Source organism: Spermophilus citellus (assembly GCF_964194105.1).
Source record: "Spermophilus citellus genome assembly, contig: SCAFFOLD_451, whole genome shotgun sequence".
NCBI classification, from domain to species: Eukaryota; Metazoa; Chordata; class Mammalia; order Rodentia; family Sciuridae; genus Spermophilus; species Spermophilus citellus.
The window spans coordinates 1-132,078 of NW_027673122.1; the positions used below are offsets into that span (position 1 = coordinate 1).

Here is a 132,078-nt window from a genome sequence, read left to right on the forward strand (position 1 = left end):
ATGAACAGCAGGAGGAGAGTGAGAAAGATATGGAGGAAGAGATGGAGGAGGAGAAAGAGATGGAGGAGGAGGAGGAAGAGATGGAGGAGGATAGAGATGAGGATGAGGAGGAGAAGGAGCCAGAGGAAGAGGAGGAGGAGATCGAGGAGGGAGAATGAGATGGAGGAGAAGGAGGAAGATGAGATGGAGGATGAGAAGGAGAAGAGGGAGGAGAAATAGGAGGAGATGCAGGACGAGGACATGGAGGTGGAGAAGGAGGAGAAGGATATGGAGGAGGAGGAGAAAAAGATGAAGGAAGAGAAGGAGGAGGAGATAAAGGAGAAGATGGAGGAGGAGAAGGAGGAGGAGAGGGAGAAGGAGCAGGAAGAGGAGGAGAGGAGGAAGAGTAGGAGATGGAGGAGGAGGATAGAGATGAGCAGGAGGAATATAAGAAGGAGTAGGATGAGAAGAAGGAGTTGGAGGAAAAAGGAGGAGGAGATAGAAAAGAGATGATGATGTTGATGAGGAGGAGAGATGAGAAGGATGAGGAGGAGGAGAGGGAGGAGGTGGAGGAGAAGGAGTGGAAGGAGGAGGAAGAGGAGAAGGAGGAGCAAGAGAGGGAGAAGCAAGATGAGATGGGGGAGGAGATTGAGGTGGAGAAGGAGGAGGATATAGAGGAGGAGGAGGAGATGAAGGAGGAAAAGGAGGAGGAGGAAATGGAGAGGAGAGGGAGGAGGGAGGAAGAGGAGATGGGGAAGAAAGAAGAAGAATAGGAGATGGAGGAGTAGGAGGAGGAGAGAGATGAGCAGGAGGAGAAGAAGGAGCCGGAGGAAGAGGAGATGGGGAAGAAGGAAGAGGATATGGAGGAGTAGGAGGAGGAGAGAGATGAGCAGGAGGAGGAGAAGGAGCAGGAGGAGGAAGAGGAGGAGGAGGAGGAAGAGGAAGAGGAGAAGGAGCAGGAGGAAGAGGAGGAGGAAGAGGAGGAGGAGGAGGAGGAGGAGATGGAATAGAGGTGATGATGTTGATGAGGAGGAGAGATGAGCAAAATAGCAGTATTCTATTCTAAATTTAATGAGTTAATTTTAAGTGACAAGTAAAAATTTTATATATATATGTATATATATAAATTATGAGATGATTAATCAAGATATTATTATTACTATTATTATTATTTTTTAAATTTTTTTATTGGTTGTTCACAACATTGCAAAGCTCTTGACATATCATATTTCATACAATAGATTGAAGTGGGTTATGAACCCCCAATTTTACCCCAAATGCAGATTGCAGAATCACGTCAGTTACACATCCACAATTTTACATAATGCCCTATTAGTAATTGTTGTATTCCGCTACCTTTCCTATCCCCTACTATCCCCCCCTCCCCTCCCATCTTCTCTCTCTACCTCATCTACTGTAATTCATTTCTCTCCTTGTTTATTTTCCCATTCCCCTCACAACCTCTTATATGTAATTTTGTATAGCAATGAGGGTCTCCCTTCATTTCCAGGCAATTTCCCTTTTCTCTCCCTTTCCCTCCCATCTCATGTCTCTGTTTAATGTTAATCTTTTCTTCCTACTCTTCCTCCCTGCTCTGTTCATAGTTGCTCTCATTATATCAAAGAAGACATTTGGTATTTGTTTTTTAGGGATTGGCTAGCTTCACTAAGCATAATCTGCTCTAGTGCCATCCATTTCCCTGCAAATTCTATGATTTTGTCATTTTTTATTGCTGCATAGTACTCCATTGTGTATAGATGCCACGTTTTTTTTATCCATTCATCTATTGAAGGGCATCTGGGTTGGTTCCACAGTCTAGCTATTGTGATTTGTGCTGCTATGAACATCAATGTGGCAGTATCCCTGTGGCATGCTCTTTTAAGGTCTTCAGGGAATAATCCGAGAAGGGCAATATCAGGGTCAAATGGTGGATCCATTCCCATCTTTCCCAGGAATCTCCAAACTGCTTTCCAAATTGGCCGCACCAATTTGCAGTCCCACCAGCAATGTACAAGTGTACCCTTTTCTCCACATCCTCGCCAGCACTTGTTGTTGTTTGACTTCATAGTGGCTGCCAATCTTACTGGAGTGAGGTGGTATCTTAGGGTGGTTTTGATTTGCATTTCTCTGACTGCAGGAGATGGTGAGCATTTTTTCATGTACTTGTTGATTGATTGTATATCCTCCTCTGAGAAGTGTCTGTTCAGGTCCTTGGCCCATTTGTTGATTGGGTTATTTGTTTTCTTATTGTCTAATTTTTTGAGTTCTTTGTATACTCTGGATATTAGGGCTCTATCTGAAGTGTGAGGAGTAAAAATTTGTTCCCAGGACGTAGGCTCCCTATTTACCTCTCTTATTGTTTCTCTTGCTGAGAAAAAAAAAATCTGTTTAGTTTAAGTAAGTCCCATTTGTTGATTCTTGTTATTAACTCTTGTGCTATGGGTGTCCTATTAAGGAATTTGGAGCCCGACCCCACAATATGTAGATAGGAGCCAACTTTTTCTTCTATCAGATGCAGAGTCTCTGATTTGATATCAAGCTCCTTGATCCATTTTGAGTTAACTTTTGTGCATGGCGAGAGAAAGGGATTCAGTTTCATTTTGTTGCATATGGATTTCCAGTTTTCCCAACACCATTTGTTGAAGATGCTATCCTTCCTCCATTGCATGCTTTTAGCCCCTTTATCAAATATAAGACAGTTGTAACTTTGTGGATTAGTCTCTGTGTCCTCTATTCTATACCATTGGTCCACCCGCCTGTTTTGGTACCAGTACCATGCTGTTTTTGTCAATTATCACAAAATTTTGATTTACAACTCTTTCTATTTGTTTTACAAGGCAGCACAAGAGAAATACTTACAGGTTGAGTAGAGAGGAAACATTACATAGCAGAGCTATGTATACTATTAATAGTGCTGTGTGCACTCAAAGAAAGCATTCTCAATTTCCTTCCCCATGCAATAAAAAATCATGCAGTTGAAAGATACGTTAGTTACTGATTAGATAACACATACATGTGTTTTTGACATTAAGCATGTGGGCAGCTGCTCAACTTGGCAGGTCAGGTCCAATAGATAAGGAAGACACTCTCTTCACACAAGACAGTGTTTTTTTGACTAATACTATGAAAGCAAGAGAGAAAGCAAAGTAACAGACACAGGAAACTGTATTGCCAGACTAGGAAAACCCACACACTGAACCTATGTACTAGAAAGTCCGAAACAGTTTTCCTGGTCCTGACTGGGAAGTCTTGGGCAAAGCATCCTCTCTACAGGTGATAATCTGAAGTCGTGTTCTAACTTGTATTGAAAGTGAGGCTGAATAAATACGAGTTAGAACAAAGAAAACTTCATTCTAACATCTTGGATGACCTAGTGATCCCGTGAAGAACACTACATCCTCCCCAGCCAGGTCAGATCCTAGAGGAGGGAGTGATAGCCTTGAGATGACTCAATAAATTGGGGTTCCAATGAGTGAGTGACCAAGCCAGATGCATTGAGAAATTGGCATTCTTTAGCTGTTTCATCAAGGATATGCAGACATCGTGCAGTCACATGAAAAGGGAAGATCTTTAGGACTTTCCTTAGACCTCTAGTACTGATTCTTTCCTTTATAAATAGTTAAAAACACTCATATGCAAAATTAAGCCAGTTTTCTGCATAAAATAATGTGGAGATGAACATGAAACATAGAGATTTACCCTTGGGTATAAAAAACACTATGAATATTATTCTCCTAGAACTTATCATTATATTTCAATATTTATTTTTCCAAATAAAGTTAAATGCAATGTTTGTGGGTGGTGTTTTGTTGACCCCAAAAGCTCACATATAAAGAGAATATTGTGTTTTTACTTTTTTGAACAGGACTTGTAGATGAGAGTCTAGAGGTTTATTTCAAACAAAATTGTGTTTCTCTCTCTGTGATGTCATGTCTTGGAGCTTTAAGATCTGAAAAGGGACAGGGATAGTTGATAGTATCTTATAATTACTGGATACAGAGGGGACTGAGAGACCATGACACATGCTATCTAAAGTATAATCAAGAAGTATAACAAACATTGTATTGTAAGTTATTAACTAGAACAAAAAAGGTCTACAAAATCACAATATATAATGAAATAAAAAACTTTGGGGGCATAAATGCTCCTATAGTATGTCTTTTTCTTTTTACAGTCATCATTTTACATGTTTCTGGTTACACTTTTCTACTAGGTATCCAAGACTAAAGAGGTGGTCCCAAATTGGGATGTTTTTCCTACACTTAAGGTGAGTCTAGTCTCCTCAGTGATGAAAGTCATGGAATTCATGAGGAACTGCATGATTTCTTCAGTCCAAGAGTCAGGATGAGCCTGTGGATAATGAGGATTAACCAGGAAACATTGAGACTAATTCCCCTTTCAGCAACCCTCCTCTTTTACCTGAATATGCACGTTGACACCTAGTCTCTTGGGTCTTTGTCATCTCCCTGATTGGGAGCTTGTATAACTCTCCAGAGTTATAGATCCCTTAGGGAGTACTGCAACACTATAAGGTGAAATTTTAAATTCATAATTCAAACTAGGGATATCTGGGCATTATTTTAGTATTCCTGGGTCCTTCCTATAACTTAATTTTTCCATAATTACAAACAAAAGAGTATATAATTTACATAAATAATATTCTCCAAATAAAACTTAATTAAACATATGAAATAATTAATGGAGATGATATAGCATTATTTACCCAATAGAATGTTTTACTATTGCATCAATCCATTAGCAATGTGACTAGTGGGAGATGTGTGACCTAATAACATCATTAAATGCATGACAAGGTTAACATTAAGAAATTCACATTTTATTTAGAAACAAATTGCATCCGTAATGAAATATAAGTAAAAATGCTCTGTAAAATGGGCATGGTGGTCCATGCCTGTGACCCTAGGGATGAGAGAAGCTTTGCAAGGTAAAAGCCAGGCTTCATAACTTAGTGAGGCCCTATACAACTTAGCAAACCCTATCTCTAAATAAAAATAAAAAAAAAATTCTGGGGATGCAGTTTACTGATTAAGTTCCCTTAGTTATGTAAAAGAATAAAAACTAAAAAATTTAAAATTTCATATAAATCTTAAGAGACTTCTGTAATAATCAACTATGGGAATTATATTGTCTCCAGTTGTGAAAAATGAGAATATTTAGCAATTGTTGATTTATAGTAAAATTATATCCTTTTAGGGATGCACTATTATATATTTGTATATCCTTATTTCTACATTATCAGATGAAGTTGTTACAAAAATTTTTAGCAAATGTGAAAAGAAATTATCCATTTTCTATATCTAAATGATTTTTTTCCTCCTAGGTCCCAAATGCTTCAAGGGATGGGCTATAGATTAAAAAAATACTACAATTTTTATATTTTCAAGGTGATTTTTTATTGTAAATACTTTGCTGTTATCCAAGGTACATACTTTGGACAAATGCTGCTCCACCCTTGGTACAGGTATGAGGTAAGTAATTAAAAAATGTCTGAAATTTGAATACTGTTTTTGGACACATTCTTCAGGTTTCTATATGCTATGAATCCTCCAGTGTTTCAAAAATGTTTGATTAATGGCCAAAACTTTGCAAAAATTTTTCTACATGTGCTCTCACTCGTATGAATTCTGAGGTGCTGAGTAGGGTGTGAAGAACTGTTGGAGACTCTGACACCTATTTTACACTTGTATAATTTCTGTGCTATCATAACTCTGGTGTGAAATAGTGTTGAACTACTGTGAAATAAGGGTTGATTCATCCTTAAAGACACTGATGCAATGTTTTCACTTGTAAACCTTCTCTCCAGTATAAAATCTGTACTGTTTAGTAAGATGTGATCTTCAATTTTAAAAGGTTTGCCATTCTTCACATTTATAGGACTTCTCTCTAGTATGGGTTCTCTGGTGTTGAGTAAGTGATGATTTTGTATTAAAAGCTTTGCCACAATCTTTACATCTGTAGGGCTTCTCTCCAGAATGAATCATTTTGTGACAATTAAGCTGTGAGATTCGATTAAAAGCTTTGTCACAATCTATACATTTGTAGGGCTTCTCTCCAGTGTGGATTCGCTGGTGCTCAGTAAGTGATGATTTTATATTAAAACTCTTGCCACATAATTTACATTTGTAGGGCTTCTCTCCAGTATGAATCCTGTTGTGGCGCTCAAGATGCCAGTTTCTATTAAAACTTTTGCCACACACTTTACATTTGTAGGGCTTCTCTCCGGTATGAATCCTGTTGTGACGATCAAGATTTGAGTTTGTATTAAAACTATTGCCACACACTTTACATTTGAAAAGCTTTTCTCCAGTATGAAGCCTGTTGTGGCAATAAAGAGTTGAGTTTCTATTAAAACTTTTCCCACACACTTTACATTTGTAGGGCTTCTCTCCAGTATGAATCCTGTTGTGGCGCTCAAGATGCCAGTTTCTATTAAAACTTTTGCCACACACTTTACATTTGTAGGGCTTCTCTCCAGTATGAATCCTGTTGTGACGATCAAGATTTGAGTTTGTATTAAAACTATTGCCACACACTTTACATTTGAAAAGCTTTTCTCCGGTATGAAGCCTGTTGTGGCAATAAAGAGTTGAGTTTCTATTAAAACTTTTGCCACACACTTTACATTTGTAGGGCTTCTCTCCAGTATGAATCCTGTTGTGGCGTTCAAGATATGAGTTTCTATTAAAAATTTTGCCACACACTTTACATTTGTAGGGCTTCTCTCCAATATGAATTCTCTGGTGATTTTTAAGGCTTGGTTTTTGACTAAAAGCTTCGCAAAATTGTTTACATATGTGGGGCATCTCTCCAGGGTGTGTCCCCTGGTGACAAATAAGATTGAAGCTTTTATTAGAATTTTTGTCACATTCTTTGCATTTGCATGGCATATCTCCTGTATGAACACTGTGATGTTGAGTAAAGTCCTTGAGTGTCTTGCATTCTTCACATTGGTAGGTCTTATCTGCAGAGTAAATTTTTTTGTGTTGAGTAAGTGTTGAAAACATTTTTAAGGCTTTGCCACAACTTTTACATTTACAGGTCTTGTCTTCAGTATAAATACTCTGATGTTTCACAAGTTGTAACCTTTCACTAAAAGTTTTTCCGCATTCTTTAAGTTTGTAGGATTTATCACTGTCATAGTATCTACTGTATTTAAAAGATGTTGAGCAAGCTGATGGTTTTATATATTCTTTAAACTTATAGGGCTCTTTCTCTATAAATTCTCTTGTATTGAGCAAGCTCTGCACTGTGATTAAAACCCTTTAAAATACCTTACACTTGCAAGTTTTGCCTTGACTGTGAATATTTGGATGAGTAATAGTTTTTGAGCACTGAAGCAAGACTTTCCCACATTTTTCATCTTGCCAATTTCCTTTAGAAAATAACTAGGAGTTTCTCTATATTCATAATTTTTATCACCAATATAAATATACTGGTAATTACTCAGGGTAGAGACATGGCTAATGGTGTTACTTATAGCATTATGTATATAGTGCACTTTCCATAAATCTGTATCAGAACTGTCATTGAGCAATACTGGGGAAGTAGAAAACTTTCTAAACTTCTTAATATCGTCTATTTGGGCACAAAAAGAAATTACTGTTTTGTTGCAGAAAAATGGACATTTTGTAAAGAAACTCTCTTAAGTATCACTTTTAGAAATATCTTCTCTGTGCAAATGTTTGACTGGAAGTTTAACTCAGTGCTACATTTATACTTGGCCAAGTTAAAAACTGATGCATAGACCAGATTTTCCACATTTCCTTTCACTTAAAAATGGCTGTGGATATATTTTCAAAGACATATACAGCTCCTCAAAAGTAAGTTGAATAAAATGAATATTTTTCAGATATTAATTTTTCCTACAGTCTTTTGACCATAAAATTTTTATCATAAATAGGGACTACAAATTTTTTTTGACCACTGTAATATGATTTTTGAACTTTACTCTCACCTATATTTTCCCATTTTTTCTTAGTTGTAAATAGTCAGGGTCACACTTTCCATATCTTCCCTCTTTCTCTCTCATTCCCTGCTCTGGTAAAATTTCTCGAGGATGATGAGAATTTATGGCTGAAATAAAAATAACAATCATGTTTACTTACTGTACTTGGCTGAATATATTTTGTAAACATGGGAAATTACAGCAATAAAGGAACATAAGCAGGGGAGTAGATTATTAAATCTAAGCCCATTGTTACTGCAGAAATATATAAATCAAATAAAACTGTATACAGAAAATTACTTCGAGAAATTTCCAAATCATCTTAGTGTTCACAGTATCCAAGATGAGTACATTTCTATGGAGAGTAATATAGTATAAGATAATACATTGTGATACACAAAGCCTTTCCTCCTTCACAATATATTTTTAAAATCTACCAACTTTCTTCTGTTTCATTAAAAAATAAATGTGAAACATGAATATTTGGGGACTTTTCAAAAAGGGATTCCTGGTTACCAACAGAAAAAAATATGGCTAAATCTACTGTAAGAAAAGTAAGTTATGAATTACTCAAAGGGAATAGTAAATTATCATTTAAAAGAAGTTTACTGAACTTAACCCACACACAAAAATAGAATAAAATGTAGTCAAGAATTGTTAATAGTAATAAGCAGAAAATGTGTTTAAAGACTTTCTTTAGAAAATGTCTGAAAGAGTCAGGGGTGGTTGTACATAGCAATATAGGAGGTTGAGCCAGAAGGATCAAATTTTCAAGGCCAGCCAAAATAAAAAAAAAAAAATGCAAACTAGTAGTTCTCTTTCCAGTACTAATAAATGCATCTCAGAAAATAAGAAAAATAAAACATCCAAGTAGCCCAATAATCTCCAAGTTGTAAAGACTCAAAGCAGATTTTAATCCAAGTTTTAAAACTTACAGAGAATATTCAGAGCATCCAAATAAAAAGATGGGTCACCTAGAAATGTGTAACTATATAATTGTGAAATCCTTAGTCGAAATTTCACAACACAGAAAGGGATTTGGGACTATTTTCTGGGATGAAAGAATAAAAGTATCAACCAAGACATTATATTCACAGCTACTATCTTTCAAAAGAGAATAAAAATTAAGACTTTAAAGATAAAATGCACACACTATTCATCAACACTAGATCTGTTCTCCAAAAAGTACTAAAGGAAATCCTTCATACTAAAATGTAAGTGTGCAAATCAACACAAGTCATACAAAATTTTAAACATTTCTTGGCACAAACAATTCTATTTTATTGTAATTATGGGTCTCAAAACATGTAATTTTGCAATAGAATTTGAAAGACAGAAGCATAAAAACAAAACTGTCAGTAGGTATATATACCTATAACAATAATATAATTTTGAAAGGACACATAAATATGATTCAATTTTTAATAAAGTGAAGTCAAGTTGATACCCATACAATGTATGAGTAGGAGAGTCTTAATTGTTAGATATTTTTTGTAGGCAAATGCAACATTACAAATGTCTGATCAAAACAAACCTTGGCTATATGAATTAACTCTAAATATTACAACTATAGGTGGTCCACAAGATACTCTAAATCTAAGGACATACACATACTGAAAGCAAAGTGATAAAAAAGTGACACATACAAAAGTGACTGAATGTGACCAGAGGAGGAAGCCGCCCAGCACGCGCCAAGCCAGACCGGAGGAGGAAGCCGCCTGGGGCCAAGCCAGACCAGAGGAGGAAGCCGCCTGGGGCCAAGCCAGACCGGAGGAGGAAGTCCGGCCCCATCCCATGTGCTAGTCTGGAGGATGCCCATCAACCCTTAAAACCCATCAAAGGGGGTGAGGCTACCAGCATGGTTCTGCGGCTGATCCAGGTACCGGGTTTCCAACTCCCCCACCCTTAGCTGTGATAACTCAAAATATTTCCCACAAGATTTTGGGGGTTATAGCTACCAAAACAAAACAACAACTGTACAGGCACCTGGTTTCTACCTCAGAGACTAGAATAGGGAAGATACAGGTGGAAGGTCATTTCCTTTCACACTGGCTATACACATCATCCTGAATACAGAGGCTCAAGCTAAGAATAGACAATGCCACCTACTGGAAGCAAGGAAAACAGTGTTCTGAGAGACTTTTATTTTCCTCTTTCTTTCTCTCTTTTCTTCTCTCTCTTCCACAACTTCAACATATGTGAAACCAAGAACTGTGCATGAACAACCGAATTACCAAAGTAATATAAGATAGAGGAATTGCATATACCCCACCTTCCCCCATTTTTTTCTTTATTTCTATCTTACTTTCCTTTTCCTTATCTTATTTATCTTTTTTTTCCTTGTTATTTTTTCTTTTTTTTTTATTCGTATTCTCTCTATCCCACTTTCAATCTCCTAACTTTTGCTATCTATACATAGGTTAACTATCTAAATACAGATAGGAGGTTGAGTCTATACATTCTTGCATAAATTACCAGTCTGTTGGTAAGAGTTCTCCAAAGGTGCTAAGTTAGTTTAACCTCATACCCTCACTCATTTCCCTCTAAGTATAACATCCTTCGTCTGAAATTAAGTTTTCTATATGCCACAAGATATGGTATGCCTTTTATGAAACTAATGAATATATTCTTAAGTAATAATTAAAACCAATATCTATAGACTTAGAATCTAACTACAAATGTATTAATAATGAAAACTTGTACTTAGATAATGTACTGTTGATATTGGGACCTGTTAACATTGTCTTTCTCCGCAAAAGAGGGATTTTGGAGCTATACAAGAACAATACAAATATATAAGGGGAAAACATTAACACAACAGTTTCACAAAGCCAGAAAGAATCATGAGCAGTATGAAAAGACAAGGAAAGAAAGGACCACAAACAATACAGGTCAATTCAACATTAGACGAGGTAATATCTGCAGCTGACGGAATGTCAGACAAAGAGTTCAGGATATACATGCTTCAGCTGATCTGGAGTCTCAAGGAAGACATTATACAGCAAATTCAGACAATGAAGGATCATTTTGACAATGAATTACATAAACAAATCCAAGAAGCAAAAGATCAACTCTATAGGGAGATAGAGGATATAAAAAACAAACAAACAGAAATCCTGGAAATGCAGGAAACAATAAACCAAATTAAAAACTCAAATGAGAGTAATACCAGCAGAGTAGAACACTTAGAAGATAGAACTTCAGACAACAAAGACAAAGTTTTGCAACTTGAAAAGAACATAGAAAGCTCAGCAAGAATGTTAAGAAATCATGAGCAGAACATCCAAGAATTATGGGATAACATCAAGAAACCAAATGTAAGAGTTATTGGGATACAAGAGGGTATAGAAATCCAAACCAAGGGAATGAGCAATCTATTTAATGAAATAATACTAGAAAACTTCCCAGACTTAAAGAATGAAAAAGAAATCCAAATACTAGAAGCCTACAGGACACTGAATGTACAAAATCATAAGAGATCCACACCAAAACACATAATAATGAAGATGCCCAACATACAGAATAAGGAGAGAATCTTAAAAGCCACAAGAGAGAGGAAGCAGATTACATTTAGGGGTAAACCAATCAGGATAACTGCTGATCTTTCAACACAGACTCTGAAAGCTAGAAAATCCTGGAACAACATATTTCAAACACTGAAAGAAAAAGGGTTCCAACCAAGAATCATGTATCCAGTGAAATTAAGCTTCAGGATTGAAGATGAAATAAAAATCTTCCATGATAAACAAAAGTTAAAAGAATTTGCAGCTAGAAAACCAGCTCTTCAAAACACCGTTGGCAAAACATTACAGGAAGAGGAAATGAAAAATAACAATGAAAACCAACAGCAGGAGGTAGTATAGTAAAGGAAAAACTAATCATAGAGGAAAAACAAATCAAGTTAAGTAACATACATAATCAAATATGGCTGGAAATACAAACCATATCTCAATAGTAACCTTAAATGTTAATGGCTTAAATGCATCAATCAAAAGACATAGGCTAGTAGAATGGATTTAAAAAAAAGATCCAACAATATGCTGCCTACAGGAGACTCATCTGATAGGAAAAGACATACACAGACTGAAGGTGAAAGGTTGGGAAAAATCATATCACTCATACGGACCCAGGAAGCAAGCAGGGTTGTCCATACTTGTATCAAATAAAATAGACTTCAAGCCAAAGTTAATCAAAAGGGATAAACAAGGACACTACATACTGCTCAAGGGAACCATACACCAACAAGACTTGACGATCATTAATATATATGCCCCAAACAATGGTGCAGCTATGTTCATCAAACTCTTCTCAAGTTCAAGAGTCAAATAGACCACAACACAATAATCATGAGAGATTTTAACACACCTCTCTCACCACTAGACATATCTTCCAAACAAAAGTTGATTAAATAAACCATAGAGCTCAATAATACAATTAATAATTTAGACTTAATTGATATATAGAATATACCACCCAACATCAAGTGGATACACTTTCTTCTCAGCAGCACATGGATCCTTCTCAAAAATAGACCATATATTATGTCACAGGGCAAATCTTAGCAATTACAAAGGAGTAGAGATACTACCATGCATTTTATCTGATCATAATGGAATGAAATTGGAAATCAACAATAAAATGAGAAAGGAAAAATCCTACATCACATGGAGATTAAACAATATGCTACTGAATGAACAAAGGGTTACAGAAGACATCAAAGAGGAAATTTAAAAATTCTTAGGGGTAAATGAAAAATCAGACACAACACATTGAAATCTCTGGGACACTATGAAAGCAGTACTAAGAGGAAAATTCATTTCATGGAGTTCATTCTTTAAAAGAAGGAAAAACCAACAAATAAATGACCTCACACTACACCTCGGAGCCTTAGAAAAAGAAGAACAAATCAGCAGCAAATACAGTAGAAGGCAAGAAATAATTAAAATCAGAGCTGAAATCAATGAAATTGAAACAAAAGAAACAATCAAAAAATTGACAAAAGTTGGTTCTTTGAAAAAATAAATAAAATTGATAGACCACTAGCCATGCTAACAAAGAGAAGAAGAGAGAGAACCTAAATTACTAGCTTATGAGATGAAAAAGGCAACATCACAACAGACAATTCAGAAATACAGAAGATAATTAGAAATTATTTTGAAACACTATACTCTAATAAAATAGAAGATAGTGAAGGCATCAATAAATTCCTTAAGACATATGAACTACCCAGATTGATTCAGGATGATATAAACAACATAAACAGACCAATTTCAAGTGAGGAAATAGAAGAAGCCATCAAAAGATTACCAACCAAGAAAAGCCCAGGACCAGAAGAGAGAGAACCTAAATTACTAGCTTATGAGATGAAAAAGGCAACATCACAACAGACAATTCAGAAATACAGAAGATAATTAGAAATTATTTTGAAACACTATACTCTAATAAAATAGAAGATAGTGAAGGCATCAATAAATTCCTTAAGACATATGAACTACCCAGATTGATTCAGGATGATATAAACAACATAAACAGACCAATTTCAAGTGAGGAAATAGAAGAAGCCATCAAAAGATTACCAACCAAGAAAAGCCCAGGACCAGATGGATATACAGCAGAGATTTACAAGAACTTTAAAGAAGAACTAATACCAATACTCTACAATCTATTTCAGGAGATAGAAAAAGAGGGAGAACTTCCAAATTTATTCTATGAGGCCAATATCACCCTGATTCCCAAACCAGATAAAGACACCTCAAAGAAAGAAAACTATAGACCAATATCCCTAATGAATTTAGATGCAAAAATCCTCAATAAAATTCTGGCAAATCGGATAAAAAACATATCAAAAAGATCATGCACCATGATCAAGTAGGTTTTATCCGTGGGATGCAAGGCTGGTTCAATATACGGAAATCAATAAATGTTATTCACCACATCAATAGACTTAAAGAGAAGAACCATATGATCATCTCAATAGACGCAGAGAAAGCATTCGACAAAGTACAGCATCCCTTTATGTTCAAAACACTAGAAAAACTAGGGATAACAGGAACTTACCTCAACATTGTAAAAGCTATATATGCTAAGCCTCAGGCTAGCATCATTCTAAATGGAGAAAAACTGAAGGCATTCCCTCTAAAATCTGGAACAAGACAGGGATGCTCTCTCTCTCCAATTCTATTCAATATAGTTCTCAAAATACTGGCCAGAGCAATTAGACAAACAAAAGAAATTAAAGGCAGTAAGACAGGAAAAGAAGAACTTAAATTATCACTATTTGTGGATGATATGATCCTATACCTAGAGACAAAAGAGAGTCTACAAAGAAACTATTAGAGCTAATAAATGAATTCAGCAAATTAGCAGGATACACAATCAACACACATAAATCAACGGCATTCCTGTATATCAGCAACAAATCTTCTGAATTGGAAATGAGGAAAACCACTCCATTCACAATATCCTCAAAAAAAATAAAATACTTGGGAATCAACCTAACAAAAGAGGTGAAAGATTTATACAATGAAAACTACAGAACCTTAAAGAGAGAAATAGAAGAAGATCTTAGAAGATGGAAAAATATACCCTGTTCTTGGATAGGCAGAACTAACATCATCAAAATGGTGATATTACCAAAAGTTCTCTACAGGTTTAATGCGATGCCAATCAAAATCCCAACGGCATTTCTTGTAGAAATAGATAAAGCAATCATGAAATTCATATGGAAAAATAAAAGACGCAGAATAGCAAAATAAATTCTAAGCAGGAAGTGTGAGTCAGGAGGTATAGCAATACCAGATTTCAAACTGTACTACAGAGTAATAGTAACAAAAACAGCATGGTACTGGTACCAAAACAGACGGATGGACCAATGGTACAGAATAGAGGACACAGAAACCAATCCACAAAATTACAATTATCTTATATTCGATAAAGGGGCTAAAAGTATACAATAGAGGAAGGATAGCATCTTCAACAAATGGTGCTGGGAAAACTGGAAATCCATATGCAACAAACTGAAACTGAATCCCTTTCTCTCACCATGCACAAAAGTTAACTCAAAATGGATCAAGGACCTTGATATCAAATCAGAGACTCTGTGTCTGATAGAATAAAAAGTTGGCTCCTATCTATATATTGTGGGGTTGGGCTCCAAATTCCTTAATAGGACACCCATAGCACAAGAGTTAAAAACAGGAATCAACAAATGGGACTTACTCAAATTAAAAAGTTTTTTTTTTTTTCAGAAAGAGAAACAATAAGAGAGGTAAATAGGGAGCCTACATCCTGGGAACAAATTTTTACTCCTCGTACTTCAGATAGAGCTCTAATATCCAGAGTATACAAAGAACTCAAAAAATTAAGCAATAAGAAAACAAATAACCCAATCAACAAATGGGCCAAGGACCTGAACAGACACTTTTCAGAGGAGGATATACAATCAATCAACAAGTACATGAAAAAATGCTCACCATCTCTAGCAGTCAGAGAAATGCAAATCAAAACCACCCTAAGATACCACCTCACTCCAGTAAGATTGGCAGCCATTATGAAGACAAACAACAACAAGTGCTGGCGAGGATGTGGGGAAAAGGGTACAATTGTACATTGCTGGTGGGACTGCAAATTGGAGCGGCCAATTTGGAAAGCAGTATGGAGATTCCTGGGAAAGATGGGAATGGAGCCACCATTTGATCCAGCTATTGCTCTTCTCAGACTATTCCCTGAAGACCTTAAAAGAGCGTACTATAGGGATACTGCTACATCGATGTTCATAGCAGCACAATTCCCAAAAGCTAGACTGTGGAACCAAATTAGATGCCCTTCAATAGATGAATGGATTAACAATGGAGTATTACTCAGCACTATAAAATGACAAAAACATGGAATTTGCAGGGAAATGGATGGCATTAGGGAAAATTATGCTAAGTGAAGCTAGCCAATCCCTAAAAAACAAATGCCAAATGTATTCTTTGATATAAGGAGAGCAACTAAAATCAGAGCCGGGAGGAAGAGCATGAGAAAAAGATTAACATTAAACAGGGATGAGAGGTGGGAGGGAAAGGGAGAGAGAAGGGAAATTGCATGGAAATGGAAGGAGACCCTCATTGTTATACAAAATTACATATAAGAGGATGTGAGGGGAAAGGGAAAAAAATCAAGAGAGAGAAATGAATTACAGTAGATGGGGTAGAAAGAGAAGATGGGAGGGCAGGGGAGGAGGATAGTAGAGGATAGGAAAGATAGCAGAATACAACAGTCACTAGTATGGCAATATGTAAAAATGTGGATGTGTAACCAATGTGATTCTGCAATCTGTATACGGGGTAAAAATGGGAGTTCATAGCCCACTTGAATCAAATGTATGAAATATGATATGTCAAGAGCTATGTAATGTTGTGAACAACCAATAAAAAAGTGACTCAACAAAACCTGGGCTGTCTAATTTATAGTACACCAAACATAGTTTAAGACAGTTAATGGACATAGAAGATGTTTTAAATTAAAAAAAAAAAAAAAACTTTGAAAAGAGGCAAAATAGAGAAAAAGAACCTTTCCCTAAGTTCTGAATTAAGAGTACATACATTTGCAACGTACATCCTACTTCCCAAAACACAAAGAAAACATTTAGAAAGTTGAATGAAAACAAAGAATCACTGTCATACTAGGAGACATCAATCCCCATTTACTGAAAAGGGAAATACAGTGAAGCAAAATGGTAATTGCAAAGCATAAGATTTTGAAAATATTTTGAAACCATTATAGACATATAGAATCTCTGTTCTTAATTGCAAGTGGGATATTATATTGGATAGACCAATTTTATGTATTAAACAAAGGTTAATAATTATTTAAGTGATAGTTATTTTGTAACCAACATGGAATAAAAATTTGAAGTCAAAAGTGATAGGGATGTTCAAAGAGTGCTCAAAGATTGAACACTCTTGAGCATGCTGTTGTTCAAGAATTGAGAGATAGAATTAAAAGAAAAAGTTGTTTATGTTACTTAAATTTAACTATAGGCTCCAGGTAATAATCATCAAACTCCTGTTGTTAAATTTTTTTGAGAGAAATCCATCCTTTAAATTGTATGAATATCCCACAAACTAGAAATTACATTACAATATTTCCCTGCTAAAAAGTATACTATAAGTTACAGCATTCAATTGTAAATGCAGACATGGCATTAGGTAGATGGATTTCTGAGTGAGTGTGGTAATAAGCCCTAACATCAATAGCAAATTAAAAACATTTCACACAGTGTTCTAACTTGTTATTCAACAGAGCCATCATGGGGGATGCAAATCAAATATCCCTTGAAAACAACAGATGAGCCAATTTGGAATATAGAAACTAGAACTTTGAAGTCAACTAATTTATTCAAATTATGTATTTGACAAAATACATATACACTAGGTTAACTGAAATATGTCACAGAAAGAATATTTCAGAATCATAGAACATGACATCTCTAAACTAAAAAACAGCTTTCTGAACAAAAGAGAATGGTTTTGTGATGGGGAGAAAGAAATGAGCCCTTGCTTCCTAGGCATTGTTTGTTTGTTTGTTTGTTTGTTTTTTGAGATGTAAACTTTTTAGAGATATATAGAATAACAATTTGAATCAATGTTACTGAATATTTAAAATTTTGGAGACAGTAAGTTTTATTTTGTGGTTTTGATTACAATGAAAATTAAAAGATAAAGAGATTTGCAACATTTCTCAAGCTACATTTAAAATAATGTGGTCTTCATCCTATAAATAAGAACAGACTCATCAATATACAAATGATAGGCATGCGTGAAATCTCAGCTACTAGGAAGTCTGAGGCAGGAGAATTGCAATTTCAAAACATCCTCAATAACTTAATGAGAATCTCGCTCCAACTATGAGTGAAAAGGAGCTTGGGTTGTAGTTCAGCATTAGAGTATCTCAGCCATCAATCCCCATTACATTTACATATAGGAAATTTCAATTTCTACATACATGGGCAGAATGCAAAGCCAATCAAGATAAAATACAAAAGTCATAGACAAAAGAGGCTTAATATTTATACAAGCAAAAGCACATATAACATTATTGGCAATATAAACAAAAGTCATGCATATCTTAATTTGTGAAGCAATTAACTGATATGAGGAAACCCAGTCTATAGCATGGAACCTACTATATACAATGAAAAAATTAAAAAAAAAATTAACCAACCAAATTGTAAATATCCACAGATTTATTATTTTACATATCCTCTTATTCAACTACAACTTACACCATCTCTCAAAAGAGCAGTCTTTGTCCATCTTGACATTCATTCCATGGCAGATAATTTCACAGAAAATCCATTACACATATTCAGAAAGAACATTGATAAGGAAATTTTAGTGAAAAAAAATGTACAAATAAGATTACAAAAACTGACTTATGATAGTAATGTATTACAATGTGTGGACCTAGAAGTCTCCAGAAATGGGCAAAAATTTCCTGTAAATAATGGAAGAGGGGCTGGAGTTGTAGACTAGTGGTAGAGAGCTTGCCTAGCATGTATGAAGCCCTGGGTTCGATCCTCAGCACCACATAAAAAATAAATAGGAAATTCATTAAGAACTAAAAAATATTTTAAAAAATTAAGTAAGAGCCGTCAGATAATATTGACACTCACAATGCAAAGGGAGTGTTTTGTTGTTAATTTGAATGTACGGAGACATTACTGGAGGAAAAGCAGGAGACTAGATAATTTTAAAGCACAAAACACAGGACAGGTTTTTCTATGATAACAAGAGAAAGAAATCAAAGCTTCTCAAAAATCTTTTCTGCTGGATAACGTCTCAATCAACCTTTTTGAATTTAGGCTTCCTCCTCTACCTCAACTATGTCCTCTGCTATATGTGGGCCACAGTATTTGACATGACTGCATTTCTCTAAGTCAACCATATGTCAAGTGAACGATATATATCATGCCAACAAAGGAAAACATTAAGGATGAAAAAAAAAACATCATTAACATTTTCTTGTCAGCACTAAGAACTACCACATCTTTTTTATTGAAAGCATAAATCTGAAACTCATTCTTATGGTGAAGTTCCCAAAAGATATACTTCAAGGGAAGAAAACTAAATAATGATAATTAGGAATTTTGAAGAAAAGTTATGCTCACCCACAAAGAGCAGGTTGCTGTAGGTTTCCAACATCACTTCTCTATATAAATTCTGCTGAGCAGGATCCAGGCATTCCCATTCCTCCTGAGAAAAATCAATGGCCACATCCCCGAATGTCAGTGGCTCCTGAAATAAAAAATGTTAGATTAATAGAACATGGACCAAACCTTTATTCAGCTTTTAATTTGAATTAACAGTTAGTAGAACTGACTGTCATGTAGGAGAGTTACTCTAATTATGTAATAAGATACTTTCCATTATCTAATTTAGAGGAAAATAGATAAGTCTAAAAACAGCATATACATTCCATATCAGAGTGAAGTGAATGATATATACCATAATACAAGCACTGAATAAAAGCCCAACTCGTAACTTCTCTGCCATGAATGAATGTGAAATTTGGCGGATATTCCAGATGCAAATCAGACTTGTCAAAGACATTCTCGTAAGGTGATTGTGCCAAAGGGAGACAAAAAGAGTGGTAAAAAAAAGCTTTTGAAAACAATCTGGTAGTTATTCTTTCTGCTTTGCATCCATGAGATAGATTTAGTTCCCCAATACACTTAGTTTCAAGTATCATCCATAACACATTCCCCATGTGTAAAATATTCATAAAATATTAATGTTTGGAGACATGTAAAGTGACACTTCCACCTAGTGAAAAGACAAACTTGAAATATTTTAAGTTCTATAAGCAGTTCAAAGAGTAATAAATTTGGTAAAATAGAATGAACAATGGGTTACAGAAGACTTCATGGAGGAGATTAAAAAATTCTTAGAGGTAAATAAGAATGTAGACACAACATATCAAAATCTCTTGGACACTATGAAAGCAGTACTAAAAGGAAAGTTCATTGCATGGAGTTAATTCCTTAAAAGAAGAAAAAGTCAATAATTGATCTCATACTTTATCTCAAAGCCCTAGAAGAAAAAATCAACAGCAAAAGCAGTAGAATTCAAGAAATAATTAAAATTAGAAGTGATTTGAATCAAAAGAAACAAAATTTGATAAAAGTTGGTTCTCTGAAAGAAAAAAAAATGACAGACCCTTAGCTAAGCTAATGAAGAGAAGGATAGAGAAAACTCAAATTACCAGCATAGGTGATAAAAAAGGCAATATCACAATAGACACTACAGAAATACAGAGAATAATTAGAAATCATCTTGAAAACGTATACCCCAATAAAATAGAAGACGCTGTAGGCATCAACAAATTTCTTAAGTCCTAATTTGCCCAGATTGAATCATGAAGACATACACAATTTAAACAGACCAATATTAAATGATGACATAGAAGATGCCATCAGAAGCTCACCAATCAAGAAAAGCCCAGGACCAGATGGATACACAGCCAAGTTCTACAAGACCTTTAAAGAAGAACTACAAAAATACCAATACTCTTAAATTTATTTCAGGAAATAGAGAATGCAGCAGCACTCCCAAACTCCTTCTATGAGGCCAATATCACCCTGATCCCCAAACCAGATAGGGACAAATCAAAGAAAGAAAACTTCAGGATAATATCTCTAATGAACATAGATGCAAAAATTCTGAATAAAATTCTGGCAAATTGAATACAAAAAACATTAAAAAGGTCGTGCACCAAGATCAAGTGGTGTTTGTCCCAAGGATGCAGGGTTGGTTCAATATATGGAAATCAACAAATGTAATTCATCACATCAATAGACTTTAAAATAAGAATAATACAATCATCTCAATAGATGCAGAAAAAACATTTGAAAAAATACAGCACCCTTTCATGTACAAAACATTAGAAACCTAGAGATAACAGGAACATACCTCAACATCATACTGGCTCTCTACATTAAGGCTAAAGCCAACATCATTCTAAAGGGAGAAAAACTAAAGGCATTCCCTCTAAAAACTGGAAGAAGACAGGGGTGCTCTCTCTCACCATTTCTATTCAACATATTTCTTGAAATACTGGCCAGAGCAATTAGACAGATGAAAGAAATTAAAGGAATAACTACAGGAAAAGAAATTAAATTAGCACTATTTGCTGACAATACTTTTCTATACCTAGAAGACCACAAAAGCACCACCAGAAAACTTCTAGAACTAAAAAATGAATTCAGCAAAGCAGCTGGATATAAAATTAATACACATTAAAAAAAGGCATTTCTGTATATCAGTGACAAAGCCAAGAAATGGAAATGAGAAAAACTACCCCATTTACAGTAACTTCAAAAAAAGAAAACTTAAGATACTTGGGAATCAACTTAACGAAAGAGGTGAAAGAGCCCTAAAGAAAGAAATCAAAGAAGACCTTAGAAGATGAAAAGATCTACCTTACTCTTGCATAGGCAGAATTAATATTATCAAAATGACCATACAACCAAAAGCACTATACTTATTTAATGCAATTGTGATCAAAATCCCAATAACATTTCTTATAGAAATAGAAAAAGCAATCATGAAATTCATCTGGAGAAATAAGAATCCCAGAATAGCTAAAGCAATTATAAGCAGGAAGAGCAAAGCAAGTGGTATGACTATACCAGACCTTAAACAATACTACAGAGCAATAGTAACATAAACAGCATGGTATTGGCACTAAAACAGACCAGTAGACCAATGGTATAGAATAGAGGACACATAGACTAACCCACAAAATTACAATTATCTTACAGTAGACAAAGGTGCCAAGAACATGCATTGGAGAAAAGATAGCCTCTTCAACAAACGGTGCTGTGAAAACTGGAAATCCATTTTTTAAAAAAATGAAATTAAAACCCTATCTCTCACCATGCACAAAACTCAAAGTGGATCAAGGACCTAGGATTTAAACCAGAGACTCTGCATCTAACAGAAGAAAAAGTAGGCCATAATCTTCATCACATGGGGCTAGGCCGCCCCAACTTCCTTAATAAGATGCCTATAGCACAAGAATTAAAACCAAGAATCAACAAATGGGATGGATTCAAACTAAAAAGTTTCTTCTCAGAAAAAAATCTGAGGTGAACAGAGAGCCTACATCCTGGGAGTAGATTTTTACCCCTCACATATCAGATAGAGAACTAATATCTAGTATATAAAGAACTCAAAATGCTAAGCAACAAAAAACCAAATAATCCAATCAACAAATTGGCCAAGAACCTGAACAGACACTTCTCAGAAAAGGATGTAGAATCAGTCAACAAATATTTTAAAAAATGTTCATCATCTCTTGCAATTAGAGAAATGCAAATCAAAACCACTCTAAGATATCATCTCACTCCAGTCAGAATGGCAGCTGTCACAAAGACAAACAACAAGTGTTGGCAAGGATGTGGGGGAAAAGACACACTCATACACTGCTGGTGGGTGTGCAAATTGGTGCAAACAACATGGAAAACTGTATAGAGATTCCATCGAAATCTGGGAATGAAAACACCATTTGGCCCAGCTATTCCTCTTCTCGGACTATTCTCAAAGGACTTGAAAACAGCATACTACAGGGTTACAGCCATGTCAATGTTTATAGCAGCACAATGCACAATAGCAAACTGTGGAGCCAACACAGATGCCCTTCAGTGGATGAATGGATAAAAATATGGGGCATATATACACAATGCAATTTTACTCAGCAATAATAAAATCATGGCAATTGCAGGTAAATAGGTGGTATTGGAGAAGTGAAGTTAGGCAAACCCAAAAATTAAATCTTGAATGGTTTCTCTGATATAAGGAGGCTGACTATAGTGGGGTAGGGAGGGGGAGCATGGGAGGAATAGATGAGTTCTACATAGTGCAGAGGGGTTGGAGGGGAGGGGAAGAGGCAGGGCATTAGCAGTGATTGTGGAATGTGATGACACCATTATCCAAAGTACATGTATGAAGACACAAATTGGTGCCAACATACCTTATATACAACCAGAGATATGAAAAATTGTGATATATATATATGTGTATTAAGAGTTGTATTGCAAAAAGAAATGAGTACATATATAATGGCATAAATTAGCATGAATATACTTTCTATACAAAGATACGAAAAATTGTGTTCTATGTGTGTAATAAGAATTGTAATGCATTCCACTGTTGTCATGTATTTTAAAAATAAATAAATTTTTAAAAAAGGAAGGTATTGAAACCCATTGGGGACACTATAAGCCTACATGGCTATATATCTTAAAAACACAGAGCTGGAAGGGAAGATACATGAACAACATGAGAAACCAAGAAAGAATGTGCCCCAAACAAAGATGCTACATTATTAGAATCCATGGTCAGAAAAACAGGATAAATGGGAGAAGGTACATAATTTTCTGTGAATTAAAAGATGATATGAGAGCAAATACAGGCAGCAAAGGATCATTTTGATAAAGAGCTACATAAGCAAATACAGAAAGCAAAATATTCCTTCAATAAGGAATTATTTTTTGAAAAATTAAAATTTTTCGAAAAAAAAAGAGAGATCCTTGAAATGAAGGAAACAGTAAACCAAATTAAGAACTTAATAGGAAGCATCTCCAACAGAATAGATCACTTGGCAGACAGAACCTCTGACATTGAAGACAAAATATATAATCTTGAAAAAATAAAGTTGACCCCAGTGAAGATGGTAAGAAACTATGAGCAGAAGATCCAAGAATTGTGAGATAATATGAAAAGACCAAATTTAACAACTATTGGGATAGATGAAGGAGTAGAGGTCTAAACTACAGAAATGGACAAACTATTCAATGAAAAAATACCAGAAAAATTTCCAAACATGTAGAGTGAATTGGGAAATCAAATACAAGGATCCTATAGGACATCAAATGAACAAGAACACTACAGGTCTACAACAATGCACCTCATAATGAAAACACCAAGCATACAGGAGGAACAGAGCATTTCAAAAGCCACAAGAGAAAGGAATCAAATTACATATGGGGAAAACCAATCACCATCTCTGATTTCTGACTTCTAAACTGAGACCCTGAAATCTACAAGATCCTGCAACAATATAAACCAAGCTCTGAAAGAAATGGATGCCAACCAAGAATCATACCCAGCAAAATTAAATTTTGATTAGCAATTAGTTTTTGATTCAGATGTTATTTTATGACAAAATAAAAACCTTCCATCATACACAAATTTAAAAGAATTTACAACCAGAAACCTGCACTACAGAACATCCTTGACAAAATATTCCATGGGGAGGAAATGAACAACAATAAAAATCAGAAAAGGGTAGTATCACTCTAAAGGAAAAACCTATCAAAGAGAATCTGACTTAGTTAAATACCAAAAATAAACAAAAATAACTGGGAATACAAATCTTGTCTCAATAATAACCCTGAAAGTTTAGTTCCAACTCAGCAATCAAAAGACAGGCAGATTAGATAAAAAAAAAAAGACCAACAATATGCTGCCTCCAAGAGACTCGTATCATAGGAAAATACACCCACAGACTGAAGGTGACAGGTTGGAAAAAAATATATCACTCAGGCTGGGGCTGGGGCTCAGTGGTAGAACACTCGCCTAGCACATGTGAGACCCAGTATTCAATCCTCAGAACCACATAAAACTAAAAAATAAAGGTATTGTGTCCATATAGAAAAAATAAATATTAAAACACATACCACTCACATGAAATGTGGAGGCAAGCAGGGGTTTCCATTCTTATATCAAATAATGTGGACTTCAAGTGAAAGATAATCAAAAGGGATAAAGAAGGACACTACATACTGCTTAAAGGAACCATATACCCACAAGACAGAACAATTATAAATATACACACCCCCAAAACAATGGAGCATCTATGTTCAAACAGACTCTTCTCAAGTTTAAGGGCCAAGTAGACCACAAGACAATAATTCTGGGTGACTTTAAGACACCTTTTTTACCACTGGATTGATCTTCCAAACGATATCCAGACAGAAACTATAGAACTCAATAATACAGTCAATAACTTAGATTTAACTGACATGCATAGACTATTTCATCCTTAAACAAGCGAAGACACTTTCTTTTCAGCAGCAAATGGACCCTTCTCTAAAATAGACCATATGCCATGCCAAAAAGGAACTCTAAGCAATACAGAAAAGTAAAGATACTACCCTGCATTCTATCAGACCATAATGTAACGAAATTAGAAATCTATGATAAAAATAGAAGCTACTCCTATACCAGGAGACTAAATAATATGTTAGTGAATGAACAACAGGTTGAAGAAAACATCAAAGAGGAGATTTAAAAATTATTAGAGTTGAATGAGGACACAGATACAACATATCAAAATCTCTGGGACACTATGAAGGCATTACTAAGAGGAAAGTTTATTGCATGGAGTTCATTCCTTAAAAAAAGAAAAAGTCAAATAAATGACCTAAAATTACATCTCAAAGCCCTAGGAAAAACAATTAATCAACACCAAAAGCAGTAAAGGACAGAAAATAATTAAAATCAGAGCTGAGATCAATGAAGTTGGAACAAAAGAAGCAAATAAAAATTGACAGAGTGACGGGGAATGGAACCACCATTTGACCCAGCTATCCCACTCCCTGGTCTATACCCAAAAGGACTTAAAAACAGCATACTACAGTACATAGTCACAATGTTTTTAGCAGCACAATTCACAAGAGTTGAACTATGGAGCCAACATAGATGTCCTTCAGTGGATGAATGGATAAATAAAACGTGGCATTTGTACACAATGGAATATTACTCAGCAATAAAAGAAAATAAAACCATGGCATTTGCCGGTAAATGGATGGCATTGGAGAAGATAATGCTAAGTGAAGTTAGCCAAACCCAAAATAACAAATGCTGAATGTTTTCTCTGATATAATGAGGCTGACTCATAGTGGGGTAGGAAGGGGGAGCATGGGAGGAATAGATGAATTCTATTTAGGGAAGAGTGGTGGGAAGAATAGGTAGGGAAAAGGGATTAGCAAGGATGGATAATGATGTCTATTATATTCCACCAAATTACACGTATGAACACACAAATTGATGTCAACCTACTCTATATACTGAGATGTGAAACTTTGTCTGTATATGTGTAATAAGAACTGTAATATATTCCACTGCCATATATATATTTTTTTAATTTTCAAAATGAAAATTTGGCTCTTTGAAAAACAAATACTTTTGATAAAACCTTATCCATGCTACTATAGAGAAGGAGAGAAATACTCCAGTTACTAAAATCCATGATGAAAAAGGAAATATCACCATGACCACTAGAAAAATACAAAAGATAATTAGAAATTATTTTGAAAATTTGTATCGCAATAAAACAGAAAATATTGAAGTCATCAACAAATGTCTAGAATCATGTGACTTACACAAACTGAGTAAGTTAAGCCGATCATTTTCAAGCAATGAAATAGAAGACACCATCAAAAGCCTATCAACCAAAAAAATAAATAAATAAAGCCCATGACCCAATGGATACAAGACCTTCAAAAAAGAACTAACACCAACACTCCTCAAATTATTCCATGAAATATAAGAAGAGAGAGAACTTCCAAACTCACTGTATAAGGCCAATATCTCCTTGATTCTAAAATCAGACAAACACTGAAAATAAAGTGTACTTCAGACCAATACCACTAAAAAGCAGAAGCAAAAATTCTGAATAAAATTCTGGCAAATCAAATACAAAAACATATCAAAAAGATGGTTCATCATGATCAAGTGGGATTCATCCCAGGGATGCAAGGTTGGTTCAATATACATAAATCAATAAATGTAATTCATCACATCAGTAGATTTAAAGATAAGAACCTTATGATCACCTCAACAAATGCTGAAAAAGCATTTGACAAAATACAGCACCCCTTCATGTTCAAAACACTACAAAAACTAGGGATAACAAGAACTTCCCACAACATTTTAAAGGCTATCTCTGCTAAGTCTCAGGCCAACATCATTCTAAATGGAGAAAAACTGAAGGCATTCCCTCTAACATTGGAAACAAGACAGGGATGCCCTCTCTCACCCCTTCTATTCAATATAGTTCTTGAAACATTGGCCAGATCAATTAGACAGATGAAAGAAATTAAAAGAATATGTATAGGAAAATAAGAACATAAACTAGCACTATTTGCTGATAATATGATTCTGTACATAGAAGACCCAAATAACTCCACTAGAAAACTTCTAGAACTAGAATTCAGCAACGTAGCAGGATATAAAATCAACACCCACAAATCAAAGGCATTTCTATATATCAGTGACAAATCCTCTGAGAGAGAAATGAGAAAAACTACCCCATTCACAATATCCTTCAAAAACAAAAAGAAACTTGGGAATCAACAAAAGGTGAAGGATCTATGCAATGAAAACTATGAGACACTAAAGAGAAATCAAAGACCTTAGAAGATGGAAAGATTTAACTTGATCTTGAATAGGCAGAACTAATATTATCAAAATGGCCCTACTACTAAAAGCACTCTACAGATTTAATGCAATTCTGATCAAAATCCCAATGGCATTCCTCATAGAAATAGAAAAAGCAATCATGAAATTTATCTGGAAAAATAAGAGACCCAGAATAGCTAAAGCAATCCTTAGCAGGAAAAGGGAGGCAGGTGGCATTGCTATACCAGACCTTAAACTATACTACAGAGCCACAGTAACAAAAACAGCATGGTACTGGCATCAAAACAGGCTGGTAGACCAATAGTACAGAATAGAGGACACAGAGACCAACCCACAAAACCACAATTATCTTATATTAGAAAAAGGTGCTAAAAATATGCACTGGAAAAAAGATAGCATCTTCAACACATGGTGCTGGGAAAACTGGAAATCCATAGGCAGCAAAATAAAATTGAATCTCTCTCGCTCACTATGCATAAAGGTTAACTCAAAATGGATCAAGGATCTAGCAATTAAACCAGAGACTCTCCAAATAGAAGAATTAGTAGGCCCTAATCTCCATCATGTGGGATTAGGTTACAACTTCCTTAATAACACTCCTATAACACAGGAATTAAAACCAAGTATCAACACATGGGATGGAGTGAAACTAAAGATTTTTATCAAAAAAAAAAAAAAAATAGAATAGAGAGTCTACTTTCTGGGAGAAATTTTTACCCCTCATACTTCAGATAGAGCACTAATCTCTAGGGTATATAAAGAACTCAAACGTCTTAACACCAAAAAATAATAATAATAATAATCCAATCAATAAATGGGCCAAGGACCCGAAAAAAACACTTCTCAGAAGAGGATATACAATCAATCAACAATTATATGAAAAAATGCTCATCATCTCTAGCAGTCAGAGAAATTCAAATTAAAACCACTCTAAGATACCATCTCACTCCAGTAAGAAGGGCAGCTATTATGAAGACAAACAACAATAAGTGTTGGCAAGGATGTGGGGGAAAGGTACACTCATACACTGCTGGTGGGACTGCAAATTGGTGCAGCCAATTTGGAAATCAGTATGGAGATTCCTTGTAAATCTGGGAATGGAACCACCATTTGACCCAACTATTTCTCTTCTCGGACTGTACCAAAAAACTTAAAAACAGCACACTACAGGGACACAGACAGGTCATTGTTTATAGCAGCACAATTCACAATAGCTAAACTATGGAGTCAACCTAGATGCCCTTCAGTGGATGACTGGATAAAAAAAATGTGGCTTATATACACAATTGAATATTCCTCATCATTATAAAAGAACAAAATCATGGCACTTGCATGTAAATGCAGGAGTTGGAGAAGATAATGCTAAGTGAAGTCAGCCAATCCCCCCCCAAAAAAATGCCGAATGTTTTCTCTGATATAAGGAGGCTGACTCATAGTGGGTTAGGGAGGGAGAGTATGGGAGGAGTAGATGAATTCTAAATAGGGCAGAGGGGTGGAAGGGAAAGGGATGGCACAGGGGATTAGCAAGGATGATGGAATGTGATCAACATCTTTATACAAAATTCATGTATGAAGACTTGAATTGGGTGTCAACATACCTTATATACAAAGAGAGATGAAAAATTGTGATATATATGTGTATTGAGTTGTAATGCAAAAAAGTACATTTATAATGGCATAAATTGATGTGAACATACTTTATATACAGAAATATGAAAAATTGTGTTCTATGTGAAATAAGGATTATAATGCATTCCACTGTTGTCGTGTATTTAAATAAATAATAAAACCATAAAAAATCATCTAGAAAAAAAGAAACAAACAAACTAACTAACTAACTAATTGAGATAGGATGCATTTGGTGCTACATACCTGATATATCCTGTGGTCTGGAGGCTGAGGCAGGGGGATCACTATTGTGAAGCTTACCCTAGCAACTGAGTGAAACCCTGCCTAAATTTAAAAATAAATAGGCAGTAGTAATTTTAAAAAATTAAGAAAAAATTAAATTTTTAAATAAAAATTTTAAAAGGACTGAGGATATTGTTCAGTAATAGGACACCCTGGTTCCAATCCCTAGTTTCACAAAAGGAAAAAAAAAGAATGAAAAAAGTTCTTTTCAAAGTTACAGAAAACATATTTTTAAATTTATAAATTATATATATGAAAACAAAAATTCTATTCCTCAAATGACTCCATTAAAGTGAACAAGGAGAAGTGACAGATGAAAGAAACAAATTGCCTCACCTTTAACCAAACTCTTCTAAGAAAGGAGAACAGAGACTACAAGAGAAAAGCAGGCAAGAGCCGTGAACAGCCCCTTCAAATAGCAAGTATCTAAATGTCTCTTCATCACAAAGCAATTAACGTCTTTAGAAAGGAGAGACTGTACAGTAAAGTCACATTGAAGACAAATTGAGACAGTGTTGAAGGACATGTGGGGTTATCATGAAGGTCCACAGAAACAGATGTGGACCCTACAGCACCCGTTCATATGGGGACACAGCACACTCCTCCAGAGCCGAGACCCGGGGTCTGGTGAAAGAGGATGTCCATTTGGGAATAAATATAAACTATGGAAAATAACCATTTCTGGCAATCAGCCACATTTTGTTTGCCATATTGCATACAGTTTGACAAATACTATGAAACACCATGTCAGTTTTATATAGCTGTCACATAAATGTCATATTTCATATATAAGCATACTTAAATAGTACATCTGCAGAATTTGAAAAAATACAAATACAGATAAGCACATAAAAGACTTAATTACACATCCTGGGTATAGATGATAGGACTTTTCATTATAAAGAGGACAGCTGCCCTCAGGTTCATCTATGATAACACCCCATCAAAATTTCACCATGATTTCCTTTTCATTGAAGAAGGGACCAAAGAAAACAGTTTGAAAATTCTCCTGGAAGGTTGAATTGATATGAAATTAGCCAGGAATTCTGAACTCTAAGAGTAAAAGCAGGAGCTTTCATTACCAGGCACTAATGCATGTTATAAAATTGTCATATTGCAGTAATTTGAGGACCAAAAAAAATCACAATGCAGAAATTTCATAGATGACTCCATATGTACGTAAATGTCAATATTATTATGAAGTGGAATGAAAAGGCCTAGCTAATTGCAACCATCTCCAGTGGAGGATTTGATGTGAATGAACAAGACAACCCACGTGAAGGTAGGTGTGGGAACTGGATGCGCAGAGCACTGGTAGGGCTTGTGTGCAGGACGTGCGTGGTACTGGATTATATTCCAACACCCTGAAGAAGCACATATGGAGTAGAATTATGTTTCAAAATTATACCAGAATAGGAGGCTCCTGGATTCTCTTCACACATGGATACACCAAATAAACACCTACTTCTGTTTTGAGTCCCTATAAATAAAGTTATACATGGGTTGAGAAACCTATGCATTGGACCACTGAGAAAATCTCTACCATCTGAAGGGCAGGCAAAGTTGGGGGACACTTGGGCATTAGTCCTGCCTTGAGCGATGTGCTACATAATTTGGACAGAATACCCCAATCCAGTGTCACCCAGAGTAGATAAAAACGTATGGGGGTCACAAATGGAAAACACTGGACACTAAATGACTTGTTACTGGAAACACAATTTGTCTGGTGCTCATAAAAGAATGAACTAGATATACACAAGTATCAGGAGTGGAAAAGGGGTGGTTTTCTATTGCTGTGGAAGGTCATGAGCTTTATCCATGGGACCAGTGCAGAAGGGGAGTGAGATCAAGGGTCCCAGTTTATCCCTAGAAGGGATTTGCCCACATGATCTGCAAACTGTGGTTGCTAACAGTCAAGCTCCTCTCTAGCCAGTCCCTGAAGGTAGACAGGACAAATGCAGTCCACCCAGCAGCCGTGCCTAAGCCCTCTCCCCCCTACCTCAGTAATAACTCCAGTCCTGACCAGTTCTTTCTGGAAGAAGGATGTCCAGGCACTCAGGGTCCCAATATTTTTTTTTCTATTCCATGGACTCCATCCTAACCCACCAAGCTTTGAGAGCAACAGCAACTGTGCATGTGCAAATCTCCCTGGATCAAAAAAAAAAAAAAGTGGCTTCACGTTGATGTGCAAGCACTTCCAGGGACTACTATCACCCCCCCACACACACACCCTGGAGTGAAGGAAAAGGATGAAAACCACAGCTCCCCGTTTCTTTCTAGAATAGGCTCACACCACCTTCTTGCAGTGAGAACAGGCAGCCTGGGTTCTAAACAACTGCATCAGTAATTCAGTCCCCAGCCAAGTAGGAGAGTTTCTGCAGCCTCAGCACAGCTATGGGAAAGGCTCCTATCAAAAAGGTGAAGGAACTAGTCCTCCAATGACATAGATATGGAGCAAGAGACATGCTGATGACATGGGGCTAGAATATAAGCTTAGTGCAGACAATTTTTAAAAATAGCATGGAGTTCTTTAAAGGCTAACAGAGTAACAAACACTCTGGACGCATTTCCAAAGCAACTTGAACAGGTGTGTTAATAAATGGCTGCATGCCCATCGCTGTTCCAGCATCCACAGGAGCCAGGAGGAGGGAACATCCGAAGTGCCTTCTGGATAAGGAGACTCCTCCCAGTCACAGGGACATCACCGACTCCCCTGAAAAACTACTTAACCTAAATGCACCTGCTCATAGGTCAATAGGTGGCTGATATTTACCAGATGCTCAAGAGACCTCAGATGTGCCAGGTGTGGGATCCCTGTTTCAGGCAGAGAAAAAACAGGACCAGGAAAATCTCAGAGAAGGCTTGAGACCCCTAGGACATGCAGTCCACAGTGGGGACACTCAGCCCAAAGACATTCTGACAAGGTGTCTGGCCTGGGAGAGGAAGGGAAAATGCGCACGCGCGCTCGCACACACACACACACACACACACACACACACACATTTTTACAAATGTCTAGTGGTTTTTAGTGTACTTTTCTCTCATGTGAAATGCTCAAACAGAAAACAAAACTTTTGCTTCTTATTTTATTACACTGGGGAGGAAAATTGTCACTGGAAATGGGGACAGGGGACTTGAATTTTAGGAATTCATTTATACACACGTAAAGGTTTCATCTGGGAGACCGGGTTCTGGATCTGATATTTTGCTTCCCTTACATTTAGAACATTCAGGGGGACCCAGGCAGGAGGCCCACACTTGTAATCCCATCCATTCGGGAAGCTGAGGCACAAGTTCAAGGCCAGACTCAGCCTCTGTCTCAAGCTAAATGATAAAAAGTGTGAGGGATGTAGCTCCGTGGTAAAGGAGCTCTGCATTCAATCCACTATGCCCCCGTGCCACCCAAAAAGAAACAAAAGCTCAGGAGGAAGAAAAACCTGAGACCCCTGCAGATCTCAGCCCCCTTAGGTATGAAAAAGGCCCACTGAGTGGTGATTCTCAGGGTCCCAACACTCTGAAATCCACCACAGAAGAAATTCAGGGAGGAGATTTGAGCTGCCAATTTGTACAGGAGATAACCATGTGTTCAAGAATAAGAATAAAAAGAATCCAACATCTTTAGAAACCTAAGAAATGTAAACTAAAACCCTATCAGAGAGAAAATTAAATAGTATCAATGAAGATAGGAAACAAAAGAATTCTAACAAACTCAAGGATTTTAACTGCTTCTTAACTATTTCTGGAAACTGTTTTGCTGTTAAAGACACATGATAGTCCCCCACCACAGGGACTTGCTGCAATCAGTTCATAGGACCAGGATAATACATTAATAGTCATGGGATATTCAGATTAAAAATAGTATAAAATACCATGGGTAAGTTTTACATGGGTGCCATATGCATGTGGTATTATGTATAAATATGATGCACTAAGAAACAATCCAGCATGCTTTACTCTTAATGGAAGATCCAGTCCTAAAATTCATCCACAAAGTTAAATATATGTAAACTTAACCAAGAAACTTTTGAATTATAAGAGCAAAAAATTATAAGAGGAAAAAAAAAGGATTTATTACCTAACATGTGCATTGTGAAGCTGTACTATTACAATTGTCATCAAGGAATCATGATGTCAACAAAGTCCACCCAGGAACCGAGGAGGATGTAAAAATCATACACTTAATTGCAATGCAAAAGTCATTATCAGGTCAATCTCAGCAACTTAGCTAGACCCTCGGTCAGAATAAAAACTAAAAACTACCAGGCTCATAGCTGAGTGGTAAAGCACCCTTCTGTTAACTACCAAAATAAACAAACAAACAAAACACAAATAAAGTCCAGAGGAATAAGCGAGGTCCCTGTAAACCTCAGCTCCCCTCCTGCAGGAAAACCATGTTTGGAGGTTTGATTATTCTTATTAATTAATTAATTAGTTTTTTGGTATTTAACGCAGAGGCACTCGACTATTGAGCTCCATCCCCAGCCCTATTTTGCATTTTATTTCGAGGCAGGGTCTCCCTGAGTCTGTAAGTGCCTCGCAAACTTGCCCAGGCTGGCCTTGACCTTGCAATCCTTCTGCATCAGGCCCCCTCCCGAGCCACTGGGATGACAGGTGAGCGCTATAGCCCGACTTGGAGATTGGATTTTTAGTGGTCCCACCTGTCAATCACCACAGCCCGGGAAGATGCTGGGTAGTCGCGCTCACCTGCCAGACAGGACTGGGACAGGGGCTGAGGCTGCCCCAGGGGATGGGGAGGCTGCGAGGGGTCTCCACCACTGTCATGCTCCCCACCTGGCTGGCCAGGGGGACTGAGGGGCTCTCTCCCCGAGGGGCTAAGGCCTGTGGACGCAGAGAGCGCCAGGAGATGGGGTTGGGGTCGGCCAGCTAAGGTTCCCCCCACAGCCAATCCCGCCAGACGGCCTCCCTGCCTGGCCTCCCTCTCAAGCCTCCCTGTCCAGGCACTAGGTGTCACTACACACTCACCATTCCCTGGTGCCCAGGAGCCAAGCCTGCCCTGGAAAGCTTTGGCCGCTGCATGGCAGGGCCACCCGGGATCCTGGGCATGGAGCGAAGCCTGGAGTCCAACTGCAGGGATCATGAAACCAGGAATGCAGGAGAAATAAATCCCATCCCGAGCACAGAAGCCCGCCCCCTGCTCGCTGCCTGTGCTCAGGATTGGATAACGCTCAACACAGGGGCTTCTGATTGGACAGGGCATCAGTCAGTCTCTGCTCTGCCCAGCCTGAGCCCTGGGAGCCTTCTTTTTGAGTGACAGGGGGGTGATATCTGTTCCAGGCAAGGAGGAAACCAGAATGGCAGGGTTTTTTTTTCTTTTCCTTTTGAGGTCTGAGCATTCGTTCAGGGTTAGGAAGACCAGAATTCTAAGATCTGTTGGGTTTTGATGTTAGGAAATTGAAGTCAATTTTTGAAAGTTTCATCACCTGGGCCTCCTCCTACAATAAGACCTCCCAGAGCATCTTCAGGATGCTGACTTGTCCTCTGTTTATCTGTGCAAAATTCTCCAAGCAGAGCTGGCCTTTCGCCCCTTGGGAACTGCTGGTAGAGGCTCACAGGGGGCCTGGGAGGCGCCTTGGAGGAGACTCCCACCGGGTTGGCAGCATGAGAGCTGATTTTCCTCCAGCTGAGTTGAATCTGTATCTTGAGTCCACATTGAGCTGGAGGCAGAATAAGGAGATCAGCACAGAAGAGACCCAGGAGAGCACAGACCTGGGTAAACCCCATCAGCACTGGGCTCTCTCACTCTCTGGCCATGGGGGTTGAATTCAGAACTCGACCTCTGAGCCCCTTCCCCAGCCCTATTTTGAATTTTATTTAGAGACAGTGTCTCACTGAGTTGCTTAGCACCTTGCTTTTGCTGAGGCTGGCTTTGAATTCGCCATCCTCCTGCCTCAGCCTCCCCAGCTGCTGGAATGACAGACATGTGCCACTTTCTTTCTTTCTTTCTTTGTTTTTGAGAGAAATACCTGCAGTGGCCACAGGATAACAGCCTTGCACAGATCAAGGCCACCTGGGGTACTCTTCCTGGTTCTTGCCAGTCCCCTGGATCCCAGGCAGTGGGATCCTGCCTCCTCCAAAAACCAGAGACACCCTGCCCAGGTGTGCATCCTTAGTATCAGCTGAATACTCTGAACTTGGCAAGAAAAAAGAAAGAAAAATGACAGACCCTACCTGCTTGTCTTGATGCAGACAAATCCAATGTGTTCCCAAAGCGAGCTCTGGTCTTGTCCCCCCAATTCAGTGGTGCAAAAAGTCACATAATACAGAGAAGACTTCTCCTTAAGAGGGGATCAAGGGACTCTCTCTTTAAGGAAAAACAATTTGGGTTTAATTGGGAGTCCAGGAAAGCCAAATCCAGGTTTTCCTAATTTGTTAAATAACTTAATTGACTCAATGTACCCTGCTCCTCTCTACCTTAATTAACCATGGAGGCCTCCAGGTTACCTGCCCCCTGGGACCCCTGCTCCTGCAGATGAATGTTTGTAGGAGGTCCTTACTTCTCCATGCAGCACCCTAAACCTCCACCTTCCCTTCAGGCTTCAACACCTTTGGCAGCATCCAATGGGGGAGTGGTTTAGAAAATTCTGTAATGTCCCTAAAGCCATTTCTTCATCCGGCTATGATGCTATCAATTTGGTCCCATGGTCCTTTTCAGTACTTTTTAATTTTTTTTTCTGTTTTATTGGTTCTTTTTAGATATACATGACCATAGAATCCATTTTGATAAAATTATTCAAACATACAATATACCTTATTCTTATTCGGACCCCATGCATTTGGGTGGGCATCATGGGTGGATTCACTTAGGTATTTTCATATATTTAAATAGGAACATTATGGTCAATTCATGCTACTGTCTTTCCTGTTCTTACCCCCCCCTCCCGTCCTGTTGTTCCCTTTTGTCTAACCCCCACCTTCCTTGTGATGCAGATAACAAATATCAGGGAAAACATGTGACCTGTGGTTTTGGGAAATTGCCTTATTTTACTTTAGCATGATAATCTCCAGATCCATCCAGACATTTACTGGCCAATGTCATAAAGTCATCCTTTTTTAAAGCTGAGTAATATTCCACAGTGTATACACACCACAATTTCTTTATCTATTCATCTGTTGATGGGCATTTAGGCTGGCTCCATAGCTTAGCTATTGTGAGTTGTGCTATCATAAACATTGAAGTGGTTGTGCCCCTGTAGTATACTTGTTTTATCCTCTGGATTTATGCTGAGGAGTGGTATAACTGAGTCAGAGGGTGGTTCCAGTCCTAGATTCTTGAAGAATCTCCATTCTGCTTTCCAGAGGGGTTGCAATAATGTGCAGTTTCTCCAACAAGGTGTGAGCATTCCCTGTCCCCCACATCCTCACTAATTTATTGTTACAGTATTATTGATCATTGCTATTGTGAGTGGAGTGAAAGAGAATCTCAGTGTAGTTTTAATTTCCATTTCCCTAGTTGCTAGATACATTGCCTTTTCAGTATTCATTTTTTAAAATATTTTTTTCTATTGGAGTTGGACACAATACCTTTATTCTATCCATTTATTTTTCTGTGGTGCTGGGTATGGAACCCAGTGCCAGCACGTACTAAGCAAGCTCTCTACAGCTGAGCCCCATCCTCTGCCCTGATTTTCAGTATTTTTTTACTTTTGCTTGTCAGTAACAGCAGCCCAGTTATTTGGGGACCATTATTGCTGCATTTGTGAAATGGGAACATTTCTCTTGAAGGAAGACTGAGGAGGTCAAGCCACATGCCCAGGATTCCAGGGATGAGTAGCATACAGTTGTTTTGCCCAAGATTAGAAAAGTATTATGTGGCTAAGAGGAGGGAAAGAGCCGGGGACACCCTGGGAACAGAACCACTCTTTCCCCCATGAGGGAAATAATTAATTATTATTGCTGTTAGTTTTCTTAACCAAAATGAGAAATTTTCCTAAGCTACCAGTGCCACTAATTATAGGTCCCTGGATGGAGCTCAGATTTGTCTTGAGAGACAAGGGAAAGTGAATAACCAACCCAGCGGTTCCAATAACCAACAAGCTAGACCTTGGGCTCACTAGGGGCAAACACTGGGTTTTACCCAATAATTAACAATCCACCAGCACATGACACCCAATTAATGGGGGATGGAAAACTCGTTCAGTTGGTGTGGGGGTCTGTGGGTGGCCAGCTGCAGGAGTTTACCTCTGGGTGCATTTCTTGCATCTCAGAGGTTTTTCAACCCCAATGAGATAAAGAAAGTGGCGAGAAAACTGGCAAAACCCTCTGCAATATTCTAGCCAGGAAAATTCACAAGCACTTTAAAAGCATCTTAATGTTTACCCTCGGTCAAATGTGCCTCAATAAGAATGACACCATTTGAAAAGAGTTGTTAACATGAAAAGTTTCTGAAATCTGCTGGTTTGTGGACCACACTTGTGTATCAGTGCAAAAACCATATGAGTCCATGGCTAAATACATAAGTAAAAATAGAAATCTAATAATAAGCATTCTCTTAAGTCTTCTGTCCTGAAAACACTGCCCTATGTGCTTTGATAACTAAATGATCAGTTTATCATTCCTCTAGCAACACCTGAAGTCCATAAAGAACTGTGAAACATGTCTGGTTGGGACAGAAATTTTGGGATACCAAGAAGAAAGTTACTCTGAACCTCAAAGGAGAAGGTTCATAAATCACCAGAATGCAGGAATGCCCACAAAATATTTGAAATTACAAACAAGGTACTGGAGTTTTGCTCAGTGACAGAGCACCTGCCTAGCACCTGCGAGGCACTGGGTTCAATCCTCAGCACCACATTAAATAGAAGTATATAAAATAAAGCTATACTGTCCAACTAAAAAGTATTTTTAAAAATAAAGATCAGATTTTTTTTAAAAAAAGCAACTCCCTGCAATGCAGCATTTCATCTAGACCAGCTTCCTGGACCCCCAGATACCTGCACGATATGAGCAAGCTTAGAAAAATATGTGAGAAATTACAGAAGTCTGATCTGGCCCCATCTCTAGTCCAGCCAGACTTAAATTTCCCTCTACAAATAGCTGTATTTGCTGTCTCTCCTTTTAGGGATTTCTCACATTTTTTTTCCTTTCTTTCTTCTTGTGGAGCTGGGGATTGAACCTTGGACCTTGTACATGTAGGGCAAGCACGCTACAGGCCTCACTGAATTCCTGGCTCTTCATGTTCTTTCCTGAATGTGGATCTATTTTCTAAATAGGTCTGTCCATGCACCTGACAAATGAAGTTCTTTTCTGCCATGAAAACCAAGAAACCTACTTTTTCTGAGCTGATGTCCTTCTCTCTCCCTGGAATTCCTTCTTATCACATAACCTCTCACAGCCAGAGTCAGACTTGAGCTTTGGAATTGTGTGGAATTTTTATTGTTTGGGGTCTGATATCACATACATCACTGGATGGAGATAACCAGCAGCTATGCATTTTTTTAATAAGCAAAGAAAAAGGTTTGGTAGCACATGTCTGTAAGGCCAGGCATTTGGGTGGCTGCTTCAGGAGGATCTCAAATCTGGGGCCACAGTTCATCTCTTAGCAAGACCCTGCCTCAAAATAAAGTATTCACAGTTCTGATATTGGGGGAGTCTTTATGAACAATGAAGGGTCAGAATTCCTGTTTCAACTGTCTCCCCTTAGGATGCTGTGTGTAGGTCTGTGACTGTTACCTTCCAACAGGACCTAGAGCGGTTGCTGGTGTCCACCTGTATTAATAAATAGATCAAATGAAGTGAAAAAATAAGTAAAGCAATAAAAGATCTGACACTGTAGCTGGTTGTGATCCCAGGGATATGGGGGTTATGTTGTGTTTCTTGGCTCTTGTGTTCTTGCAAGACAGGATTTTAGATAATTCATAAAATGTAATCAAAGTAGAGCAAAGCTTATTGGCCCAAAAATCACTCTCAAGATGGGGGCAGGAAAAAAGTGAGGCTTTTCTGACATCTCTAGACCTTGCACCCACTTTGCTCCTCAAGTTTATGGGCGATGCTATGGGTGATTCCAGAATTCTGCCCATGGACAAATTCCTACTCTTAACTGGCAATAGGATGACATCGTATTTGTAGGTTCCTACTCAACATGGTCTTGTCCGAAGACATCAAAGCAAAACCCGTGTGTGTGAGTGTGTGTGTGTGTGTTTGTGTGTGTGTGTGTGTTTGTGAATTTTACTATAATAAAACTTGTATTATGGCAGCTATTATGAAGACACACAACAACAAGTGTTGGCGAGGATGTGGGGGATATGGTACACTCATACACTGCTGGTGGGACTGCAAATTGGTGCAGCCAATATGGAAAGCAGTAGGAAGATTCCTTGGAAATCTGAAAATGGAACCACGATTTTACCCAGATATCCTGTGGAGCCAACCTAGATGCCCTTTAGTGGATGAATGGATAAAAAAAAAATATGTGTTATATATACACAATGGAATTATATTCAGCAATAAAAGAATAAAATTATGTGTGTGGGGGAGATTATGGTATTTTTTGTGAATGTCTAGAGCGTTCGGGTCCCTGGGTAATGGTCTCGAAATAACCAGGACACAGGGGATGTAGAGCAAAGGCAGCAGTTGCGACTGCATGCTGAGATTTATTTGCAAGTTCCTTTTATATTCTTCTTCTAACAAAGAAAGCAATTCTTCAAATAACACTTTACCCACATTGCCCAAATATCATGCCTCAGTGGGTACACAGAGCTAAATTCAGATCATTCCTGTTCATTTGATAAGTACCCTCCCAAACTTCTTTGTAGACATTATCTAATCCTCTGAGGATGCATTTGTTTCTTTAGAATGTACTGTTCCCAGGACAAGTATGCAGGAAGCTTCCTCCTCCTAGCCAATCCATGCAGAACTTGTGACTTGCGATAAGGGGAAGAGAACTTTTCTTCCTCCTAACTGAGGTTTGCCTCAGCTGACCTAAATCAAAACCACAGCTCTTTCAAAATGTCATGCCTGAGGGAGCTAAACTCTGCACACTCAAACCCCAATATTTTTCTCTTGGTTTCTTTTAGGGAATGGAATTTTTCTGAGATTCTCACCAGTATCTTTGCCATTGTTAAAGGGGTATTACAACTTACTTGTGTTTCTTGCTGTCTGACTTTTGTTGTTTTCCAAAATGAGGTATGAGGTAGAAGTGGATTTTAAGTGGATATTATTAATGTAGGAGTACACTAATTACTATTAGAAGCAACAGATGAGATCAGAACAGTGACAAAATTTAATATCATCAGTTATTTATTGGCATAAGAAAATAAGTAGCAAACATAAAATTAAAGACAGTTCTAATGACCATAATATCAACAGCAAAATACTTGGAAATTTTTCAAGAAATGTGAACACTTGAACTTTTAACATGGCTTGTTTTTAGAAAAATATAACATTATCCCTAAGCCACCTTCTTTTTGTTGGTGACCTTAACTCAGGAAAAAAAGATAGAAATTAAAAACTTCCCCCTGTGATCCTGAGGACAGGACTTAGGTATGGTCTACCATTGAGCTCTATCTTCATCCCATTTTTATTTTTCTTTGAGAGATGGTCTTGCCACATTAGTGAGGCTAGACTCAAAGTTGTGACCCTCAAGGCTCAGCTTCCAGGGCACTGGGGTTGCATGCATGTGCCATCACAACCCTGGCAGGGATTAGTCTTTTTTGTTTTCCTAATTGTAGTTGACAGAGTACCTTTATTTTATATATTTATTTTTAGGTGGTGCTGAGGATTGAACCCAGTGCCTCACATGTGCTAGGCAGGTGCTCTAACCCTGAGCCCAAGGCCCAGGGATTAAATTCTTGCTTTCATATTACAGGTTGGCTCAGGATAATATCTAGGTTTGCAAACGTGTATAATGTCCCCATTTTGTGAGTAGAAGGTAGAGGCCACAATGAGAGAAAATGTCTATCTTTATCCTTGGAAGTGGAACATCAAATGTCGATTTACCTGCAACTTAGTATTTGAGGATTTCCCAGATATTAAAAATATAAGCAAAAGAGACATGAGTTCAAGGCTCTGAGGAAAGGGGACTAGGTATTTCAAATTGTGAGGCATCAGGCTGAGAAAAACAATGCTAAGGTAGCTATCTGGATATTGAGAAGAGGGTCCCTTGCATTTAACTGTAGGATCACAGAAGATATATAAGAAAATAAACCATTTACTGGGTACATTTTAAAAAGATGATCATGGGTAGGACTTGGTCAGAAGTCATCATTATCACACCCCACGCACACACCCACACATATTACTTCCCTTTTACCTCTTCCCCACTTTAGCAGTCAAGTCAACATCCACTCCTCAAGGTGCATCCTTGCATGAAGAGAAAGGACTGAGCCACAGTACCTTGGGGATCACAATTGGCAGATCTTTGCCTAGCTTATGACAGAAACTAGCAAAGGAATGGCAGAGTTCAGGAACATCTCTGTCTCTTTTTTCTCACAAACAAATAACTAGAGATTTAAATTATAAATTGATGGATGAAGTGAACTTGGGAGTATTGGGCCAAATATTTGGAACACTGAAAATATAAATGTTCAGCAGTCTAATGTCTTATTTCTTTTTTATCTTTGTTTTTGTTTTTAATGCTGTGGATTGAGCCCAGGGGCACTAAACCTCTCAGCAACATTTCTGATCATTTTTTGTAATTTAGTTAGAGACAGGGTTTTAATGAATTGCTGAGTTATTTCCTAAGTTGCTGAGGCTGGCTTTGTGTCAGCCTCCAGAGACACTGGGATTACAGTCATGCACCACTACACCTTGCTAATGTTTTATTTCATTATTTGCACAAGAGCTGTTTTTCATGTAATATAACCTACTGAATGCTCTCAAAATATCGCACTTTGAGAAAAATTCAAAGAGATAGCTTATTACCTTTATATTAACAAACAAAGAATGTGATTTTTCTTATTCCTTGGCTTCTTTTCAATTGATAAAATCAGGTTAGGACATAGTTTTCTATTTTCTTTATTCTTTTTTTTTTGGGGGGGTATACTAGGGATAGGTCCCAGTATCACTCAACCACAAAGCCACTTCCCCAGTCATGTTTATTTATTTACTTTTTTTAGAAACAGGGTCTCACTGAGTTGTATAGGTCCCTATATATTTGCTGAGGCTGTCTTTGAACTCATTAATTTCCTGCCTCAGCCTCCCAAGCCATTGGGATTGCAGGTATGTGCCCCTACTCCCAGTTTCTTCATTCTTTTGTAGTTGTTGCTTTCTTTTTTACATAAATTCAAATTGAATAACAGTATGTTTAACAATACAGATATAGATAAAAGCCAGTGATGTAGGTAAGCAATTGAACATATCCACCAGAAAGTATGTTATATTCACCATGGTTTATTACTCAGCCATCAATACAAACTCCTCTAATGGTCAGCAAAATAGATGAAATTGGATGATGTCATGCTAAGTGAAGAAATACACAATACTGTCACATCTCATGTTAACTAATATAATATCATATGCAAGTACAATAGTGATTAGTATGGCTGAGGAGTGTGTGGGTACATCAAGGGCAGAAGATGATGTTTGGATATTATGAATACATGTATATGCATATATATAAACATCACACTGAATCCCATAAGTCTGTGCAATTGCTATGTGATGATAAAACCCATCATCTCTCATAATTATCAAATTATGCACTAAGAATAGAATCCTGTTGTCTTTTGGAATTTCCAGGATATGATGCAATATTATTGATGATGCTCCCTGATAACCACCAGGCTCTCCCTACACATCCACTCTATTTTCTTCCAGGCTCTGAACATAGAGTATGCAATGTATTTCTGCATCTGGATCATCTCACTTAGCCTAAAGTCCTCCAGCTTGTCTTTGTTATTGGAGAATATTCTTTTGTTTCTGCGGTTTGGCCCTGGGTTGCCTTACCAGTGAGAGAGATCCACCATCATTTATTTTTCAGTTTTAAGACAGAATGTTACTAAACTACTAAGGCTGGCCTTCAAATTTTGGAAACACTGCCATATACATCATCCTTATTTTAAAGTTGAGTAATAAGTGAGGTGTGGAGACACATTTCTTTTGTCATGCTAGGGACTCGATAGACTGAGGGAGGAGGATCACTATCTTATAGCCAGCCTCGCATCTTGGTGACACCCTCTGCACCTTAAAAGACCTTGTCTCAAAATACTTGCAAAAAACTGAAAAAGTTATATATGTATGTTGATACATTTGTGTGTAAACACAATAATGAATCTCTCTTTATCTATTATCTGTAATATACCATAGGTTCTTCTTCCTGAGTTACTCTTTGGAAATTTAGGTTGTGGATAGTATGTTGGATAATTTGGGAGGGTAGATATTCCTAAAGATGGATTTTATTTCCTTCAATTGTTGAAGTGGTTAATGTCAGCTGTCCATTTGAGTGGATTGAGATACCCAGAGAATTGGTGTGGACGATCTCTGCAGGTGTCTGTGAGTGTGCTTCCAGAAGGCTGAGTCAGAAAGCATGGGGAATACCTGTAATGAACATATATATTGGTGTTCAATAGGTTTGATTTGGAAAAAAAGCAAGAGAAGCAGTCACTCACTTATGCTCCAAGCTTCTTGAAGTCCCCTTTATGGTCTTGCACCATTGGCTGTACCTGAGTCTTTTTATTTTTTTATTTGTTTTAATTAGTTATTCATGATAGTAGAATGCATTTATATACTTTGATATATCATACATAGATGGGATATAATTTCTCATTTTTCTGAGTATACATATTGTAGAATCACATGGGTCATACAGTCACATACATACATAAAGTAATAATGTCTGTTTCATTCTTTCTTATTCCCACATCCCCTGCCTTCCCTCCTTTCACTTTCCTCTACCTAATGTAAGTTAATGCTATTCTTTTTTTCTTTTGCATTACAACTCTTAATATATATACCACATTTTTTGTATCTTTTTTAATGTAATGTATGTTGACACCCAATCAAGTCTTCATACATGTATTTTGGATGTATGACACATTCTACCATCCTTTCTAATCCCCGCCCCTCCCTTTTCTTCCCACCCCTCTAGAATTCATCTATTCCTCCTATGCTCCTCCTGCGTACTCCACTATAAGTCAGCCCCCTTATGTCAGGGAAATATTTGGCATTTGTTTTTTTTTGTTTTTAGAGGGGTATCATTGGCTAACTCCATTTACCATTATCTTCTCCAACTCCATTCATTTACATGCAAATGTCACGATTTTATTATTTTATTTCGAGTAAAATTCCATTCTGTATATATGCCACATTTTTTATCTATTCATCCACTGAAGGGCATCTATGATGGCTCCATAGTTTAGCTATTGTGAGTTGTGGTGCCATAAACAATGATGGGGCTCTGTCCCTGTAGTATGATGTTTTTAACCCTTTGTGCTTAGACTGAGGAGAGGGATAGGTGGGTCAAATGGAGATTCCATTCTCATATTTCCAAGAAATCTCCATACTACTTTCCAAATTGGCTGCACCAATTTGCAGTCCCACCAGCAGTGTATGAGTGTACCCTTTCCCCACATCTTCACCAACACTTATTGTTGTTTGTCTTCATAATAGCTGTCATTCTGACTGGAGTGAGATGATATCTTAGAGTAGTTTTGATTTGCATTTCTCTGATTCCTAGAGATGATGAGCATATTTTCATATATTTATTGATTGTATATCCTCTCCTGAGGAGTATCTGTTCAGGTCCTTAGCCCACTTGTTGATCAGATTATTTATTTATTTTTTTCATCTATCGGGATCATATAAGTCCTCTATCCTGGACCACAGCTGCTTCATTTGCTTGCTCATATTGTGAAGCTTCCAGCTTCTGGGACTGAGCTGTTACCAGTTTCCCAGTGTTGCCATCCTGCAGGCAAACATTTGGTGACTATTCCTCCCATGATTATGTGAGCAAATATAATGAGCTCCCTTCTGCATACACATGTACATTTTTTATGTATTCTATTTTTCTGAAGAATCCTAAAAATACAGGCATATTCTCAATGTCTGGGTTCTAATTTTTTGAAAAAAACCCTTATAGATTTTTTAAGGTCTATTCAAATTTATATTCCTGGCAAGGATGTCTAAGTGTTTCCTTTCCTGCATATCCTCTGCAGTATGTGTTACCTACCAACATTTTGAGGATTGAGCCCACAAGCATGTAATTATATCTCATTGTGATATAAACTGAAATCATAAAAGTTCCAGAAGAAAAGGAGATTTTTTTTTTTGCCATTGGTGTTGGCAATGGTTTTAGATAGAATATGCTGAGACTGTACAAGGAGAAACAGCTGAGACTATATAAAGCTAAAAACTTATTCTATAGAGCAAAGGAATAAATCAATGAAATGTAAAAGTAGACTTGGTTAAAGAAAACCATTTTTAGCTCCATGTCTGATAAAAGCTCAACATCCAAAATATAAGAAACTTATACAACTCACCAAAATTTAATATAAATCCCTCATAACCTAATTTAAATATGGTAAAATACTTAGATTCTGCCCTAAAAAATAAACAAGTATGTAAAGACATATGAAAGTTACTCAAGATCACTATTAAGCTACATAAAATGATAAATTAGCTTTTCTGCTTTATGTGTCTCACAGGATTATGGGTGCATACTCTCCATCCTTCACAGGGCATCTTGAGATCAATTAGCAAAATGCCAGGTTCTCATTTTCCCACATTATGCTTCCTCATTATTCCATCTTAATTGCCAAGAAAGTGTCAAGCCTGAAAAACATCAAAATATAGATAAATTGCTAGATAATCATCAACTTTGAAAATTACTTCAGAAATCAATAGAATACATTAGTAGACCCAGATGTGAAGAAATATAAAATAGACCGACAAATCAACATTTAACTTTACAGCTCCTCATAAAAATACTTGCAGTTAAGCTGAAATGGTGGCACATGCCATTAGTCTTAACTATCTTGAGGCCACAGCAAGAGGAGGATTTAGGCTAAGGAATTTGAGGCCAACCTGGCAAAAACCCAACTCTAAAAATTGACCCACCAAAAAACCAAACAGTAATCACATTTTTTAAAAAAGGTGCCTTCACAGGTGATTTCTATGAAACATGTAATAAGGAATCAGTAACAATAATTCATGATCACGTCTAAATGTAGAAGAAGAAAATTGACTAATTCTTTCTGTAAGGCCAGAAATACCAGATAACACAGCTTAAGAATGGAAATTGCAGACCATCTTATTATAGATGTTGACCCAGATATTCAAATCCTCTAGCAAACTGAAAACAACAACAAAAAGAATGATTGGACTTCATGACCAAGAGGGACATTGTCATATGGGAAGTTTCCAAAAATCATTTTGATAGAGCAAAGCTTTTGGCAAATCACTTACCAAATTATGGTAAAACCTATGGCCAATTACGACCAGAGGAAAATTATTTTTCAATCCACTTAAGGGCAGCTATGAACTGTTTTCATATTTAATGAGGTGAAATGAAGTGTTTCACAATTTAGTTTTAGAGAAAGAAAAAATGTATGCTTTTCTGACTTCTAAATATTGATTGAGAATATTAAATGGGATTTTCATAAAAAATCAAACAGCATATGCAGATGATACTATTATTTCTATAATGTTTCTAAGCAATTTCCATGAACTAATGAAACATAAGAATTTGTTCAATAATGTCATGGGTTAAATGGTCAACATTAAATCATTTAAATTATACACAGTAGCAATGAGCAGTATTAAAATCGAGTCACAATCTATTCACAAATATAGGAAAAATAATCTAAATGAAAGTATTAACAAAAGAACTGGTCACTGAAAAGTAAAAAGTAAACGTGAGTTTAAGTGCCTCTTAACTATTTGTGGAAACTGTTTTGCCATTAAAGACACATGATGACCCCCCACCACAGGGACTTGCTAAAATCTGTTCATATGACCAGGATAATACATTAATAGTCATGGTACATTGAGCTTAAAAATAGTATAAAATACCATGGGTAAGTTTTACACGGGTGCCATATGCATGTGGTATTATGTGTAAATATGATGCACTAAAAAACAATACAGCATGCTTTACTCTTAATGGAAGCATCCAATCCTAAAATTCATCCACAAAGTTAAATATATATAAACTTAACCAAGAAACTTTTGAATTATAAGAACAACAAAAAAAAAAGAAGTTATTACCCAACATGTGCATTGGGAAGCTGTACTGTTACAATTATCATCGAGGAATCACGGTGTCAACAGAGTCCACCCACGAACCCACGTGGATGTAAAAGTCATATACTTAATTGCAATGGAAAAGCCATTATCAATCAAACCCTAACAAGGCCAATCTCAGCAACTTAGCTAGACCCACAGTCAGAACAAAAGCTAAATCTACCAGGGAGAGAGCTAAGTGGTAAAGCACCCTTCTGTTAATGACCAAAAATAAAAATTAAAAAAAAATAAATAAACTCCACAAAAGTATCTCAGGAATAAGCGAGATCCCTGTTCACCGCAACACCCCTCCTGCAGGAAAATGGTATTTGGAGATTTGATTTCTTTTTTTTTTTTTTTTTGTACCTTGCATTGAACTCAGGAGCACTCGACCACTGAGCCCCATCTCCAGCCTTATTTTGTATTTTATTTAGAGGCAGTGTCTTGCTGAGTTTCTAAGTGCCTCGCCAACTTGTTGAGGCTGGCCTTGAACTCGCAATCCTCCTGCATAAGCCCCAGGTTCTAGTGGCTGGGATGAAAGGTGTGCAGGATTGCCAGGCTTGGAGATTGGAGTCTTCCAGTGGTTCCACCTGTCAATCACCACAGCCTGGGGAAACAGCAGGCTGCTGCCTCACTGGCCAGATAGGACTTGAGCAGGGGCTCAGGCTGCCCCAGGGGATGGAGAGGTTGCTGGAGTCTCTGCCACTGTCACGCTCCCCAACCGGCTGGCCAGGGGGACTGAGGGGCGCTGTCTCCCAGAGGCTCAGGCCTGCAGATGCAGAGAGCGCCCGGAGTCTGGTAGGCCAGCTCTGGTGGTTCCCGCCACAGCCAGTCCCGCCAAATGGCCTCCCCTCCCTCCTGAGCCTTCGTGTCCAGGCACCAGGTGCCACTGCACACTCACCATTTCCTGGTGCCCAGCAGCCAAGCCTGCCCTGGAGAGCTTCAGCCCCTGCATGGCAGGGCCACCTGAGATGCACGGCACGGAGAAAGCCTGGAGTCCAACAGCAGGAATCCTGGAACCGCAGACCTCAGAGAAGTAAATCCCATCCCAAGCGGGGAGGCCCGCCCCCTGCTCGCTGGCTGTGCACAGGATTGGACAGCGCTCAGCATAGGGACTTCTGATTGGATAGGGCGTCAGTCAGTCTCTGCTCTCCCAGTCTGATCCCAGGGAGCCTTCTTTTTGAGTGAGGGGGGGGGATATCTGCTCCAGGCAAGAAGGAAACAAGAATGGCAGGGTTTGGGTGCAGCTTTTTTCTTTTTTCTTTTCTTTTGAGGTCTGGGCATTGTGTTAGCCTCAGGGTGACCAGAATTCTAAGTTCTGTTGGGTTTTGGTGTTAGGAAATTGAATTCATTTTTTGAAAGTTTCATCACCTGGACCTCCTCCTATAATAAGACCACATAAAGCGTCTACGGGGTGCTGACTTGTCCTCTGTTTATCTGTTTATTTTGGGGGGATTGCCTTATTTTACATTAGCATGATAATCTCCAGATCCATTCATTTACTGGCCAGTGTTATGAAGTAATCCTTTTTTAAAGCTGAGTAATATTCCACCATGTATACATACCACAATTTCTTTATCTATTCATCTGTTGATGGACATTTAGCCTGTATCTGTAGCTTAGGTATTGTGAGTTGTGCTATCATGAACATTTATGTGGCTGTGTCCCTGTAGTATGCTGATTTTAAATCCTCTGGATATATTCTGAGGAGTTGGATAACTGGGTCAAATGATGGTTCCAGTCCTAGTTTCTTGAGGAATCTCCATCCTGCTTTCCAGAGGGGTTGCACCAATGTGCAGTGCCTCCAACAAGGTGTGAACATTCCCTGTCCCCCCAATCCTCACCAATTTATTGTTACTGTATTCTTGATAATTGCCATTCTGACTGGAGTGAAAGAGAAGCTCAGTGCAGTTTTAATTTGCATTTCCCTAATTGCTAGATATATTGCCTTTTCAGAATTTATTTTTTTAAATATTTTTTCTAGTTGGAGTTGGACTGAATACCTTTATTCTATCCATTTATTTTTATGTGGTGCTGAGGATGGAACCAAGGGCCTCAAACGTGCAAGGTGAGCGCTCTACGACTGAGCACCAGCCCCAGTCCCCATCTTGAGTATTTTTTTCTTTTGCTTCTCAGTAACAGCAATCCAGGTATTTGGGGAACCAGTTTTCCTGCATTTGTGAAATGGGAACATTTCTCTTGAAGGAAGACTTAGAAGGTCAAAGCACATGCCCAGGATCCCAGGGATGAGCAGTACACAGTTGTCTGGCCCATGATGAGAAGATTATGTGGGTGAGAAGAAGGAAAGAGCTGGGGACACCTTGGGGCCAGAACCCCTCCGTCCCCCATGAGGGAAATTATTCTTGCTGTTAGTTTTCTTAAACAAAATGAGAAATTTTCCTAAGCTACCAGTGCCATTAGATATAGGTCCCTGGATGGAGCTCAGATTTGTCTTGACAGGCAAGGAAAAGTAAAAACCAAAAAATGGTTTTTGTCTTGTTGTGACAAAAAGTCAAAACCAACAAGCTAGACCTTGGGCTTCTTAGGGATAAAACACTGGGTTTAACCCAATAATTAACAATCCAACAGCACCTGACACCCAATTAAAGGGGGATGGAGAATTGGATGGGTGGGTGTGGGGGTCTGTGGGTGGCCAGCTGCAGGAGATTGCCTCTGAGGAGCATTCCTTGATTTGAGAAGTTTTTCAACACCAATGAGATAAACAAAGAGGCAAGAAAACTGGCAAAACCCTCTGCAATATTCTAGCCAGGAAAATTCACAAGCAGTTTAAAAGCATCTAAATGTTTACACTCAGTCAAATGTGCCTCAATCAGAATGCAAGCATTTGAAACGAGCTGTCAACATGAAAAGTTTCTGAAATCTGCTGGTTTCTGTACCACATTTGTGGATGACTGCAAAAACCATATGAGTCCATGGCTAAATACATAAGTAAAAATAGAAATCTAATAATGAGCAATCTCTTAAGACTTCCATCCTGAAAACATGCCCTATTTGCTTTGATAACTAAATGATCATTTAATCATTCCTCTAGCAACACTTTAGGTCCATAAAGAACTGTGGAACATGTCTGGTTGGGGCAGAAATGTTGGGATACCAAGAAGAAAGTTTCACTGAACCTCAAAGGAGAAGGTTCGTAAATCACCAGATTGCAGGAATGCCCACAAAAACTTGAAATTAAAAACAAGGGACTGTGGTTGTGGCTCAGTGACAGAGCACCTGCCTAGCACCTGTGAGGCACTGGGTTCTATCCACAGCACCACATTGCAAAGAAATATATAAAATAAAGGTATACTAACAAACTAAAATCTATTTTTAAAAATAAAGATCAGATTTAAAATTAAAAAAAGCAACTCCCTGCAATGCAGCATTTCTCCTAGACCAGCTTCCTGGATCCCCAAATACTAGCATGATATGAGCAAGCTTAGAAAAACAGGTGAGAAATTACAGAACTCTGCTCTGGCCCCATCTCTAGTCCAGCCCCACTTAAATGTCCCTCTCCAAATAGCAACACCTCAGACCATGTATTTCCTGTCTCTCCCTTTAGAGCTTTCTCACATTTTTTTCTCTTTCTTTGTGTGGTGCTGGGTATTGAACCTATGAACTTGTGCATGCAAGGCAAGCACACTACCGACCTCACTGAATCCCCAGACCCTCACATTCTTTCCTGAATGTGCATCTGTTTTCTAAATAGATCTGTTGATGTGCCTGACAATGATGAAGATCTTTTCTGCCTTGAAAAACAAGGAACCTACTTTTTCTTAGCTGATGTCCCTCTCTCTCCCTGAAATCCCTTCCCATTACACAACCTCACAATCCAGAGTCAGACTTAATTGTGTGGGGTTTTTTATTGTTTGGGGTGTGATATCACATATATCACTGGAGGGAGGTAACCAGCAGCTATGCATTTTTTTTAATAAGCAAAGGACAAGGTTTGGTAGCACATGTCATTAAGGCCAGGGATTTGTAAGGCTGCTTCAGGAGGATCTCAAGTCTGAGGCCACAGTTGGCCTCATAGCAAGACCCTGCCTCAGAATAAAATATTCACAGTTCTGACACTGGGTGAGTCTTCCTGAACAATGAAGGGTCAGAGTTCCTGTTTCAACAGTCTCCCCTTAGGATGCTGTGTGTAGGTATGTGACTGTTATCTTCCAACAGGACCTAGAGCAGTGGATGTTGCCCCCCTGTATTAATAAATAGATCAAATGAAATGAGTAAATAAGTAAAAGCAATAAAAGATCTGACATTGTTGCTGGTTGTGATCCCAGGGATATGGAGGTTAGGTTGTGTTTCTTGGCTCTTGTGTTCTTGCAAGAGAGGATTTTTAGATAATACATAAAATGTAATCAAAGTAGAGCAAAGTTTATTGGCCCAGAAATCACTATTAAGAAAGTGGGAGGAAAACAGTGAGGCTTCTCTGACATCTCTAGAACTCACACCCCTTTGATTCTCAAGTTTATGGGAGATTCTGTGAGTGATACCAGAGGCCTACCCATGGACCAATTCATAGTTTTTAACTGGCAGTAGGATGACATCACATTTGTAGCTTCCTACTCCACATGGTGTTTTCCAGAGTCATCAAAGCAAAACCTGATTGTGTGTGTGTGTCTGCGTGTGTGTGTGTGTGTGTGTGTGTGTGTGAATTTTACTATAATAAAACTTATTATGGCAGCTACTATGAAGACAAAAAACAATAAGTGTTGGTGAGGATGTGAGGAAAAAGCACACTCATACACTGCTGGTGGGACTGAAAATTGCTGCAGCCAATATGGAAAGCAGTATGGAGATTCCTTGGAAATCTTGGAATGGAACTACCATTTGACCAAGCTATCCATCTCTTCAGTCGAAACCCAAAGGACTTAAAAAAACAGCATACTACAGGGACACAGCCACATCAATGTTTATAGCAACACAATTCACTATAGCTAAACGGTGGAGCCAACCTAGATGGCCTTGAGTGAATGCAAGGATGAAAAAATATGCATTATATATACATAATGGAATTTTAATCAGCAACAAAAAAAGAGAATAAAATCATGGCATTTGCAGGTAAATGGATGGTGTTGGAGAAGATAATGCCAAGCGAGGTTAGCCAATCCCCCCAAAACAAATGCTGAATGTTTTCTGTGATATAAGGGGTGTGACTCATAGTGGGGTAGGCAGGGGGGACATGGGAGGATTAGATGAATTCTACATAGGGAAAAGGGGTGGGCGGGAAAGGGAGGAGGCAGGAAATTAGTAAGGATGGTGGAATGTGATGGACATCATCTTCCAAAATACATGTATGAAGACTTGAATTGGGTGTCAGAATATGTTATATACAGATATATGAAAAATTGTGCTTTATATGTGTAATAAGAATCACAATGCATTCTGCTGTCATTTAGTTTTTTTTTAACTTATTATGAAAATTTTAACATGTTATTCTAAATATATAAATGCAACTCTTAATTCACTCTGGGACCTGTAGGAAATAGGGGCACAACATACTATCAGAGAGGACACTCCCTCTTGAGAGTGTCCCTCTTTATCTTCCTTATGTCTTTAAATAAAATGATACCTGATAGAAATAGTAGTTAGGACATGCACAGTAGTGACAGGAACAGGAAGCTCACATGCCAAAAAACAGGACAACTCTAGGTTGCTTTGGCCCATGCTGGTCTGGAACGGTTCTTACATATTTGATGGTTAGGTTAAATCATCCTATCTCCTTGAATTCTGGAATCCAGTCTGTGAGTGAGGATGATATATACAAGTTAAACAGATCATTTTCAAGCAGTTAATTAGAAGACACCTTCAAAAGCCTACCAACCAAAAAAAAAGAAAGCCCAGGACTTAATGGATACAAGACCTTCAAAGAAAAACTAACACCAACAATCCTCAAATTATTCCATGTAATTGAAAAAGAGAGAACACTTCCGAACTCACTCTATGAGGCCAATATCACCTTTTTTCTAAAGTCAGACAAAGACACATCAAGAAAGAAAACTTCAGACAAACCTCTCTAAAAAACAGATGCAAAAATTCTCAATGAAATTCTGGCAAATAAAATACAAAAACCTATCAAAAAGATGGTGCATCATGATCAAGTGGAATTCACCGCAGGGATGCAAGTTTGGTTAAACATACAGAAATCAATAAATGTAACTCATGGCATCAGTAGATTTAAACATAAGAATCATACGATCATCTTTTTTTTTTTAAAGAGAGAGTGAGAGAGGAGAGAGAGAGAGAATTTTTAATATTTATTTTTTAGTTCTCGGCGGACACAACATCTTTGTTGGTATGTGGTGCTGAGGATTGAACCCGGGCCGCACGCATGCCAGGCGAGCGCGCTACCACTTGAGCCACATCCCCAGCCCCATGATCATCTTAATAAATGCAGAAAAAGCATTTGACAAAATACAGCACCTCTTCATGTTCAAAACACGAGAAAAACTAGGGATAACAGGAACTTACCTCAACATTGTAAAGGCTGTCTACACTAAGCCCCAGGCCAACATCATTCTAAATGGAGAACAACTGAAGGAATTCCCTCTGAAATCTGGAACAATACAGTGATGCCCTCTCTCACCATTTCTATTCAACATGGTTCTTGAAACACTGGCCAGAGCAATTAGACAGAGGAAAGAAATTAAAGGAATAAGTATAGGAAAAGAAGAAATTAAATTAGCACTATTTGCTGATGATATAATTCTGTACCTAGAAGACCTAAAAAATTCAACTAGAAAACGTCTATAACAAGAATTCAGCATCGTAGTAGGATATAAAATCAACACCCATAAATCAAAGGCATTTCTGTATATCAGTGACAAATCCCCCGAGAAGGAGATGAGGAAAAACTACCCCATTAACAATATCCTCAAAAAAAGATACTTGGGAATCATCAAAAGAGGTGAAGGATCTATACAATGAAAACTACGGAACACTAAAGAGAAATCAAAGACCTTAAAAGATGGAAAGATTTAATTCGATCTTGAATAGGCAGAATTAATATTATCAAAATGCCCACAATACCTAAGCACTATACAGATTTAATGCAATTCTGATCAAAATCCCAATGGCATTCCTCATGGAAATAGAAAAAGAAATCATGAAATTCATCTGGAAAAATAGGAGATGCAGAATGGCTAGAGCAATTCTAAGCAGGAAGAGTGAAGCAGGTGATATTGCTATATCAGACCTTAAATTATTCTACAGAGCCATAGTAACAAAAACAGCATGGTATTGGCACCAACACAGGCTGGTAGACCAATGGTACAGAATAGAGGACACATCAACTAACCCATAAAATTACAACTATCTTATGTTAGACAAAGGTGCCAAAAACATGCACTGGAGAAAGGATAGCATCTTCAAAAAATAGTGCTGGGGAAACAGGAAATCCATATGCAACACAATGAAATTGAAGCCCTATCTCTCACCATGAACAAAAGTTAACTCAAAATGGATCAAGGACCTAAATATTAAACCAGAGACACTGCATCTAACAGAAGCAAAAGTAGGCTCTAAACTTCATCATGTGGGATTAGGCCACAACTTTCCTAATAAGACTCCTATAGCACAAGAATTAAAACCAAGAATCAACAAATGGGATGGATTCAAACTAAAATGTTTTTTTATCAAAAAAAAAAAAAACAGAATAGAGAGTTTACTTCCTGGGAGCAAATTTTTACCCCTCATACATCAGATAGAGCACTAATCTCTAGGGTATATAAAGAACCCAAAAATTTAACACCAAAAAAATATAATAATCCAATCAATAAATAAATAGGCCAAGGACCTGAACAGACATTTCTCAGAAGAGGATATACAATCAATCAACAAATATATGAAAAAATAATCATCATCTCTAGCAATCAGAAAATTGCAAATCAAAACCACTCTAAGATACCATCTCACTCTAGTCAGAATGGCAGCTCTTATGAAGACAAACAACAATAAGCATTGGCCAGGATGTGGGGGTAAAGATACACTCATACACTGCTGGTGGAACTGGAATTTGGTGCAACCAATACAGAAAGAAGTATGGAGACTCCTTGGAAATCTGGAAATGGAACCACCATTTGACCCAGCTATTCCTCTTCTCAAATATACCCCAAAATTTAAAAACAACATACTACAGGGACACAGCCACAGCAATGTTTATAGCAGCATAATTCACAATAGCTACACTGTGGAGCCAACCTGTTTGCCCTTCAGTTGATGAATGCATAAAGAAATGTGGCATATATACACAATGGAATATTACTCAGCACTAAAAGAGAATAAAATCATGGCATTTACCAGTAAATGAATGGAGTTGGAAAAATATTATGTTAAGTGAAGTTAGCCAATCCCCAAAAAACAAATGCCAAATATTTTCTCTGATATATGGGGGGTGACTCACAGTGGGGTAGGGAGGGAGAGCATGGGAGGATTAGATTAATTCTAGATAGGGAAGAGGAGTGGGAGGGAATTGGAGGGGGAAGGGGATTAGCAAGGATGGTGGAATGTGATGGTTTTCATTATACAATGATATGATCAACATCATTATTAAAGATACGTGTATGAAGACTTGATTTGGGTGTCAACATATCTTATATACAAAGACATGAAAATTGTGATATATTTGTGTATTAATAATTGCAATGCAGAAAGAAATTTTTTAATTTTAAATTTTTTTTTAAATTTTTTAATTTTAATTTTTTTTTAAATTTTTTAATTTAAAAAAAATTTTTAAAATTAAATTCAAAAACATTTAAATATTTAATTTTTTAAAATAAAAATTTAAAAAGGGCTGAGGATATAGTTCAGTAATAGGATACCCTGGAAATTCCATCCAGGAATAACCATTTCTGGCAATCATCCACATTTTGTTTGCTATATTACATACAGTTGGACAAATACTATGAAACACTGTGTCAGTTTTATATTGATGTCACATAAATATCACATAAGCATATTTTAAAAGGACACCTGCAGAATTTGAAAAAAATACAAATACAGATCACCACAAAACAGATTGAATTACACACCCTGGGAATAGATGATAGGACTCCTCATTTTAAAGAGGACTGCTTCCCTTAGGTTCATCTATGATAACACCCCATCAAAATTTCACCATGATTCCCTTTTAATTGAAGAAGGGAACAAACCAAAAAGTTTGAAAATTCTTCTGGAAGGCTAAACTGATATGAAATTAGACAAGAATTCTGAACTCTAAGAGGAAAAGCAGGAGCTATCATTACCAGGCACTAATGCATGTTATAAAATTACCATAATGCAGTGATTTGAGGTCCAAGAAAATCACAATGCAGCAATTTCATAGATGACTCCGCATGTATGTAAATGTCATTTTTATTATGAAGTGCAATGAAAAGGCCTAGATAAATGCAACCATCTCCAGCAGAGGATTTGATGTGAATGAACAAGACAACCCAACGTGAAGGGAGGTGTGGGAACTGGAGGCGCAGAGCTCTGGTAGGGCTTGGGGGCAGCACGTGCGTGGTACTGGATTATACTCCAGCACCCCAAAGAAGCACATACTGAGTAGGATTATGTTTCAAAATTATACCAGAATAGGAGGTTCCTGATATAATTTGGAATAACTGTTAAAATTATCATCAAGGAATCATGACGTCAACAGAGTCCACCCACGGACCCATGTGGATGTAATAATCATACACTTAATTGCAATGGAAAAGTCATTTTCAATCCAACCCTAACCAGGCCATCCTCAGCAATGTAGCTAGACACGCGGTCAGAATAAAAACTGAAAACTTCCGGGGTCAGAGATGAGTGGTAAAGCATCCTTCTGTTAATTACTAAAACACAAAACAAATAAACTCCACAAAACTAGCTCAGGAATAAGCAGGGTCCCTGTACACAGCACCTCCCCTCCTACAGGAAAAAAGTGTTTGAAGGATTTTGCATTTTATTTAGAGGCAGGGTCTCATCTAGCTGGTCTCTAAGTGCCTCGCCAAGTTGCCAAGGCTGGCCTTGACCTCACAATCTTCCTGCATCAGCCTCTCCCCCACTCCCCAGCCTCTGGGGTGACAGGTGCGTGTCATCGCTGGGCTAGGAGATTGGATTCTTCTATTGGTCCCATCTGTCAATCACCACAGCCCAGGAAGACTCCAGGCAACCTCGCTCACCTGCCACTTAGGACTTGAGCAGGGGCTGAGGCTGACCTGGGGGATGGGGAGGCTGTGAGGGGTCTCCGCCACTGTCACGCTTTCCACCCGGCTGGCCATGGACACTGAGGGGCGCTGTCCCCAATGGACTCAGGCCTGTGGACGCAGAGAGCCCCCGGAGTCAGGGTCGGCCAACTCAGGTTCCCCCCACAGCCGGTCCTGCCAGAGGGCCTCCCTGCCCCGCCTCCCTCCTGAGCCTCCCTGTCCAGGCACCAGGTGCCACTGCACACTCACCATTTCCTGGTGCCCAGCAGCCAAGCTTTCCCTGGGGAGCTTCAGCCCGTGCATGGCAGGCCCACGCGGGATCCCGCGCACAGAGCAATGCCTGGATTCCAACTGCAGGAATCCTAGAAGACCTAGGAGAAATAAATCCCATCCCAAGCGCGGAGGCCCGCCCCCTGCTCGCTGGCTGCGGTCAGGATTGGAGAGCGCTCAGCACGGGGGATTCTGATTGGACAGGGCGTCAGTCAGTTTCTGCTCCCCCCCCCAACCTGAGCACAGGGTGCCTTCTTATTGAGTGACAGTGGGGTGATATATGCTCCAGGTAAGGAGGAGGCCAGAATGGCAGGGTTGGGTACAGCTTTTTTTCTTTTTTCTTTTCCTTTTGAGGTCTGGGCATTGGGTTAGGGTCTGGGTGACCAGAATTCTAAGTTCTGTTGGGTTTTGATTTTAGGAAATTGAAGGCATTTCTTGAAAGTTTCACCACCTGGGCCTCCTCCTATAATAAGACCTCCCAGAGCATCTTTGGGAGGCTGACTTGTCCTCTGTTTATCCGTGCAAAATTCTACAAGCAGAACTGGCCTTTCACCCGTGGGAACTGCCCAGTGAGTCATGGCTTGCACTGGTGGAGGCTCACGAGGGGTCTGGAAGGCTCCCACCCGCTTGGCAGCATGAGAGCTGATTTTCCTGCACGTGAGCTGACACTGTATCTGGAGCCCACATTGAGCTGGAGGCAGAATAAGGAGATCAGCACAGAAGAGACCCTAGGGGCACAGACCTGAGTAAACCCCTGCTGCACCTGGGCTCCCTCACTCTCTGGCCACTGGGGGTTGAATTCAGAGGACTCGACCTCTGAGCCCCTTCCCCAGCCCTAGCTTGAAGTTTAGAGACAGGGTCTCACTGAGTTGCTTAGCACCTTGCTTTTGCTGAGGCTGGCTTTGATTTCACCATCCTCCTGCCTCAGCCTCCACAGCCACTGAAATGACAGGCGTGTGACACTTTTTTTCCTTTCTTTCTTTTTGAGAGAAATACCTGCAGGATAACAGCCTTGCAGAGATCAAGGCCACCCTGGGTGCTCTCCCTGGTTCCCGCCAGTCCCCCTGGATCCCAGGCAATGGGATCCTGCCTCCTCCAGAAACCAGAGATACCCTGCCCAGGTGTGCATCCTTACATCAGTTGAATACTCTGCACTTGACAAGAAAAAAGAAAAAGAAAGACAGACCCTACCTGCTTGTCTTGATGCAAACAAAGCCGATGTGTTTCCAAAGAGAGCTCTGGTCTTGTCCCCCCAATTCTGTGGTGCAAAAAGTGACATAATACAGAGAAGACTCCTTGTTAAGAGGGGATCAAGGGTCTCTCTTTAAGGAAAAATAATTTGCCTTTGATTGGGAGTCCAGGAAGGCCAATTCCAGGTTTTCCTAATTTGGTAAATAACTCTATAGACTCCAATGCACCCTGCTTTTCTCTGCCTTAGTTAACAGTGGAGGCCTCGAGATTACCTCCGCCCTGGGTGCCCTGCACCTGCAGATGAATGTGGGGGTAGGGGGTCCTTTCTTCTCCCTGCAGTGCCCTGTACCTCCACCTTCCCACAGGCTCCAACACCTTTGGCAGCACCCAATGGGGGAGTGGTTTAGAAAATTCTGGAATGTACCTAAAGACATTTCCTCATCAGGCTAAGATGCTATCAATTTGGTCCCATGGTCCTTTTCAGTACTTTTTTTTTTCTGTTTTATTTGTTCGTCTTAGATATACATGTCCATAGAGTCCATTGTGGTAAAATTATCCAAAGATAAAATATACCTTATTCTCCTTAGGACCCCATTCCTGTGGGTGGCATGATGGGTGGATTCACTTAGGTACTTTCATATATTTAAATAGGAACTTAATGGTCTAGTCATGCTACAATTTTTTCTGTTGTTATCTCCCCCTGTTCCTTTTGCTCCCCTTTTTCTAATCTACTGAATTTCTCTTCTTGCCCCCCACCTTCCTCGTGATGTAGATAACATATGTCAGGGAAAACATGTGACCTTTTGTTTGGGGGGGATCGCGTTATTTTACTTTAGCATGATAATCTCCAGATCATTCACTTACTGGCCAAAGTTATGAAGTCATCCTTTTTTAAAGCCGAGTAATATTCCACTGTGTATACACACCACAATTTCTTTATCTATTCATCTGTTGGTGGGCATTTAGGCTGGCTCCACAGCTTAGCTAGTGTGAGTTGTACTATCATGAACATTGATGTGGCTGTGTCCCTGTAGTATGCTGATTTTAAATCCTCTGGATATATTCTGTGGAGTCTTATAACTGAGTCAGAGGGTGGTTCCAGTCCTAGTTTCTTGAGGAATCTCCATCCTGCTTTCCAGAGGGGTTGCCCCAATGTGCAGTTTCTCCAACAAGGTGTGAGCATTCCCTATCCCCCACATCCTCACCAATCTATTGTTACTGTATTCTTGATAATTGCCATTCTGACTGGAGTGAAAGAGAATCTCAGTGTAGTTTTAATTTTCATACCTCTAATTGCTAGAATATGTTGCCTTTTCAGTATTTTTAAAAAATGTTTTCTATTGGAGTTGGACACAATACATTTATTCTATCCATTTATTTTTCTGTGGTGCTGAGGATGGAACCCAGTGCCTGCACATGCTAGGCGAGCACTCTATAGCTGAGCCCCAGCCCCAGCCCTCATTTTCAGTATTTTTTTTACTTTTGCTTGTCCGTAACAGCAGCCCAGGTATTTTGGGGTACCAGTTTTGCTGCATTTGTGAAATGGGAACATTTCTTTTGAAGGAAGACTGAGAAGGTCAAGGCACATGCCCAGGATTTCAGGGATGAGAAGTACACAGTAGTCTTGCCCAGGACGAGGAGAATATTATGTGGCTGAGAAGAGGGAAAGAGCTGGGGACACCCTGAGGCCAAAACCCTTCCTTCCCCCATGAGGGAAATGATTAATTATTCTTGCTGTTACTTTTCTTAACCAAAATGAGAAATTTTCCTAAACTACCAGTGCCACTAAATATACATCCCTAGATGGAGCTCAGATTTGTCTTGAGAGGCAAGGAAAAGTGAATAACCAACCCAGTGGTTCCAATAACCAACAAGCTAGACCTTGGGCTCCTTGGGGGCAAAGCACTGGGTTTTACCCAATAATTAACAATCCAACAGCACTTGACACCCAATTAATGGGGGATGGAGAATTGGATCAGTGGGTGTGGGGGTCTATGGATGGCCAGTTGCAGGAGCTTGCCTCTAGGGTGCATTCCTTGCATCTGAGAGGTTTTTCAACACCAATGAGATAAGCAGAGTGGTAAGAAAACTGGCAAACCTTCTGCAATATTCTAGCCAGAAAAATTCATTAGCACTTTAAACGCATCTTAATGTTTACCCTTGGTCAAATGTGCCTCAATAAGAATTCAACCATTTGAAAAAATTGTCAACATGAAAAGTTTCTGAAATTGGCTGGTTTGTGGACCACATTTGTGGATGACTGCAAAAAACATATGAGCCCATGGCTAAATACATAAGTAAAAATAGAAATCTAATAATGAGCATTCTCTTAAGACTTCCTTTCTGAAAACACTGCCCTATGTACTTTGATAACTAAATAATCATTTAATCTTTCCTCTAGCAACACTTGATGTCCATAAAGAACTGTGGAACACATCTGGTTGGAGCAGAAATGCTGGGATACCAAGAAGAAAGTTACACTGAACCTCAAAGTAGAAGGTTCATAAAGCACCAGAATGCAGAAATGCCCACAAAAAAAATTGAAATGAAAAACAAGAAACTGGGGTTGTGGCTCAGTGAGAGAGCAACTGCCTAGCACCTGTGAGGCATACGGTTCCATCCTCAGCACCACATTAAAAAGAAATATATAAAATAAAGGTATACTGTCCAACTAAAAACTATTTTTAAAAATAAAGATCAGATTTAAAAAAAAAAGCAACTCCCTGCAATGCAGCATTTCTCCTAGACCAGCTTCCTGGACCCCTAAATACTAGCATGGTATGAGCAAGCTTTGAAAAATGGGTGAGAAATTACAGAAGTCTGCTCTCGCCCCATCTCTAGTCCAGCCCCACTTAAATGCCCTCTGGAAATAGCAACACCTCCAACCTTGTATTTGCTGTCTCTCCCTTTAGAGTTTCTCACATTTTTTTTCCTTTTTATCTTCTTGTGATGCTGGGGATTGAACCTGGGACCTTGTGCATGCAAGGCATGTATGCTACTGCCCTCACTGTATCCCGAGCCCCTCACTTTCTTTCGTGAATGTGTGTCTGCTTTTCTAAATAGATCTTTCCATGTGCCTGATAAATGATGAAGAATTCTTCCATGGGTGATGACTATAGCATTTTCCTATTGGAGAGAATAAGGGGCTCCAGTGGCTCTTCATTATGCCCAGGGACTGATACCTCATCCCTCAGATCATTGTGGCATACGGGGGGGGGGAGTACCTTGCATTGTCAGATGAAATCAGGTTCCATCCTGGGAGATAAGCATGCACCAGACTGCCTTGTTTACACACAAGCCATTCTTAAGGACATTTTGGCATACAACCATATACTATGGAAACGAGGTTCAACTTCCTTCCTGGTGGACATTTTAGCATTACAACGAAGTAGAATTGACTTCCTAGTCACTGGTACTTTATCTTAAGGTTTTTTTTGTGAAAGAGATTCATTATTTTTATTATTATTGGTTGTTCAAAACATTACAAAGCTCTTGACATATCATATTTCCTACATTAGATTCAAGTGGGTTATGAACTCCCATTTTTACCCCAAACACAGATTGCAGAATCAAATTGGTTACACATCCACATTTTTACATAATGCCATATTAATAACTGTTGTATTCTGCTACCTTTCCTATCCTCTACTCTCCCCCCTCCCCTTCCCTCCCATCTTCTCTCTCAACCCCATCTACTGTAATTCATTTCTCTCCTTGTTTATTTTCCCATTCCCCTCACATCCTCTTATATGTAATTTTGTATAACAATGAGGGTCTCCTTCCATTTCCATGCAATTTCCTTTTTCTCTCCCTTTCCCTCCCACCTCATGTCTCTGTTTAATGTTAATCTTTTGCTCCTGCTCTTCCTCCCTGCTCTGTTCTTAGTTGCTCTCATTATATCAAAGAAGACATTTGGCATTTGTGTTTTAGGGATTGGCTAGCTTCACTTAGCATAATCTGCTATAGTGCCATCCATTTCCCTGCAAATTCCATGATTTTGTCATTTTTTAGTGCTGCGTAATACTCCATGGTGTATAAATGCCACATTTTTTTAAATCTATTCATCTATTGAAGGGCATCTGGGTTGGTTCCACAGTCTAGCTATTGTGAATTGTGCTGCTATGAACATCGATGTGGCAGTATTCCGCTAGTACGCTCTTTTAAGGAGTTCAGGGAATAGTCTGAGAAGGGCAATAGCTGGGTCAAATGGTGGTTCCATTCCCAGCTTTCCAAGAAATCTCCATACTGCTTTCCAAATTGGCTGCACCAATTTGCAGTCCCACTGGCAATGTACAAGAGTACCCTTTTCCCCACATCCTCACCAGCACTTGTTATTGTTTGACTTCAGAATGGCTGCCAATCTTACTGGAGTGAGATGGTATCTTAGGGTGGTTTTGATTTGCATTTCTCTGACTGCTAGAGATGGTGAGCATTTTTTCATGTACTTGTTGATTGATTGTATGTCCTCCTCTGAGAAGGGTCTGTTCAGGTCCTTGGCCCATTTGTTGATTGTGTTATTTGTTATCTTCTTGTCTAATTTTTTGAGTTCTTTGTATACTCTGGATATTAGGGCTCTATCTGAAGTGTGAGGATTAAAAATTTGTTCCCAGGATGTAGGCTCCCTATTTACCTCTCTTATTGTTTCTCTTGCTGAGAAAAAACTTTTCAGTTTAAGAAAGTCCCATTTGTTGATTCTTGTTATTAACTCTTGTGCTATGGGTGTCCTATTAAGGAACTTGTAGCCCAACCCCACAATATGTAGATCAAAGCCAACTTTTTCTTCTATCAGATGCAGAGTCTCTGATTTGATATCAAGGTCCTTGATCCATTTTGAGGTAACTTTTGTGCATGGTGAGAGGAGGGGATTCAGTTTCATTTTGTTGCATATGGATTTCCAGTTTTCCCAACACCATTTGTTGAAGATGCTATCCTTCCTCCATTGCATGCTTTTAGCCCCTTTATCAAAACACATCTCAACTTCTTGGGTCATAGTCTCATGGGAAATCATGTTTTCCATAAGGAGAGGTTCAAGGTGTGTCTTCTATTCTTAGGCTCCAAGGTACTAACAATGCAACATGGACACAAACAGAATGTGGTGCATGAGTAATTGGAGACATGTTCTCCAATAACAGTTCCTTTTGGTGGAATGTTCTGGTGCAAAATAAAAGCTAAAAAGGTAAAGCAGGGGAAAAAAACCCACGGGACACAGGAAGTAATTTTAAAAGTGGAGGTGGGATGGACTAGCCTATCTTAGGGATGAAGCTTCTATACTCAAAAGAGCAAAATGGATCCCATGTTTGCTTTATTTATATTAGGGAATATCAAAGGTTTTCCATGGAATGTTCTTTGCCAAATAAGGTAGAAGGTGGGCTTTGCAGTTTCCAATGGGTTATCCCCAATTTCAGAACTAGAAGAAGGTTCTTCCTAGTAGAGCAGAGATAGGGTCATGTGCCTTGGGCAATCTAGTGCACTCTGGGGAGCTGCGGATAGTTCCCAAGGTGAGACCTAAATCTCCATGGCTCCATACCCAGAGAAGACCCTGAAGAAATTCACAGGTTGCACCCTAATTACTCCCCCTTTTTTCTTTGCAAAAGAAAATGATGAACTCTTATTTCAAATTCCCAGATTCTTATTCTGAGTGTGTGACAGCCTATTATCACAATACAAAAATGAACTAGTAGCAAACATCTCATTCCAATCATATACCATGCAGAGTGTTTCAGTGTGTTTCGTTAAAGCCTTTTCATTCTGGAATTATTTTCAGTTAGAGAGGTAGGATCCATAAGATCGATTTTGTTTTTTTGAATATCCTGGATGTTGTGATGTAACTCCATAATATCAGGGCTACTATTAATTGCTATACCAAATACCCATTAGCTGATTTAACCTTTTCTCAAACCCATTGTGAAGCATTATATTTGGCTGCAGAAACACAGACATTCATAGTGAGATGGCATTTAAACCTTTCCTTAAATTTGAGAGTAGAAAGATTATTACCAATATTTATGACAGAAGTTTCTAAAGCATTCAATTTTTTTCAATATTTTCATCAATATTTATGACTATTGAGGGTTTGGGAAGTATATTGAACCAAAATATTACGAAATTTTGCATGTTGAATATTCTGAGATATAGCCACTGAGGCTGTAACTGTAGAAGTGATGAATAAAATTAAATGAAATTTTAAAAATTATAACCAAGAATTATGAGTCCAAGAGCTCACTTAAGTCTAGTAACCTGAGCATACGTTTGTTGTAAAACATGAACACCAGCATCAGCATACCATGGCTCTGAAATTTTGACTGCTAGTAAGACAAAGGAAGACTGGTGAAGGATTACTGCTCTTTTCCCTTGTTATATCTAGAGACACAATTAGGTAAATTGCACTTTTTACAGGCTACAAGATATTTATCATCCTTTCTCTTAACTCTCACATTTCCAGTAATTAAAGCATAGGGAGATTGAACCATGCCTGCAGCCATACCAGGAACCCTCTTTACACCCCCTGCCTACAAAGTCAGGCATAGGGCTGTCAGTGTAATATAGGAAATCTGAGGCTGCAATTAAGCTCCAAACACCTTCTGGATACCGCCTTCACTGAAGGTTAGGATATTACCAACAAAACCTCCAGGGATCATGGCATCCTTATGTGATTGTCTTTTGTCAATTCTTGGAGACCAGTCTAAAATATATCTACTATTTCTAGAACATTTTTGTTGTACTGGCAAGACATCTGCAGTCTATCCATTTAGGAATGGTGCCAAATTCTATTGCAGAATGATTATGACAATAAGGTATTGGCAGACATTCTGTGGCAATGACTGGCTTGCTATGAGAAAGTCCCATTTTAATAACTGTTTGGACATACTGCTTAGAGTCACAGGGTCCTCTTCCTCCTTTGTAGCTTTCACTTTCTGCTGGGGGTCAGGGCTGACATCTCTGGATCAATCTTCAGTCATATGAACCTCGGTTCTAGGTCCTCCATGTCTGATAGCATGTTCAGGTACCCCAACAGGATGAGAGGCACCTTCTGGGAAAACACAAGCATGACTTCTACCCCACGTTATCAATTAATCTGATCCTTTCTGTTGTTATGTTTCTAAATCATTCCACCAAACTTGGACCAAGGAACCTGTTGCTGTGGAAGATGTGTCTTTCAGCTGCAGTGTGACTATCAGAGTCAGAATTTTAAAAAAAATTAAAACAAAGCATGATTAAGGTTATTTTGTGGGGCCTTATCCCCCCCCTTTTTTGTAACTGTAGCTTAAGAGATAAATGAGCTCATTCTACCAATGGCTGGACCTTGAGGCTTATGGGGAATACCTGCTTTATGATCAATACAAAATTTTTTTTTTAAAGAGAGAGTGAGAGAGGAGAGAGAGAGAGAGAGAGAGAGAGAGAGAGAGAGAGAGAGAATTTTTAATATTTATTTTTTTTTTAGTTCTCTGCGGACACAACATCTTTGTTGGTATGTGGTGCTGAGGATCGAACCCGGGCCGCACGCATGCCAGGCGAGCGCGCTACCGCTTGAGCCACATCCCCAGCCCATCAATACAAAATTGATGGTAAAACTGCTGAAAAGAAAAATTAGTATAAGCTGATTATCAATTTCAATCTGTAAAGGACATCCTAATGCTGCACGAGTAGCTAGACAGTGAGAAATAACATGCTGAGTATTTTCTTTTACACAGGCAATGTCAAAAAATAAATCTAGAGTAAGTATCAAAAATAACATGAACTTAACACCTTTTGCCAAATTGACCAATGTGAGTTACATCCATTTGCTATAACTGATTTGGTCATAAAACATGAGATTCACCCCCATTGGGGAAGATAAAATACGTATAAAACATTGTGAGATTTGATGAACAATTTGACAAGTTTTTCCCCAGGAATATTAATTTTTTTTTATGTAAAGGAGAAGCATTCTGATTATGTAAAGAATGTGAGGCTTATGCAGAATCATATAAAAATATTTATTCACAAATGGCAACAAGTTGATCAATCTTATCATTACCTCATTCTAAAGGGCCTTAAGATTAGAATGTGCCCTTATATGGCTAATGAAACATGGATGGTGACACATTTGAATTGTCTTTTGTAAGGTCTGAAACAAATTAAATAACTCTTGCAAAGTTGTGTTCCCAGTAGTTGATGTTTCAATATCTTTTGTGACTCCAACTGCAATATAAACTATCAGAATAAATATGGATTGACTCGTTTGCAAAATGAATTAAAGCCCAAATGAAAGCTTAAATTTCTGCTCATTCTGCAGAAGTATATGATGTCTGTATTCTGAATGCCACATTTGCTGAAGGTCATGATGTCAATAAGTATGGAGATGCCTTGCAAAACCAGAATGGAACCACCATTTGACCCAGCGATCCCTCTCCTGGGACTATACCCAAAGGACTTAAAAACAGCATACTACAGGGACACAGCGACATTAAGACTTATAACAGCACAATTCACAATAGCTAAGATATAAGGTCATAAATTAAAAAATGTCAGAAATTTGAATACAGACTTGGATACATTCTTGGGTTTCTATATGCTATAAATCCTCCAGTGTTTTAAAAATGTTTGATCAATGGCCAAAAGCTTTGCAAAAATTTTTCCACACGTCCTCTCACTCGTATGAATTCTGAGGTGTTGAGTAGGGTGTGAACAACTATTGGAGATTCTGTCACCTATTTTACATTTATATAATTTCTGTGCTATCATATCGCTGGTGTGAAATAGTGTTGAACTACTGTGAAATAAGGGTTGATTCATCCTTAAAGACACTGATGCAATGTTTTCATTGTAAAACTTCTCTCCAGTATAAAATCTATAATGTTTAGTAAGATGTGATCTTCAATATTAAAAGCTTTGCCATTCTTCACATTTATAGGACTTCTCTCTAGAATGGGTTCTCTGGTGTCGAGTAAGTGATGATTTTTGATTAAAATCTTTGCCACATTCTCTACATTTGTAGGGCTTCTCTCCAGTGTGGATTCTCAGGTGCTGAGTAAGTACTATTTTTTGATTAAAACTTTTGCCACATTCTTGACATTTGTAGGACTTCTCTCCAGTGTGGATTCGCTGGTGCTGAGTAAGTGATGATTTTTGACTGAAACTCTTGCCACACACTGTACATTTGTAGGGCTTCTCCCCAGTATGAATCCTGTTGTGGTAATAGAGATGTGAGTTTGTATAAAAACTTTTGCCACACACTTTACATTTGTAGGGCTTCTCTCCAGTATGAATATTTTTGTGCCACTTACGCTGTGAGATGCTATTAAAAGCTTTGCCACATTCTTCACAGCTGTAGGGCTTCTCTCCAGTGTGAATTCGCTGGTGCTGAGTAAGTGATGATATGTGAGTAAAACTCTTGCCACACATTTTACATTTGTAGGGCTTCTCTCCAGTATGAATCCTGTTGTGGCAATAGAGATGTGAGATGCTATTAAAAGCTTTGCCACACTCTTTACACCTGTAGGGCTTCTCTCCACTGTGGATTCGATGGTGATGAGTAAGTGATGATTTTTGACTGAAACTTTTGCCACACAATTTACATTTGTAGGGCTTCTCTCCAGTATGAATCCTGTTGTGGCAATCAAGATGCGAGTTTGTATTAAAACTTTTGCCACACACTTTACATTTGTAGGGCTTTTCTCCAGTATGAATCCTGTTATGGCAATCAAGATGTGAATTTCTATTAAAACTTTTGCCACATACTTTACATTTGAAGAACTTCTCTCCAGTATGAATTCTGTGGTAATTTTTAAGGCTTGGTTTTTGACTGAAACATTTGCAAAATTTTTTACATATGTAGGGCATCATTCCAGGGTGTGTCCACTGGTGACAAATAAGATTGGAGCTTTCATTAGAAGTTTTGTCACATTCTTTGCATTTGCATGGCATATCTTCTGTATGAACACTGTGATGTTGAGTAAAGTTCTTGAGTGCATTGCATTCTTCACATTGGTAGGTCTTCTCTGCAGAATAAATTTTTAATGTTGATTAAGGGTTGAAAAACTTTTTAAGGCTTTCCCACACTTTTTATATTTACAGGTCTTTCCTTCAGTATAAATACTCTGATACTTAACAAGTTGTAACTTTTCACTAAAAGTTTTTTCACATTCTTTAAATTTGTAGAATTTATCACTGTCATAGTATCTGCTGTGTTTAAAAAATATATCAAAGCATTTGCCTGCTCAATACCTTCTATACTTATCGGGCTCTCTTTCTCTGTAAATTCTCTTGTATTAAGCAAGCTCTGCACTGTGGTTAAGAGCCCTTTCACATATCTTACACTTGCAAGTTTTGTCTTCGCTATGAATATTTTAATAAATACTAGTTTTTGATCACTGAAGCAAGACTTTCCTACATTTTTCATCTTGGTAAATTTCCTTTAGAAAAGAATTAGGATTTCTCTATAGTCATAATTTTTATCACCAATGTAAATATACTGGTCATTACTCAAGGTAGAGACATGGCTTATTGTGTTACTTATAGCATTATCTATATAGTGCACTTTCCAGAAATCTGTATCAGAATTGTCATTGAGCAATAGTGGGGAAGTAGAAATTTTTCTACAAATTTTAATATATTGTCCATTTGGGCACAAGGAGAAATTCATCTTTTGTTTCAGAAAAATGGACATTTTATAAAGAAACTCCCAAAAGGTTCATTTTTAGAAATATCTTTTCTGTGCAAATGTTTGACTGGAATTTTAACTCAGTGCTACTTTTATAATTGGCCAAGTTAAAAACTGATGCATGGACTAGATTTCAAATTTTCCACTTTGCCTTTCAGTTCAAAAATGGCTATGGATTTATTCTTAAAATACATATAAAACTCCTCAAAATAATTGGAATACTTTGAATTTTTGTTTCAGATATTAATTTTCTCTGGTGTCTTTTGACCATAAAATTTTTATCATAAATAGGGACTAATGATTGATTTTGTCTATTACAATACAATTTTTGAACTTTACTCTCACCTATATTTTCCCATTGTTTTCTTGGTTGTAAATAGTCAAAGTCACACTTTCCATATCTTCCCTCTCTCTCTTTTATTCCCTGCTCTGGTAAAATTTCTTGAGGATGATGAGAAGTCATGGCTGTAATGAATAAAAATAACAATCATGTTTACTTACTGTACTGGGCTGAGTATATTTTGAAAACCTAAGAAATTACAGCAAAAAATAACATCAACAGGGGAGTGGATTTTTAAATCCAAGTCTATCATTACTGTAGAAATATATAAATCAAATAAAAATACACACAGAAAATTACTTTGAAAATTTTCCTAATCCTCTTTGTGTTCACAGTATCCAAGATGAGTACATTACTATGGAGAGTAATATAGTAGAGAAAAATACATTGTGTTACACAAAGATTTTCCTCCTTCAGAATATATTTTTTTAAATCTACCAACTTTCTTTTGTTTTATTAAAATATAAAAATATGAAACATGGGAATATTTGGGGACTGTTCAAAAAGGGCTTCCTGCTTACCAATAGGAGAAAACATGGCTAAATCAACTGTAAGGAAAGTTATGAATTACTCAAAGGGAATAGTCAATTACCATTTAAAAGAAGTTTACTGAACTAAACCAACACACAAAAACCAGAATAAAAATTAGTCAAGATTTGTTAATAGTAATAAGCAGAAAGTGTATGTTTAAAGACTTTCTTTAGAAAACGTCTGAAAGAGTCAGGAGTGGTTGTACATAGCAACATAGGAGGTTGAGCTAGAGGATCAAAATTTGAAGGCCAGACAAAGTAAAAAAATGCAAAGTGCTAAATCGCCCTTAAGTTATCTTTCCAGTACTAATAAACACATCTCAGAAAATAGGAAAAATGAAACATCCAAGCATCTCAGTTTTCTCCAAGTTGTAAAGACTCAAAGTAGGTTTTAATCCAAGTTTAAAAACTCAGAATACTGAGAGCATCCAAGAGAAAAAGATGGGTCACCTAGAAATGTGTAACTATATAATTGTGAAATCCTTAGTCGAATCCTCACAACACAGGAAGGAATTTGAGTCTATCTATATTCAAGGGATGAAAGAATAAAATTATCAACCAAGACATTATATTCACAGCTACTACCTTTCAAAAGAGAAGGAAAATGAAGACTTTAAACATATAAAAATACACACACTATTCATCATCACTGGATCTGTTCTCCAAAAAGTACTAAAAGTAATCCTCCATAATAAAATGTAAGTGCACAGCATCATAAGTCATACGAAATTTTAACTATTTCTTGGCAAAAACAATTCTATTTTAATGTAATGATGGGTCTCCAAACATGTAATTTTGCAATAGAATTTGAAAGAAAAAAGCATAACAACAATACTGTTAATAGGCATATATACCTGTAACAATAATATAATTTTAAAAGGACACATAAATATATTCAGTTTTTTAATAAAGTGAAGTCAAGTTGATACTCATACAAATTATGAGTAGGAGATTCTTCATTTTTAGAGTTTTTTGTTGGCAACTAAAAGATTACAAAATTCTGATCAAAACAAAACTTGGATATCTGAATTAACTCTAAATATTGCAACTGTAGGTAGTCTACAGGATACTCTAAATCTAAGAACACACACATACTTAAAGCAAAAGGATATAATAATGACACATACAAAAGTGATCGAACAAAACCTGGGCTGTCTAAATTATAGTACACAAAACATAGTTGAAGACAGTTATAAGACATAGAAGATGTTTTAAATTAAAAAAAAAAACTTTGAAAAGAGGCAAAAGAGAGAAAAGGACCCTTTCCCTAGGTTCTGAATTAAGAGTAAATACATTTGCTATGTACTTCATACTTCCCAAACACACAAAGAAAACACTGAGAGGGTTGAATGAAAACAAAGAATCACTGTCATACTAAGAGACATCAATCCCCACTTACTGAAAAGGGAAATACAGTGAAGCAAAATGGTAATTGCAAACCATAAGACTTTGAAAATATTTTGAAACTACTATAGACATAGAATCCCTGCTCTTAATCACAAGTGGGATATTATGCTGGTTAGATCAATTTTATATATTAAAAAAAGGTTAATAAATATTTAAGTGATAGTTATTTTGTAACAAACATGGAATAAATATTTGAAGTCAAAAGTGGTAGGGATTATCAAAAATCCCTAAATATGTGTCAGTTGATTAAACACTCTTTTGCATGCTGTTGTTCAAAATTGAAAGATTAAATTTAAAGATGTTTATACTTCTTAAAGTGAACTAGAGGCTCCATGTAGTATTCGTCAACCTCCCATTGTTAAAGAAATATTTTGCAGAGAAATCTATCCTTTAAATTGTATGAATATCCCCCAAAATACAAATAAGATTATTTCCCTGCTAAAAAAAAATACTAAAATTATAGCATTTAATGGTAAATGCAAACATGGAGTCTGTAGATGGACTTCTTAGTGAGTGTGGCAATAAGCCCTCACATCAATAGCAAATTAAAAACATTGCACACCAGTGTTGTTACATTGTTATTCAACAGAGCCATCATGGGGGACACAAACCAAATATCCCTTGAAAAGAACGATGAGCCATATTGGAATATAAAACTACAGAACTTTGAAGTCAAAGAATTTATTCAATTATATATTTTACAAAATGTATGTACACTAGGTTAACTAAAATGTCACAGAAAGAATACTGCAGAATTCTACGAACATGACATCTCTAAACTAAAAAAGAAGCTTTCTGAACAAAAGGGAATAGTTTTGTGATGAGGAGACAGAAATGAGCCCTTGCTTCCTAGGCATTGTGTTTTTTTTTTTTCTTGTTGTTGTTGTTGTTTTGAGATGTAAACTTTGTAGAGATATATTGCATAACAATTTGAATTAATGTTACTTAACTGTATATTTACAATTTTGGAGACAGTAAGTTTTACTTTGTGGTTTTGATTACACTGAAAATTAATAGATAAAGACAATTGCAACATTTCTCAAAGCTACATTTAAAATAATGTGGTCTTTATCCTTGAAATAAGAACAAGCTCATCAATATACAAATGATGAGCATACATGTAATCTCAACTACAAGGAAGTCTAAGGCATGCGAATTGCAAATTCAAGACATCCTCAATAACTTAGTGAGAACCTCTCTCCAAATATGAGTGAAAAGGAGCTTGGGGTGTAGTTCATCATGAGAGTATCACAGCCATCAATCCCCAATACAATTACAGATAGAAAACTTCAATTTCTACATACATGGGCAGAATGAAAAGCCAATAAAGATAAAATACAAAAGTCATGGACAAAAGAGGCTTAATATTTATACAAGCAAAAGCACATATAATATTTTGGCAATACAAACAAGAATCATACATATCTTAGTTTGTGAAGCAATTAACTTACATGAGGAAACCCAGTCTATAACATGGAACCTACTGTACACCATTAAAAAAAGAGAAAAAAACAACCAAATTGTAAATATCCACAGATGTATTATTTTACAAATCCTCTAACTCAAATAAAACTTACACCATCTCTCAAAACAGCAGTCTTTGTCCAACTTGACATTCATTCCATGGCAGATAATTTCACAGAAAATCTATTACACATATCAGAAAGAACAGTGATAAGGAAATTTTAGTGAAAAAATGTACAAATAAGATTAGAGAAACTGACTTATGATAGTAATGTATTACAATGTGTGGACCTAGAGGTCTCCATACTTTCCTGCAAATAATGGAAGAAGGGCTGGAGTTGTAGAGTAGTGTTAGAGAGCTTGTCTAGCATATGTGAGGCCCTGGGTTCAATTCTCAGTATCATATATGGATAAATAGGAAATTCATTAACAACTAAAAATATTTTTTTAAATTATGGAAGAGCTGTCAGATAATATTGACACTCACAAGGCAAGGGGAGTGTTTTGTTGTTAATTTGAATGTATGGAAATATTACTGGAGGTAAAGCAGGATACTACATAATTTTAAAGCACAAAACACAGGACAGGTTTTTCTATGATAACAAGAGAAAAAATTCAAAGCTTCTAAAAAATGTTTTCTGCTGGATAATGTCTCAATGAACCTTTTTGAATTTAGACTTCCTCCTCTACCTCAACTATGTCCTCTACTATATGTGGGCCACAGGATTTGACATCACTGCATTCCTCTAAGTCAACCATGTGTCAAGTGAAAGATATATATCATGCCATCAAAGGAAAACATTAAGGATGAAAATAAACATCATTAACATTGTCTTGTCAGCACCAAGAACTATCCCATCTTCTTTATTGAAAGCAAAAATCTGCAACACATTCTTGTGGAGAAGTTCCCAAAAGATATACTTCAAAGGAAGAAAACTAAATAATGATAATTAGGAATTTTGAAGGAAAGTTATGCTCACCCACAAAGACTAGGTTGCTGTAGGTCTCCAACATTACTTCTCTATATAAATTCTGCTGAGCAGGATCCAGGCATTCCCATTCCTCCTTAGAGAAATCAATAGCCACATCCCCAAATGTCAATGGTTCCTGAAACAAAAATTCTTAGATCAATAGAACATGGACCAAACCATTATTCAGTTTTAAATATGAATTTAGAGTTAGTAGAACTGACTGTCATGTAGGAGAGTGACTTTAATTATGTATTACTATATTTTTCATTATCTAATTCAGAGGAAAATACATAAGTCTAAAAACAGTATATATATTCCATATCAGAGTGAAGTGAAGGATATATATCATAATCCAAGCAATGAATAAAAGCCCAACTCCTAACTTTTCTGCCATCAGTGAATCTGAAATTTGGCAGAAATTCCAGATGCAAATCAGAGTTGTCAAAGATATTGTCATAAGGAGATTGTGCACAAGGGAGACAAAAAGACTGGTAAAAAAGCTTTTGAAAACAGTCTAGTTCCTATTCTCTCTGCTTTCTATCCATGAGATAGATTGAACTCCCCAATACAATTAGTTTCAAGTATCATCCATGACACATTCTCAATGTATAAAATATTCATAAAATATTAATGTTTGGAGACATGTGAAGTGACACTTCCACCTCGTGAAAAGACAAACTTGAATTATTTCAAGTTCTATAAGCAGTTAAATGAGTGAATAAATTTAGTACATTAGAATGAACAATGGGTTACAGAAGACTTCAAGGAGGAGATTAAAAAATTCTTAGAGGTAAACAAGAACATAGACACAACATATCAAAATCTCTTGGACACTATGAAAACAGTACTAGGAGGAAACTTCATTGCATGGAGTTCATTCCTTAAAAGAATAAAAAGTCAATAATTGATCTCATACTTCATCTCAAAGCCGTAGAAGAACAAATCAAAACAAAAGTAGTAGAAGGTAAGAAATAATTGAAATCAGAACTGAAGTTGAATTAAGAGAAACAATTAAACCTTGACAAAAAGTTGGTTCTCTGACAGATCCCTAGCTATGTTAATGAATAGAAGGAGAGAGAAAATTCAAATTACCAGCATACATGATGAAAAAGGCAATATCCCAACAGACACTACAGAAATAGAGAGGATATTTAGAAATTATCTTGAAAATGTATACCCCAATAAAATAGAAGACATTGAAGGCATCAACAAATTTCTTAAGTCATATGATATGCCCAGATTGAATCAGGAAACATACACAATTTAAACAGACCAATATTAAATGATGAAATACAAGATGCCATCAGAAGCTTATCAACCAAGAAATGCCCAGGCCCAGATAGACACACTGCTGAGTTAAACAAGACCTTTAAAGAAGAAATTCAAAATACAAATATTCTTAAATTTATTTCAGAAAATAGAGAAAGAAGGAGCACGTCCAAACTCATTCAATGAGGCCAATATCACCCTGATCCCCAAACCAGGCAGGGACAAATGAAAGAAAGAGAACTTCAGGCCAATATCTCTAATGAACATAGATGCAAAAAATCTGAATAAAATTCTGGCAAATTAAATACAAAAACATATTAAAAAAGTCATGCACCCAGATCAAGTGGGGTTTGTCCAGGAATACAGGGTTGGTTCAACATATGTAAATCAAAAAAGGTAATTCATCACATCAATAGACTTAAAAATAAGAATCATATGATCATCTCGAGAGACACTGAAAAAAACATTTGACAAAATATAGCACCCTTTCATGTTCAAAATATTAGAAAAACTTGAGACAACAGGAACATACCTCAACATCATATTAGCTCTCTACATTAAGCCTAAGACCAACATCATTCTAAAGGGAGAAAAACTAAAGGCATTCCTTCTAAAAACTGGAACAAGACAGGGGGTGTTCTCTCTCACCATTTCTATTCAACATATTTCTTGAAACACCGGCCAGAGCATTTAGACAGATGAAAGAAATTTAAAAAATAACTACAGGAAAAGAACCTAAATTAGCACTATTTGCTGAAAATACGATTCTATACCTAGAAGACCCCAAAAGCACCACCAGAAAACTTCTAGAACTAAAAATGAATTCAGCAAAGCAGCAGGATATAAAATTAACACACATTAAAAAAGGCATTTCTGTACATCAGTGACAAAGCCTCAAGAAGGAAATAAGAAAATCTACCCCATTTTCAGTAACATCAAAAAAAGAAAACATAAGATACTTGGGAATCAACTTAACGAAAGAGGTGAAAGATCTATACAAGGAAACCTACAGAACCCTAAAGAAAGAAATCAAAGAAGACCTTAGAAGATGGAAAGATCTACCTTACTCTTGCATAGGCATAATTAATATTATCAACACTACCATACAACCAAAAGCACTATACTGATTTAATGCAATTCTGTTCAAAATCCCAATGACATTTCTCATAGAAATAGAAAAAGCAATCATGAAATTCATCTGGAAAAATAAGAATCCCAGAATAGCTAAATCAATTATAAGCAGGAAGAGCAAAGCAGGTGGTATGACTATACCAGACCTTAAACTATACTATAGAGCAATAGTAACATAAACAGCATGGTATTGGCACTGAAACAGGCCAGTAGACCAATGGTACTGAATAGAGGACACACAGACTAACTCACAAAATTACAATTATCTTACATTAGACAAAGGTGCCAAGAACATGGATTGGAGAAAAGATAGCCTCTTCAACAAACAGTGCTGGGAAAACTGAAAATACATTTTCAAAAAATAAAATGAAAACCCTATCTCTCACCATGCACAAAACTCAACTCAAAGTGGATCAAGGACCTAGGATTTTAACCAGAGACTCTGCATCTAATAGATGAAAGAGTAGGCCATAATCTTCATCACATGGGGCTAGGCCGCCCCAACTTCCTTAATAAGATGCCTATAGCACAAGAATTAAAACCAAGAATCAACAAATGGGATGGATTCAAATTAAAAAGTTTATTCTCAGAAAAAAAAAATCTGAGGTGAACCAAGAGCCTACATCCTGGGAGTAGATTTTTACCCCTCACACATTAGATAAAGAATATCTAGTATATAAAGAACTCAAAATGCTAAGCACCAAAAAAAAAAAACCCAATAATCCAATCAACAAATTGGCTAAGGACCTGAACACACACTTTTCAGAAAATGATGTTGTATCAATCAACAAATATTTTTTAAAAAGTTCATCATCTCTTGCAATTAGAGAAATGCAAATCAAAACCAATCTAAGATATCATCTCACTCCAGTCAGAATGACAGCTACCATAAAGACAAACAATAAGTGTTGGCAAGGATGTGGGGGAAAAGGCACACTCATACACTGCTGGTGGGACTGCAAATTGGTGCAAACAACATGGAAAACTGTATAGAGATTCCTCAAAATCTGGGAATGAAAACACCATTTGGCCCAGCTATTCCTCTTCTCGGACTATTCTCAAAGGACTTGAAAACAGCATACTACAAGGTCACAGCCATGTCAATGTTTATGGCAGCACATGCAGAATAGCAAACTGTGGAGCCAACCCAGATGCCCTTCAGTGGATGCATGGATAAAAATATGGGGCATATATACACAATGCAATTTTACTCAGCAATAATAAAATCATGGCAATTGCAAGTAAATGGATGGTATTGGAGAAATGAAGTTAGGCAAACCCAAAAAATAAATGTTGAATGGTTTCTCTGATATAAGGAGGCTGAGCATAGTGGGATAGGGAGGGATAGCATGGGAGGAATAGATGAATTCTACATAGGGCAGAGGGGTTGGAGGGGAGGGGAGGAGGCAGGGGATTAGCAGTGATTGTGGAATGTGATGACACCATTATCCAAAGTACATGTATGAAGACACAAATTGGTGCCAACATACCTTATATACAACCAGAGATATGAAAAATTTTTGATATATATGTGTATTAAGAGTTGTATTGCAGAAAGAAATGAGTACATATATAATGGCATAAATTAGCATGAATATACTTTCTGTACAGAGATACGAAAAATTGTGCTCTATGTGTGTAATAAGAATTGTAATGCATTCCACTGTTGTTCTATATTTTAAAAAATAAATAATTTTTTTTAAAAGAAAGGTACTAAAACCCATTGGGGAATCTCTAAGCCTACATGGCTATATATCTTAAAAACACAGAGCTAGAAGGGAAGATGCATGAACAACATGAGAAACCAAGAAAGAATGTGCCCCAAACAAAGATGCAACATTATTAGAATCCATCTTCAGAATAGCAGGATAAATGGGAGAAAGTACATAATATTTTTGTGAATTAAAGTATGATATGAGAGCAAATACAGGCAGCAAAGGATCATTTTGATAAAGAGCTACATAAGCAAATAGAGAAAGCAAAAGATTCCTTCAATAAGGAGATAGAGATTTTGAAAAAAAGAAAAAAAACAGAGATCCTTGAAATGAAGGAAACAGTAAACCAAATTAAGAACTCAATAGGCAGTATCTCCAACAGAATAGATCACTTGGAAGACAGAACCTCTGACATTGAAGGCAAAATATATAATCTTGAAAAAATAAAGTTGACCCCAGTGAAGATGGTAAGAAACCATGAGCATAAGATTCAAGAATTGTGAGATAATATGAAAAGACCAAATTTAACAACTATTGGGATAGATGAAGGCATAGAGGTCTAAACAACAGAAATGGACAATCTGTTCAGTGAAATAATACCAGAAAAATTTCCAAACATGTAGAGTGAATTGGGAAATCAAATACAAGGATCAAATAGGACACCAAATGAACAAGATAACTACAGGTCCACACCAACGCACATCATAATGAAAATACCTAGTATACAGGAGGAGCAGAGCATTTCAAAAGCCACAAGAGAAAGGAATCAAATTACATTAGGGGAAAACCAATCAGGATCTCTGATTTCTGAACTGAGACCCTGAAATCTACAAGATCCTGAAACAATATAAACCAAGCTCTGAAAGAAATGGATGCCAACCAAGAATCATACCCATCAAAATTAAATTTTGATTAGCAATTAGATTTCAATTCAGATGTTATTTTTTGAGAAAATAAAAACCTTCCATCATACACCAATTTAAAAGAATTTACAACCAGAAACCTGCACTAAAGAACATCCTTAGCAAAATATTGCATGAGGAGAAAATGAACAACAATAAAAAATCAGAAAAGGGTAGTATCACTCTAAAGGAAAAAAACCTATCAAAGAGAAACTGACTTAGTTAAATACCAAAAATAAACAAAAATAACTGGGAATACAAATCTTGTCTCAATAACAATCCTGAGGGGGTTAAAAAATAATAATAACCCTGAAAGTTTAGTTCCAACTCAGCAATCAAAAGACAGGCAGATTGGATTTAAAAAAGACCAACAATATGCTGCCTCCAAGAGACTCATATCATAGGAAAAGATACCCAGAGACTAAAGGTGACAGGTTGGAAAAAAATATATCACTTAGGCTGGGGCTGGGGCTCAGTGGTAGAGCACTAGCCTAGCACATGAGGGACCCTGTATTCGATCCGCAGCACCACATAAAAATAATAGTAAAGGTATTGTGTCCATATACAAAAAATAAATATTAAAAAACCTACCACTCACATATACTGTGGAGGCAAGCAGGGGTTTCCATTCTTATATTATTTGATATATATATTCTTATATCAAATAATGTGGACTTCAAGTGAAAGTTAATCAAAAGGGATAAAGAAGGACACTACATACTACTTAAAGGAACCATACACCAACAAGACAGAACAATTATAAATATACACACCCCCAACACAATGGAGCATCTATGTTCAAACAGACTTTTCTCAAGTTTAAGGGCCAAGTAGACCACAAGACAATAATTCTGGGTGACTTTAACACACCTCTTTTACCACTGGATTGATCTTCTTTTACCACTGGATTGATCTTCCAGACAGAAACTATAGAACTCAATAATGCAATCAACAACTTAGATTTAACTGACATACATAGACTATTTCATCCTTCAACAGGCGAAGACACTTTCTTCTCAGCATCAAATGGATCCTTCTCTAAAATAGACCATATGTCATGCCAAAAAGGAACTCTAAGCAATACAGAAAAGTAAAGATTCTACCCTGCATTCTATCAGATCATAATGAAATGACATTAGAAATCAATGATAAAAATAGAAGCTACTCCTATACCTGGAGACTAAATAATATGCTAGTGAATGAACAATGGGTTGCAGAAAACATCAAAGAGGAGATTTAAAAATTCTTAGAGGTGAATGAGGACAGAGATACAACATATCAAAATATCTGGGACACTATGAAGGCATTACTAAGAGGAAAGATCATTGCATGGAGTTCATTCCTTAAAAAAAAGAGAAAGTCAATAAATGACCTAAAATTACATCTCAAAGCCCTAGGAAAAACAATTGATCAACACCAAAAGCAGTAGAGGACAAAAAATATTTAAAATAAGAGCTGAAATCAATGAAATTGGAACAAAAGAAGCAAATAAAAATTGACAAAGTGACTGGTAATGGAACCACCATTTGACCCAGCTATCCCACTTCCTGGTCTATAACCAAAGGATTTAAAAACAGCATACTACAGTGACACAGTCACAATGTTTTTAGCAGCACAATTCACAAGAGTTAAACTGTGGAGCCAACATAGATGCCCTTCAGTGGATGAATGGATAAAGAAAACCTGGCATTTGACACAATAGAATATTACTCAGCAATAAAAGAAAATAAAATCATGGCATTTGCAGGTAAATGGATGGCATTGGAGAAGATAATGCTAAGTGAAATTAGCCAAACCCGAAATAACAAATGCTGAATGTTTTCTCTGATATAAGGAGGCTAACTCATACTGGGGTAGGGAGGGGGAGCATGGGAGGAATAGATGAATTCTATTTAGGGCAGTGTGGTGGGAGGAATAGGGAGGGGAAAGGGATTAGCAAGGATGGTGGAATACAATAGACATCATTATCCAAAGTACACATATGAACACACGAATTGATGTCAACCTACTTTATAAACAGAGATTTGAAAAATTGTGCTTATGTGTAATAAGAATTGTAATATATTCCGCTGCCATATATTTTTAATTTTTTAAAAAATTTTCAAAATGAAATGTTGGCTCTTTGAAAATCAAATACATTTGATAAAACCTTATCCATGCTACTGTAGAGAAGGAGAGAAATACTCCAATTACTAAAATCCATGATGAAAAAGGAAATATCACCATGAACACTAGAGAAATACAGAAGATAATTAGAAATTATTTTGAAAATTTGTACTGCAATAAAACAGAAAATATTGAAGTCATCAACAAATGTCTAGAATCATGTGACTTACACAAACTGAGTAAGTTAAACAGATCATTTTCATGCAATGAAATAGAAGACACCATCAAAGACTACCAACCAAAAATAAATAAATAAATAAATCCCAGGACTCAATGGATACAAGACCTTCAAAGAAGAACTAATGCTAATACTCCTCAAATTATTCCATGAAATATAAAAAGAGGGAGCACTTCCAAACTCACTCTATAAGGCCAATATCTCCTTCATTCTAAAATCAGACAAACACAGAAAAGAAAGTGTACTTCAGACTAATACCTCTAAAAAGCAGAAGCAAAAATTCTGAGTAAAATTCTGGCAAATCAAATACAAAAACATATCAAAAAGATGGTTCATTATGATCAAGTGGGATTCATCCCAGGGATGCAAGGTTGGTTCAACATACAGAAATCAATAAATGTAATTCATCACATCAGTAGATTTAAAGATAAGAAACTTATGATCATCTCAACAAATGCAGAAAAATCATTTGACAAAATACAGCACCCCTTCATGTTCAAAACACTAGAAAAACTAGGGATAACAAGAATTTATCTCAACATTTTATAGGCTATCTATGCTAAGTCTCAGGCCAACATCATTCTAAATGGAGAAAAACTGAAGGCATTCCCTCTAACATCGGAAAAAAGACAGGGATGCCCTCTCTCACCCCTTCTATTCAATATAGTTCTTGAAACACTGGCCAGAGCAATTAAACAGATGAAAGAAATTAAAAGAATATGTATAGGAAAAGAAGAATTTAAACTAGCACTATTTTCTGATAATATGATTCTGTACCTAGAAGACTCAAAAAACTCCACTAGAAAACTTCTATAACTAGAATTCAGCAAAGTAGCAGGATATAAAATCAACACCCACAAATCAAAGGCATTTGTGTATATCAGTGACAAATCCTCTGAGAGAGAAATGAGAAATACTACCCCATTCACAATGTCCTCAAATAATAAAAAGAAACTTGGGAATCAACAAGAGGTGAAGGATCTATACAATGAAAACTAGGAGACACTAAAGAGAAATTAAACACCTTAGAAGATGGAAAGATTTAACTTGATCTTGAATAGGTAGACCTAATATTATCAAAATGGCCCTACTACCAAAAGCACTCTACAGATTTAATGCAATTCTGATGAAAATCCCAATGGCATTCCTCATAGGAATAGAAAAAGCAATCATAAACTTTATATGGAAAAATAAGAGAACCAGAATAGCTAAAGTCATCCTTAGCAGGAAAAGGGAGGCAGGCAGCATTGCTATACCGGACCTTAAAATATACTACACAGCCACAGCAACAAAAACAGCATGGTACTGGCATCAAAACAGGCTGGTAGAAATTCAAATTAAAACCACTCTAAGATACCATCTCACTCCAGTCAGAAGGGCAGCTATTATGAAGACAAATAACAGGAAGTGTTGGCAAGGATGAGGGTGAAAGGCACACTCATACACTGCTGGTGGGACTGCAAATTGGTGCAGCCAATTTGGAAATCAGTATGGAGATTCCTTGGAAATCTGGGAATGGAACCACCATTTGGCCCAACTCTTTCTCTTCTCAGACTATACCAAAAAACTTAAAAACAGCACACTACAGGGACACAGCCAGGTCATTGTTTATAGCAGCACAATTCAGAATAGCTAAACTATGGAGTCAACCTAGATGCCCTTCAGTGGATGCCCAGAATAGAGGACACAGAGACCGACCCACAAAACCACAATTATCTTATATTAGACAAAGGTGCTAAAAATATGCACTGGAAAAAAGATAGCATCTTCAACAAATGGTGCTGGGAAAACTGTAAATCCATATGCAGCAAAATAAAATTGAATCCCTCTCTCTCACCAAGCATAAAGGTTAACTCAAAATGGATCATGGATCTAGGAATTAAACCAGAGACTCTCCAAATAGAAGAAAGAGTAGGCCCTAATCTCCATCATGTGGGATTAGACTACAACTTCATTAATAACACTCCTATAGCACAGGAATTAAAACCAAGTATCAACACACGGGATGGATTGAAACTAAAGATTTTTTATAAAAAAAACTCAAAAGAATAGTGAGCCTACTTTATGGGAGCAATTTTTTACCCCTCATACATCAGATAGAGCACTAATCTCTAGAGTATATAAAGAACTCAAACGTCTTAACACCAAAAAAATAATAATAATAATAATCCAATCAATAAATTGGCCAAGGACCCGAACAGACACTTCTCAGAAGAGGATATACAATGAATCAACTGTTTTTGACACTGGTTGGCACAAGTGTCACTACTTCGGGTCTCAAAATTGCAGTCTTTCACCTAATTCTGATGTCACTTATAAGTCCCAGAATGTCATCTACACTGCTGATCTACTTCCTGTAAATTGGGCGACCCTACAACTACCAAACATACAAAGAAGCATTCAATATTAAGATATCAGCTATATACAACTCTAGTAAATGAATTAAACACAACCATGATAAAATCGTAACAACCTGTTGCACAAATATAAAAAAAATGGCTTCTAAAGGCTATATGGAGAATGCAGGCATATAGAATGGTCAACAATTCCATAGAATAAGTTTATGGGACTGAAATATCTGACACTGAGATTTACTATGAACTTACAGTACCCCAAAAGGTGAGATATGTGGCAAAGAGTATACAAACAGATTAGTGGAATAGAACTGAAAACCTAGAAATAAACTCAAAAAACACACAAGAGATGGCAGGATTTCCCTGGAGATGATATAATCTTTTTAATGAATTATGAACACCCTGGCATCTGTATGCAAAGAAATGAATTAGACACAGAACTTACAACTTTTGAAAAATGAAATAATTCATCTGAAAGAAAATGTTAAATTTGTAGCTTGTGTCAGACAACATAGCAGAAATTCTATATGGCTTTGTCCTTGACATGAACAAAGCCAGAAGCAAGATCTATAAATGAGAAAGTTAATAAACTTTTCCTGTGTTGAAAACCATTCTGTATTTTGAAGTATGCTATTAACTGAATGAGAAGAAGCTGGATGAAATATTTGCCAAATATATGTATGATGAAGGTCTGGAATAAAAAGAAAATACATTGAGCTCTTAAAACTCGGCAAAAGAGATGCAGTTTTGGCTCAGTGTTAGAGCAATTTTCTACCTTGTATGAGGCACTGGGTTTGATCTTCAGCACCACATATAAATTAATAACAAATAAAGGTCCATTGATAACTAAATATATTTTTAAAATACTGAGCGAGATAACAAGCAATTTAAAAATGGGCACTATCACATATAATGGTATTAGAAACTTATAAGAAGCAATAATAAGAATGATATAATCTGAAACTATAAGAAACTATACAGATCCATGGAGATAAGATTTGTGTATGTACATCTGTTTTTCTATAGATGTCTGTATATGTACATAGATTTATAATTATAGATATATAAAATACTGCAGAGTTACATAGTTTAAGCATATATCTTTAAAATCATTTATTATAATGAGTCATATTAATGAATAATTATGTGACATTATGAATTATATTTCATTAATTATATGTAATTTATGCATAAATACAAAATAACCTGTAAGGTTTTCACCTACAGAGACATTTACATAATAATATTTTATGGAGCTATGGTTGTAGTTAAGTGGTGCAGAAATTGTTCTGCATGTGTAAGACCTTGGGTTTTATTACCAGCAGCACAAAAACAAATGCAATAGTTTCCACTAAGGCCTTGATAACAGTGAGATTTGACAGATATTTCATAAATCTACTCTGTCATTTTCTTGGAAAACCACAGAATTCAGTGGGTTTCTGTGTCTCCTATCTGTAATAGAAACTTCAATGTCTGAAAAGTTCTACTTGAAATATTTTTTTACCAATCCCCATCAATTTCTAATGTCATTAAGTTAAAACAATCAATCATGACCCTAGTGTATCTTAAGAATAATATTTGTTTAAACTTTAATTTTTACTTTTCTTATGTTTCTGCTTAGTTCCCAGCCTTATTTACTTTGGAGTTCATAAAGTCTCCAAATTATTCCTCCAGTTCAATCACCATGGTTCCAAGAATTGTAGCTGAAATGTACAAACTGCCCACTTAGGGAATCTACACTGATAGCCCTGCCCTGGATGAGCCCATGTATCAGTCTGCTCTTAAAAGTCAAAGTCATAAGGAACAAATTGTTATGCCTTTTATCTTTCTAAAATACGTTGTCTAGTGAACAAAACAGAATTAAAATTTACACAAAATCTAAAAATGAGAAAACATTAAAAATGACAAGGGATGCAAAAATTAATTTTTGGGAGAATGTAAATGAGTGTTAGAAGGACCTGATTTTTTATGTATAAAAATATCAGAAATTAAACACTGGTGATCGTTTTGCAACATTATGGCTACTGTATAAGCTATGAGATTATAAACTTAAAAATGGTAAATTAGATTTTACTTATATTTTGCAAGAAGAAAAAACGTATTTGTAACAGGCACAAGAATATAGTCAAAACCACAGCAAAAATAATAATAAGTATATTTAAAAAGATTAAAAAAACAAATAAAAATGCAAGTGATATTTGCCCAATAAGTAACACTACTTCCATAATGAGAAACATTTATTTGAATATGCTACTGCCTATATATAATGATCAACAGTTGATTGTTTTCTTATGCCTGACTTATATTTGTATCAGAAAAGCATGTCTGAGTAGCCATGAATATTGGCTATCTGTAATTGTAATTAATTTTATATTTTGATAGAGCCACATTTTTGTTCCTAGCATCCTAATTCACCATAGCCAAATTATGAAAGCAGTTCCCATGCCGGTTAATAGATGAATTGATTAATAAAATGTGATACACACAATATGTTTTTAGTCAGCGATAAAGAAGATGTAAATTGTGACATTTGTCAGTAAATGAACAGAAATTAACAACATCATGCTAAGCGAAATTAATCAGACTGATCAAGGGTCAAATGTTTTCTTTCACATGCGACAGCTACAGCAAAACAAAAAGGGAAAGGAGAATTAGATATCATAAAGATATAGAGAAGATTAGCGGAGTATAAGGAGACAGGGTGGGAGTGACAGGAAAGAAGAATATCAAATGAATTTAAAAAAACATGGGTATATAAAAATATACCACTGTGAATTCCACCTTCCTGTATATGTAGAAAGCATCAAACGTATATGAATAACAAGATTAATAAAATAGATGAAGGAGAATAATGGGGGAAAATAATGAAGGGAAAAAAATAAGGTAATGAGAATTGAAAGGGATTAAATTAATTTAACAAAAGAGGTAAAAGCCTTGTACAATGGAAACTACAACATGCTAAATAAAAAGAATTAAAGAAGACCTAGAAGATGGAAATTTCTACCTTCTTCTTGAATAGGTAGAATTAATATGTCAAAATTACCATGCTACCAAAAGCACTATACAGATTTAATACAACTCCAATCAATATCCGAATGGCATTCCTCATGGAAATAGAAAAAGAAATAAAAATTAATCCTGGAAAAACAAAGAGAACCAGAAGAGGCAAAGCAATCCTTAGAAGAGGAAGGCAGGTGGCATCACTATACCAGACGTTAAACTATTCTTCAGAGGAATAGTAACAAAAACAGCGTGGTACTGGCACCAAAATAGACAAGTAGACCAACTGTATAGAAAAGAGAACACAGAGAATAACACACATAAATACAGTTATCTCATACTAGACAAAGGTACCAAAAACATATTGGAGAAAAAATAGCCTTTTCAACAAATGGTGCTAGGAAAACTGCAAATCCATATGCAGCAAAATAAAATTAAGACCCTCTCTTTCATCAAGCACACAACTAAACTCAAAGTGGATCAAGGACCTAGGAATTAAATCAGAGACCCTGCACCTAAGAGAGGAAAATATAGGTCCAAATCTTCATGTTGGATTAGGCCCCAACATCCTTAATAAGACTCTTATAGCATAAGAATTAAAACCAAGAATCAATAAGTAGACGGATCAAAACTGAACAGCTTCTCAGCAAAAGAAACAATCAATGAGGTGAAGAGACAGCCAACATCCTGGGAGCAAACTCTTACCACTCACACATCACATACAGCCCTCATCTCTAGGGTATATGAAGAACTCAATCTTGACACACATACACACACTCCCAAAAAAAAAAAAAAAAACAACAACAAAAACAACAACAAAAAACAAATAACTCAATCGATACATGGACCAAGGAACTGAACAAGCACTTCTCAGAATATGATATACAATGGAGCAACAAATATATATAAAAAGTTCAACATAGTAATTATAGAAATGCAAATCAAAACTAAGATTTTATCTTACTCAAGCCAGAATGGAAGCTATTATGCATATAAACAATGAGTGTTGGCAAGGATGTGGGAGAAAAGGCACAATCATACATTGCTGGTGGGGATACAAATTGGTGCAGCCAATATGGAAAGCAGTATGGAGATTGCTTGGAAATCTGGGAATGAAACCACCATTTGACCCAGCTATCCCACTCCTCAGTCTATCTCCAAAGGGATTAAAAACAGCATACTACAGGGACACAGCCACATCAATGTTTACAGCAGCACAATGCACTATAGCTAACTGTGGAGCCAACATAGATGCCCTTCAGTGGATGAATGGATAAAGAAAATGGGATATATATACCCAATGGAATATTACTCAGCACTAAAAGAGAATAAAAACATTGTGCTTGCTAGTAAATGGATGGAGTTGGAGAATATTATGTTAAATGAAGTTAGCCAATACCCAATAAAACAAATGCCAAGTCTTTTCTCTGATATATGTGGAGTGACTCACAGTGGGGTAGGGAGGGAGAGCATGGGAGAATTAGATTAATTCTAGATAGGGAAGAGGGGAGAGAGGAAAATGGAGGGGGAAGGGGATTAGCAAGGATGGTGGAATATGATCAACATCATTATTCAAAAACACATGTATGAAGATTTGAATTTGGTGCCAACATACCTTATATACAAACAGATATGAAAATTGTGTTCGATAAGAGTTGTAATGCAGAAAGGAATGAGTACATGTAGAATGGCATAAATTAGCATGAATATACTTTATATATAGAGGAATGAAAAATTGTGCAATGTGTGTAATAAGGACTGTAATGCATTCCACTGTTGTCATGTATTTAAAAGATAAATAAATTTTTTAAATAGAAAGTTATTGGAACCGTTGGGGACACTATAAGCCTACAGGATAAAAATTGTAACACCTTGAAAACAGAGAGATGGAAGGGAAGATTCATGAAAAACCAACAAGAATGTACCGTAAACAAAGATGCTGCATTATTATAATCCATGGTCAGAACGGCAGGAGAAATAACAGAGAAGGAGTGGAGGAGGTACATAATTTTCTGTGAATTAAAGAAAGAAATAAGAGCAAATACAGGCAACATGGGATCATTTTGATAAAGAGCTACATAAGCAAATACAGAAAGCAAAAGATTCCTTCAATAAGGAGATAGAGATTCTGAAAAAAAAAAAAACAGAGATCCTTGAAATGAAGGAAACAGTAAACCAAATTAAGAACTCAATAGGAAGCATCTACAACAGAATAGATCACTTGGAAGACTGAACCTCTGACATTCAAGGCAAAATATATAATCTTGAAAAAATAAAGTTGACCCCAGTGAAGATGGTAACAAACCATGAGCAGAAGATTCACGAATTATGAGATAACATGAAAAGAGCAAATTTAACAACTATTGGGATAGAGTAAGGCATAGAGGTTCAAACTACACAAATGGAAAATCTATTCAATGAAATAATATCATAAAAATTTCCAAACATGTAGAGTGAATTGGAAAATCAAATACAAGGAGTGTACAGGACAACAAATGAACAAAATCACAACAGATCCACACCAATTCACATCATAATGAAAAACACGTAGCATACAGAAGGAACAGAGTATTTTAAAAGCCACAAGAGAAAGGAATCAGATTATATATGGGGGAAACAAATCAGAATCTCTGATTTCTCAACCGAGACCCTGAAAGCTACAAGATCCTACAACAACATATACCAAGCTCTGAAAGAAACAGATGCCAACCAAGAATCATACCCAGCAAAATTAAATTTTGATTAGCAATTGAATTTCGATTTAGATGCTATTTTTATGATAAAATAAAAACCTTCCATGATACACAAAAGTTAAAAGAATTTACAACTAGAAGGCCTGAACTACAGCACATCCTTAGTAAAATATTCCATGAGGAGGAAATGAAAACAATGAAAATTAGAAAAGGGAAATATCACTCTAAAGGAAAAACCCATCAAAGAGAAACCAAATCAAGTTAAATACCAAAAATAACTAGGAATACAAATCATGTCTCAATAATAACCCTGAATGTTAATTTCCAAAACTCACCATCAAAAGACTGGCAGATTGGATTTAAAAACAAGATCCAACAAAATGCTGCCTCCAAGAGACTCATCTCATAGGAAAAGACACCCACATGCTGGCTCAGATTCCCCCTGGCCCCCGGGGCTTGGGCCCAGCCCTGGTTTCTTGTGTGCACGCCAAAGAGGCCAGCTCTCAAGGCCTTGAAAGATTTGTGGTGTCTGTTTCCATATTATTCAGCCTATAACAGTCATGTGGGAACGTCCTGACCTGCTTGGGTCTGATAAGGTTCCTGGTTGAAGGCTTAGTATGAGTCGACAAGGACCACCTGCCCCCCTCCGCCCTTGCTTCCGCCTACCAGTAACTTTCCATTCAGCCTGAAAGAAATATATAAGTATGAGCTGAGATAATAAAGCCAGATTCCCCCTGGATGAAGGACCTCGGACTCCTGTGAATTTTGTTAATCCCGACGTCTCCCGCCGGACTCGGTCCCATTCGCCGGACGCGGCATTTGGAGGTCCACACCGAGACCGGAAAGCGGAGGTAAGCGGACGGGACTACGGGACTCACCTTCCATAAGAGAAGGGGGAGAATTGGAGACCTTCCATAAGAGAAGGGGAAAAGAGACCTTCCATAAGAGAAGGGGAAAAGAAGTGCGCACCATGGGTAATTCAGCAGCTAAAGTTCGTCTGGCCAACGAACTCAGGGAGCTGCTGAACACACAAGGAACAGGAATAAAAACAAAAACTGTAACAGAATTCGTTGAAGTTATTGCCCAGGCATGTCCTTGGTTTCTGACAGGGGGATTTCTTAATAACAGTGATTGGGATCAGGTCAGATGTGATTTACAAAGATTGTTGAGGGATCAAGGTCCGGAAAGTATTCCAATCGCCACTTTCTCTTTATGGAGACTGGTTAAGGATGCTTTTTTAACTGATAAAGTGAAGATTAAGGAGCAGCTTGCTGAATGCGAACAGGCCCTTGATCAGGTCCAGGAAGAGCAAATGGCAGAGTCCTTATCCCTTTCCCATTATTCTTCCACATCTCCTTCTTCATTCTTAGATCCGCCCTAGCTGCTCTCAACCCTGCCTTCTCATCTTCCCCCTCCCTAATAGGCCCACAGAAAAGTCTTAACTGACCTTCTCCAAAATATTCACCATGGCTTATTTTAGGATTTTCAACAAAAGAATCTCTACAAAAAAGTTCAATGTGGATAAATTTCCTATTTTCATATTGCCCTGTTTTATTTGGCTACTGTCTGAAAAGATCAGCACTCCAGGCAGGCGTTAGACACTCCCTTACTAGTTTTTCACAAAAATATGTAAACAAGGCCTCTAGCCTTGAGCTGGGCTTCACAGTGCTGAGTACATTTCTAAGATAAGGGAGTTACTAGCTGGGCTCCATGGTAACAGCTGGCAGGAGGAGGAACTGGAAAGGGAGATAGAGGAACTAGAGGGTCGAATGAAGAAGTCAAGATTTAAAGCACCTACGGCCCCAATCCCTGTTGTGCTCCCTCCTTATAACCCCAATTGGGACGAGGACAACCCCAGAAGGTGGGGGGGGGGGAGAGGTTCAGTGGCAGCCTAAGACGGCCCAAACTTTTCCAGTAATTGAAAACCTGGATGCCGATGGACAGCCAGCCAGAGTGCATTTCCTTTAGCCTTTAAAGATATCAAACAACTTAAGGAGGCAATTATAAATTATGGGCCTCATGCTCCCTTTACATTAACCCTCTTTGAGTCTTTCTCAGCTAATCAGTTGGCTCCTAGTGATTGGCAACAACTCTGTAGGGCTGTCTTATCAGGAGGAGATTTTTTGTTATGGAAAAGTGAATATCATGAGAGATGCCGTGAGTTGGCCCAAATTAATCAGAATGCAGGTCATCCACAGAGGAATGCAGAAATGTTGACGGGGACTGGGCAATATGCCACCATTGACCAACAGATAAATTTTGACCCAGGCGTTTACGCTCAGATTGCCACAGCTGCCGTGCATGCCTGGAAGGCCTTACCCGTCTCCAAAACAGAGGCTAAAATTTCAAAAATCTCTCAAGGACCTTCCGAGCCATATTCAGACTTTACAGCCCGCCTAATGCAGGCAGCGGGAAAAATATTCCCAAACCTGGAACAGGCCATGCCTTTGATTAAGCAATTGGCTTATGAAAATGCTAATACCTACTGCCAAAATGCCATAAAGTCCTCACGAGCCAAAAGTGTTGATGATATGATTAGAGCATGCAAGGATATAGATGGGCCCCATATCACTGGTCAAGTTCTGGCCGCGGCCCTTAAGACTGGTTTTCAAAAATCTAACAATCAAGGGGTTAACCTGAGGAAATGCTTTAAATGTGGCAAAAGGGGTCACCTACAAAGAGATTGCCCGGAATTTCATAACAATCCTGGCGGAGATAAACCTGGACTTTGTCCCCGCTGCCGTAAAGGCAGACACTGGGGTAATAAATGCCAGTCCAGATGGGACATTGATGGAAACCCCATATCGTCGGGAAATGGGAACAAGGGCCCGCCCCGGGCCCGGAAGTCAGAGTGTACGGGGCGATACAGAGACAGAACAAGCTGCTACCGCAGTAAGATCTTAGCCAGGCGGGGAAAAATGCAGACAAAATCAAACAAAATGTAATCGGCTAGGAAAACTTAGGGAACTTTTGCCCCGAAAATGGGCAGCGGACTCCATGTTGTTTGCATCACCATGGTAACCATGGGGTGCCTGGCCGGGAGAGCGGCTTCCTGGTCCCACCTCCCACACTTTTGCGGGCTACCGATTGGTTCTTCCACAGTCACTCAGACAGGACTTCTAGTCCCGCCTTCCAGCCACTAACCTGTACTGCTGTGTTTCAGATTTCTACCGGAGCTGCTCAGAGCCTGTATTTTTAAAAGATGCCTACCTGTAAATGCTAACGAAAGATATCTTTTTTCAGACAAAATTTAATTCTACAGGTTTCTATGTTACAGTCCTAAATTTAAGCTAGTTCTAAGTTAAATAACCTTTTTCTTTATAGTTGTGTTACTAAATAATGTTCTATTGATGAGAGATATCAAATATGTTTCTTTATATTTTACCTTTAATTTTAGAGGTCATGAGGATGCATTTACTCACCACAGGAACAAACCGACAAAGTTCCTGTGATGACCAAAAAATCCTTATTCTCATTGCTAACTATAAAAATAAAAATGTATACTCAAGGATCTTATTTCAGTTACATCAAGTGACGTCACATAAAAGAGTGCACTCCTAGTTAAAAATAAATTAAAATGGATCCAAATATTTTAAGACCACGTGGTTACATAAAGTTAATACAATTATAAGTTAAGTTCTTATTCTTAATATATATTTTTTAGATATTTAAATAACCTATATTTGTTAATCTATAAATTAATTAGCACATGCCTAATTGATTAGTTAATATATATTTGCCTAATTGTTTTTCTTCAACAGGAAGCCCATAATTTATGTTTTATATTTACATTTATCAAGATACTCTGCCTTTTCAGTTACAGATATTTGAGATAAATGTGTTTACTGTAAATTTGCTTTTAAGTGAAAATACAACCAAGTAATTTCTAATTCTCAAAGTTACTGTTTAAACTCATAAGATGATAAATTATTATAATTATTTCTACAAAATATCTAAAGGTTTTAACCATACTTTCATTGATATTCCTTATCAAAGTATAATAATTTGTTTATAGATTCTAAGGTTTTCAGAAATTGTTCCAAAGTATATTTTTTTTTAAGAAAAAGATGCTTCAACAAAGAAAAAGCACACATGGATCCTAAAAAGAAGAAAGAAATCATCTTTGGGTAAAACAAGGTCTTTATATTCATTTTCCTAAAAAAAAAAAAAAAAAAAAAAAAAAAGGGGGGGGTTTATATTGGTATCTAAACAGATGATGTAAAAAGTTAGAACAATTAAAAAAGAGATTTATATATACTAAACTGACTATAATTAATTTAAGGGTATTTCAGGTTATTTTCCTAATTTAACTATACTAATGTGAACAAAAATTTTGTCCATATTTTGATATGATAAACACCTATTAAAATGTAAGTTTATTTTTTAAAGAAAGATCCTTATTGCCTAATAATTCTTATTGTTTAAGATAAAGATTAATTTTGGTAAATAAATTCACATTGTTGATTAAATATTAAGTATATTGAACTACTAACTTAAACCCCTGTATGACCTTTTGAGAAAAGACCCCTCACCCACCTCCCAGCAAAAACCTACTCCAAAAGCCTTGAAGGCACTCAGGTTAATAAAAACAGCCCCACAAAAGATGCAGGTTACCCAGATAGATTATTCTATACCCCTATCATTTATAATCCTGCCATCAAAATTAACTCCTACTGGAGTGTTTTGGCAAACAGGTCCCATCTATTGGGTCCATCTACCCGCTTCTAACTCTCGGGTAATAACTCCCTTTTATGAACTAGTGATAAATCTGATCTGGAAAGCCAAATATTTGGGTGATGCACTGTTTGGAAAAACTTTTGACATTCTCATTCAGCCTTATACCCAGGATATGACTTTATAATTACAACAAGAACATGATCTTTGGTGTCTTTTTCTCTGTAATTTCAAAGGTCAAATTGATAATCACTTCCCCCGACATAAACTTCTAGAAGGCCTTAAAAAATGTTCTATTAGGGCTGGGGATGTGGCTCAAGCGGTGGCGCGCTCGCCTGGCATGCGTGCGGCCCAGGTTCGATCCTCAGCACCACATACCAACAAAGATGTTGTGTCCGCTGATAACTAAAAAATAAATATTTAAAAAAAAATGTTCTATTATTTTTCCTAAAATTATTAAAGGGGAACCTATCCCGGGGGCTCAGACTGTTTATACAGACGGAGCTAAAGGGGGGTTTGCTGTTGTGTTTGATGGATCTCAAGTAATTCGACACTCTGTTCCTAAACTGTCTGCCCAAAGATCAGAAGTTGAGGCTCTAATTATGGCTCTTAAACTTTACAATTCCACCCCACTTAATGTGTATACTGATAGTCTCTATGTTGCCAATTTAGCCTTAGTTATTGAAACAGCCCCTTATATTGACAGGCAATCTACTATCATGGAACAATTACAAAAGGTTCAGCTTCTTGTTTGGGCTAGACGAGATCCTTTATTCATTGGACATATCCGAGGACATTCAGAGCTTCCTGGGCCTCTGGCGGAAGACAATGCTAAAGCAGATGCCGCCACTCACAATATGGGACCGCTTTTCGGTCTCCTCCTTATAGTTGCTGTAGGCCCCTGCCTTGTCAAGAGAATGACACAATTTATTAAAGACCAAATTAACATTCTGACTTCTAAGCCAATACAGGTCCATTATCAACGCCTACAAACCAAGGATGATTTTGCTGAAGTTTGTCTCCGACCAATCCAAAGATGACTTTTCTACAATGATCCCTGCTTCATGCCTTCCTCCTTTTACCCCCTTTTCCTTCTTTATTTTTGTTATTCCTCTCCTCTGACTCTATGCCTTGTCGAACCGGAACCAATTAGAGACCCAATAATGACTGGCTGGATCTCTACCACTAAATGCCTTGGTAATAACGAGCTGATCTTGTAGTACCCAGAGACGGGCAACTTTCACGCTTGCACTGCAACCTAAGACAGGGGAATGGGGCCTCCCCAGAGACGGGTAAGCACTGTAAGGGCAGTGAACGACCTAAGACAGGGGCTACTTGATTCCCTTTGACGTGCAACAAACAAAAGAGGGGGAACTGCTGGCTCAGATTCCCCCTGGCCCCCGGGGCTTGGGCCCAGCCCTGGTTTCTTGTGTGCACGCCAAAGAGGCCAGCTCTCAAGGCCTTGAAAGATTTGTGGTGTCTGTTTCCATATTATTCAGCCTATAACAGTCATGTGGGAACGTCCTGACCTGCTTGGGTCTGATAAGGTTCCTGGTTGAAGGCTTAGTATGAGTCGACAAGGACCACCTGCCCCCCTCCGCCCTTGCTTCCGCCTACCAGTAACTTTCCATTCGGCCTGAAAGAAATATATAAGTATGAGCTGAGATAATAAAGCCAGATTCCCCCTGGATGAAGGACCTCGGACTCCTGTGAATTTTGTTAATCCCGACGTCTCCCGCCGGACTCGGTCCCATTCGCCGGACGCGGCACCCACAGACTGAAGGTGACAGGTTGGAAAAAATATATCTCTTGGGCTGGGGCTGGGGCTCAGTGGTGGAGTGCTCACCTAGCACCTGTGAGGACCTGTGTTTGATCCTCAGCACCACATAAAAATCAATAAATAAAATAAATGTATTGTTTCAATCTACAAAAAAATATTTTAAAAAAACATACCACTCACATGGACTGTGGAAGCAAGCAGGGGTTTCCATCCTTATATCAAATAGTGTGGACTTCAAGTGAAAGTCAATCAGAAGGGATAAAGGAGGACCTTTCATACTGCTTAAGGGAAATATACACCAACAAGACAGAACAATTATAAATATTTATGCCCCAGACAGTGGATCATCTATGTTCAGACAGACTCTTCTCAAGTTCAAGGGCCAAGTAGACCACAATACCATAATTCTGGGTGACTTTCACACACCTCTTTTACCACTGGATAGATCTTCCTAACAAAAGCCAAAGAGAAAATACAGAACTCAATAATACAATCAATATCTTAGATTTAACTGACATACATAGACTATTTTATCCTTTAACAGGTGAAGACACTTTCTTCTCAGCAGCAAATGGATCCTTCTGTAAAATATACCATATGTCATGCCAAAAAGCAACTCTATGCAAATACAGAAAAGTAAAGACACTACCCTGCATTCCATCAGATCATAATGGAATGAAATTAGAAATCAATGATAAAAATAGAAGCTACTCCAACACCTGGAGACTAAATAATATGCTAGTAAATGAACAATGGGTTGCAGAAAACATCCAAAAGGAGATTTAAAAATTCTTAGAGGTGAATGAGGACACAAATACAACATGTCAAAATCTCAAGGACACCATGAAGACATTACTAAGAGGAAAGTTCATTGCATGGAGTTCATTCCTTAAAAAAAAGTAAAAGTCAAATAAATGACCTAAAATTACATCTCAAAGCCCTAGGAAAAAAATGAATCAACACCAAAAGCAATCAAGGACAGAAATAATTAAAATCAGAGCTAAAATCAAAGAAATTGAAACAAAAGAAGCAATTAAAAATTGACAAAGTGACTGGGAATTGAACTGCCATTTGACCGAACTATCCCACTCCCCAGTCTATACCCAAAGGACTTAAAAACAGCACACTACAGGGACACAGCCACAATAATTTTAGCAGCACAATTCACAATAGCCAAACTGTTGAAAAACCTAGATGCCCTTCAGTGGATGAATGGATGAAGAAAATGTGGCATCTGTACACAATGGAATATTACTCAGCAAAAAAACAGAATAAAATCATGGCATCTGCAGGTAAATGTATGGTGTTGAAGAATATAATGCTAAATGAAGTTAGTCAAACCCCCAAAATCAATTGCTGAATGTTTTCTCTGATATAAGAAGGCTGACTATACTGGGGTAGGGAGGGGGAGCTTGGGAGGAATAGATGAATTATATTTTGGTCAGAGGGATGGGAAGGGAGGGGGCGGGGATTAGCAAGGATGATGGAATATGATGGACATCATTATCCATCGTACATGCATGAAGATATGAATTGGTGTCAACCTACTTTACAGAGATATGAAAAATTGTGCTGTAGATGTGTAGTAAGAATTATAATACATTTTGCTGCCATATATTTTTATACATTAATTTTTTTAAATTTTCAAAATGAAAAGTTGGATCTTTGAAAAAAATAAATACACTTGATAAACCCTTATCCATACTAACGTAGAGAAAGAGAAAAACTCAAATTACATGATGAGAAAGGAAATATCACCATTAACACTAGAGAAATACAGAAGATAATTAGAAATTATTTTGAAAATTTGTACTCCAATAAAACAGAAAATACTGAAGACATCAACAAATGTCTACAATCATATAATTTAACCAAACTGAGTGAGGATGACATACACAAGTTAAACTGATCATTTTAAAGCAATGAAATAGAAGACACCACCAAAAGTGTACCAACCAAAACCAAAACAAAAAAGAAAAAAAGCCCATGACTCAATGGACACAAGATCATTAAAGAAGAACTAACACCAATACTCATGAAATTATTTTGTAAAATAGAAAACAAGGGAGCACTTCCAAACTCATTGTATGAAGCTAAAATCACCTTGATTTTAAAATCAGACAAAGACACATCAAAGAAAGAAAACTTCAGACCAATATCTCTAAAAAACAGCTACAAAAATTCTGAATAAAATTCTGGCAAATCAATTACAAAAACATATCAAAAAGGTCGTGCACCATAATCAAGTGGGATTCATCCCCATGATGCAAGGTTGGTTCAACATAGAGAAATCAATAAATGTAATTCGTCACATCAGTAGATTTAAAGATAAAAATCATATGGTCATCTCCATAGATGCAGAAAAGCATTTGACAAAATACAGCACCCCTTCATGTTAAAAACACTGGAAAAACTGGGGATAACAGGAACTTACCTCAACATTGTAAAGGCTCTCTAATCTAAGCTCCAGGCCAACATCATTCTAATTGGAGAAAAATTGAAGGCATTCCCTCTAAAATCTGAACAAGAGAGGGATACCCTCTCTCACCACTTCTATTTAACCCAGTTCTTAAAATAACTGGCCAGAGCAATTAAATGAAAGAAATTGAACGAATAAGTACAGGAAAAGAAGAACTTATACTAGCACTATTTGCTGATGATATGATTCTGTACTTACAAGACCCAAAAAAACTCCATGAGAAAACTTCTAGAACTAGAATTCAGCAAAGTAGCAGAATATAAAATCAACACCCATAAATCAAAGGCATTTCTTTATATCAGTGACAAATCCTCTGAGAGGGACATGAGGAAAACTACCCCATTCATAATATCCTCAAGAAAAAGATACCTGGGAATCAAAAAAAGAGGTGAAGTATCCATACAATGAAAACTACAGAACCCTAAAGAGAAATCAAAGACCTTAAAAAATGGAAAGATCTACCTTACTCTTGCATAGGCAGAACTAATATTATCAAAATGACCTTACTACCTAAAGCACTATACAGATTTAATGCAATTCTGATCAAAATCCCAATGGCATTCCTCATGAAAATAGAAAAAGCAATTATGAAATTCATCTGGAAAAATAAGAGATTCAGAAGAGCCAAAGCAATCCTTAGCAGGAATAGTGAAGCAGGTAGTATTGCTACACCAGACCTTAAACTATACTAAAGAGCAAGAGTAACAAAAACAGCATGGTATTGGCACCCAAACAGGCTGGTAGACCAATGGTACAGAACAGAGGACACAGAGACCAACCCACAAAATTACAACTACCTTATATTAGACAAAGGTGCCAAAAACATGCACTGGAGAAAGGATAGCATCTTCAACAAATGGTTCTGGGAGAACTGGAAATCCATATGCAACAAAATGAAACTGAACCCCTATCTCTCACCATGCACAAAAGTTAACTCAAAATGAATCAAGGACCTAGAAATTAAGCCAGAGACTGTGCATCTAACAGAATCAAAGATAGGCCCTAATCTTCATCATGTGTGATTAGGCCCCAACTTCCTTAATAAGACTCCTTTAGCACAAGAGTTAAAACCAAGAATCAACACATGAAAGAAATTAAAACTAAAAAGTTTTTTATCAAAAAAAAAAAAAAACACATTAGAGAGCCTACATCCTGGGAGCAAATCTTGACTCCTCACACATCAAATAGAGCACTAATCTCTGGGGCATATAAAGAACTCAAAAATCTTAACACCAAAAAAACAAATAATCAACAAATGGGCCAAGGACCTAAACAAACACTTCTCAGAAGAGGATATACAATTAATCAACAAATATATGAAAAAAAATGTTCATCATCTCTAGCAATCAGAGAAATGCAAATAAAAACTAAGATATCATGTCACTCCAGTCAGAATTGCAGCTATTATGAAGACAAACAACAGCAATGGTGGCGAGGATGTAGGGGAAAAGGCACACTCATAAATTGCTGGTGGGACTGCAAATTGGTGCAGCCATATGGAAAGCAGTATGGAGTTTCCTTGGAAATCTGGGAATGGAACCACCATTTGACCCAGCTATTCCTCTTGTTTGACTTTACCCAAAGGACCTAAAAACAGCACACTACAGGGACACATCCACATCAATTTTTACAGCACCACAATACCCAATAGCTAAACTATGGAGCCAACCTAGATTCCCTTCAGTAGATGAATGGATAAAAAAATGTGGCACATATACACAATGGAATATTACTCAGCATTAAAAGAGAATAAAAACATGGCATTTGCCAGTAAATGGATGGAGTTGGAAAATATTATGTTAAGTGAAGTTAGCCAATCCCCAAAAAACAAATGCCAAATATTTTCTCTGATATATGGGGGTGACTCACAGTTGTGTAGGGAGGAAGATCATGGAAGGATTCAATTAATTCTAGATAGGGAAGAGTGGTGGGAGGAAAATGGAGGGCGAAGGAGATTAGCAAGGATGGTGGAATGTGATGGTTATTATTATACAATGATATGGTCAACATCATTATTCAAAATACATGTATGAAGACTTGAATTTGGTGTCAACATACCTTATATACAAAGAGATGAAAAATTGTGGTATATATGTGCATTAAGAATTGTAATGCAGAAAGAAATGAGTACATGTATAATGGCATAAATTGATGTGAACATACTTTATACACAGAGATATGAAACATTGTGCTCTATGTGTTTAATAAGGAGTGTAATGCATTCCACTGTTATTGTGTATTTAAAAATAATACTATATATATATATATATATATATATATATATATATATATATATATACACACACACACATAAATTAAATCATGACATAAAAACATCTAAAAGAAAGAAATTGTGAGATAGGATGCATGTGGTGCTACACAACTCATATATCCAGTGGTCTAGAGACTGAGGCAGGGGGATCACAATTGTGAAGCTGACCCCAGCAACTGAGTGAAACCCTGCCTAAATTTTAAAAAAAAGTAGGCAATAGTAATTTTAAAAAATTAAATTAAGAAAAAATTTTAAATTTTTAAATTTTTTTAAAGTAAAATTTTAAAAAGGGCTGAGAATATAGTTCAGTAATAGGACACCCTGGAAATTCCATTTATGGCAATCAGCCACTTTTTGTTTGCCATATTGCATACAGTTTGACAAATACTAAGAAACACCTTGTCAGTTTTATATTGATTTCACATAAATGTCACATTTCACATATAATCATATTTTTAAAAGGACACCTGCAGAATTTGAAAAAAAAAAAAAGGCAAATACAGATCAGCACATAAGAGACTGAATGATAAAATTCCTCCTTATAAAGATGGCCTCTTTTCTCAGGTTCATCTATGATAACACCCCATCAAAATTTCACCATGATTTCCTTTTCATTGAAGAAGGGACCAAAGAAAACAGTTTGAAAATTTACCATGGTAGAAGGGGAGTCAGATCAAGAGTCCCAGTTTATCCCTAGAATGGATTTTCCAGCATGATCTGCAAACTGTGGTTGCTAGCAGTTGAGCTCCTCTCTAGCCAGTCCCTGAGGGTAGACAGGACAAATGCAGTCCATCCAGCAGCCCTGCCTGAGCCCTCTCCCCCCTACCTCAGTAATAACTCCAGGCCTGAACAGTTCTTTCTGGAAGAAGTATGTCCAGGCACTCAGAGTCCAACATTTTTTCCCATCTTATGGACTCCATCCTAACCCACCAAGCTTTGGGAGCAATGGCAACTGTGCATGTGCAAATCTCCCTGGATCAGAAAGGAGGGTCTTCACATTGGTGTGTAAGTATTTCCCTGGGCTACAATCCCCACAAGGAGTGAAGCAAAAGGGGTCAAAACTACAGCTCCCTGATTCTTTCTAGAATAGGCTCACATCACCTTCTTGCAGTGAGCACAGGCAGCCTGGGTTCTAACCAATTGCGTCAGGAATTCAGTCACCAGCTAAGTAGGAGACCTTCTTCAGCCTGAGCCCAGCTGTGGGAAAGGCTCCTACCAAACAGGTGAAGGAACCAGTCCTCCAATGACATGGATATGGAGAAAGACCCGCTCACATGGGGCTAGAATATAAGCTTAGTGCAGCCATTTTAAAAAATAGCATGGAGTTCTTTAAAAGCTAACAGAGTAACGACCACTCTGGACGCATTTCCAAAGGAACTTGAACCAGTGTGTTCATAAATGGCTGCATGCCCATCGCTGTTCCAGGATCCACAGCAGCCAGGACGAGGGAACATCTGAAGTGGCTTCTGGATAAGGAGACTCTTCCCAGCTGCAGGGAAGTCACCTACTCCCCTGAGAATCTACTTCCCCAAAATACACCTGCTCATAGGTCAACAGGTGGCTGATATTTACCAGACGCTCAAGAGACCTCAGATGAGCCAGGTGTGGGATGCTCATGTCAGGCAGAGCCAAAAAAGGACCAGGAAAATCTCAGAGGGCATGAGAACCCCTAGGACATGCAGTCCACAGCGGGGACACTCAGCCCAAAGATATTCTGACAAAGTGTCTGGCCTGGGAAATAAAGGGAGAATACACATGCACACACACATGTGCACACATATTTTTACTGGAAATGGGGACAGGGGACTTGAATTTGAGGAATTCATTGATACATGTGTACAGGTTTAATCTGGGAGACGGGTTCTGGATCTTACATTTTGCTTCCCTTACATTTAGAACATTCAGGGGGAACCAGGCAAAAGGGCACACCCCTGTAATCCCAGCAAGTCAAGAGGCTGAGCCCCAAGTTCAAGGCCAGTGTCAGCCTCTGTCTCAAGATAAATGATAAAAAGTAGGAGGAATGTAGCTCAGTGGGAAAGGACCTCTTTGTTCAATACACTATGCCCCCTGCCCCCCCCAAAAGAAAGAAAAGCTCAGGGGGGAAGAAAACCCTGAGACCCATGCAGATCTCAGCCCCCTTGGGTAGGAAAAGGGCCCACAGACTGGTGATTCTAACGGTCATGACACTCTGAAATCCAGCACAGAAGAAATTCAGGGAGGAGACTTGAGCTGCCAATTTGTACAGGAGATACCCATGTGTTCCATAATAATAAAAAGAATCCAACATCTTTAGAAACCCAAGAAATGTGAAATAAAACCCTACCAGAGAGAAAATGTAATAGTATCAATGAAGATAGTAAACAAAAGAATTATAATAAACTCAAGGAGTTTAAGTGCTTCTTAACTATTTGTGGAAACTGTTTTGCTATTAAAGACACATGATAGACCCCCGCCGCAGGGACTTGCTGCAATCAGTTCATATGACCAGGATAATACATTCATAGTCATGGGATATTCAGCTTAAAAATAGTATAAAATACCATGGGTCAGTTTTACACGGTGCCATATGCATGTGGTATTATGTATAACTCTGATGCACTAATAAACAATCCAGCATGCTTTACTCTTAATGGAAGCATCCAGTCCTAAAATTCATCCACAAAGTTAAATATTTGTAAACTTAACCAAGAAACTTTTTAATTATAAGGGAAAAAAGTTATTACCTAACATGTACATTGTGAAGCTGTACTGTTACAATTATCTTTAAGGAATACGACCTCAATAAAGTCCACCCGCGAACCCACGTGGATGTGAAAATCCTATACTTAATTGCAACAGAAAAGTCATTATCAATCAAACCCTAACCAGGCCAATGTCAGCAATGTAGCTAGACCCGCGGTCAGAATAAAAACTAAAAACTACCAGGGACATGGCTGAGTGGTAAGGCACCCTTCTGTTAACTACAAAACAAAAAAACAAACTCCACAAAACTAGCTCAGGAATAAGCGAGATCCCTGTTCACTGAAGCTCCCCTCCTGCAGGAAAACGGTGTTTGGAGATTGGAATTTTTTTTTTTCTTTTGGTACCTGGCATTGAACTCAGGGGCCCTCGACCACTGAGCCCCATCCCCAGCCCTATTTTGCATTTTATTTAGAGGCAGGGTCTCCCTGAGTGTCTAAGTGCCTCACCCACTTGCCAATGCTGGCCTTGACCTCGCAGTCCTCCCGCATCATCCCCCTACCACCAGCCACTGGGATGACAGGTGTGCGCCATCCCCTGGCTTGGAGTTGATTATTCTCTGGTTCCACCTGTCAATCACCACAGCCCAGGAAGACGCCAGGCAGCCAAGCTCACCTGCCACTTAGGACTGGAGCAGGGGCTGAGGCTGCCCCATGGGATGGGGAGGCTGGAGGGGTCTCCGCCACTGTCAACGCTCTCCACCCGGCTGGCCATGGGGACTGAGGGGCGCTGTCCCCAATGGGCTCGGGCCTGTGGACGCAGAGAGCCCCCGGAGTCAGTTGGCCAACTCGGGTTCCTGCCACAGTGGGTCCCACCTGATGGCCTCCCTGCCCCGGTTCCCTCCGGAGCTTCCCTGTCCAGGCACCAGGTGCCACTGCACACTCACCAAATCCTGGTGCCCAGCAGCCAACCCTGCCCTGGGGAGCTTCAGTCCCTGCATGGCAGGCCCATGCGGGATCCCTGGCACAGAGTGAAGCCTGGAGTCCAACTGCAGGAATCCTAGAAGCACTGACCACTGAGAAATAAATCCCACCCCAAGCGCGGAGGCCCGCCCCCTGCTCGCTGGCTGCGCTCAGAATTGGACAGCGCTCAGCACGCTTGCTCATGAATGGACAGGGCGTCAGTCAGTCTCCACTCTCCCCAGCCTGAGCCCAGCAAGCCTTCTTTTTGAGTGACAGCGGGTGATATACACTTCAGGCAAGAAGGAGGCCAGAATGGCAGGGTTTGAGTGCAGCTTTTTTTCCTTTCCTTTTGGGGTCTGGGCATTGGGTTAGCATTAGGGTGACCAGAATTCTAAGTTTTGTTGGGTTTTGATGTTAGGAAATTGAAGTCATTTATTGAAAGTTTCACCACCTGGGCCTCCTCCTATAATAAGACCTCCCAGAGTGTCTTCCAGAGGCTGACTTGTCCTCTGTTCATCTGGGAACTGTCCAGTGCATCAAGGTAATCACTGGTGGAGGCTCACGGGGGGGGGGGGGTGGGCGGGGGGAGGCTGGCAGGCCCCCTGGAGGAGGTTCCCACCAGGTTGGCAGTATGAGAGCTGATGTTACTCCAGCTGAGTTGAATCTGTATCTGGAGCCCACATTGAGCTGGAGGCAGAATAAGGAGATCAGCACAGAAGAGACCCCAGAACGCAGAACTGGGTAAACCCCAGCTGCACCAGGGCTCCCTCTCCCTCTGGCCACTGGGGGTTGAATTCAGAAGACTCGACCTCTGAGCCCCTTCCCCAGCCCTAGCTTGAAGTTTAGAGACATGGTCTCACTAAGTTGCTTAGCACCTTGCTTTTGCTGAAGCTGGCTTTCAATTCGCCATCCTCCTGCCTCAGCCTCCCTAGACGCTGCAATGACAGACGTGTGACACTTTTTTTTCCTTCTTTCTTTTTGAGAGAAATGCCTGCGGTTGCCACAGAATAACAGCCTTGCACAGATCAAGGCCACCCTGGGTGCTCTCCCTGGTTCCCACCAGTCCCCTGGATCCCAGGCAATGGAATCCTGCCTCCTCCAAAAACCAGAGACCCCCTGCCCAGGTGTGCATCCTTATATCAGCTGAATACTCTGCACTTGACAAAAAAAAAGAAATAAAGAAAAGAAAAAAGACAGACCCTACCTGCTTGTCTTGATGCAAACAAAGCCAATGTGTTTCCAAAGCGAGCTCTGGTCTTGTCCCCCCAATTCAGTGGTGCAAAAACTCACATAATACAGAGAAGAGTTCTCGTTAAGGGGGGCTCCAGGGTCTGTCTATTAATGAAAAACAATTTGGGTTTGATTGGGAGTCCAGGAAAGCCAATTCCAGGGTTTCCTAATTTGATAAATAACTCCATAGATTCGAATGCACCCTGCTCCTCTCTGCCTTAATTAATCATAGAGGCCTCGAGGTTACCTGCCCCCTGGGACCCCAGCTCCTGCAGATGAAAGCGGGGGGGGGGGGGTCCTTTGTTCTTCATGCAGCACCCTGAACCTCCACCTTCCCTTCAGACTCCAACACCTTTGGCAGCATCCAATGGGGGAGCGATTTAGAAAATTCTGTAATGTACCTAAAGACATTGCCTCATCCGAGTGTGATTCTATCAATTTGGTCCTATGGTCCTGTTTAGTATGTTTTATGTTTTTTTTTTTTCTATTTTATTGGTTCGTCTTAGTTATACATGACCATAGAGTCCATTTTGGTAAAATTATCCAAACATAAAATAAACCTTATTCCCCTTAGGACCCCATTCATGTGGGTGAGCATGATTGTTACTGTATTCTGGATAAATGCCATTTTGACTTGAGTGAAAAGGAATCTCAGTGCAGTTTTAACTTGCATTTCCCTAATTGCTAGATACATTGCCTTTTCAGTATTTATTTTTTTAATATATTTTCTAGTTGGAGTTGGACCCAATACCTTTAATCTATCCATTTATTTTTCTGTGGTGCTGAGGAAGGAACCCAGTACCTTGCACGTGGTAGGTGAGCACGCTATGGCTGAGCCACAGGCCCAGCCCCCATTTTCAGTATTTTTTACTTTTGTTTCTCAGTAATAGCCGACCACGTCCTTGGGGAACCAGTTTTGCTGCATTTGTGAATTGGGAACATTTCTCTTGAAGAAAGACTGAGAAGGTCAAGGCACATGCCCAGGATACCAAGGATGAGAAGTACATGGTTGTCTTGCCCATGATGAGGAGAAGATTATGTGGGTGAAAAGAGGGAAAGAGCTGGGGTCACCTTTGGGCCAGAACCTCTCCTTCCCTCATGAGGGAAATTATTCTTGCTTTTAGTTTTCTTAACCCAAATGAGAGATTTTCCTAAGCTACCAGTGCCACTAAATATACGTCCCTAGATGGAGCTCAGAGGCAAAGAAAAGTGAATAACCAACCCAGGGGTTACAATAACCAACAAGCTAGACCTTGGGCTACTTGGGGGCAAAACACTGGGTTTCACCCAATAATTAACAATCCAACAGCATCCAACACCCAATTAATGGAGGACAGAGTATTGGATCAGTGGGTGTGGGGCCTGTGGGTGGCCAGCTGCAGAAGCTTGCCTCTGGGTGCATTCCTTGCATCTGGGAGGTTTTTCAACACCAATGAGATAAACAAAGTGGGGAGAACACTGGCAAAACCCTCCGCAATATTCTAGCCAGGAAAATTCATAAGCACTTTAAAAGCATCTTAATGTTTACCCTCAGTCAAATGTGCCTCAATCCGAATGAAACCATTTGAAAAGAGTTGTCAACATGAAAAGTGTCTGAAATCTACTGGTTTGTGGATCACTGCAAATCCATATGAGTCCATGGCTAAATACATAAGTAAAAATAGAAATCTAATAATGAGCATTCTCTTAAGACTTTCGTCCTGAAAACACTGCCCTATTTGCTTTGATAACTAAATGATCATTTAATAGTTCCTCTATCAACACTTGAGTTCCATAAAGAACTGTGGAACATTTCTGGTTGGGACAGAAATGTTGGGATACCAACAAGAAAGTTTCACTGAACCTCAAAGGAGAAGGTTCGTAAATAACCAGAATGCAGGAATGCCCACAAAACTTGAAATGAAAAACAAGGGACTGGGGTTGTGGCTCAGTGACAGAGCACCTGCCTAGCACTAGTGAGGCACTGAGTTTGATCCTTGGCACCACATAAAAAAGAAATATATAAAATAAAGATATCCTGTCCAAATAAAAACTATTTTAAAAAATAAAGATCAGATTTAAAAGAAAAAAGAAAAGCAACTCCCTGCAATGGAGCATTTCTCCTAGACCAGCTTCCTGGACCCCCATATACTAGCATGATATGAGCAAGCTTAGAAAAATGGGTGAGAAATTACAGAACTCTGCTCTGGCCCCATCTCTAGTCCAGCCCCACTTAAATGTCCCTCTCCAAATAGCAACACATCAGACCATGTATTTGCTGTATCTCCCTTTAGAGCTTACTCACATTTTCCCTTTCTTTCTTCTTGTGGTGCTGGGGATTGAACCTAGGACCTTGTGCATGCAGGGCAAGCACACTACCAACCTCACTGAATCCCTGGCCCCTCACGTTCTTTCCTGAATGTGCATCTGTTTTCTAAATAGGTCTGTTCACGCACCTGACAATGATGAAGTTGTTTTCTGCTTTGAAAACCAAGGAACCTACTTTTTCATAGCTGATGTCCCTCACTCTCCCTGAAATCCCTTCCCATTACACAACCTCACACAGCAAAAGTCAGACTTGAGCTTTGTAATTGTGTGGGGTTTTTTATTGTTTGGGGTCTGATATCACATATATCACTGGAGGGAGGTAACTAGCAGCCATGCAGTTTTTTAATAAGCAAAGGACAAGGTTTGGTAGCACATGTCGTTAAGGCCAGGAATTTGGAAGGCTGCTTCAGGAGGATCTCAAGTCAGAGGCCATAGTTGGCCTCTTAGCAAGACCCTGCCTCAAAATAAAATATTCAAAGTTCTGACACTGGTGAGTCTTCATGAACAATGAAGGGTCAGAATTCCTGTTTCAACAGTCTCTCCTTAGGATACTGTGTGTAGGTATGTGACTGTTACCTTCCAACAGGACCTAGAGCTGTTGCTGGTGTCCACCTGTATTAATAAATAGATCAAATGAAGTGAGTAAATAAGTAAAGCAATAAAAAATCTGACATTGTTGCTGGTTGTGATCCCAGAGATACAAATGTTATGTTGTGATTCTTGGATCTTGTGTTCTTGCAAGAGTGAATTTTAGATAATTCATAAAATGTAATCAAAGTAGAGCAAAGTTTATTGGCCCCGAAATCACTATCAAGAAAGGGGGAGAAAAAGAGTGAGTCTTCTCTGACATCTCTAGGCCTCACACCCCTTCGATCCTCAGGTTTATGGGAGATGCTGTGGGTGATTCCAGAGGCCTGCCCATGGACCAATTCCTACTCTTAACTGGCAGTAGGATGACATCATGTTTGTAGGTTCCTACTCCACATGGTCTTGTCCAGAGACACCAAAGCAAAACCTGGGTGTGTGTGTGTGTGTGTGTGTGTGTGTGTGTGTGTGTGTGTGTCTTTGTGAATTTTACTATAATCAAAATTTTATTATGGCAGCTATTTTGAAGACAAACAACAACAAGTGTTGGCGAGGATGTGGGGAAAATGGTACACTCATACACTGCTGGTGGGACTACAAATTGGTGCAGCCAATATGGAAAGCAGTACGAAGATTCCTTGGAAATCTGAGAATAGAACCACCATTTTACACAGCTATCCTGTGGAGCCAACCTAGACGCCCTTCAGTGGATAAATGGATAAAAAAAATATGCATTATATATACACAATGGAATTTTATTCAGCAATAAAAGAATAAAATCATGTGTGTGTGGGAGATTATGGTCTTGTTCTCTTGGTTTCTGACTTGTAGGGAATACAGTTTTTCTGAGATTCTCACCAGTATCTTAGCCTTTGTCAAAGGGGTATTGCAACTTACTTCTGTTTCTTGCTGTCTAACTTTTGTGGTTTTCAAATATGAGGTATGAGGTAGAAGTGGATTTTAAGTGGATATTTTTAATGTAGGAGTTCACTAATTACTATTAGATGCAACAGGTGAGCTCAGAACAGTAATACAATTTAATATCATCAGTTATTTATGTGCATAGGAAAATAAGTAGCAAACATAAAATTAAAGAAAGTTCTAATGACCATAATATCAAAAGCAAAATACTTGGGAATTTTTCAAGAAATGTGAACACTTGAACATTTAACATGGCTTGTTTTTAGAAAATGTACCATTATCCCTAAGCCACTGTCTTTTTTTGTGGTGACCTTAACTCATAGAAAAAAGATAGGAATTAAAAACTTCCCCCTGTGATCCTGAGGACAGGACTTAGGTATGGTCTACCAGTGAGCTCTAGCATCATCCCATTTTTCTTTTTCTTTGAGATATGGCCTTGCCAAGTTAGTGAGGCTAGACTCAAAGTTGTGACCCTCAAGGCTCGACTTCCAGGGCAGCTCGGGTTACATGTATGTGCCATCACACCCTGGTATGGATTTGTCTTTTTTGTTTTCTTTAGTTGTAGTGGACAGAGTACCTTTAGTTTATATATTGATTTTTATGTAGTGCTGAGGATTGAACCCAATGCCTCACATGTGCTAGGCAGGTGCTCTCACCCTGAGCCCCAACCCCAGGGATTAAATTCTTGACATTCATATAACAGGTTGGCTCAGGATCATATCTCGGTTTGCAAATGTGAATAGTGTCCCCATTTTGTGACAAGAAGGTAGAGGCCACAATGAGAGAAAATGTCTATCATTATCCTTGGAAGAGAAACATTAACTGTTGATTCACCTGCAACTTAGTATTTGAGGATTTCCCAGATATTACAAATATAAGCAAAAGAGACATGAGGTCAAGGCTCTGAGGGAGAGGGACTAGGTATTTCAAATTGTGAGGCATCAGACTGAGAAATACAATGCTAAGATACCTGGGTATGGAGAATGGGGTCCCTCACATTTAACTGTAGGATCACAGAAGATATATAAGAAAATAAACCATTTACTGGGTACATTTTAAAAAGATGATCATTGGTAGGACTTGGTCAGAAGTCATCATTATCACACCCCACCCACACGCCCACACACATTACTTCCCTTTTACCTCTTCCCCTCTTTAGCAGTCAAGTCAACACCCACTCCTCAAGGTGCATCCTTGCATGAAGAGAAAGGACTGAGCCACAGTACCTTGGGGGTCACAATGTGCAGATCTTTGCCTAGCTTATGGCAGAAACTAGCAAAGGAATGGCAGAGTTCAGGAACATCTCTGTCTCTTTTCTCTCACAAACAAATATCTAGAGATTTCAAATATAAATTGATAGATGAAGTGAACTTTGGGGTATTGGGCCAAATATTTGGAACACTGAAAATAAAAATGTTCAGCAGCCTAATGTCTTATATCTTTTTTTTATCTTTGTTTTTGTTTTTTAATGCTGTGGATTGAGCCCAGGGGCACTCAACCTCTCATTCCTGATCTTTTTTTTTTTTTTTTTGTAATTTAGTTAGAGACAGGGTTTCAATGAATTGCTTAGTCCTTTCCTAAGTTGTTGAGGCTGGCTTTGTATCAGCCTCCAGAGACATTGGGATTACAGTCATGCACCACCACAGCTGACTAAGGTTTTATTTCATTATTTGCACAAGAGCAGTTTTTCATGTAATATAACCTAGTGAATGCTCCCCAAATATTGCATTCAATATTCAATATTCAAAGAGAGAGCTTATTAACTTTATATTAACTTTGTATTAACAAACTTAAAGAATATGCTTTTTTATGCCTTGGCTTCTTTTCATTTGATGAAACCCTGGGCAATACTTGACTGAATGAATGGCAGCTTTTTCTGAGAAGTAGATATGAGAACCATGGCTTGCTTTTGTAAATTGTCAGCATTTGAAAATACAGCTCAGGGTTAACACTTACAGCTATGATATTTATATTACTATTATTTTCAATTTGTCCTGAGAAAAGCAACTAGAAGAGAAATTGTTCTTTAAAGTCAAGAAAGAAGAAGCCCCAGAGGTGCTGCTCTGTGGGGACAAGTGCATGGAGTACTTAATACAGGGCATAGGTTAAGGCTGTCTGTATGGCAGGCCACTCCCCATGCTAGGCATGTGAGTGGCAAACTGCTTACCCCATCGGCACAGCTCTGGGCACCAGGCCATGTGTTGCAGTCCCACTCTTTGATTGTTCACTGCGAGGACAGCTAGCAGACATTACATTGGTGGCTGTCTATATTTTGCTTAGACACTGCCTGAGTACATATACATGGTAACTGCACAATAAAATCAGGCCAGCTTCCTGATTGGTCTCTGGAGGTCTTGATTAGAGACTCCACAGCCACACTCTCCTCTACTCTGTTCTGTGGAGCTCCTCAGGGATGAGAGAGCCCATGCACTTCTCTGTAGACCCCAATCTCTCATTACTGGGAAACCCACAGGCTCCTGCAGGAGGGTCTGTTTTCCCTGACTGATGTTGTGATGGAAGAGTGAAGTTCTCCTTTCACCTTTTCTGCTTTATCTTGTTCTGTGTGTCTTAGGGTTACATTTATCTGCCGCAGTCTTGGCTAGACACAAGATCATGAGCCACTCACAGCTTTGTAGATTCAAACAGCAATTCTTTATTCCCAAACTCACACTGGCCTCTACACACATGTTCTAGGGAAATCCCTGTTCTGCCGCCGCCCAATTCACCTACTCCACGAGGCTTTCTTTTCCAATACTTTTTCAATCTCACGAAAACTCAACGGGAATTCAAAAATCCGGCGTGCCTGAGGCAGCAGGTTACGCCCTATTCCCCTGCAGGGTACACCTTAAACCAGGAACTTCCCTAAACCCAGATTGTCTTAAACTGGGAACGCCTTAAACCCAAATTATCCTAAACCGGGATACTTCCTAAAACCTGCAGGATACACCCTAAACCTGGATCCACCCTCGTCCTTGAGCAGGGTCACCTTTCTCAAACAAATATGCAATGTCACAGCGAATTTCCAAGGCAAGTCCATTTAACATGGGGTACACTGGCAAGGAAATTTTGATGCGTCATTCCTACTTGGAAATGGCCCTCAGAATTTATCTGTGCATGCTAATGACATGAGAAATTGAATGTTGGAAAAAAATTTGAAAGTGACCACGACAGGATGGATTTAAAGTGTCCTGAATGTTCCTCTAAGCAAAATTGAATTTACACATTTCCATTATTAGATATTACAAAAGGATTTTAGTGATTAAAACAGAATGGACTAATACATAAAAATATTCATCCAAATTCTTGTGAATTATATTCATAAGCCTATAATTTGGCACCATGAATTGGAACTTACCAGCACATTTATTTGATTTTCTAAAATATTTAATGTACTTCCTTCTCATCACGGTCCCTTGTTGACATTTACCAACTGAAAGTTCTTAACCATGTGAGATTCCATTCTATAATATGAGGTTTTGAACATAGAACCTCATTTCCCTCTAAAGATTTTGAAATGTACAATTACTCAAACAATAATTGTTCTATGAGTTATGATGATGACCAAAGCAAGATTATCAATCCAAATATTAAAACATTAATTTCCTGGTAATAAGTATACAAACTGTAGAGTTTAAAATCTCTACATGACATACCATATGTAAGTTATGTCCCATGAAGTTATTAAATTGAAAAATGAAGAAGTAAAACTGACATTCCCTATAAGAAAAATTGACTCATTTTAGCAGGATCTCAAAGAAGAAAACATCTTTAGAAGACAATATCCTCATTACACCATACAGAACATGGTCCTCTGGGCTCCAACTGTTCTAATAAGCCCAGAGGACCATGTTCGGTATGGTGCAGTGAGCATATTGTATTCTAAAGATGTTTGCTTCTTTGAGAAGCAAAGAAGCTACTGGGAAAACTCACTAGTAGACTGAATTTCTTCCTCCAATGCTCTTTTTAGAATCCACACTAACTCTGAATCTGAGGACACAGAAGTGCTTTGTCACCTGAATAAGCTGAGCAGAGCACAAACACTTGTAAGTTTTATGGAAAGAATGTGTTTAAGTTCTGTCTCTGCAGATTTGTAATTTTAATGTCTATAGAAAGGCAAGAAGTTCCCACTGGAGAACACAGAACTGTGGCTTCCTCAGTGGGACATGTCATCTCTCTTAATTTTATTGTCTTCTCTGATGGATAACAGCAATCCAAGAGATCTGGGCTTCAAACCCTTAAAGTTTCCTGGACAGATCTGGAAAAGGATCTTGATTGAGATCATTTTCTGATGTTGATAAGGAAATTTAAATTACTCTAATTCTGGTCCTAAAATCAAATTAGTCCAAACCTGTCCCACAACTTACAATGCCTCTACTTTGATGTGAGGGACTCCTGGCACCCCCATAATTTCCCTGAAACCCTGAAATGTGTGATGGGCCCCTCTTTCCTAGTTTGAACATGGAGCACACCTTCTTGTGGTTAGTGATGGTTTGGTAAGTCATCCTTTCCAAAGTAACAGTTCTATGGCTCAAGCTCTAAGTGAAATGTTAAAATTAAAAAAAAGAAGAGGAAGACCTATAGGTCACATGTTGTAGAAATCACAGGCAGATGGAATGTAGTCAGAGCTGAGGCGGAGTCTGAGCTGGAGTCCATTCTAAGAAACCTACATGATCAACTCCACCTTCTCTGAGAGAAAACCATGTAAAAAGCAGGCTCAGTCTCCTGGGTACTGTATATAAATATACATAAAAGCATTAAAGCACTATATTAAAATGGATCCCTGTTATCTGGAGTCAAAAGAAAGGACAGTCATTTCAAGCAGACTCATTTATGTTCCAGTTGTAGAAATCAGAAGATAGTTCTTGAACACTGCCATTATCAACATGTGCAGGGTAAGTACAGGCATGATAATGAATTTAACATTTGTTTTTTCTAGAGGTAATTTCAAACCTGGACTAAATGGAAATATATAAAATAAAAACTCATATACACAGACAGAAATTCCACATGGATGGGATGAGGGAGGTTGGAAAACTGTAGAAGAAAGTCACAATAATTACCAAAGCATGAGACCTCCAAAGCCACAAGAGAGGGAAACATAAATCAGGGAAAGAGTGCAAGTCATTGAACAAGTATTTCAGCATATGAACAGTTAGGAAAGACATATCAAGGGTGGAGGAAAAGAATCCCCTCATGCAGCTCCCATCCTGTACCAGCCACATGAAAGTTTTGTGCCTTTGGTGATTTGGGCTCTGCCTTACTCCATGGCATAGCCCATTAATCACCAATGTGCCACCTGGAATACTGTCCCTCATATACACTCACTTCCTTGGAGGCTTCTGAATGAGCCATGGCACAGAGTTGGCAAGTACTCCCAACTTTGTGGAGCCAAGAAGATCTCTTTGGAGGGGTGGAGAATTGCATACCACACATTTGTTGTAATGTGGACATGCTGTGTAATTAGTTGTTGATTCCAATCTCTTTGTAGCCCTGATTTTTCATAGAGAGGAAACTAATTTCATCTCTAATTGTGAGGATTAGGCCAAAACATACTGAACAAGTGGGTTCCAACCAGTTAAAGAAGGCTTTCTGTGGAGCTGGGCATGGTGGTATTTGCCTCTAATCTCAGCAGCTTGGAAGGCTGAGTAAGGAGGGTCATGAGTTCAGAGCCAGCCTCAGTGAAAAAAATTCACTAAGCAGATCAGTGAGATCCTAACTCTTCATGAAATATGGATAGGGATGTGGCTCAGGGGTTGAGTGCCCCTGAGTTCAATCTTCCTCATCGTACCCCCCCCAAAAGAGAATGTCTGGGGAGTGAGTCTCAGGCTTTGGATTTATAACAACTTTCATGGACTTCTAAAGTATAGAACTAGTATAGAATAAGTGTTATGGGCCAAGCTCTGGGTTGGATGTGCATGCATTTGAATCCAGGATTTTATATATGTTTATATATATTATAGATTTGATGTTGATCTACTGATGGAATATTTCCTACACAAGGCATGTATTTGCTTTAATTAAAGTCTAAAATAGTAGATATATATTTTATATAATCTGCAGCTACATATTGAAAAATAATAGACATCAGAAAATCATGTATGTGAAGCTAGATCATTTCATGATTCTTTAGAACATGTAGATCTATAAGGCAAGATAGTGAGAGAAACAATAAAACTGAAACATTCATGAACTTGGGATATCATTTAAAATCTGAGGTGAATGTTGGTTCACAATCTGACTTCCATAACAAGACCCTTACAGCACAAATATTAAAAATCAAGAATAAATAAAGGGGATAGATTCAAACTAAAAAGCTGCTTCTCAGCAAAAGAAACAATAATGTGAAGAAAGAACCTACAGATTTTATACAAATCTTTACCACACTTAATTCAGAAAAAGCACTAATGTCTAGGGCTTATAAAGAACTCAAAATTAACACAAACAACAACAAAGACCAATTAACAAATGGACTCAGTAACTGAACAGACAACTTCACAGAAGAAATATGATCCATTAACAAATACATGAAAAAACATTCCACCTATCTAGCAATTAGGAAAATGTAAATCAAAATTACTTTAAGATTTTATCTAACTTCAGTAAGAATGGCAATCATTAAGAATACAGGCAACAATAAATGTTGGTTAGGGTGTGGGGAAAAAGGAACACTCACACATTGCTCATGAGATTGACTCCAAATTGGTGCAACCACCATGGAAAGCAGTATGGAGACGCCTTGAAAAACCAGAATGGAAACATCATTTGACCCAGCTATCCCTCTCTTTGGACTATACCCAAAGGACTTAAAAACAGCATACTACAGGGAAACAGCTGCACCTATGTTTATAGCAGCACAATTCACAACAGTTAAACCATAGAACCAACCTATGTTTCCTTCAACAGATGAATGGATAAATAAAATGTGATATATGTGTGTGTGTGTGTATATATATATATATAATTTCCCCCACCAATGGAATATTACTTAGCTTTAAAGATGAATGAAACTATGCATTTGGTGCTAAAAGGATAGAGTTGAAGAATATTATGCTAAGTGAAATAAGCCCTCCCACACACACAAACACAAAGGCCAAATTTTCCCTCCAATAAGTGTATGCTAATTCTCAATGGGGGTTGGGAAGAATAGTTATTTAGATTAAGTAGAGAGGATTGCAGGGAGGGGAGGGAATATGGGGATAGAAATGATAGTAGAATGAAACAGACATTACATATAATACATAATATATATAGATGCTAAAGCACTCAACAAAGACAGGGGAGAGAGTAGAAATTCAGTGGATTAGACAAAGTTGGACTGAAGAAAAGAAAAGAGAAATAGGAGTACAAATGACAGTAGAATGAATCAGACACACCTTTTCAATGTTTATATATAAATACACCACCAGGGAAGGTCCACACCATGTACACCTCAAGAATGGAATGCTAACTAAAATGAGTTTTACTCCATGTATAATATGTCAAAATTTGCTCTACTGTCATGTATACCTAAAGAGAGTAAGAAATTTTAAAAATGACAAGGGAAAATTTGTATACCGAGAAGGTTTGTGAGTTAAAAACTCTTCAATGAATGGTAACGACATTAAGGTTAAATAAAAGTATAAAAGAGTACCTTGAGCCCATACAAAACAACAATGGTAAATAGAGTTGCCCAAGTCAGTCTGCGCAACTAGCTATAATCACAACATTTTTGGTTTACACCTCTTTTCTATTTGTTTTACAAAGCAGCACAAGAACAATACTAACAAGTTGAGCAGAGAGGAAACATTACACAGCAGTGTTATGAATACTATGACTAGTGCTGTGAGCACTCAAAGAAAGCATTCTCAATTTCCTCCCCCATGCAATAAAAAAATCATGCAGTTGAAAGATACACTAGTTACTGATTAGATAACACATGCATGTGTTTGTGACATTCAGTATGTGGGCAGCTGCTCAACTTGGCAGGTCAGATCCAATAGATAAGGAAAACTCTCTCTTCACACAAGACAGTGTTTCCTTGAGTAATACTATGAAAGCAAGAGAGAAAGCAAAAGTGAAAGACACAGGCAACTGTATTGCCAGACTAGGAAAACCCAACCACTGAACCTATGTACTGGGGAGTCCCAAAGAGCTTTTCAGGGTCCTGACTGGGAAGTGCTGGACAGAGCATCCTCTCCACAGGTGAGAGTCTGAAGTCTTGTTCTACCTTGTATTGAAAGTGAGGCCGAATAATACAAGTTAGAACAAAGAAAACTTCATTCTAACATCTTGCATAACCTGGTGATCCCCTGAAGAACACCAAGTCCTCCCAAGAACAGGTCAGATACTAGAGGACGGAGTGATAGCCTTGAAATGACTAAATAAATTGGGATTCCAATGAGTGGGCCACTGAGCCAGATGCATTGAAAAATCCGCATTCTTTATCTGTTTCATCAAGGATTGCAGACATCATTCAATCAAGAAAAGGGAAGATCTTTAGTATTTTCCTTAGACCTCTAGGACTGAATCTTCCCTCCTGGCCTTATAAATAGTTTAAACTCTCATATGTAAAATAAAGCCAGTTTTCTGCATAGAATAATGTGGAGATAAGCATGAAACCTAGATATTTACCCTTTGGAATAAAAAATGGTGTGAATATTATTCTCCTAGAACTTATCATTATATTTCAGTATTTATTTTCTCAAATAAAGTTAAATGGAATGTTGGTGGGTGGTGTTTTGTTGACTCAAAAGACTCACATATGAAGAGAATATTGTGTTTTTACTTTTTGAACAGGACTTGTAGATTAGAAACTAGAGGTTTATTTCAATCAAAATTGTGTTTCTCTCTCTGTGGTGTCATGGGCTCTTGGAGCTACAAGATCTGAGGAGGGACATGGTTAGTTTATAGTAACTTATAATTACTGGGTTGCAGAGGGTTCTGGGAGACCATGACACATGCTATCTATCGTATAATCCAATAAGTATAACAAACATTATATTGTAAATCATTAAGTAGAACCAAAGGGTCTACAAAATCAAAATATATAATCAAATAAAAAAATGTGGGGACGTAAATGCTCCTATAGCATGTCTTTTTCTTTTTACACTCATCATTTTACATGTTTCTAGTTACACTTTTCTACTGGGTATCCAAAACTAAAGAAGTGGTCCCAAATTGTGATTTTTTCCTACACTAGAGGTGAGTATAGTCACCTCAGTGATGAACGTCATAGAATTCATGAGGAACTGCATGGTTTCTTCAGTCCAAGAGTCAGGATGGGCCTATGGACAATGTGGATTCCCCAGGAAACATTAAGACTATTTCCCCCTTCAGCAACCCTCCTTTATTGCCTGAATACGCACATTGGCTCCTAGTCTCTTGGGTCTTTCTCCTCTCCCTGATTGGGAGCTTGTATAACTCTCTGGAGTTGTAGATCCCTTAGGGTGTACTGCTACTCTATAAGGTGAAATGTTAAACTCATAATTCAAACTACGGATATCTGGGCATTATCTTAGTATCCCTAGGTCCTTCCTATAACTCTCTTAATTTTCCCATAATTACAAACAAGAGAGTATATAATTTACATAAATAATATTCTCCAAATAATACTTGACTAAACATATAAAATAAATAATGGAGACGTTATAGTATTATTTACCCAATAGAATGTTTTACTATTGCATCGATCCATTGGCAAAGTGAATAGTGGGAGATGTGTGACCTAATATCATTAAATGCATGACAAGGTTAACATTAAGAAATTCACACTTTATTTAGTAACAAATTGCATCTTTAATGAAATATAAGTAAAAATGCTCTGTAAAATGGGAATGGTGGGCCATGCCGTGACCCTAGGGACGTGAGAAGCTTTGCAAGTTCAAAGCCAGGCTCCATAACTTAGTGAGGCCCTATACAACTTAGTAAAGCCTATCTCTAAATAAAAAAGAAAAAATCTGAGGATGTGGTTTACTGATTAAGTGCCCCTAATATTAAGAGGCTCTTAAAAATTTAAATTTTAAATTTCATATAAATCTTAAGAGACTTCTGAAATAATCAACTCTGAGTGTTATTAGTATTTCTCCAGTTGTGGAAAATGAGACTCTTTAGTAATTGTTGATTTATACTAAAATTATTTCCTTTTAGGGATTCACAATTCTATACTTGTATTTCCTTATTTCTACAATATCAGCTAAAGATTTTAAGAATTTTTTCAGCAATTGTCAAAAGCAATTACCCATTTTCTACATTTAAATGATTTTTTCCACCTAGGTGCCAAATACTTCAAGGGATGGGCTATAGATAAGAAATTTACTACAATATTTCTATTTGTCAAGGTGTTTTTGTAAATATTTTGCTGTTATCTAAGGTACACACTTTGGACAAATGCTACTCCACATTTGCTACAGATATGAAGTCAGAAATTTAAAAATGTTGGAAATTTGAATACAGTCTTGGACACATTCTTTGGGTTTCTATATGCTATAAATCCTCCAGTGTTTTAAAAATGTTTGCTCAATGGCCAAAAGCTTTGCAAAATTTTTTCCACACGTCCTCTCACTTGTATGAATTCTGAGGTGCTGAGTAGGGTGTGAACAACTGTTGGAGACTCTGACACCTATTTTACACTTGTATGATTTCTGTGCTATCATGACTCTGGTGTTAAATAGTGTTGAACTACTGTGAAATAAGGGTTGATTCATCCTTAAAGACCCTGATGCAATGTTTTCACTTGTAAAGCTTCTCTCCAGTATAAAATCTGTAATGTTTAGTAAGATATGATCTTCAATTTGAAAAGGTTTGCCATTCTTCACATTTATAGGACTTCTCTCTAGTATGGGTTCTCTGGTGTCGATTAAGTATAGATTTTTGATTAAAAGCTTTGCCACATTCTCTACATTTGTAGGGCTTCTCTCCAGTGTGAATTCGCTGGTGCTGAGTAAGTGATGATATGTGAGTAAAACTCTTGCCACACAATTTACATTTGTAAGGCTTCTCTCCAGTATGAATCCTGTTGTGGCAATAGAGATGTGAGTTTGTATTAAAACTTTTGCCACACACTTTACATTTGTAGGGCTTCTCTCCAGTATGAATACTTTTGTGCCAATTATGCTGTGAGATGCTATTAAAAGCTTTGCCACATTCTTTACAGATGTAGGGCTTCTGTCCAGTGTGAATTCGCTGGTGCTGAGTAAGTGATGATTTTTTATTAAAACTCTTGCCACACACGTCACATTTGTAGGGCTTCTCTCCAGTGTGGATTCGCTGGTGCTGAGTAAGTGATGATTTTTTATTAAAACTCTTGCCACACACGTCACATTTGTAGGGCTTCCCTCCAGTATGAATACTTTTGTGCCAATTACGCTGAGAGATGCTATTAAAAGCTTTGCCACATTCTTTACAGCTGTAGGGCTTCTCTCCAGTATGAATTCGCTGGTGCTGAGTAAGTGATGATTTTTTATTAAAACTCTTGCCACACACTTTACAGCTGTAGGGCTTCTCTCCAGTGTGAATTCGCTGGTGCTGAGTAAGTGATGATTTTTGATTAAAACTCTTGCAACACACGTCACATTTGTAGGGCTTCTCTCCAGTATGAATTCTGTTGTGGCGATCAAGATTCGACTTTGTATTAAAACTTTTGCCACACACTTTACATTTGTAGGGCTTCTCTCCAGTATTATTTCTCTGGTGAGTTTTAAGGCTTGGTTTTTGACTAAAAGTTTTGCAAAGTTGTTTACATATGTGGGGCATCTCTTCAGTGTGTGTCCACTGCTGACAAATAAGATTGGAGCTTTTATTAAAAGTTTTGTCACATTCTTTGCATTTGCATGGAATATCTCCTGTATGAACACTGTGATGTTGAGTAATGTTTTTGAGTGTGTTGCATTCTTCACATTTGTAGGTCTTCTCTGCAGAATAAATTTTTGGTGTTGAGTAAGAGTTGAAAAATTTTTAAAGCTTTGCCACACTTTTTAAATTTACAGGTCTTTTCTTCAGTATAAATCCTCTGATGCTTAACAAGTTGTAACGTTTCACTAAAAGTTTTTCCACATTCTTTAAATTTATAGGGGTTATCTCTGTCATAGTATCTACTGTGTTTAGAAGATGTTGAGCAAGCTGATGCTTTGATATTTGCTTTAAAAGTATAGGGCTCTCATTCTCTATAAATTCTCTTGTATTGAGCAAGCTCTGCACTGTGAGTAAGAGCCCTTTCACATACCTTACACTTGAAAGTTTTGTCTTGACTACGAATATTTGGATGAGTAATAGTTTTTGAGCATGAAGCAAGACTTTCCCACATTTTTCATCTTGGTAAATTATTTTTACAAAATTACTAGGAGTTTCTCTATATTCATAATTTTTTTTCACCAATGTAAATATCCTGGTAATTACTCAGGGTAGAGACATGGCTAATGGTGTTCCTTATAGCATTATCTATATAGTGCACTTTCCAGAAATCTGTATCAGAATTGTCATTCAGCAATGGTGGGGAAGTAGAAACCTTTCTACAATTCTTAATATTGTCCATTTGATTTGTTGCAGAAAAAAATGGACATTTTGTAAAGAAACTCTCAAAAGAATCACTTTTAGAAATTTGTCTTAAATATTGTCTCTGTGCAAATGTTTGATGGGAAGTTTAACTCAGTGCTACATTTATAATTGGCTAAGTTAAGAACTTATGCATGGACCAGATATCTTTTCAAATTTTCCACATTTCCTTTCAGAGGAAATATAGTCATCAAAAATGGCTGTGGATATATTCTTAAACATATATATATATATATCCATCCTTAATACTAATAGGAATACATTAATTTTTCAGATATTAATTGTTTATGGTGTATTTTGGCTATAAAATTTTTATTACAAATACAGACTACTAATTGGTTTTGTCCATTATAATATGATTTTTGAACTTTACTCTCACCTATATTTTCCCATTGTTTCCTTAGTTGTAAATAGTCAAGGTCACACTTTCCATATCTTCTCTCTCTCTCTTTTATTCCCTGCTCTGGTAAAATTTCTCGAGAATGATGAGAAGTCATGGCTGAAATAAATAAAAAATAAATAAAAAACAATCATATTTACTTACTATACCGGGCTGAGTATATTTGGGAAACATAGGAAACTACAGCAATTAAGTAACATCAGCAGGGGAGTGGATATTAAATCCAAGTCCATTGTTATGGCAGAAATATATATGAATCAAAGAAAAATCTACACAGAAAAATACTTTGAGAAATTTTCAAATCATCTTACTCTTCACAGTATCCAAGATGAGTACATTACTGTGAAGAGTAATACAGTAGAGGAAAATACATTGTGTTACACAAACCTTTCCTCCTTCACAATATATTTTAAAAATTTACCAACTTTCTTCTGCTTCATTAAAAATATGAAACATGCAAATATTTGGGGACTGTTCAAAAAAGGGGTTCCTGCTTACCACCAGAAAAAAAAAATCCAGCTAAGTCAACTGTAATAAAAGTTATGAATTAATCCAAGGGAATAGTAAATTATCATTTAAATGAAGTTTACTGAACTAAACCAACACACAAAAACAGAATAAAAATTAGTCTATAATTGTTAATAGTAATAAGCAGAAAATGTGTGTTGAAATAATTTCTTTAGAAAATGTCTGAAAGTGTCAAGGAGAACACAGCAACATAGGAGGTTGAGCCAGAAGGATCAAAATTTCAAGGCCAGCCAAAGTAAAATGAAAAAAAAAGAAAAGTGGGAAATAATCCTTAAGTTTTCTTTCTAGTACTAATAAACACATCTCAGAAAATAGGAAAAATAAAACATCCAAGCCACTTAATTATCACCAAGTTGTAAAGACTCAAAGCAGGTATTAAACTAAGTTTTTAAACTCAGAATATTGATAGCATCCAAGAGAAAAAGATGGGTCACCTAGAAATGTGTAACTATATAATTGTGAAATCCTTAGTTGAAACTTCACAACACAGAAAGGAATTCAGGGCTATTTTCAAAAAATGAAAGAATAAAATTATCAACCAAGACATTATATTCACAGCTACTATATTTCAAAAGAGAAGGAAAATAATGACTTTAAAGATATAAAAATGCACACATTACTCATCAACACTAGCTGTTCTCTGCAAGTACAAAAGGTAATCCTTCATACTAATGTGCCCAGCAACACAAGTCATATGAAATTTTATACATGTCTTGGCACAAACAATTCTATTGTACTGTAATGATGGTTCACAAAATATGTAATTTTGCAATAGAATTTGAAAGAAAAAAGCATAAAAACAAAAGTGTAAATAGGCATATATATCTGTAACAATAATATAATTTTGAAAGGACACATAAATATAACAATTTTTTAATAAAGTGAAGTTGAAACTCATACAAAGTATGCGAAGGAGATAATTCAGTTTTAAGATTTTTTTTTTTGTTGCCAAATTCAAGATTACAAAATTCTGATCAAAACAACCTTAGCTATCTGATTTAACTCTAAAAATTACAACTGTTGGTAGTCCGCAGGATACTCTAAATCTAAAAACACACACATACACGGAAAGCAAGAGGATATAAGAAGGACACATACAAAGGTGACCAAACACAATCTGGGCTGTCAAAATTATTGTACAGAAAACATGGTTTAAGACAGTAATAGGACATAGAAGACGTTTTAAATTTAAAAATAACCTTTGAAAAGAGGCAAAATTGAGAAAAGGAAGCTTTCCCTAGGTTCTTAATTAAGAGTAAATACATTTACAACAAACATCCTACTTTCCAAACACACAAAGAAAACATTGAGAGAGTTGAATGTAAACCAAGAATCACTGTCATACTAAAAGACATCAATCCTCACTTACTGAAAAGGGAAATACAGTGAAGCAAAATAGTAATTGCAAAGCATAAGACTTTACAATAGTTTCAAAATATTTTCAGACTTATAGAATCCCTGTTCTTAATCACAAATGGGATATTATGCTGGATAGACCTATTTTATGTATTAAAAAAAGGTTAATAAATATTTAAGTGATAGTTATTTTTTAACCAACATGGAATAAATATTTGAAGTCAAAAGTGGTAGGGATTTTCAAAAATCACTCAATATGTGTCAGTTGATTGAACACTCTTGGGCATGCTGTTGTTCAAGAATTGAAAGATAAAAATTAAAAGATGTATATACTACTTAAAGTTAACCAGAAGCTCCAGGTAATATTCATCAAACTCACATTGTCAAAAAGTTTTTGTTTTTTTGCAGAGAAATCTATATTTTAAATTATATGAATATCCCCCCAAATACAAATAAGACTTCTTCCTGCTAAAAAAATATACTAAAAGTTACAGCATTCAATTGTAAATGCAGACTTGGAGTTAGGTAAATGGAGTTCTTAGTGAGTGTGGCAATAAGCCCTCACATCAATAGCAAATTAAAAACATTACACATCAGTGTTGTTACAATGTTATTCAACAGAGCCATCATGGGGGATGCAAACCAAATATCCCTTGAAAAGAATGGATGAGCCCATTTGAAATATAGAAACAATAAAACTTTAAAGTCAAGGAATTTATTCTAATTATATATTTTACAAAATGTATGTACACTAGGTTAACTGAAATGTCACAGAAAGAATACTGCAGAATTCTAGAACATGACATCTCCAAACTAAAGAAGCAGCTTTCTGAACAAAATAGAATGGTTTTGTGATGGGGAGACAGAAATCAGCCTTTGCTTCCTAGGCATTGATTTTTTTTTTGAGATGCAAACTTTTTAGAGATATATTGCATAACAATTTGAATTAATGTTACTGAACTGTATATTTAAAATTTTGGAGGCAGTAAGTTTTATTTTGTAGTTTTGATTTTAATAATAATTACAAAATTTCATAAAAGAGAATTGCAACATTTCTCAAAAAGCTACATTTAAAATAATGTCTTTATTATTTATTAATGTCTATATCGTATAAAAAAGAACAAATCAATCAATATACAAATGATGGCCATGCATGTAATCTCAGCTATTAGGAAGTCTGAGGCAGAAGAATTGCAAATTCAAGACATCCTCAATAACATAGTGAGTACCTCTCTCCAAATATTAATGAGCTTGGGGTCTAGTTCAACATTCAAGTATAACTGCCATTAATCCCATTACATTTACATATAGAAAACTTCAAGTTCTAAGTACATGGGCAGAATGAAATGCCAATCAACATAAAATACAAAAGTCATAGACAAAAGAGGCTTAATATTTATACAAGCAAAAGCATATATAATATGATTGGCAATACAAACAAGAGTCATGCATATCTTAATTTGTAAAGCAATTCACTGATATGAGGAAACCCCGTCTATAACATGGAACCCTCTGTACACAATAAAAACATATTGAAAAAAATTAACCAACCAAATTGTAATTATCCACAGATGTATTATTTTACGAATCCTCTTATTCAACTACAACTTACACCATCTCTCAGAAGAGCAATCTTTGTCCATCTTGACATTCATTCCATGGCAGATAATTTCACAGAAAATCCATTACACATATTCAGAAAGAACTCTGATAAGGAAATTTTAGTGAAGAAAATGCACAAATAAGATTAGAGAAACTGATTTATGATAGTAATGTATTACAATGGGTTGACCTAGAGGTCTTGAGAAATGTGCAAAAATTTCCTGCAAATAATGCAAGAAGGGTTGGAGTTGTAGACTAGTGGTAGAGTGCTTGCCTAGCATGTATGAAGCCCTGGGTTCGATCCTCAGCACCATATATGAAAAAATGGGAAATTCATTAACAACTAAAAAATATTTTAAAAAGTTATGGAAGTGCTGTCAGATAATATTGACACTCAAGGCAAGGGGAGTGTTTTGTTGTTAATTTGAATGTTCTGATACATTACTGGAGGAAAAGCAGGAAACTAGGTAATTTTAAAGCAGAAAACACAGGACAGGTTTTTCTATGATAACAAGAGAAAAAAAATCAAGGCTTCTCAAATATCTTTTCTGTTGGGTAACTTCTCAATCAACCTTAATGAATTTAGGCTTCCTCCTCTACCTCAACTATGTTCTCTGCTATATGTGGGCCACAGGATTTGACATCATGCATACCTCTAAGGAAACCATATGTCAACTGAAGGATATATATCATGCCAACAAAGGAAAACATTAAGGATGAAAATAAACAACATTAACATTTTTTTGTCAGCACCAAGAACTACCCAATCTTCTTTATTGATAGCATAAATGTGAAATTCATTCTTGTGGAGAAGGTCCCAAAATATATACTTCAAGGGAAGAAAATTAAATAATGATAATTAGGAATTTTGAAGGAAAGTTTTGCTCACCCACAAAGAGCAGGTTGCTGTAGGTCTCCAACATCACTTCTCTATATAAATGCTGCTGAGCAGGATCTAGGCATTCCCATTCCTCCTCAGAAAAATTAATCTCCACATCCCTGAATGTCAATGGCTCCTAAAATAAAAATTGGTAGATCAATAGCACATGGACCAAACCATTATTTAGTTTTTAGTTTGAATTAAGAGTTAGTAGAACTGACTGTCATGTAGGAGAGTGACTTTAATTATATAAAAATATACTTTCCATTATCGTTCCATTATCTAATTCAGAGGAAAATACATAAGTCCAAAACAGTGTGTGTGTGTGTGTGTGTGTATATGTGTATGTATGTGTGTTTGTGTGTATTCCATATCAGAGTGAAGTGAAGGATATATACCATAATCCAAGCAATGAATAAAGCCCAACTCCTAACTTTTCTGCTATCAGTGAATGTGAAATTTGGTGGACATTACAGATGCAAATCAGACTCTTCAAAGATATTCTCATAAAGACATTGTGCCCAAGGGAGACAAAAGAGTGGTAAAAAAAGCTTTTGAAAACAGTCTTGTTCCTATTCTCTCTGCTTTATATCCATGAGATAGATTGAGCTCCCAAAACAATTAGTTTCAAGTATCATCCATGACACATTCCCAATGTGTAAAATATTCATATAATATTAACGTTTGGAGACATGTAAAGTGACACTTCCACCTCGTGAAAAGACAAACTTGAAATATGTCAAGTTCTATAAGCAGTTCAATGAGTGAATAAGATTGGAACAATAGAGGTCCAGACAACAGCACATATGTGTTCAAAAGACTGAGGCAAAGAAATGGTTAATAAAAGAAAAACTACCTTTTGATATAATTGTAATGGAAAAATAATAGTAACAATAAGTTACTTAAGACTCATACAACCAAGTAAATATAACCAAGGAAAACGATGGTTTTGAGAAATACATAATAAAATTATTAGTCATAAGAGGCACAGGACTGTCAACATCTGTGTGTGCAAAAGGAAGATGAGATCAGTAAGACACACCAGAAGTGTCTACACGGGTTTTCTGCACGTGGATGGATCCTAATTACTTAAACATAGCTACTTTATTGGAACAATTACCTTGACACCAGAGCATAGTCACCCCATCTACACAAATAACTAATTAAAAATCTTCAATAGCAAAATGTTTAAATAACTGAACAAATTGGAATTGTATGGTATCAAGATTTTATGAAAGAACAACAACAAGAAGACAAATCAGGTTAGTAGATGATTAGAGTCACTGTTCACACAACACAAAAAATAAAAATCCTGACATGTTAGAATAAATATATTTTCCAAACTGTGGAGCACCCTCACTGTAACACTGTAGTCTTCTGTGGCTCATTCCTAAGAAGTAAGTGAGGTAATTCTGGTCAGCTAAGAAAAGAAAGTCCACACACCTCAGATACCTTTGGCAAAGAAAGGAAATGCTTAGTCTTCCAGAGTCACAATTCTCACCATTTAACAGACACATAGCTGCAGTCAGTTATAAGTCACTTATAAGTCTGATGTCACTTATAAGTCCCAGAATGTCATCTACACTGCTGATCAACTTCCTGTAAGTTGGTGGACCCTACAACTACCAAACACAGAAAGGAGCATTCAATATTAAGTGTTAGTTCTCTACAACTCTAATAAATGATTAAACACAACCATGATAAAATCCTAACAAGTTTTTGCATAAATATTGAAAAATTGGCTTCTAAAGGCTATATGGAGAAGGCAGGCATATAGAGTGGTCAACAATTCTGTAGAATAAGTTTATAGGACTGAAATATTGGATGCTGAGATGTACTATGAACTTAAAGTAACCCAAAAGGTGAGCTATGTGGCAAGGAATATACAGATTAGTGGAATAGAACAAAGTCTAGAAAGAAACTCAAAAAAATACAAGAAATGGAAGGACTTCACTGGAGATGATATAATATTTTTAATTAATTATGAATAGCTTGGCATCTGTATGCAAAGAAATGAATTTGACACAGAACTTACAACTTTTAAAAAATGAAATCATTCATATTAAAGAAAATGTTAAATTTGTAGCTTGTGTCAGACAACATAGCAGAAATTCTATATGGCTTTGTCCTTGACATGAACATTCAAAGCCAGAAGCAGCATTTATAAATGAGAAACTTAATGAATTTTTATTCTGTTGAAAACTATTCTGTATCTTGAAGTATGCTATAAACTGAATGAGAAGAAACTAGATGAAGTATTTGCCGAATTTTATATATATATATGAGGCACTGGGTTTGATCTTTAGCACCACATATAAACTAATAACAAATAAAGCTCCATTGATAACTAAATAATAATTTAAAAAAAAACATTGAGCAAGGAAACAATGAGTTTCAAAATGACACTATCACATATAATGATATTAGAAACTCATAAGGAGCAATAGTAAGAATAATATAATTAGAAACTATAATATATACAAATCCATGGAGATAAGATTTGTTTATCTATCTACATCTGTTTTTCTACAGACTTCTGTATATGTACATACTTAGATTTATAATTATTGATATATAAAATACAGAATTACATAGTTTAAGCATGTATCTTAAAAAAACCTTTATTATAATTCATTCATTAATGATGCATTGTATATAATTTATGCATAAATACAGAATAACTTGTAAGGTTTTCACTTAGAGATATTTATGCAATAATATTTTATGGAGTTATGGTTGTAGTTATGTGGTGCAGAATTCGTACAGCTTGTGCAAGACCTTGGGTTTGATTACAGCAGTACAAAAACAAATGCAATAGTTTCCACTAAGGCCATGATCACATAGTGACATTTGACAGATATTTCAGTCATTTTCTTGGAAAACCACAGAATTTAGTGGGTTTCTGTGTCTCCTATATGTAGTAGAAACTTCAATGTCTGAAAACTTCTACTTGAAATATTTTACCAATCCCCATTAATTTCTAATGTCATTAAGTTAAAACAATCAATCATGATCCTCATGTACCTTAAGCATAATTTTTATTTAAACTTTCATTTTTTACTTTTCTTTGTTTCTACTTAGTGCCCAGCCTTTTTTACTTTGGAATTCATAAAGTCCCCAAATTATTCCTCCTGTTCAAACACTATGGTTCCAAGAACTGTAGCTGAAATGTACAAACTGCCCCCTTAGGGAATCTAGACTGATAGCCCTGCCCTGGATGAGCCCATGTATCAGTACATTCTTAAAAGTCAAAGCCATAAGGAACAAATTGTTATGCCTTTTATCTTTCTAAAGGTTGTTGCCTAGTGAACAAAACAGAATTAAAATTTACACAACTCTAAAAATGTAAGAAAACAGATTTATAAATCACAAGGGATGCAAAAATTAAAAATAATTCTTTGGGAGAATGTAAATAGGTGTTAGAATGAACTGATTTTTTATGTATAAAAATATCAGAAACTAAACACTTGTGATCGTTTTACAACATTGTGACTACTGTATAAGCTATGGGATTGTAACCTTAGAAATTGTAAATTAGATTTTAATTATATTTTGCCAGAAGAAAAAAAAAAGTTTTTGTAAGAGGAACAAGAAAAATGTCAAAACCATAGCAAAAATAATAATTATGAAATAATAAAAGATTTCAAAAGGCAAACAAAAATGCAAGTGATATTTGCCCAATAAATAACACTATTTCCATAATGAGAAACATTTATTTGAATATGCTACTGCCTATATATAATGATCAACAGTGGATTGTTTTCTTATGCCTGACATATTTGTATCAGAAAAGCATGTCCGAGTAGCCATGAATATTGGCTATCTGTAATTGTAATTAATACAATATTTTGGTAGAGCCATATTTTTTCCCAGCATCCCAATTCACCATAGCCAAATTATGGAACCACTTCCCATTATGGACGCAGTTCCCAATAAGTGAATTGAGTAATGAAATGTGATACACACAATGGAGTTTTTAGTCAGCCATATATAATATTATTGACAAATGTCACAATTTAAATGGACAGAAATTAACAACATCATGCTATGTGAAATAAATCAGACTGATCAAGGGTCAAATATTTTCTTTCACATGCAGCAGCTACAGCAAAACAAAGGGAAAGGAGAGTTGGATATCATAAAGATATAGGAAAGATTAGTGGAGTATAAGGAGATTGGGTGGGAGTGACATGAAAGGAGAATATTAAATGTAATACACACATAGCACTGTGAATTCCACATTCCTGTATATGGAGAAAGCATAAAACATAAATGAATAAATAGATTAATAAAATAGATGAAGGAGAATATTGGGGGAAAATAATGAAGGGAAAAAATAAGGTAATGAGAATTGAAAGGGATTAAATTAATTTAACAAAAGAGGTGAAAGCCTTGTACAATGAAAAGTACAACATGCTAAAGAAAAAGAATTAAAGAAGACCTAGAAGATAGAAAGTTCTACCTTGTTCTTAAATAGGTAGAAGTAATATTGTCAAAATGACCATGCTACCAAAAGCACTGTACAGATTTAATGCAATTCCATTAAAAATCCCAAGACATTCCTCATGGAAATAGAAAAATAAATAAAAATTAATCCTGGAAAAACAAAGAGACCCATAAGAGGCAAAGCAATCCTTAGAAGAGGAAGGCAGGTGGCATCACTATACCAGACCTTAAACTATACTTCAGAGGAATAGTAACAAAACAGTGTGGTACTGGCACCAAAATAGACAAGTAAACCAATGGTATAGTATAGAGAACACAGAGAATAACCCACATAAATACAGACATATCATACTAGACAAAGGTACCCAAAACATATTGGAGGAAAAATAGCCTTTTCAACAAATGGTACTAGGGAAAGTGCAAATCCATATGCAGCAAAATGAACTTAATACCCTCTCTTTTATCATGCACAAAACTCAAATCAAAGTGGATCAAGGACCTAGGAATTAAACCAGAGACCGTACACCTAAGAGAAGAAAATATAGGTCC

At 37.3% G+C, this 132,078-nt stretch overlaps 1 protein-coding gene across 1 annotated transcript; it reads right to left on the minus strand.

Moving 5' to 3' along the window:
- Window positions 1-33,970: 33,970 nt before the first annotated feature.
- On the minus strand, window positions 33,971-104,335 carry LOC308640073 (uncharacterized protein; the record flags this gene model as incomplete). Its single annotated transcript, XM_081312121.1, has 7 exons — window positions 33,971-34,488; window positions 34,767-35,000; window positions 58,450-58,638; window positions 68,180-69,118; window positions 70,126-70,245; window positions 74,502-74,628; window positions 104,294-104,335. 7 exons carry the CDS (start codon window positions 104,333-104,335, stop codon window positions 33,971-33,973), a joined length of 2,169 nt encoding a protein of 722 aa, XP_081168247.1.
- Window positions 104,336-132,078: the final 27,743 nt, after the last annotated feature.